The sequence below is a fragment of the Podarcis filfolensis genome, assembly GCF_964270895.1.
Source record: "Podarcis filfolensis genome assembly, chromosome: 16".
NCBI classification, from domain to species: Eukaryota; Metazoa; Chordata; class Lepidosauria; order Squamata; family Lacertidae; genus Podarcis; species Podarcis filfolensis.
In genome coordinates, this window is record NC_139620.1 from 33,575,543 (window position 1) to 33,719,721 (window position 144,179).

The following is a 144,179-nucleotide window of genomic DNA, read 5'->3' on the forward strand; positions in this document are numbered from 1 at the left end:
CACAACATGAACAGGTGGAACAGATCTTAAACTAAGCCACTGCTTGATACCTACACAGCTTCTCCCACCAACGTAAGTCAAGTTGACCACCATGCGTTAAGATGTGCACTCTCTTTAGAATAGGCATGGCCAAACTTGGCCCTCCAGCTGTTTGGGGACTACAGTTCCCATCATCCCTGACCACTGGGTCCTGTTAGCTAGGGGTGATGGGAGTTGTAGTCCCAAAACAGCTGGAGGGCCAAGTTTGGCCATGCCTGCTTTAAAAGGACTAAACCTGGATTAGATGATCATGCTTTTCATGTTGCTGTTTTTTTAAAAAACAAATGCACTCTTTTTGCACAAGTATTTTGGTTGCTGAACTGATGGTTATCCACTCATTTTAAAGGGAATGGAAATAGCTGGTGATGCTGAATTGATGCTGTTTAGATTTTATGCTCTGGTTTTGCATGGTGCATTTCGAATAGTTTGGAAGTGTGACTGCAAGCTGCTGTAAAAATCCCGCAGGCTAGCAGGACATAAATTTTAGTAATAAATAAACCCATTAAAGGGGCATCTTAAATGGCCGTTTAGCAGGTGGGAAACTTCCTTTTGAGGACTGTCAAACTGTGTCCTTCCTCACGTGATGCTAGTTCGCTCTATCTGAGCAACAGGTTTTTGAGGATTTTTGCGTTGATCGTCATCTCAGACATTGATAATGAAAATACTTTTGATAGACTAAACTGTCCTGAAATAGAGTATTAAATGGATCATTTCCTTAACTGGATGTAGTAATGGTTAATCCCACTCTTCCCTATTATCAGTTTCACAATGTGAAACACTCCACCTGCTCTACCAGTTGAAATAAATTAACAGGAGGACAAAATACTTGACCTTTTAATTAAGGGAACTGTTCTTTCTATAGATCATATCCAGCCTAAAGAATTGGTTGTCTTCTCTCTTACTTTTAAACAGTCAAATTTAAAGGGTTATTATCACACAGTATACTGTAAAACTATATTGCTTAAGAACTATGGAAACAGGTCACTGATTAACATTTTTATCTCCTGGTGTCCCCCCCCCCCGCCGCCCCAAGCCACTGTTTAAAATATTGCCATTTTATTTTGAAAAGGGTTATTGCACTGAACTTCAATCTGTATGATAAATGAATTTGTAATTATAGGAAGCTCACAAGATTTAGCATATAATTGCTATTTGCCACTAGCCATTTATAAAAGCAAGATAGCATCTTCACTAACTTTCAAGACTATTTCCCCCTTTAGCATGGAGTGGGGAGTTAAATAAGAGAAGTCTTGGATCTCTGGAGAATGGTAGCTATTTTGCATTTGGGGAAATGATGGCAGATCTAAGAACATGTCAAAGAAAAATAGGTCAGTGACTAAGGGTACGTGAAGTGGTATGCTTCAATGACACACTGAACAGTGTTTCATATTTCAAAACGGTTGATGCTAAAAGCTTTAGGAGATTTTTTTATATTTTAACCGTCAAAGTCGGATTAATTATATTTTTTTGTATTCATGTTATTATAACTCTTATTCCAGACGGAATTCACTCTTCCATTGACTACAGTTAGTACCAAGTGGCAGAAGCTCTAATAAAATTAGATCCAGACTGTACACCTTTGATATCGGAAGGGGAATTAACATGCCTATTTTATATGAACTCCATTGGCTGCTGACTAGTTTTCGGGCTAAATTCAAAGCGCTGATGCTTACCTTTAAAGCCCTTTCTAATCAGAATCTGGTATATTTGAGGAAACTCAATTCTTGTTCAAGAGTGGAACTACTGTCTTATTAAGAACAAGCCTTATTAAGAACAAGATTCCCCCAGATATGGTCTTTAAACTCTGGAACAGACTCTTCACTAGAATACCATGCAATACTATAAAATGGGCAGCTGTCTAGACAGCTAAAGAGTTTTCCTTTGGGTCAGGGTCTTCATAAACAATGCCCCTTTGCCTTTAAAGTTTTTTTATGGCTTTATGCTGCAATTTCTCATTTGTTCACACTGCTTTGGAGAACCCGGATTGAAAAGTGGATCCAAAGTAATCAAATAAGAGGGGGAAAAAAACTAATTTCCAGAAAGTATCTAATAAAAATGGTTTATCTGCATTTTAATTTGTGTTAACATCCGCAGGAACATTTTATTTACAAATATACAGACATTGCTCATGGTAAGATTCTTACTGAAGAACTAGTCAAAACGTAATTTACAAAACCCCCAAAGGCTTATTTTATCAAAAGGAAGTTTGACGTGGAAAAATCATTGAAGTTCCAATGAGATCTTCTGTACACAACAAGGATGTCAGCTCCTTGAACTCTGCTGTTGGGAACCACTGGAACCAAGTTTCCTTCTGTACACGGTATTCTGAAGAGTCCCTCCCTCTGGTCTCAGGAGGCACTAGTTGGGATGTTTTTGGAAGCTGCGAGCATTGCCCTCACCTTGGCCATAAGATCCTGCAAAGAATACAGGAAACATTGATGTTCACATTGTACACAGCAGGAAAAGTCAATGTGGTGGCTCCCATCAGCCCCAGCCATGACCAACCGTCAGGGATGATGGGAGCTGAACTCCAGGAACATCTGGAGAGTAACATGATATAGAGACAGAAATTGCATGTAAGTAAAGGTAAAGGGACCCCTGACCATTAGGTCCAGTCGTGACCGACTCTGGGATTGTGGCGCTCATCTCGCTTTATTGGCAGAGGGAGCCGGCGTGCAGCTTCCGGGTCATGTGGCCAGCATGACTAAGCCGCTTCTGGCGAACCAGAGCAGCGCACGGAAACGCCGTTTACCTTCCCGCCAGAGCGGTACCTATTTATCTGCTTGAACTTTGACGTGCTATTGAACTGCTAGGTTGGCAGGAGGAAATTGCATGTACCATACAAAAAAGGAGATTTTCTCAATTGATAAAAGGCAAAATGTAGAAAAGGTAATACAAAGGGTGTTCCAGGCATTTTCCTGAACATACAAAACTGAATTTGTGAACAGGTCTTCCCTGTGTTGAGCGGGAAGGTCTGCTGGTGGCTTGTTCTTGTGTTTGCCTGGACACCAGCAGAACACTGAATGTGACTGGAGACCCTGATATACCAGGGCTCCCAATTCACGAGACATCCTACATGAGTACCAGCCCCCTGCAGATCTTCCCCACTCAACACAGGGAAGCTGGGGACCTGAGTAGATGGGGGACCACAAGTGTGGGTAAACTGACGGCAGGGCTTGTATGCGTGGCCCTAACCTTCCAACGCCTGAACTTGCATACAGAATTTCTTGGCAAAGACACAGTTTCTAAATCCTGAGGGAAACAGGTGAAACGCGGAGGACTTAAAACGTCCACTGTAAAGTGAGCTATTCCAGGATGCTGAGAAGCATTTTCAAACAAATTTCTAAAGAAGCCAAAGGCACTGAATTGCAACTCCGCTTGCACTTTATGCAGGCGATATCCCAGAGCACAATGTAATCTTTTAGGTAAACTGAGAACTGTGGCAGTCTTAAATTACTCACTATGGTTTGAAAGAGCCACACTTTTACTGAAGGCAGAGAAATGGGCTGCAGGACACGTATGCATGATGGTTTATTTCAGGGGTGAGGAACCTGTCTCTATGGGTAATACTGGCGTGCCAGTGGGTACAATTTCTCTTTCTGCTCTCTCCCACCTGCCCCTTTAAATATCTGAACAGATGAGGAAGCAGGTGGTGGGTGGGGAAGACAAAAAAAATATGCTGTACACTGAACCCCCCCTACCCGCCTCCCACATGCTAAGGGCTCTGAAAGTCTCCCCATGTTTCCTCTTTAAACCTCATAGGTTTAAAGAGGGAGTGTGGGGAGACTTTGAAAGCCACGCAAGGCCCTACGGGATCGGGCTGCATCTCCTTTAAAAGAGTTAATTCTCTTAATCAAAACTCCACCAAGTTCTATCAATTTAAGTATAAAAGGATCACATCTAACAAAAACAGCAAGCAGAATGCTGCTTGTTCAATAATTGCACTCTTGAAAAATGACACAAATTATTAAAAGCACCAAATACAATTTCTCAAGACTAACATATTAAGAGAAATTCAAATATCCGTTTAGGAGCTATCCTGCCGAGTCAAATTAAATTTGCAATAAGCAAAACAAAAAGATGCATTTTTAAGACAAGTGAAACTGAACAGTGTGATCACAGAATTATTGTTTTCTTGACTATATTGCGTGAAGGAAATTGAACACATTCTATGCACTTTGCTTAGTGTGCCGAAGGCTAGATGTGATGATTCAAGGCACTGCACTACAGTGGTGACCCACAACGAAGTAGGGGGTGCTCTTATTATACCCAGATCAGTAAACAAGCCTCATTGTATCTTTTGACAGTGCAGTGGTTCTTGCACTATTCTAGTTAACAACATATTATAATTATTTCCAAAGTACTCATTAGCTTTAATTAGAAATATTCTGTAAGTTTACAACTAGCAAAATGCTTATCACCATGATGATCGGGGGGTGGGTCGGGTCTGTGAAGTGATGTGTGTGCGATGCAAGGACTCAGAGGGCGGGGTTGCAGCAAGCTGTGCCAGGTAGAGCTGGATTTGCCATGGTTGGGGAAAGAGAATTTTGTCCAAGTGCAGTGGTTTGCTTCTCCCAAGCAGGAGACTGGAAGCCACCTGCATATATGGGAAGAAGGGGTGCATGTGGGGGACACAGTTGGGGGGCTACACCCACTCTGTTTTCCTCCCCTCCCTGTGATCCAAGCCATTGATGAATAAGCTTACCTTGCTTTTTGGTCAAAAGTACAGTGACACAAGAACTTTGGGAAAGAGGCTTTGGGGCTGGGTACCCTTAACCGATGATCATTACAAAGACTTTGCTCTGTGTGTGTGTGCATGTGAGTGTTGGAGGGTATTTGTTGAAAAGCAAGGGTCTGCGGATGGGTTTGTGGGTTTGAAGCGGGGGAGGGGAGGGGAGGGGAAGGGAAGGGAAGAGATGAGAAGAGAAGAGGACACTATACAGTCAGGAGAGAATTCCAGGTGTAAAAGGCAGAAAAGGGGAATGGGAAGAGTCATTCAAGGGAGCAATACCAGAGACTACAGCTTTGTAACAGAACAGGTTTAAAATCTGGAAGTATATGCTGATTACATACCATTTGCAGTGCTCTTTTCAATACTGAAAACAGCAATTCAAACAAAATGCAATGTGAGCATTACAAAATTGAGACAATTTAGTAATCATTACTAAATGGAACGTTTCAAGTGGTACCTGAGTTATTTTACTCTGCACTGACGACACAATCGCTGAAGAGATCTGGCCATCTTTTTCCAAAGAAACTCCCCTAAAAGAATTTTTAAAAGGGGGACATTCAGTCAAGACAATCAAGTAATAGACAATTAATGCACAGATAGAATATATCCAGATACTTCAAACATGAAAAAATCCCCAAGTGAATGAAATGTATTGGCTAAGAGAATGAGCTTTTAAGTTCAAATCTCAAATCTCAACTCTGCCATGAATTCAGCAGAAAGTCTTAACAAGCCCCTCGAAGCCTGTCATCCCACCGCCTCCCTGTCCCCGTATTGATGATAGTGGTCTGCCTTCTAGGCTTCTTGTAAAGATTAATGAGACAATCGATGTGGGTACCTATGAGTAGTCAGGTTAAGGTTTAAGTAAGGCTAAACATAATTGGGTATCATCAAATGGAGGTGCCATGATTTAAAACATATCTAGATAAATGGAAGCCGTTCTGAGCTATGTGGATTCTCTTATCCTTGGTGGATTCTCATAAGCGGTTTATGACTGCAGTTGATGCTAAGTTACGGCTGAAAGAGAGCCAAAGGACACTGACTACCATTTTCCCCCTCCACTTGAGAGATATGTCAAGTTCTCTCAGCAGCAGCAGCTCATTGGAGTGACTTGCAACATCCTAGCCCAGCACCCAGTGCTCTCTCATTCAAAGCAGGGGAATAGAAAAACAAAACAAAACCCATCACTATGGAGAACATAGGGAAGCCACGATTAAACCGTGATGAATCCAATGAGGAGGTTGTATTCACAGGACAGAGGCTAAGCATTTCATTCCTAAAATTAATGCAAGGAGAAGCCACAGCTGCTTGGAAACAGTAGGTATAGATATGCTCATGAACTGAAAGACCATTTAATCATTGTATGCATCATACATTGCTAGATATACATGTGGAACCACATGAGGTTGGTAAAGTGAACTACAGGTGTATTTTGGTTGCCGAACGCCTTGGAACTCTTATGTTTTGGCTCCCGAATGATCGGAAACTGGAAGTGAGCGTTCTGGTTTCTGAACGATTTTCAGAAGCCGAATGTCTGGCGTGGCTTCCGATTGATTGGCTGCAGGAAGCTCCTGCAGCCAACTGGAAGCCGCGTCTTGGTTTTCGAACAGTTCTGGAAGTCGAATGGACTCATGGAATGCATTCTGTTAGAGAACCAAGGTATGACTGTATTTGACTTCTTTGAAGAAAATCCTTAATTAAATGCTAACATACAAAAAATAAAAATTCTTGCAAGTAGAAAACTGGCACATCATGGAGAAGTGCTGCTTTTCCACTTGCAAGAAGAAGTCTGCTGCTGGAACTTTAAATGCAGGAGAGCTTCCAAAAATTATAACGCCTCGCCTGCTGCACAACATTATACAATCCTGCCTCATTTGCTGTGTGTATGAATCCTTCTGTATTATCCTGCTAAGCAGTAAAAAGGATCAAGTCACTGCCCTGGTTCCTCAAATTTCCCATCAACAGTCTAGCTGCAGTTTTTTGCACCAGGGAAGTGCCAGTGCCTAGAATTTAGAAAGGGCTCATTACCCAGAACGTTCTTGGCTGGATCCCCTACTCTCCACAGGAGAGACACTGGCTGAATGGGTGGAGTTCTTATGTGCAGATTGTTTGCCTGGAGAGATGGATGGCGAATGAGACCTCGCTTTGGACTTGGTGTGGGAGTGAGATCTCCTTTTCTTCTTTTCATGAGGACTTCTGGGGGAAAATGACAAAGTAATATATTGATTAATATAAAGCTGTGCCATCAGCTACAGAAAGAATGTAATTTCCCAGGTCTTCTCAGCTCCCCCGAAACAGACACCCATTCTCTGCATCAAATACACCTCTTCTTTTAATGCCAACGTTAAAATATAGTGAGACTCACAATCCTCCACAAAACATAACTTTAGTTTCGACCCTGAATAATTATTTACCCTTTTAACTTATATAATGAAATCTGCAATGATCTCACCTAATCACCTATAAATATTTGGTTTTGCAGATGGCAAAAGAAACTGTAGCACAGAAACCAAAGCCTGTGGCAAGTAGCTGTATCTGTAAGCAACTCTATCCCCTCCTGCTGCCTCCATATGGCACAGCCCCCTGGTCTCCATGCCCTACTGCAGTGGTCTTCAACTGGACCACACCGAAGACCCACCTCTGACTCACAACCCGCAAGATGGACCGACTTTCAAACTTTCGCTTTCGGTTTAAACTTACTGGTGTTAACGCACTTTATCGATCCTAAAATAGGAATTCACAAAGCAATATACATAGTGTTACCTTAGCATTGCTCCTAAATAAAAACCCAGTGATTTTTTTTATACTTTATCAAGAAGCAGTGACTTAAAAATAGACCCCCCTCACAATTTCAGTGGGATGTCTGGCTATGTTCTCCAGATTTCATTCCAGTGAGGGGTGATATTAGAAAGGCTAACTCCTATCTCATTTCCTACAGCTAAACTCTGGGGCTTTTTTGTTTTTGTTTTTACGGTTACCACTGTTGAGAAGTCTTGTTCACAAACATAGGTAGTATCACAAAGATAAAAGGTAAAGGTACCCCTGCCCGTATGGGCCAGTCGTGTCCGACTCTAGGGTTGTGCGCCCATCTCACTTAAGAGGCCGGGGGCCAGCGCTGTCCGGAGACACTTCCGGGTCACGTGGCCAGCGTGACGAAGCTGCTCTGGCGAGCCAGCAGCAGCGCAGCGCACGGAAACGCCGTTTACCTTCCCGCTATAAAGCGGTACCTATTTATCTACTTGCACTTAGGGGTGCTTTCGAACTGCTAGGTGGGCAGGAGCTGGGACCGAAAGACGGGAGCTCACCCCGCCGCGGGGATTCGAACAGCCGACCATGCAATCGGCAAGCCCTAGGCACTGAGGTTTTACCCACAGCGCCACCTGCGTCCCCTATCACAAAGATAGGTAGTACCAAATGGCAGCAGATGAATAGCAGCTTCCTGGGTTTTCTTTACTAACCAAAATCCAGAACTTCAGTAATGTTAGCTGTTGAGCTTGCACTTTTACACTTGTGTAACAAGACAGTTCAAGTAATTATTTCTGCAACTCAAAGCTTAATTCTAGTGACTCGTGCACCCACAGTGAATCATGATCATATCCGCTATGAATCTTCACACATTTTTTTGAGAGAAATAACATTTCTTTTGATAGAAGCAAAATTTACTGTTTGATCTTCATTTGAAAAAACGGTGCAACAGTTGGAAACCCGTCAAGGACAATTTCCAAATAGCACCTCAACCAGAGTCTCAGTATTTTTCTTTGAATGATTTTTTTTTTTAAAAAAACCAACATAGCCCAAACTGTAAAATTAGATTTGGAGCAGATCTGTGAGCAAAGTGGATCAGAACACTTCCCCTTCCTGTCATAGATGGAACAAAGTTTTCCTGCTCTTCAAAAACTAGTTGTCCATTCGTTGAAAAAATATCTCAAGGCTTGTTTGGAAAACGGGCATGCTTTGTTTCTAAATGCCACAATAACTTCGATCACTTTCATCTGCTGGCATCTTGCCACATTTCACACACCTTTAATAGTTCTGCCCTCTCTCTGCTCCCCTTTCAGTGATGCCTGTCTCTGATACAGAGCAAGAGGGCAAGTTATACCATATTTTTCGCCCTATAAGACACACTCTTTCCCCTCCAAAAATGAAGGGAAAATGTGTGTGCGTCTTATGGGGCGAATGCAGGCTCCTTGGCTTCAGCGATAGCAACGCGAAGCCTCCGAAGCCTGCGCTCCGGAGGCTTTGCGTTGCTTCCGCTGAAGCCAGGAGAGTCTGCTCTTTGAGGCTGGCGGTGGGGGAAAGCAGCGCCTCCTCCATCGCCAGCCCCAGAGGATGGGGGGCAGCGGGAAGGCGCGCGACGCCTTCCGGCAACTCTCCGACGCGGCTTTGAGGCTGGCGGTGGGGAAAGCAGCGCTTCCCCCATGGCTAGCCCCAGAGGATGGGGGGCAGCGGGAAGGCGCGCGACGCCTTCCGGCTACTCTCCAACCCGGGTTGGAGGCTGGCGGTGGGGAAAGCAGCGCTTCCCCCATCGCCAGCCCCAGAGATTGGGGGGCAGCGGGAAGGCGCGCGACGCCTTCCGGCTACTCTCCAACCCGGGTTGGAGGCTGGCAGTGGGGAAAGCAACGCTTCCCCTATCGCCAGCCCCAGAGATTGGGGGGCAGCGGGAAGGCGTGCGACGCCTTCCCGCTACTCTCCAACCCTCCTGTGGGCTTTTGCGGAAGATGGGGGAATTCCCCCAACTCCCGCAAAAGCAGGCAAAAGCCGCGCGCTCTTTAAAGGGGCTCCGCGGCTTCTGCTGGCTTTTCAACGAGGGGGGGGGGAATTCCCCCACCTCGTAGAAAAGCCCGCAGGAGCCACGCACCCTTTGAAGAGCGCGCCGCTCTTGGGGGCTTTTCCCCGAGGAGGGAGAAGGGACTGACTGGCCGTTTCAGTCCCTTCTGCCTCCTGGTCGAAAAGCCCGTAGGAGTCGCGCACGGCTCCTGTGGGCTTTTGCGGGAGGTGGGGGAATTCCGCCACCTCCCGCAAAAGCAGGGAGAAGGTCTTGGAGTAGCACACAGGCTGCGTGCAGCCTGTCCGCTGCTCCCAGAGCTGCAGGGGGGGAATCATATTTTTCCCCTTGATTTCCCCCCCTGAAAACTAGGTGCGTCCTATGGGCCGGTGCGTCCAATAGGGCGAAAAATACGGTAATTATTATGTTTGCATTTTATTATAAAAATAATAATTTCAGGCATCCAACAGGATTCTGTGGTACAGTCATACCTCGGGTTAAAGTCGCTTCAGGTTGAGCGTTTTCAGGTTATGCTCTGCAGCAACCTGGAAGTAACGGAACGCATTACTTCTGGGTTTCGTCGCTTGCGCATGCACAGATGCTCAAAATGACATCATGTGCATGCGCAGAAGTGGTGAATCGCGACCCATGCACGCGGGTTGCATTCTGCTCAGAATACGAACGGGGCTCCAGAATGGATCCCGTTCACATCCAGAGGTACCAGTGAATTTGGCTGTTAACCAGAAGGTTGGTGATTCAAGCGCATCCAGGGCACGGTTCCTGCATTGAAGGGGGTTGGACTAATTGACACTTGGGGTTCCTTCCAACTTCCCTCATTTCCTGCATCTCCCCTTTCCTTCCATTTCTTTTGCCATTCCCTTTCTTTCTCTCACTTTGCCCCTCCCTACCTCCTTGCACTTTTTTTCCTCTGTCACCTGTTCACACCTTCTGCCTTCTCTTTGCCTCCTTCTTGCATTCTCCCAGTCCCTTCTGTTGCCATTCTTGCCTTCTTTCACAATTCTCTACGCTCCAGCTGTCAGCCTGTTGCCTTTCTCTCTCTGCTGACATCTTATTCCACTTTCCCTTCCCACACATTTCAATCATTTCCTTCTCTCACCTTCTTCTACTTTCTTTCACCTGCTGTTGGATTCCTACAGGTATTCACAGCCATTCCGTTCCACTCCCGTGATTAGAACAGAGCCAGCTACAAATCTCTTTCCATCCTCTTCAACACACTAAAATATCCCTCTGACATACATTCACAGCTCTGTGCTCTTTCCTTATAGCCCACCAGCATATATGAGACTGTCTGAAGTGGGCACAGCTGATACCTGTGCATTCTGTTTCCAGCATAGATTCCTTCCAGGAAGTCTACAAATCTGTAGAACAGGGGTCAGCAAACTTTTCTAGCAGGGAGCTGGTCTACTGTCCCTCAGACCTTGTGGGGGGCTGGACTATATTTTGAAAAAATAATAACGAACCAATTCCTATGCCCCACAAATAATCCAGAGATGCATTTTAAATAAAAGGGCACATTCTACTCATGTAAAAACCTGGATTTAGAAGGCGATTGGGCTGGATCTGGCCCCCGGGCCTTAGTTTGCCTACCCATGCTGTAGAAGCTAGGGATGGGCAGAATATTGATATACCATCCAAAACCAGTTTGAAGTCCAAATCGTGATTGCGGTTTCATAATTTTTGACCTGGCAATATATTGCGAATCATTGTGTGTGTGTGTGTGTGTGTGTGTGTGTGTGTGTGAGAGAGAGAGAGAGAGAGAGAGAGAGAGAATGTATGCTATGCAAAAATCAAAACGTGGAGAAAACTGTGAAGCCAGCCAATGCATTTCTCAATTGCTCCAGCCCCTGTTAACTCTGCCGGCTCAGTTCTCGTCTGCCTGACATTCCTGTACATCCTAACCCTCTGGTTGAAGATCTATGTCCTACTGTAACCCAGTGTGAACTGAGCCTAAGTACATAAAACTAAAACAACTGCAAATTGCTTTCCTGTTTAGTCCTTGCCTCCCCTTCTCTGGTCTCCTCTGGGCTAAATTTGAGATTGTAAGCTCCTTGGGGTAGAGACCTTTCCCACTGCATATTGTAAAGTGCTATGCACACTTAAGGCACAATGGAAATTAAGAATAAATTTAGCAAGTGTAAACACCATGGCTTTTCAGTTTGACATGCTTCCAGGGTGGCTTATGATCAGTGAGTTATGAACAATGAATATAAAATAATAAAAACAATGAATTTAAAATAATAAAATTAACCAGTGCACAGTTGCCACCCAGAGAACACTGTTATTGAGCCGTACATAAATGCTGTCAAATAAGAAAGCAAGTTCTTAATCGAAGTTCTAATCCAATAATGTAAGGAAAAGACCCAGGCAGATTAAAATATATGTACCTGGAACTGGGTGGCATCTTCACAAGGGCAAGTCTTTTCTTTGGTTGTCAGACACCTAATCTATGAAGGCACCATCTGTGCCCATGGCACAGCCCATTTTGGGAAGCCCACACACCTAGACAATATGGCCAACATGCAGACTTTGCAGCTTTGCTACACAGTTGTGCACGCTGTGTTTTTACATAAGATGGCCTCTTAAATCCAAGAAACACAGGGTTATTCTTATAAAAAGCTTCCAAATAAAACAACATTTCGCACGGGAATATAAAAACACTAATTCAAACCATCTCGCTGCAGCAGTCAGCATGAGGTTGTTTTGAATTGGTAATGTAACTGGCAGACATAAGTGAAAATTGCTAGCATAGGAGGCAGAAGTTTTATGGTCACATAAAACCCTTTTTACTGTAGATTTAACAAAAGGACAAAACAAAGTACTCGGCAATCTATCACAGGGCTGAGACAGCTACCAGCCCTGTAGCATACAGCTTCCATGATAGCGTCTGTCTCCAAGGGATGACTTGTGCCACATACTCTTGGTGAAGTTGTCCCAATTGCTTCATCAGGACATTCAACTCAGGGGCAGACCAGAATGCATTTCCTGATAAGGCAAGCGAAAGGCTAGCTCTGGCCAGGAAGTGCAATTCCCAGGGGAGTATCTTTCTTCTAGGTCCTGCCACCTACTGGACAGAGAGAAGACAACCCAGTATTCTGCACTACTGGTAGGCAACGAAATAGGGAGAACTTCTAGATCAATCAGCTGTATGCCATAATCATCACAATTATAACAAATAAAAGCTTGACATATCTCGCTTTGCATGTCATGAGTCTATCTCATATATTAGTTTCACCTTTTAAGTTGAATTACTGAAATAAACAAACTTTTCCACGATATTCTACTTTTTCAAGTTTCACCTGTACTACTGACTTACATCACTTCCACAGCATAAAAGCCAGTTGTGCAAAGTTTAAATATAACCATCCATAATTTAAATATAAAAAAATCAGTAAGAACTTTCTGACAGTAAGAGCTGTTCAACAGTGGAATGGACTCCCTCGGGAGGCTGTGAACTCTCCTTTGTTGGAGATTTTTAAAGCAGAAATTGGGAAGACACATCTGTCATGGATGCTTTAGTTGAGATTCCTGCATTGCAAAGGGTTGGACTAGATGACCCCCAGAGTCCCTTCCAACTCTACAATTCTATGATTCTATTGTTCGAATTCCACTCAAAAGATTAAAATTAACAGCCATATTAAAATACTTTTTTAAAAAATCAATCCCATTAAAAACAGTACAGAAATGAAAATAGTACACTCAGGTCAATAGGGCAATGCGGGATTTGACATCTTTCCGCAGGGCCTGCAAGACGGAACCGTTCCGCTAGGTTTTTGGTCCGGGCCCAGTCTGACCCCCTTCTTTCCATGAAACCCTGTATGTAAGTGGCCCCCTTGGCCCTTTCCATTGGCCCATATGGGACCAGCACGGGTGACCGGGCCTGGCGAATATTTAATATTCCTACCTTCATGGCTGTGATTCGTGAGTTGGCCACTTAATTTTATTCTGATTTTACTGTGATTTTGAGCTGTGTTTTAATCAATTGTTTGATTTTGTGTTTTAATGTATTATATATTTGGTGTTAGCCGCCCTGAGCCCAGCCTTGGCCAGGGAGGGCAGGGCATAAATAAAAATTATTATTATTATTAGAGATGCAATAGATGACTGTGTAAACAGGCACATCTTCAAAAGCTGGTGGAATGCCAACAGAGATAAGAACATAAGAATAGCTTGCTGGATCAGGACAACGGACCATCTAGTTCAGCACCCTGTTTTCACAGTGGCCAACCAGATGCCCCTTGTATTTCAGCAGGGAGTGTGGTCATGAGAAGTCTCTATCTGAGATTCTGGGGAGCTGCTGCCAGTCAGAGCACGCATACCCTAATACAGGAGTTCACAATGTGAACCTAGACCTGAAGGGGAAGAGCATCATTCACTCGTGCTCTCTTAAAGAGAAGCTGAAGAACCTGTCCTGGGAGCCAAGAGTGTCAACACTCCTTCTGGAGAAGTGGAACATGCATAATGATGCTCTAAATAAAACTAAACAGTAGCTCCTACACCAGAAACTCTGCAGGCTGACAGCACGCAACACAACCATATTAGAGCTGCTTTAGCAATCCTGCTGTGACAGCTTCTTACACAGCCGGATGATTGTGTACAGCTGCCACCACACGCAAGATTATAAGCAGACTGTCTGAAAAATGGCATTTGTACCGATAAGGGGGAGAAAAGCCTGAATCTTGCACATGGTTGGCAGCTGCAGTTTCTTCTTGTTGGTTTTCCAACACTTGCCCAGGTGCCCAACACATACCAGCTGCATAGACTTTTTACAGGCCACCCTGAGCTACCTAACAACTTGCCAGCATCAAATTACTTTTAATTAAGATTACCAGTTCAACCTTCTAAGCTGAAACTGAACACATTTACATTTCTCTTGCCTGCTGTGTTGTGCTTTCCCCTTTTTTTTACAAGTATGATGAACAACCCCAAGTATTAACTTTAGCTGTGGAAGCCAAGGTGCCTTGCTCTAACTTTTTACAAGCTATACACTTGAGGCAACTGTATGAGGTTGATTGCTTTAACGGGGCCCGCAAAAAACTGCGAAGTGTCATTTTCCAAATGTATTTGCGGCAGATGAAAGGAACAGTCTCCATGGAATTGTCCCTCCTATTAAAATCCCAACTAATGAACTGTTTTAAAAGGCACTTGCTAACCAAAGGATCACCTTCAGTCTGAAAAGTCAGAGCTATCCATGGAGTGAGCATACCACCTCCTGCGCATTTCTTTCTGAGCCACCCCAGTAGCTGCTGCTGGAGAACAGAATAGTTTAAGGAACAAGCTAGATAAGCAAGTTTGCATAAGCCCCCGGTTTTTCTGAAAGTCACACCCACATCTTACCATTAAAGCACTAATAAGCCACTTTAACAGTAATGGCTTCCAGGGAGCTGTCATTTTCAAAGGTGCTGACAGTAAGGAGGCCCCGAATCCCATCACAGAGCTGCAATTCCCAGAGTGGTTTAAAAATCAATGCCTCTTCCCAGGGAACTCTGGATACTGTAGCTCAGGCATGGCCAAATTTGGTCCTCCAGCTGTTTTCGGACTACAATTCCCATCATCCCTGACCGCTGGTCCTGTTAGCTAGGGATGATGGGAGTTGTAGTCCCAAAACAGCTGGAGGGCCAAGTTTGGCCATGCCTGCTGTAGCTCCAGGAGGGGAGCAGGAATCTCCTAACAACTCTCCTTACAAACTACATTTACCAGGATTCTTTGGGGGAAACCATGACTGTTCACATAGTATAGTGCTTTAAATATAAGGTGTAGATATATTCAAGTGTTCGGAACATCACAACTGGACTTCTGTAAGGCACTCTATGTGGGGCTTTGTTTGGGACTTGTTTGGACACTTGCAGCTGGTGCAGAAAGCTGCGCCATACTAAGCGCAGAATCTGGAGATGAACAAGTTGCACTTATGGTGAAGCAAGTGCACATGCTACGGATGAGCTACTGTGCTGTGTTCAAGGTCGCGTTGCTATCATTTAAAACCATAAACTCAGAAATAGGTCGCCTGAAGGCCCACCTACTCCTGGAAAGAGAGATTTTATGAAGAAATTTTACTTGTGGCACCACGGAACATCATAGGGTGGTAACACAAAAACAAGGATTTTTGGTCATTGCCCTGCACTGTAACCACCTTCCCTCTACCATAAATGAAACATCATCCAGCAGTTGCCTCACTTGATTGGTAGGGTATTTTGCCTAGTCTTTTGCTGACTCGTAAGACTAGACTATTTTATAACTTGATTTCTGTTTTCTAATCTTTTTTCTGTTCAAACGCTTGTATTTTTGTATACCACTTAAAGAGATATTAAATATTAAGAGGCTTGTAAATGCCTTTAAATAAATAATACTGCCTCTGATACTGGAGCTAGAGAAAACACCATTATGACGGGTAAAGGTAAAGGTAAAGGTACCCCTGCCCGTACGGGCCAGTCGTGTCCGACTCTAGGGTTGCGTGCTCATCTCGCTCTAGAGGCCGTGAGCCGGCGCCGTCCGAAGACACTTCCGGGTCACGTGGCCAGAGTGACGAAGCTGCTCTGGCGAGCCAGCACCAGCGCAGCACACGGAAACGCCGTTTACCTTCCCGCTATTAAGCGGTACCTATTTATCTACTTGCACTTAAGAGTGCTTTCGAACTGCTAGGTGGGCAGGAGCTGGGACCGAACGAAGGGAGCTCACCCCACCGCGGGGATTCGAACCGCCGACCATACGATCAGCAAGTCCTAGGCACCGAGGTTTTACCCACAGCGCCACCCGCGTCCCTTATGACGGGTAGCCACTGTTAAAGCCTTATCCTCCATGTATTTGTCAAAGTTCACCAACCAAGATGTATACAGAAGCAAGTACATTGGGAGGCCAAGTGGCTAATTAATAATAATGCTTCGCTACCCAGCTCACATCTCATTGGGAAAGCAACAACAAAAAGTATATATAAGCCACAGGAAAGAACATGGCATTCCCCTCGACCTCTCAGTGGCTTTTGATACCATCAACCATGGTACCCTTCTGAAGCAGCTGTCAGTTAGGGGTTGGTAGAACCACTTTGCGGTAGTTCCGGTCCTACTGGGATGGATGTTTCCAGACAGGATTGCTTTGGGAGTGTTCTCCAGCCCTGTGAAGCTGTCAATGTGGGGTTTCTTGGGGTTCAATTTTACCCCCTATTGCTTGTAAACATCTACATGAAAACACTGAGTGGGGTTATCTGGAGGTTTGGAGTATGCTCTTCGTCTTGCCTCAGTAATGGACTGGATGAGAGCCAAGAAACTGAAGCTCAATCCAGATGAGACAAAGATCCCACCAAGCCTCAATATAGTTTATTTTTTAGCCACCCACCATTTGCTCCAATAAAAAAAGTAACTTCAAAATATATTAACGTAAGATCATCACCTTTTTAAAGCTAGGCTTTCTGTACCCTTTGTGTGTGATTTGGGCAGGGGCAAAGGAGGGGAAACAGGCAACAAGCACAGAAACCAAACAGGCCTACTTAAAATAAGTTGATTTCTTTGCTCAAGTGTGTCAGAAGCAACTTTCAAGAATCATATACCACATGCTGAGACGGAATGTCACATGAACAGAGAAAAGCAAACCAAGCACTAGCAGTGCAGACAAGAAATATGCAGATAATTAGTCCATAATATACAGAAAAGGTTGAGGGAAGGAAATATTAATTCTGTTTCTATGGTGAATGTGATTTCAGCAGTATATACTTACCATGGATGCCTGCTTGTAAAAGCCCGTGGCATTTCTCAGAGATTACAGGGGGGGAGCCATTTTTTTTTTGGTTCATTTTCTTGCATGAAAAATTTAGCACTCTTATGATAGGGAAGCCAATCTAGGGCCTATGTGTGCCTTCACTTCTCCTCCTCCTTCGTCTGGATAGAAAGCCAAATATAATGAAATACAGTACCATGTTGAATCTCTAACAGGATATCCAATCTCTATTGAAGAAAGAGACTATTAAAAATGGAGGGTTCTGGGAGATGAAGCGCAATATAAAAAAAGCTAAGATCATGGCCACTGGTCCCATCACCTCCTGGCAAATAGAAGGGGAAGAAATGGAGGCAGTGAGAAGTTTTACTTTCTTGGGCTCCATGATCACTGCAGATGGTGACAGCAGTGACGAAATTAAAAGACGCCTGCTTCTTGGGAGAAAAGCAATGACAAACCTAGAGAGCATCTTAAAAAGCAGAGACATCACCTTGCTGACAAAGGTCCGTATAGTTAAAGCTATGGTTTCCCAGTAGTGATGTATGGAAGTGAGAGCTGGATCATAAAGAAGGCTAATTGCCAAAGAATTGATGCTTTTGAATTATGGTGCTGGAGGAGACTCTTGAGAGGCCCATGGACTGCAAGAAGATCAAACGCATCCATTCTGAAGGAAATCAGCCCTGAGTGCTCACTGGAAGGACAGATCCTAAAGCTGAGGCTCCAATTCTTTGGCCACCTCATGAGAAGAGAAGACTCCGTGGAAAAGACCCTGATGTTGGGAAAGACTGAGGGCACAAAGAGAAGGGAACGACAGAGGACAAGATGGTTGAACAGTGTTCTTGAAGCTATGAACATGAGTTTGACCAAACTGCGGGAGGCAGTGGAAGACAGGAGTGCCTGGCGTGCTCTGGTCCATGGGGTCACGAAGAGTCGGACACGACTAAACGACTAATCAACAACAATTGTGCCAGTTCACATATTATCCAAAGGCTTACCCTCTCTCAGAGTACAAAACTGTTCATGCTGGGGTATGTTGACAACCTAGCATGAAGAAAATGCACTCAAGTCTAACTTCTATTTGTTTTTAATGTCTAAGACAATTTATTGGCATTATGCTCAAAATGTGGATATTCTGTGAATGACACATTTATGTCTTAGATAAGACACATATTTATCCCGTCTGTTCCAGCTTGCTGCCAGTTAACTGGCAAGTGATTTCTGCAACTGAAAGCTTTCCAGAAAAAAAGAGACTGCTGGCAACCCACAAATACCCAGACATTGTCCAGAAAGCTGATAATCCAATGCACACAGAGTACTGGGATGGCGTTATTAAGGAACCATAGCTATGTGTTCCTATGACCATGGTATTACCACTGCAGGATTTATTGTTTGGCCATTATTAATTATCCCTATTATCTCCTCAGCCACCAGCTTTGTGGCATGCATTTTGCTTGCCTCCATATCGGTCTTTTATGTACAATGAGAAAGATGAAAAAGGTAAAAGAATTTTTATTTACTTTCTGAGATCACAGAGCAAATAATGCAGTCACAATACAGCAGTTAGCAAAACTATAAAAGGGAAAGGACTTTTAAGCTGTCAGTGGCAGATGTCCCCAACAGATATAAAAATTAACAGCTTGGAAAGTGGCAGTCTGCAACTTCAGGGGGAAACACGCCCCCCCCTTTACTCACAACTCCACCACATACATAGACAGTGTTGGACTCTCAACAACACACTACTTTTACAATAGATCCAGTGCACAAGTTGTGTAACCAGGAAGTTGATAAACCCAAGATGAATATAAAAACATAAGGCCCTTACTTCTGTTCAACTCTGCCAAGCAACTGTACATCCAATTTGATAGTACTTGTTGCTTTTGCTGCACATAAAAGACTATGAAGGCTGTGCTGTTTCTTGTTACAAGGAACCACTCTGAAATTAGGAAGGTGCATTTGAAAGGAAGAAAACAATGTATTTTGTATTTAAGGTGATGCCCCCTCTCCTGATACTTTGGACTCCTAATTTCCAACATTTCCAGCCAGCATGCAAGCTGGAAATTAACGAAGAAAACCTCTAACATTCCAAAAGACAAACTTGTTTTAGAATGTTACAGCTCAATTTCTGAAATGGGGCTGCTGCTGCATTAATTCGTTTTTTAAAAGTTGCACGTTATTTTAAGTGATTGCAATCATCATACAAGGCCCCCTTGTATCTTCTTGTGCCCCCTACATGACAGGTCTGGAGGATGGCAACACCCTGCCCCCAGGAAGGTTCAGCTGGTGCCTTCATTATGTACCTTTAGGAACCAGGCAAAAACATTCCTCTTCTCCTGGACCTTTTGACTAATTAACCTACCCATGGCCTTTTAAGCTCTCTGTGTGTGGTGTGGTGTGGTGTGGTGTGTGTGTGTTGCTGTTTTGCTTGTCATTATGTTATGTAACCTTGTGTTTTTATATTGTAAACCTCCCAGTGATACCTGGATGGAGGACGGCATATCAAACAAGCAAGCAATGTTGTAAGCCACTTTGCAAATAGGAATATTTTAAAGAAGTAAAAAGCCAAAAAAAGCCAGGGAAACCTTCAACTGAAACATAGCCTCGTACCTGGAACGTGTGCGCCGCCTACTCATTCCTGGACTGTTGCTGACACGATATGCAGTTGGGACGCTCCTCTCCTCCCTGCGCCTTTCAGGTGTGTGAGCTCTTCTCCTGGGTGATCGTGAGCGAGACCTGAACAGGAGACAGAAGAGGGAAATGTTCAAAATCCCGAGTGGGAAGGGATGGGCCTTAATTTCATTACCTGATTTCAGTAGGTGTGCATTATCTTCAGACCTCATTACAAGATGTACATCCTGTTACACCACAAATATATATACATATATTTAAAGAACCAGCAGATAGGTGGCTCAGTTGGTTAGGGCGTGGTGCTGATAATGCCAAGGTCATCATGGGTTCCGATAACCCGTATGGGCCAGCTGATTATCCCTGCATTGCAGGGGGTTGGTCTGGATGATCCTCTGGGTCTCTTACAACTCTACAATTCTATGACAACATATTGTTCACTGGAGATACTGTCAGCTTCCTGAGGGTCCTTCTTCCACACACCCACACATGTTTTGAGTTCTCAATTATTTGATTCCAAAGCCATATGCATTTTAAGATTTATAAGCAGTGATTTGATATGTTAAGTAGGTGAGCAAATGAAGCTGCCTTATACTGAATCAGACCACTGGTCTATCTAGCTCAAGACTGCCTACCCAGACTGGCAGCAGCACTCCAGAATTTCAGACACGGTTCTTTCGCAGTCCTAACCTAGAGGTGCTAAGAATTTTTTTTTTGGGGGGGGGGGAGCTGCTATGTACTGCACTGCAGAGTGACTGCAGTTTGCCTTGAAAATCTGATCTTATCCCCGATCTTTCACAGAAGGACAGTGATAGCGGTAATAGTAAAAAGGGATAAAAACCAAGACTGAAGAAGCTGGAGATCAGTCGGAACCTTGATGCTTTAGCAGGATTTTCCTCTAAAGGCTCAGCAGTCATCTCTTTGCACTAATAAAGCTGCCTGAGAGCTCTTGCACTCAGATGCTGCTCCCGCTGATGGGCTGCTCAGCCATGGCTCCATGCTCTACATCCCTGCGGATTCTGGGATGAGATATGGATGCACACACTTCACCTTCATAATAGTAATAAATAGGCTGCTTTGGGAAGTTAAGAAGGGTCACTAAAAGGGCTCAGATCCCTCAAGTGCAGCTGAATTTTTAAGGGAAGCGTGATTACAACTGTTTCAGCCTACAAGGGCTCAGACGAATAAGGAAGCTATTTGCTTAAACTACTTTGTAAGTAGCTGTGTCATGCTCTTTAATTTCAAGTGGTTCTGCTTTCTTCTGGGGGTACGCAGGGGTACACATACCCCCTAAACATTTTGTGAATCTTTGAACTTTTGTCCATTTACTGTATTTATTTTTCCCAATTTGAACTATAAAATGGTGATCTTCTTGAGTCAAAATGAGAGTACTGTATGTTCTACTGTATATAGAAAAAAAGTTTCTATAAACATTTTTATAGAAAAAACCCTCTATCTATCTATCTATCTATCTATCTATCTATAAACAAACACAGCTTTGACTATGGTGCTTTCCCGCCCCACCCCACAGTATTAAATAGAGAAGAGATGCTTTTACTAGCTTGAATAAAAGCCTTATTTTAACATGATAAATCCTAAGGATATTATTTGATAAGGTGTGAAATATTAATAAGGCCTTCCCTTTCAATTGTGTTGCTAAACAAGGTCTGTTTAAAGTTCTATTATGTTGGAAAGATTTGGCATATAATCCTACATCTTAAGGAGTAGCACTGGTGCGAAAAGATGCTGCCTCCAAGGGAAATGAATGGATTTTGAAGCAACGCAGCACACAAATTTGCACCATTTTAACAAAGGGAAACCATTTTGCGCCCTAGCCTAGTTGATTCTTTGAAACTGAGACAATAAGCATGTTAACTTTACCTCTGCCAATCAGCTAATCTTAAAAGTAATCCTTTAATCATGCCTCTCTCTGCTAATTACTATACAGGGTTTGTTAGCTGGGTAAACAGAGTAGGTGGCTTAGCAAAGTAATCTATTAGTGAAATACATAAAGAAAATTAATGTGAAATGAAATTCTTGGCTGAAGTGAAATGCAAACTTGGGAGTCTGACAATCCTCCACACCCATTTATCAGGAGCAGCCTGAGATAGATAGGCCTCCAGAACAAGTGTCGTATCCTACTGTAGGTGGGACTTTGTGAACAAGTGGCCTGAGGATTTTCAGGTGTAAAATCTAACTGCAAAATTAAATCACTCACTGTGTAACCACTTATTTTTATGATCTTATCTCTGCCTCCACCCTTTGACATACAATGCCAACCTCATTCAACAAACTTTGTAAGCAAAAATAAAGAACATTTACATATTCATAATTAATATGTTCCTTATTTGTATTAACTGTGAGTTTTCTCAACCAGGATACCATGCATTAGGTATTCCAAGACTGACGGTTCACAGCTACTAAACCACTGTAATGTTGAGATCCATTTTATGCTTATGTGTGAGGCCAACTGAGCAAACACAAGGATCAGGTGCTGGATTCAGCTCAACAAAAGGGGCCCCAGAGTGATCATTTTTCCTATGTGTTAGGGAAAAAGATCCTCCACTGGGGCATGAGCCAATAGGGAAAAGCTGGAATGAGTCTAGAAAGCTGACAAGGAAAGAAAACTTGAAGTTTTCCTCACAGTAATGTATCTGAAACATATTAATATGGCCACCCAAAACAGGACATACTGATACTGTGGAGTATCTTGCCATGCTGAAATATAGAAGGTTCACTTTACCAGCTGATGAAAGATAAGAGACATTTTTATTCCTGCAGGCTTTTTGCCTGCTAAGTATATTCTGTTTTATATAAAGGTTATGCTTTTATCTGTGGTCTGGCTGCATTTTTAATGCTGCCTTGCTAGCATACTTAATGTGTATTAAAATGTCTTTTATTGTTTTGTTATGACATTTTGATTTCAAATAGTCGTAAGCTGCCCTGAGTGGCGCTTCAGCACTATAAAGGCAGGACAAAAATTTCTACTGAAATGAATTCATATTTGCTATCCATGAATGGCTTTACTATGCAGCAAAAATCTCTACAGGGAAAAGTTGATTAAAAAGGGCGTACGTATATGCTGCACATATGGCCTGATTTGCAGACCAGCACCTGGTCTTTGAGAAATCTGATTAATATAAGATAGGAACCCAGAACCCCTCAATTTTCTTGCCCCCCCCAATATCTTCCCGCTGGCAACAGGTCCAAATGGGAACAAGTGACTCAGCACTTGTACAGCCATTCCCTAGTCATGCTCTCTTTGTGTCTGGCCCTTTTAGGCATATTTTCACACTTCTATCTACAATGGTGTGGTCCTTTAAAAGTTGTAACTGTAGTTCTAAGCTAACAGCTATCAGGTTTCCAAGGTGTATCTGAAGCTGCATGAGGTTTGAGGAACCATTTGCTGCCAGAGGCCCTCTAGCCCCATATATGCTAGTGCTGGAACACAGGAAGCTGCCTTTTATTAGGTTGGATTATTTGTCTGACTAGCTCAGGGCTGTGTACACTAGTCTTTCCCAATTTGACACCCTCCAGATGTTTTCAACTACAACTCCCATCATCCCCGATCAAGGGCCATGCTGGCCATGACTGATGGGAGCTTTAGTCCAAAAACATGAAACACATCTATTTCAGGGACCACAGAGTGGTAAATATATGCTGAGAACACACAAAGCTTTGCTAGGGCTCTCTTATGCAAGGAATGCCCCTTGTTCCGAATAGCACCACATTCCCACACAACGTTGTTGGGTTTTTTTAGAACAAGACCATGCCTGCTTTCAAAATTGGCCTGGTAACTCAGCGAAGAAGAAGAAAAGGAGCAGCAGGATGCCCCTAGAAGGACTCTGAATATCACTTTGTGCAAGGTATGAATTGTGCACAGTGCCATTTGTTCCAAAAGCCCTTTAATCTTTAGCTTTCAAATTCACAGACTACCCGAACTTCAATTCATCTTCTCGAGGTAAATGAGTCCTAAAGGTTGTTTAATCAAATCAAAACAAAGTTTTAACACCAGTTCCTAACAAAATGTGTGCCAACTTATTAGAACAAAACCAAGTTAAGTTGCGCTCCTGAAAGCAAAAGCAAAACTGCTGGGTGGCTATGCCCAATTAAAAAAAAGTTCAATATAGGTTAACACTCAGAATATCTCAAGTACTGAGCTTCTGTAATCTTTATAGCAACCCTGTAAAGCAGGAGGCCTGTATTTTAATTCCCATATTACAATGCTAGAGGGTAGGTTTTTGGGGGGGATGGGGAGGCTGAGAAATGGTGGCTTCTCTGAGGCCACAGAAGTAGTGCTTTATTTTAAAATGACACACCTTGCTTCCAAAACAGCATAAGGCGTGTGCGCCCCATGTGATCAGCTGCAGCTCTCTATAACCTTTTAATGTGTGGAAGACAGGGCATAAGTACAAAAACAAAACATGCATTTGCTTGAGACATTACAGTTTTAGGCAATATATCATAAAGATCTAATCTGAACCTGGTGAATAGATAGCATGTATGGCAGCCTCACAAAGGCGGCACCGCCGAGGAAAAAGAAATGAGCGTAGAAAAGCACTTAACAATAACATCAGTTCAGAAAACCCACCTGGAATGCCGGACAGTTCTATAGGCAGTGGGAAGTGAGTGCTTGGCTTTTGAATGTGATCGAACCCTGGATTTAGACGAAGAGTGATATTTGGAAGGAGGCGACCTTGACCTTGACCGGGATCTTTTCTTGTGCTTTTTTTTCTTTTTCTCCCGCTCTTCCTCCCTGGGCAGATCTCTGCTTCTGCTTGAAGGCCTTTCAGGTGCCTTTGCTTCCAAGGTTGGCAATGTCCTGATGCCAGTCAACAGGGGACACTGCATATTACCAACAGTCTGAAATAAAGCCAGGCAGGTTTTAGCATTGTGTCAATATGTACACAGTATATACATTAGTTTGGAAGTCTAGGTTAAAATCGAAAAACCCCTCTGCAGTCCCTTGTTAATCTTTGGCCAGTTATTAGCCTAAATCTCCTAACTGTAAAAAGGGATCATTAATGACCTATTGTTCCATGGCTGCTCTGAGAATGGAGATGGAGGAAACATTTTGCATATTTAACAGTGATAAACTGAAGAAATCAGCCCAGGATTTTTCAGTCAATCATGAATAAAGTTGAGTCCATGTGCTCATCAAATCAGACTCAATTCAACAATCTGGCCCATCACATGACCTGTAAAGGAACACCAACTCAATGGTGTGACATTATCTTTCCACAAGGGCCAACATTGATGCCAAAATCCAGCATCGCCTGAGCTCTGCGAGTGTAGCTTTCTCCCGACTGAAGTGCAGAGTGTTTGAGGACCAGAACATTCACAGGGAAACCAAAATGCTTGTTTACAAAGCTACTGTACTACCAACCTTACTGTATGCTTGTGAAACATGGACTACATAAACCCCATCTCCAACTCCTTGAAATATTCCATCAACGGTGTCTTCAAAAAATTTTTACACATCACTTGGGAAGACAAGCAAACTAATGCCAGTGTACTGGAAGAAGCAAAGATCACCAGCGTTGAAGCAACTATTCTCCAACATCAATTTCTTCCAAAGCAACTACTCTATTCCAAGCTTAAAAATGGAAAGCGTAATGCTGATGGTCAACAAAAGGGGTTTAAAGATTCTCAAGACAAATTTTTAAAAATGTAGTATAAAACCAACAATTGGGAAACACTGGCCTGCGAGTGCTCCAATTGGAGAACAGCCTTTACCAAAGATATAATGGACTTTGAAGACACTTGAACTCAGGACGAAAGCGAGATACGTTCCAAGAGGAAGGCACGTTTGGCAAACCCTCACCATGATCAACTCCTGCCCAGAAAACTATGGCCTCATTGTGGAAGGACATGTAGATCCAGAATTGGCCTCCACAGTCACTTACGGCCTCACTGTTAAAACCGTGTTCATGGAAGACAATCTTACTCGGCTATGAGTGATTACAAAGAAGAAAGAAAAGGAAGGCTTTTCACTAGCAATGAGCCCCATCACATTCAGCTTCCCACTTCTAAGTCAAAAGTAATCAGACAAGGAGTAACTAAGTAGGAACTGAATATGCTGAATCACTGGATGTCACCTGAGAGTTGGAACCCAGAAGTGGGTCACACTTTGACCTAAGATGAGAGGAATAACACCAGTGTTGTATCTACATCTCTTACTAGAATACTTCTCCTAACAAAAAGTTTCCATCCTTGTCAGAAGCGTAACTCAGCAGAGGTCCTAACAGGTAACGAACATGTTGCGAAACCTTACACCAGAGTACAAAAGTCAGTAGCTGGCATCTCTACACCCTTCCTACGTTGTAGTTCAGGAAAGTTTGTTGTAGTGACTTTGTATTATGTGAGAAATGTGTGACTGGCTAGCTGAAGTTATTTTACAAAAAGAAGCAGAGAAGGTTTGTAATGGTAGATCTGGCATCTACTTTAGATATCTAGCTTCCAAACAAGAGTAGAGAGCAGAGTGTTTAAAGTGCTCTACTGCCTCACTGTGATACCCACTGCACATTCAACTTTCAACTGGAAATAAAGTGGGCACAAGGCTTAATCAGCACCTCCTGAAATCACATTTTTTCACCTATTACTGTTTCTTTCAGAATTCTGCTCCTCGTATTGTTTCAGGATGCAAGCGGCTTTGGAATTTGTAAAGGAGTGTATAATTGTTTTAAAGAAAATAAAATAAACGTAGTGCAGCCATCTTCCACTCTTTCAAACCCAAGGCTCATCTGGAACATCAACCTATAACATGGGATCCACATTTAATATTTTTACCCCACATACCCATTTTCAACATGTTTCTGAGAGCTAGACAGACTAGAGGGAAAGGACTTTAATAATGTATAAAGTATTGGTAGGCAAGAATGAAAAGTTGTATTTGCTGAATTTTGATCTTTCATTGCTTCTTGACATTTTCTGGGAAGAGACCCAAATAAAGAAAGAAACTGTCACAATTATTATTACCCTGTCCTTTTTTTGCATTTGGATGCTACTTTCTTCTCATTTTCTCAATCTTATTCTAACAAGGTCACTTTCTATGAGGGACTGAAGCACAGCAACATTTATCTGCTGCAGCAGTCTGCAAGGCTTGGGAAACTTGGACAATCTTGCTCAGAGCAAGAGATGACCCAATAAAAAGGAATAATCTGTACTTTATGTGCTGGTTTTGATGAGACACCTCACATCCAGCAAGACAGAATATAACTTTCTAATTTTCACAAGCATTGCATACATATTCAGCAGTAATTCCTCAGCCAAATAAATGGTTTCATCTTCAGAAGCCTATGTGATTTCTCACCTGCCCCCACGTAAAAAAACACCACCAGGTTTCTCAGCCACCCTTCACGTTCAAATGGGATAGTAATGTAAAGTTATACTTGTTTCACAGTGCAGCTGACATATTCCTGATGAAAAAGTAAATTACATATAAAGCTTTTCTACAAAGATTCAGACTGTCAGTACTGTCTACACTTGGTGGGCAGCTCTCCAGAGTTTCATAGAAGGGGCTTTCCCACTTCTACAAGGAGATGCTAATGATAAGCCTCTCCCCCATCTTGTCTACACATATGGACACCTGATGTTCAGCGAATGCAACAAGGTTAAACTTAAGACATAGTACTACCTCAATCAAGTCACTGTTGCCACAATGATCTCCCAACATGAACCTGTGCTGGTATAAATATATAAAAATATATATGAGAGATACCCTAGAAATGGTTTTATCCAACCAACACCCATGTGAAGTTAAATGAACATTCTAACATTCCTCACACTGGATGCACTGGCGCTTCACACTAAACCATGTTTTACTGCTAATACACAAAGTGAAATGAGTCTAATTAAAAAATCTAGGGTTTGGTCACTCCCGCCCCCCCCCCCATTCCTTCTGAGTGGCTGGGAACAGCAATTCGCTAGCATTTAGTTTCGCTTTCCTCTGAAATTTTTCGTGAACCAAATCCAGGGCATATCACAAATTCTGGTTAGTTAAATAAGCCTGCTGAACAGAGACTGGCAAGAGTCTGGATTAAAACCATGGTCTCTGTTCATAGGCAGCAAGCCAAGATTAACTGAAATGAAAGATCAGCCAAGTTCTTATCCACACAGTGTAGGAGATGGGAAAAGGAGCATGTGAGCCCGAGGCTTTAGTCTGCCTCGTTCCAGTTTGTGAATGCATGTGATGTAGTGCTATGCGCAAACTGGACCATTAAGGAACACCAAAACCTGGCTTGTCACCGAACATCAACTCAGAGACCTGCAGACAATAACAGATCCTTGCCAAGTACACCTGCATAGCAACATGCATTTGTTGCATTCTCCCCCATGTTTTTCATTTGTAAACTTAAAAAATATAGCATAATGTACCAGGAAATTTGCAAATTGCCATTTTGTGCCTCTACAAAAATAAAATTAAAAAAATCTAGCACCACAGGCCTTCCTCCTCCCCCAACAGCCACCTTCCATATGAAATGTTCCATTAAGATCTCATCTGCTATTTTAAGCTGGAGAAATTCTATGCATCTGCTATAAACCAGGATTGGGGAACATGTGGCCCCTTTAACTGTTGTTGGACTCCATTGACCCCAGCCAGCCTGGACAACTGTCAGGGATGATGGAAGTTGCAGTCCAACATCAACTGGAGGGTCACTGGTTCCCAACTTTGCCTATCTTATCCTTGCCTTACTTAACATGGAAAGGCTTAGAGGAATTTTAGTAAGAATCTCTTACAACAAAGAAAACCAATTAAAAATGATGGCTCTAGGTTTGCCTCCTGTCTCTTCAACTGTGATTATGTTGGACAATACACAAAGGTAATGGAAAGCCAAATTTCAGATATGAGGGAGACACATCTCTCTTTGAGTGCTAATTGACAGTGGTTTTTTATGACCGTGTTTGGGGGGGGGGGGAGAGCTCCACACAGTAGTAAAGCTACCCTTTGGTAATTTTGCTTCAAGGACCATAAAGAATTTTACAGCATTGCTATGTGAATTAAATGCAACTATCCCCCTCATCTCAGGATGACTGGCTTACTGGAGGCTCCTAGCAAATAAAACAAGCAAAAATGGAAGGCACAAATGCTAGAAGCAATGAATCAGAACTGAAAGGGCTTCAGTGAAAAGAATATGAGATGCTGACAATGTAAACAGATAATTGAGACAGAAGCAGAACACACGGAATAAGTCCACTGGTGCACATATTATTTTTAGTAGTAACAAATGCTGAAATTGTCTTTGCATTTACACTTGTTTATAAATATCTGTTTTGCTACTCATACAAAATTAGCAGAGCAGTTTGCAATAATCTTATATAAAACAATGTATTTTAAACTATATAAAGTAAGAGATCATCTATTACTTCTCATTCACATGTTTTTCTCTCTCTCAACCATATTTGTATCACCTCAAATGCTTTATATCCCCCTTTCAGCTTCAGGGACCCCCCCCCCCCCAATACTCTGTTACAGTACACATCCTCCAAATCCAAATACAGTTGTACCTCGGAAGTCGAACAGATTCTGTTCCGGAAGAATGTTCGACTTCCAAAATGTTCTGAAACCAAGGTGCGGCCTCAGATTGGCTGCAGGAAGCTCCTGCAATCGGAACCCGTGGAGGACGTTTCGGTGGTCAGACAGTCCACACATTTAGAGCAGAGGAGAATACTGTATCGGCTAGAAAGATATGTCTAATTTGTGCTACTGCACTGGCCTGTTAAGCAATGCTCAGGGTGAAGCGGACAGGAAGACATGCTTGCTATTGCCAATCTTTTACTGTACACCTGTATTAAAGCAGGCACTCTTAACAACCTTAATACATTGCAAGACATCAGGAATTGCGTCCAATGTTAGGCCTACTCAGAGAAGACTCCCCAAAATAAATGGACTTGGCCAATTTAGGTGGGTCACTGAGTGTAACTTAGTTGGATAAAAACCTCGGTTGATCTGCTGTGGCAAACTATTAAACAAAGTGCATTTAATACATTCATAAAAGTTTTACCCCGTGTTTCCACTGAAAGATTCCCCACCTCACGTAACATGTGATCTATGGCAGAACCAGAAATGGGTATAGCATTTATATACAAGGGAAGGGCTGTAACTCAGAGCTCCACCTTTGCATGCAGATGATCGCAGGTTCAATTCTTGGCATCTCCAGGTGTGGCTGGAAGTGACTCCTGGGTCTGAAATCCCGGGGAGCAACTGCCAGCCAGTGGGCAGAGTTCTAAGCTAGATGGATCAATGGTCTGATTCCATATAAGGCACTTCTCATGTTCCCCTGCAATGAGCTTGTGGTTTTTAAACATGGAAGGACTGCCTCAAACAAGGAAGCGAATAGGCTGCTTAAGCAAGGGTTTTGATTCTTAGGAGTCATGCAGAACACGCAGCAGCAGAATTGGTCCTTCCAGACAACTGCCACCAAGCTGGGCAATAACAGAATGTTGTGGCTTAGCTTTAATATTCAGAGAATGGAAATGCTCTCCAAAGTCAACTGAAAAAAGGGGGCTGATAGGCAGTCTGTTGGTTTTCTAAGGTGACCTTTTCTAATCTAACACAAATGCAAACGTTCCTGCAATATTCACAAAAAGTGCTGACTTATTCTGATGCGAAAAATCTGAGGGTTGTCAGAAGGAGAACTTCAAAGCGGATATGCAATTTCCATTACTCTAGCTGTGCCCTGGAATTACTTCAGGCCTATGCTGAAATTCTACCCACTGGTGTGCCTTGAAGCTCTGCAAGACCTCTAAGGTACAGGATCAATAAGAAATTGTGTTTCAAAAAGCTGTAAGAGGACATGGTAATTGCTGGATGTATTGAACACTTCTAACTTTAGCTGCCCCTTAAGAGGTTCTTCTAGCACATCCCTACATTGGAAAAAAGTGAAAGGTTCACCTTGCAAAGAAGGGTTAAAACCACAACTGCAAACACACAAAAAAATAACCATGTCGTAGAAGAATTTAACAAATGTTCCATAAGGTTCTGCACAAGAGATGTGAATTGTTGCTATTCATATTATGTTTGCAGTCACAATCAATAATTTTATTATTATTTAGTATTTCAAAGTCAGCAGGTGATTCTGAGCACCCCAGATAACTCAGTTGGGATGTATGCATCTTGGTTTTATGCGAAATATGAATGAGTCTCAGTGTAATGAGTCCCAAGACAGCGTCCTGGAGGGGCTGTTTCAACAGGGGGCAGGAGCGGGTTGAGGTGCCCAAAGATTACCCTGGGGAAGACCCCAGCAGGTTAAGGTGAGTCATATCAGGACCCTAGGAGTCATCTGAGCTGTTAGGTAATTTGTTCGTGGGTGAGTAACTTGACCCTGAGCATGGTCCCACTGGATTGCCATGCTACTGGCCCCCACCAGCCTCTGATGACAAGCCACCACCCACCCAGGAAGCGCTCAATGTCCAGTATGAAACCTCTCCATCGTCTAGGATACAGAGATGCAGGCACCAGTGTAAACAGACAGCCCAGCCCCTTAGATGGAGTTCCTGTTTGCAGGCACAAACCCAGGTCCCACCTTGTTTGCTGTGCTAAAGTCATGACCACCCCTCTCTATTACAGGAGCCCAGGGGGTGTGTCAACTGTTGGAACAATGTTTCAGCTCACCTGGTCACCTTTACCTGCTGTGTTGGTGATCCTTGCATTGATTTTGTACAGTACTGAGAAATCATATAGTAGTAAATGAGATCCGAGCAAAGAGTCCTTTGTCCTGCAGGAGCCAGGACACTTGGCTCCATATTTCTGGATTAGATAATAAGTTTCCCACTACATAGGGACGTGGGTGGCGCTGTGGTCTAAACCACTGAGCCTCTTGGGCTTGCCGATCAGAAGGTCGGCGGTTCGAATCCCCGCAACGGAGTAAGCTCCTGTTGCTCGGTCCCAGCTCCTGCCAACCTAGCAGTTCGAAAGCACGTCAAAGTGCAAGTAGATAAATAGGTACCGCTCTGGCGGGAAGGTAAACGGCGTTTCCGTGTGCTGCTCTGGTTCGCCAGAAGCGGCTTAGTCATGCTGGCCACATGAGCCGAAAAGCTGTCTGCGGACAAAACGCTGGCTTCCTCGGCCAGTAAAGCGAGATGAGTGCTGCAACCCCAGTCTTCTACGACTGGACTTAATAGTCAGGGGTCCCTTTACCTTTCTTCCCATTACATATGAACCAAGAAACTGTAGATATTATAGATATACATTATAAATGGCATATTTGGAAAAAATAAAATCAACCATAGCAAAAGAATGCATTCTACCTTTTTATCATACTAAAAACTTCCACTGGACACGCATGCACTGTCAAGGCACACCTCAAATCGTGCTCTGAATCACAGCCTTTTGAAGTAAGGATGGCTTTAATACTACACAACTTGACACACACTCTAGTTTTAAAAGCCCTGGTACATGTGAAATGTCATAAAATTCAATGCCTCTTTGTTCGGGGAATGTTCTTCCATGACAATTTGCAAAAGGTAGGGGGGGAGGGAGAGACAGATGGACAGACAGACAGTCACAGTGTCAGTTACGGTAATTACTATTCAAAGGAAAAGGAAAATAATTTCAAACTGTATGATTATTCAAATTACATAGATTGGTCTTGTTAATATGATTTTGCATTAATCTGAAAGACAGCAACTGGGACTATACTTTAGAAGTGACCTACTGACTGTGTGCACCTTTTTATTTGTTTAATTTTTTTGGAAAAAAAAACCACTATGTTCCACTAAATATCAAACACAAGTCCAAAGTCTCTCTGGGAGTGGAGTATCAAGTAGGTAGTTCAGACTAATGCTGTAAATGCTTTTTACTGGATGCAATGAGAATGTATTTAATAATCCAATCCTGAAATGTAGTAAAGTACTGTACTGAATTTATTTTAATGACCACCATGGTAAAAATGAAAAACATGAGAAATCAAAAGATTAAGACCCTATTTTGAGCACTGTACTAAAGACTTGGACTTTATTATTAAATTGAAGTATTCCTATTAACAGTATTTGCAACAGAGCCCTTTCAGATATTGATATTGTAAGAAACTGGTCAAAGAGAACAGTCCTGAAAAGTAAGATTTTAGAAACTTAAAAGGGCAGAAGACCAGAGAAATGGGAAGCTGAGATAAAGTGGTAGAGATTTTCGATATATGAAAGGAGCAGAAAAATTGACCCGTATTTTCAATGGCATTTTCTGAGGTTTCACAGCTGAATCTCAAGAAAGGCTGGGGCAGGGAATCAAAGTGGGTCCCCAGTGCTGAGATATCTGGCAGGGGAGCGCAGAAGCTCTCATTAAAATGCCAAAATGTTCCCTGAAGTGTAGCTGATAGAACTGCACAAGAGACAAGTCAGGGCAGAGGAAGTATAAAACTGCGGGGGGGGGGGGGGCACAATAACAGCTTTCCATTACTTCTACCACCTGTGGAAATTAGCTGTGACCAGAGTTATCTACAAGGAGAGGTGCCAAGGAATGCAAAGCAGCTATGCGAACAGTTGCCATATTAACAAAATGCACAACTTGGTTGCTCTGCTAATACCTTTTCGATTTGATTTTCAGATTGCAGCAGAGAAATCAGGATTCATTCAGGGCAACTCCCCCCCAAAGCCTTCATTTACCCCCCCCCACAGCAGAATTCAGAAAATGCACTGTGATAAAACTTCTAAAGACAAAATAGAACCCTTCCCCACCTTATAATTTTCCTAGAGAAACTGAGCTTATAAAGTATGAAAGAAAGTCACCCTTCATAGCAAATTCTGATTTTATAGGTTTTCCACTAGTGTGATGAGGCTTTACCGTGTGCCCCCCCCCCAACTGGTGCTGAGGTTGGGAGAGACAGCACAACAGCAGGCTGGGGAAAGAGAGAGAGGGGATTGTTCCATATGGCAAGATGAAATGTTTTTGCTGACAGAGCAACTGCCCTAGTGCTACACAGATCCCTCCCCAAATATCTGAAGTTCAAATTAGGTCTAGCTATAAAGGGCAATGGGATGTGGGTGGCGCTGTGGTGTAAACCACTGAGCCTTGGGCTTGCCGATAGGGTCGGTAGTTTGAATCCCCGCGATGGGGTGAGCTCCGTTGTTCGGTCCCAGCTCCTGCCAACCTAACAGTTCGAAAGCACATCAAAGTGCAAGTAGATAAATAGGTACCACTGTGGAGGGAAGGTAAACATCATTTACGTGCGCTGCTCTGGTTTCGCCAGAAGCGGCTTAGTCATGCTGGCCACATGACCTGGAAAAACTGTCTGCGGACAAACGCCGGCTCACTCGGCCAGTAAAGCGAGATGAGCGCCGCAACCCCAGAGTCATTTGCGACTGGACTTAACTGTCAGGGGTCCTTTACCTTTATAAAGGGCAACAGAGTGGGAGAAGAGTTGGTGGAAGAAGACTGGAAGAAATTTAAAGACTATCTTCAGAAATACTGTAAAATTAATGAATGTTAAAATGATGTTGGATTGAAAATAAGTGGCATTAGCAACAAAGTTAATAAGAATATGCAAAAATGAATTGATAATGGATGAAAATATAGAGTTATAATATGTTAAGATACAGAGTTAAGATAAATGAAAGAGGGTAAGGATTTGCTGATTTGATTATTTAAATGGGAATATAAAAAGGGGAGGTGTGAGGAGGCCAAGGAAATAAGCTAATGAGTTCAAAGTTCCAAAAAACGGATTTGTTTTTAATTCTTTTTTTAGCTATTTGTCTTTTGTATTTTGTATTTTTATTCATCTTTTTTCTTTTTCATGTATTTCTCTATGTTCTTTTTTTGTATCTTTTTCTTATTATATGACCTTTTTTCATTTTGTAAACTTACGTTTTTGTGAAACTTCAATAAATATCTTTAAAAATATATATATAAAGGGCAACAGAGACAGTGGGATTTGCCATTCAAAGCATCAAGTTGGGGAAGCCTGGTCCCCATCAACTGGCAGCATCTCTGGGGAGTTTCAGACAAGAGTCTTTCCAAGCCCTACTTAAGAGATTCTGGGGTTTAAACCTGGGACCTTTTGCATGCAAAGCATGTACTCTTCCACTAAGACATCCACCCCTCCTACTACAACTTACAATGCAGAGCAAAGTTCCTATTGAGGGGGCAAGGAGCATATTCAAGAGTCAACCTTGAATTGTGGACAGCAATAAAGGCCATCAAGAATACTAGCCCCACTTTCTAAGATTAGGGAGCAAGTCTTTCAGATGGGGTGGGGCTTCCAGACAAAGTCAAGTCTCAGCACCATTTACAGTTAGTACATACAGTACTCCAAATTTAGTTTTGCTACTCTTATTTGGAGTTCACTTTAGCAGAAGTTTGACATCACAGTAATAACTTGGAAATAAAGTAGCCTAGAAAAATTGCTACAGCCCTCTTAAAGCCCTGGTTTCAGCTTCTAGTGTAAACGATGTATATATTTTCCTGAGGAGGGGAGCAGGAAAGGCCCACTGTTCACAAAACTGCGGTAACAGCAAAAGCAAAAACCCATCTATTTTGTTTGGGAAATATTGTTTCAGGCAAGTAGTCCTGAAAATGTCAGAAACTAGAGCACAGAAACATTTTTATCAGTCGTCTCAGAGGAATCAATATTTTGTTTGAAGGCATAAAAATATTTGACACAGTTCAAACACAAACAACGCTAGTTTTAGTTCAATAATACTGTGGTAAGATCTGATAAGAAGTGCTTCATTTTGGCACCTTTCCACACAGCTGTGACATGCGTACCTTTTCACCACATCTGGTGATTTAGAGTTGGGAGAAGTTATGGGTTAAAAAAAAGTGTCAAAACTATATGGATTCCAAGAAGAATCTGGATGGTTTTCATATTATAAATTCTTTCTGTGTGTGTGTGTGTGTGTGTGTGTGTGTGTGTAAGACAGACAGACAGACAGACAGACAGCCACTAAGAATGGATGGGAAGAGGAGAAAGGGATGAGCAATTAGCAATTACATAATTAGCAAGTAAGTTAGCTACAGGATTTCTGAGATAACTCCAATGTACTGCTTAGAACATAACTTCTGCTGCTTGCTATGTTAAAAGAGCAAATTAAAAAATTACCTCCATTCACATGGAGCCATACTGTACCACAAGCAGACCTGGACTGTTTCAGGTACCACTGCAAATTGACTGCACTTGTGCTTGTGTACACACACATACATGGCCACACTGAAAATCCGGATTTTGTGAAGACACGGTTTCTAAGGATGAGGAAATGGGAAGCTGTAGCCACCAGAGTCCAGACGGTCAACAGTGAGGATGAACTGAAAACTATTTACGGTTCCCAACCCTAATCCTGCTGAAAGCCATCTAATTAGATTTTAATTTGATACTGACTTGTTTTTAGGAGGTAATTTAATTATTGCTTGATTTTATACCAATGTTATAGATTTGATGTTAGCCGCCCTGAGCCCAGTCTCGGCCAGGGAAGACGGGGTATAAATAAAAGTTGTATCATCATCATCATCATCATCATCATCATCATCATCTCAGAGAGGTTAATGAAAAGCAAACACTAGAGAAGCGATAAAATAAAAGCAAGAAAGTCCCAAGGCTGCCCCATACTTCTGCACAAATATCTTACAAGAGTTATTTCAACAGAAAGTCAGGGCTCTCTCCTGAGCTCTTAGAGGCATTTATTTAATCAGTTCTCCTCCTCTGAATGTCAATTATTCCTCCTTTATGAGGAATGCAGGCTTTGCTCCAATGCCTATTATGGGCAGAAACCATTTACTGTGGTCTAGTTATCGACGTACCTAGTTGATATACAGTGAATGGAAAGTGTAAGCTAAGCCTCAGATGTGAAGCAGGGTAAGTGCATACTAACATTTATAAACCTGTAGCAAATCAGGTTTATTATGACAGACCATTACTATATTAGAAAATACAAAAGACAAGTTGATAACAAAGACTCTCCCCCCCCCCAAACAAAGCAAAACAAACAGATGGTGTAAAGTTTATCCACTGCTGATGTTGGAATTTTAATTCGCTGGGTTGATAAGGCAATTGAATACCCTTCCAGAAATAACTGTTCTGGGCCAGGATCAGTTCCTGACACAGCAGCATATCATGACGAGTAAAGGGATTAAATCAAGCATACACCCTGTGGGTGGTAACAAAGACTACCATTATGAAGGAACACTGAAGGGTGGCAGGTCAAGTCTCTTGTCTACCTTCTCAAAGTGGTTTCTCAGAGAAGTTATGCACTGAATAGCATCACCCTATAAAGACTGCAGCTGTTGGTGCATGCGGATACACACAGTCCTGATTGGCGTTCACAGCTTTCTGTCTCATAACAATGAACTGTTATAAACCTGTTCCAATTCTGAAGGACAAGACCAATGCTCCAGTTCTCAGGCCAAGCACGTTAAAGGATGTTGGGTACCGCATAACCAACGAAAGGCTTTAATCTGCCTAGGAGGATGGATGATAACGTACAAACAAAACGCTTGGGGGGGGGGGGAGAGAAGTGAAATGGACTACATTATTTCCCTCCAGCAAATGTGGTGCAAGGTGCCGTGGACCACAACCTCTTGTTTTGCAGTGGAAAGAAAACCCCCCACTACTTTCCTGCCTTCGAAAACTCCCTACGCTTCCTGAAGCAACTCCTTTCACTAGAAAAAAACTTCTATTCATAGGAAGAGAATGTACATAAGCAAGGAGCCTTGCATTGGGCCACTGCATCCCAATGACACCCCCCCCGCAATAGTCTTTGAACAATATCTGGTAGAGATGGATACAGGGTGTTCTGCTTTCACCATGCAGCTTGCTAATCGCCTGTACCTTTTAAGGAAATTTTTAATGAATGTCACTACTATACTTTTATCGTTTTTAGGTAAGCCACTTACATGATTTTTTTAAAAATTATATTAAGCAGAACAAAAAATTATAACACACACATCCTTTAGATATTTCAAACTGCACAATTTGATATCTGCAAATCATACTAGTAAGTCTGATTTTGCCAGATAAAGCTGGTGCTTTTTATCTCAATTTTCAAAGCCATTCCCACCTTGGAGAACAAGGTGGACTTGACTCCTTCATAATCATAAGTCCACTCCAGTCTTCATCAGGATGCAGCTTTGCTTGGCTTTGTCAGATACATCATGTATCATTCGCCCAAAAGCAGAAAGAGAACCAGAAAGATTACACTGTGGGTACTGCTGAACTGGGTGATCAAGGAATAAGCTCTCAAAGTACTTTGGAACAAAGCAAAATTGAGGAGGGGGGGGAGAACTTGAGAGTCGCTGGTGGCTAATAATATACAATTTGCCATGTCATTCACAGCAACCAATTTAATTACAAGTATTGTTGTTCGGGAGCAATTGAAGATATTCATTGTCTAACTTTAAATTTGCATTTCCATGTGCTCATTAATAACCATGAACAGTGCTATTAAAAAAACAAAAGCTATTAAGAAAGATTTAAAACAAAGACATCTCATTTGCATACAATTCCAGTTATTTTTAGCACAGGCATGGAACATTTCTGAAGTCTCATTCATAGGACTAATTTTTTGTGGGGGTGGGGAGCTGAGCACTTAAGGCAACCTTTCCCAACCTGGTGCCATCTGTTCCGGTTGGAGCTGACGGGAGTTGTAGCCTAAAACATCTGGCACCAAGCTGGGTAAAGCTGCCTTGCTTGGAACCGTTACTTGGCTAGGGCATTAACACAAGTCCCAGTTCAGTGGACACATAAGTGCTATGTAACTGTCACAGATACACCTCTCTTCCCACAGTTCAAATATTTTAGTCTCTTTTCTCCCAGGCCATTCACTCTTAAAAGTGAACGGTAACCTCAGGGATGCGTGAACAGTTTCTTGGAGAGACAAAGACACATTTATTCCCTTCCTATCTGTTAGCTGATTGAGTCAGGGATCACAGTGCCAGTCTTCTGCCATCTCCTCAAGAGTTCTCTTTCATGCTGGAGGGAAATAAGACATCTCTCTCCAGCCCTCCCCCCTGCCCCAAAGCTTTACGCTTCCATTGCAAGCTCTATCCTCCTAGGCACAATAAGCTATACTTATGGGCTCCTGTGAGAACCCAAGAATGTGAGAGCTACCGAGTAAGAACTAAAGTGAGCAGTGGCTGTCTTATATACTTCAATTGTACTTCTAGTGTATTGGAACACATTTGTAAACAGCTAGCTATTCCATATAAAATATGCAGTAGGTCACAAGGAAAGGAGGGGCAACAGCTTCATTCTCTGCAGAGTGATGCTGTGTTTTAACAAGGAATATATCCATAGGGTTCAAGGTCCCAACAGGTTAAAAATAAGCAAATACCCCTTTAACATGGGCTAGGGCAGAGCTTTCCAAACTTTTCATGTTGGTGACACACTTTTCAGACATGCACCATTTCATGACATAGTAATTCAGTTTTACTAGCAAACTGGAGGTTAAACTAGCTGCAGCCGACACACTAACATGTCGTGACACACAGTGTGGAAAGCTCTGGGCTAGGGCTACGCTTTTAACCCTGACAGCTCAGCTCTGTGTTAAGCATGGTGATTAGTGAAAAGGATTCATGCAGGGCTGGCATTTCTCTCTCCTAGTAAAAGGCTACAAGAGGAGGGAGATAGTGCTAGGAAAGGAGAAGGTATGGCTGAGCAAGGGGAATAGAGGTGGCCAATCTCAGAATGTATATGGTTAATTTACTGCTTATTTCCAGGAAGGCTTAATCTGATTTGTAGACCGTAGCCTAAATATCTGTAAAATGCCATTGTGTTTGTCTTCCAACTTCACCTTCATTCCGAAAGTTGCCATTACTAAGCAATAAAAGTGTGTCTCCATTTTCCTTAACCTGTAGGTGGCTTCTGTGAGACTTGAATGCTGGCTGGTAGGCACCCTGAACAGGAGCACTCCCAGGCCCCATTTGTGACCAAAACACACTTTTCTAGGATTCTACCGGCAGCCCGTAAAATAAAATGATTAAAAATGCGTGCGCTGAGTAGCAAGAGCAGAACATAGCAGTAAGGAAATTCCACAAACATTGAAGGAAGCTCTTTTCCTAGAGCATAAAGAAGTGTTAGGAGCTTTCCACCAGCATATGATTGTGCCATAGGAGACAAAGCAGAACTGAAGAGCAGGGAACCCTACGACAAGAAGCCAAGCGCTAAAGATTTGTCGTATTTTTTAACATCACACTTCCAAAGAAGCCAAGAATTCCTCCCTATTAAGGCTAATCTGATTTGTCAGAAAAAAGCAGGTGGGACAGTGTTTTCCAGGCACAGACTTGTAAACTCAAATCTGGGGTGGGGGCGGGGACCCAAAGAAAACCATATGAACAAAGGCCCAACAGGAGTCTAAAACCTTTGCTGCAAACCCAACAGATTAAGTTACTGCACATGGGTACTAATAATTTGCCTTCAAGGAAACATGCCTGCGTTTGCAAGTATGCAGACTGTGGCATTATCAGGCAACACAAGGCATGTGTTTACACTGCCACAGCTTCTTCTAATGAATGCTTGGAGTTACAGTTCTGCAAGAGTGTCAGGCACCTCTTAGGAACTCTCCTCTGCACCTATGGGAAGTGCAAGAAGGGAAACCATAATACCACCCACACCAGCTGCATGCACATCCTTCATCCTCACCACCTAGAGCCATCTCCCGCCTGCAAAAAGCAGAATGGGAAAGGGCATGTGTGAACTTGAGCTGCGGTTTTGATCAGTCCTCAGAAGAATCCCACGTAAAAATACATCTGGACAGCCCACTGCCTTCAATTATGAGACAGGAGCTGCCCTAGATAAAGAGAAGTGACATCCTATGGAAAAGGTAGCTTCCACCCCCGCTGTGCTTGCTAGTTAATGTACAAGAAACACAAAGGTAGTCTACGGACTCTGCCTCAGAAGTATAATTCTCTGAGGCAGCTCATTAATAATTTTCATCCTTCAGCAAGAAAAGCAACTCTGGTTTAGGTGAATACAAGAAGGGAAGAGAAAGGTTTTCGAAAAAGATTCCTTGGCATTAATTAAAGACTTAAAGCTACTGAACACACATTGTACGGACAAAATTAGCAAATTAAAGTGGAAGGAAATTCACTAGCCTACAATGGTTTCCTTCATTTAAGATAAAACGGCAATACCAGTAATAGTGAGCAATTTTTAAAAGAACTTTAGAGTGTTCAAAACACTTTATACATGTATCTTCCCCATGTTACAGATGTTTAACTGTCTTTAGTTAGAAGTTGGGCATTTATTATTGCCAGTCCCACGTTATAAACACTCTTGAAGCAGAGACTGGTTTTGACTTGTGTCTCTTGAAGGCTTTTTTATGTTGGCGTTCCTTTATTATTACCCCCGTGTTGCACAGGGAAGATTCAAACGCAAGGAATTCCTTATTTGTACTACAGCCTCTATGCTACATGAGATTACAAAGGTACAATTGAAAGTTTTATTTTCCATCACAGAAATATGTCAGGGTTTTGGCACAGCTCTACCTTCATTATTGTGAAATACAAGCTTGCAGTGCAGATTTTCCAGCAACGAACCCCATAAGCATTGCATTCTGTCCGAAATGATGTTTATTTCTCCATGATGGCAAAAAATCACTATACCTCCAGGACTGCCTCTCGCCATATGAACCCCTGCCTGGACCCTGAGATCATCCACTGCGGCCATTCTGCATGTACCTCCTCCGCTAGAGCTCCAGAGAATAGCAAAAAGAGAATGGGCCTTTTCTGCTGTGGCTCCCAGTTTGTGGAATCCTCTCTCCAGGGAGGTTCATCTGGCGCCTTCTTTACACACTTTTAGGTGCTAGGTGAAAACGCACCTCTTTAACCAGGCCTTTGGCTGATTGACAATTAATGCCCTTTTAAATGTATTGTGGAAAGGGGGGTTATTGAGTTGTCTTTGTTGATATTGTAATTTTATGTTGTAAACCACCCTGAGTTCTACGGGTGTAGGGCGTTAAATAAATAATAAAATAAAAATTATATTTTGACTGAACCAGCTCAAGACATCCTTATCAAAAAGGCATACTGGTAGCTTCACCATTTTCTACATTAAAGAAAAAAAGGGGGGTAGACTATGCCACCAACAGAATGACTAAAAAAGAGAGGGGCAATATTAAAGAGTAGCTGTAGATTAAATAAGTGCTTGATTATGCCACTGCTGCAACCAGTATTTCATGAAATTGAATTACAGAAATTCTTTACTATTGATTTATAGGGCTATTTCAAAATACGTCAGAACTAAAAATATATCTGTACAGCTGTAGACCATTTTTTTAGGAGATCATATACTATTTTAAAATCAATAAACCAGACGGCAATCTAATTTAGAATAGTACACATGCTAAAATACAACACATACTTTCAACATGGGCAAGTGTTTAAAGCTATTTTTGCACAAAAGATTTTAGGAAAGCAAATGAAATAAAATGGGAATAAAATTAGCCCACAACTGGGTATGGTCAGCAAGATATCACAAAAGGCTTTAGGAGTATTGATCACAAGAAATTCTTTCAATATGGTCCATTAACTACAAGGCAGCTGGCTGTGGCAGCCGCCTGTAAAAATTGTTTAATGATTCAGTTTTAATTGCAGTGTGGTAGTTCTAATAATCATCATGTTCAGTAATAGAAGGCAACTGCCCTTCTAGAAGACAACTGCCCCTCATTTCACTGACCCATAGTCGCTTAAAAGAGTAAATTGCCACACTTGTTTTACTGCCCAGAGTTATAATTTTCAAATTCTTGTTCAATACTGCAAACATGTGCAGAATACTGAAAATATATCCCCCCAAATAAACAGGATTCTAGAAGCTCCCAGTTCTGCCAGAAATTCTGATGTGAAAATTTGCTTAAGTACTTAGAACAAGAATTTAGAATACAGTGGTACCTCGGGTTACATACGCTTCAGGTTACATACGCTTCAGGTTACAGACTCCGCTAACCCAGAAATAGTACCTTGGGTTAAGAACTTTGCTTCAGGATGAGAACAGAAATCATGCTCCGGCGGCACAGCGGCAGCAGGAGGCCCTATTAGCTAAAGTGGTGCTTCAGGTTAAGAACAGTTTCAGGTTAAGAATGGACCTCCGGAACGAATTAAGTACTTAACCCGAGGTACCACTGTACCTTTTAAACCAGGCTTATAAATAAGCCCATAGTCTGCATCTGTATTTGAGCTATTTTAAAATTTTGTTATTGTTTTACATTTGTTTTATGGTTGTGATCGTTTTGTTTATAGTTGCATACTTTATTGCTGCAACCCATCCTGGGATGTTGTGGTGGAGGGTGCATAAGAAATCTAGTAAAATAAATAAAATAAACGTTACTAGCCTCAAAAGCAAGAACAATAAACTTTAATTGCCTGTTGGGAGGGGATGTCAGCTCTGTTCTCCAGCAACCTGCTGCACTTCTATGAGGGATATGGAGGACAACTCTGGAAGCCCAAGGTATTTCCTTGCTCAATACAAAGCACAGTGTTTAGAGTTTAAAAACAACACCAGCAATATAGTATCCCAGATTTTTTAAAAAAAATATTCCCATTCAATCTTTATTGAGTAAGACCAACCATCTGTCTAGTTCAGTATTATCTACACTGACTGGCAGTGGCCCTGCAGAGCTTGAGAAAGGGAATCTTTCCCAGCCCAGCCTGGAGATGCTGTGGATTGAACCTAGATGAAAGGCAGATGCTCTATCTCCGAACCACAGCCCTATTAGAGCCCCTCGTGAAAACATTCCAAGCATTACCTTAAGGAGGAGTGGCCACAGATCAGAATATGCTTTGCGTCGGAAGACCCCAGGTATAAACTCTGCTATCTCTGGTCAAAGCAGATCAGGAAACAGGGTTGGACAACGTATTTGCATGAAGACCGTGGGAGAACTGACTCACCTTACCCCACTTGCAACTTCTAAAGGAACTGGACCCCACATTTCATTAATATTTTGATTGGGTAGACCATGTGTCACAGGTGGAAGATGCTGACACTTACTGGGTCAACACTCTCCCCACCCCGTAAGTGGTGATAAACAGCTTGAAAACAGCTTGACCTACCACAGTAATGGCCTTTGCATCTGAGCCCACAAGTGTCCTTCCACACAAATCCTTACATTTCCCCTCACCATAATGTTTTTTTAAAAGATATTCTCAAAATGATCACTTCTGTGTCAGATACTGAGCTTCATGTATGCATAATTAGATACACTGTCCATGAGGAATACTCAGAAGAATCTCCTCTTCCCCACAACCTACTGATCTTAGTTATAAACTGTTTCCTTCCTTCCTGCTTTCTCCTTCTTCAAACAGAAGCCCTTGGATGGCTGCTGCTAGCCATCCAATATTCACTTGCTCCAAAGACTGAGCAATATGCAGTTTCATCTTCTTACTAATTTAATTTGACTTTGCTATTTTTCTTGCCACATCCTTCCAACTTTCACCAGCTAGGCCTGCTCCAGCCCATCGGATATTTCAGCTCCCAAGGATCTTCTGAGGTTGCTCCTGGCAACCTAGTACATTTAAGTGCTCATCCTTTGCCACTATCTCAAATATTATTTATTTCATTTAAGAGCCACCCAAACACAATAGTTCTCTGGGTGACACACAAATATATATTTTTAAATACATTTTTTAAAACTCAACAAAAATTAGAACAACAAACACTTTAATGATACAAAAAAACCCGTTTTGACGCAGATATATCAAGACTGAAACATCACACACAATTAATACAGAGTCAAAGCAATAAATTTCACACAGCTGTAGAAGCATGCTAAAACCACAGTGTAATGCAAAGATTAAACGTTTAGAGATTTAAATCTAAAGATTTAAAAGGCCTGAGAAAATAAAAATGCCTAGTACCAAGAAGACATTAAGGCACCAAGTGGAACTCTTGTGAGTACTCTGTACAAACAACCTTGGCAGATAAAAGTAATTAATAAAACAAAAGCCAGATGCTTACATCACTCCTGAATGCACAGACACTACTGAAATCAAATGATGTGCAACTGGCAGAGTGACTGCACCCCCATAGCCTCTCAGACAGCCCCCCTCTCTCACACTACTTGCCTAGGGCCAACTGTGTCCTTATCCTTGTCCAGAAACACCAGCAAAAGCTTGCATTTTGCCTTAAATGCCTTGATTCTGATAAAAGCACTTCTGAATCTTGAATTTAAGTGACGCCTGAAGGAATTGGGGGGGGGGGTGTCTCACAACATTTGTAGCTTTTAAAAAGAGAGATTCACATAAAATATTCAGTTTACACAACAATGTGAAATCTCAAGTTATTCAGGTACCATTTAGTTATTTGCGGGAGCGGGTTTTTTTTGGGGGGGCACGGGCTTATTTTTTTCCTTAGTGCTTTTAAACTACATCAGAATTTCAAACACTAGATCTAACGTGAGCTAGGCTTATTTTATGACACATGAGCATCCACCGTAGTGGTTACAGCACTGAACAAGGGAGAGCAGAGTTCAAATCTCTGCTCAGTCATGAAGCTCATTGGATGACTTCAGGTGAGTCAATATCCAGCTGAAGTTGAACTACAGGATTATTGTAAGGAAAAAATAGAATAGCCCCAAAATCAGCTCCACGGAGGAAGGGTGGGGTACAAATGTTAAAGAGAATGAGAAATTAACCATGGGTGTGATTCGCGTCAGAACACAAGATGCAAAAGGTGTACACATGGAATCTGGGGGTGCCACTGCTGAAACTTCAAAGGATGTATAGTGAAGGATGGGGAAGCAAACTTATAACTTTTTTAAAAAAGGGGGAACACTGGAAACAGAGAGTATTGGCCCAATTTAATATTTCTTTTATATCATTTCAGCAACTTTGATGTAGCCCAACATGCTATTAATTTCAGATCTATTTTCCCCTCTGGAAAAAGCTTTCATTCAAGTCTAATAAATACTAACATTTCAAGCAATGCTGGCTTCTCTCCCCTACCCTGCCCCAAGCAAAGTTCTTTGCAGTACATGCTACTATGGTTAAAAACACCTTTGCTTTGCTCACCTCTATATTGAAGGCATGTTCCTCCATTTTCTCAACCTCTGCATCTGCCAGGGGATTCTTCAGGTTCTGCAAGAACAGTGCAGCTTTTCTTTTTCGTTCCGCCTGAAGCTGCTTTTCTTTCGATTCCTTGGAGGCTTGGGCTAGCTTTTCCCTTGCCGCCGCCGCTAATCTGTCCTCTAGTTTCTGCTTTGCTAGGGAAAAAAAGGGATACAGAATGTGGAGAGTTTACAAGGAGGTAACTTGCTTATCACATTAGGAGGTCAACAGTTTTTTAGCCTGAGCTGCACCCTTGAGTCTAGAAAATGCACATCTATGTAGCTCCTAAAGAGCACCTTGGGATATATATATGCCTTAAAATGCAGTAGAAGCTGTACAAAATGAAAGCAGAGGGGAGAAACCATTTGGTTGGGAGAGATTAAAAGACAAAACAATGTAAGATTATGAACACTGGACTAGGAAGAAAGGGGAAAAAATGAGGTTTGTAATAAGAGTGCAACAGAAACTGAGAGTTCAGTTCACCAAGAGAGAGAAGTCACAGAAATGAACAACAGAACAGGAGAGGAGGTTTAATGGGAATGTCAGGACTACTGGCTCACCTAACTCAGAAATGTCTATAAAGACAAGCAACAACTATTCAGGGTTTCAGACAGGGATTCTTCCCAGTTCTATGTAGATACCAGAGAATGGCTTTTTCAAATGTAAAGAACTGAACTACAAGCCGTAAATTAGTGTCTGATGAATGGAGAGACTGAGATGGGGAACAGGGAGCATGCAACATAGATAGATAAGAAGGCACAAGACCATGGCGAGACTTAAAGGTTAAAAGGAAGAAATTGAAACTTAATACAAAACAATAGAGGAAGCCAGTGGAGTGAAACCCATAGAGAGTAACATGATTTAAGTAAGAAGAAGAAAAAGTTAACAGCCTGAGAAATCCTTTTGGATAAAGGTGCATGCTGCAAAATTTTGTGGGGTGCATTCTTGCTTATGAATAGATAGGACTGGATGTGATCTGCTCTGGTTGGGGTCACACTCCGTCAGAAGTAGCCAATACATAGCTTGGTTTTTTTCTGGGTGTATTACTTTTGTTTGAGGCTCAAGTAGCTTTGGTGGTGTGGAGTGCCTTCCATCAGCTTCGACTGGTGGATCAGTGCACCCTTCTGGACAGGGACAGCCTAACCTCCGTTGTCTATGCCCTGGTAACCACTAGGTTGAATTACTGCAATGTGTTATAGGTTGGGTTGCCTTTTAAAACAGTTCAAAAAGTACAGCTGAAGCACAATTTGGCAGCTAGACTGCTGACAGGGGCAAGGCAGTCTGAAAATACAACACCATTTCTGGTCCAACTAGTTTCGAGGCTAATTTGAGGTGCTGGTTTTGACTGACAGAGCTGTATGCAGCTCAGTCCATTTCTGTGGTGGCACTATGCTTGTGGAATGTACTCACCAGGGAGGCACAACTGGTGCCATCTTTGTATCTTTTTGGGTATCCAGAAACAACTTTTTTCTTTACTTGGGATTTTGGCCCTTAATTTGAGATCTACTTGTATATAATTTCATGCCCACTGACTCTCCCCGACTACCTAAGATGGCTGGACAAGAATGATGAGGGGGCTCTCCACACAGAGTTTGCAGGGTGTATGTATAAGCCATATGGTTTTAGAAATGTACCTGATGAATTAGCCTAGAAACCAATCATTTCAGAGCACAGATTTCTCAAAGCATTGACAGAACCTATCTCTTGCATTATGTAATAGTATTCTGTAATTCCTCAGTGTATACTGTTGTTGTTTAGTCGTTTAGTCGTGTCTGACTCTTCGTGACCCCATGGACCAGAGCACGCCAGGCACTTCTGTCTTCCACTGCCTCCCGCAGTTTGATCAAACTCATGCTGGTAGCTTCAAGAACACCATCCAACCATCTCATCCTCTGTCGTCCCCTTCTCCTTGTGCCCTCCATCTTCCCCAACATCAGGGTCTTTTCCAGGGAGTCTTCTCTTCTCATGAGGTGGCCAAAGTATTGGAGCCTCAGCTTCACGATCTGTCCTTCCAGTGAGCACTCAGGGCTGATTTCCTTCAGAATGGAGAGGTTGGATCTTCTTGCAGTCCATGGGACTCTCAAGAGTCTCCTCCAGCACCATAATTCAAAAGCATCAATTCTTCGGTGATCAGCCTTCTTTATGGTCCAGCTCTCACTTCCATACATCTCAGTGTATACAGAGGCACCTAAATTCTTCACTCTTGAGTATCTTACAGACCATACGGCTGCAACAGCTTCAATACGTCACCACTGGCATTTCAGAATTATGAGAAAGAGCAGCACCATGTAAGTGCACCTGGAGACCTGCCACAAGTTAGGTTATAGAATTCCTTGTGGAAATGCTAGCCTTTTGCATCCCCCAACCATTTTCATTTCTCTTTCAGGATCATCTCTGCATTGAAGGTGCCCATGGATAACATTATCAGCTCCAAAATCCTTTAACTGAATTAAGATATCTCCCACATCTTGTGCATGTGTCTGCTGTTACCATCCTCCAGGAATAATTACATCCCTGGTTTATACCTGCACTGTCTACCCCTGCTTCTGCTCTGTCTGTTGTGCTTTTCATTAAACTCTTATCTTGGCTACTTTTAAATGTGCTTAACATAATTTGTGACTATGCCAAACGCTTGCTGAGATGAGGAGGACAAAAGAAAATAGCAAACTCTCCCCTGCCCCCGGGTCTATTTCCAAACCCAGCAAAGAGAAGTCTCTATAGGAGTGGTTCCCAAAGTGTAGTCCATCAGCCTCATTCAGGTAGTCTGCAGTGGTGACTAAGTTTTAGCATATATGTTATAATTGATAAACAAAAGGTAGAAAAATCATTAAGTGAGCCATTAAGAGCCTCAGCAATTTTGAAGCGGTGGAGGTTAGGGGTTGGGAATATCCACAACTGAAAATACGAGTAAATGGAACAAGACGTTTAGAATTACTGATGGACAAGAGTTTACAGTGGGGAGGGACAATGTGGTAATTTAGCTACTTGAACAATGGAAAACATGGAACTGTGGGCCGTGAATCCCAAGCTGTAAAGAGGTAATTGGTCAAATTCAAACCACATGCCAATGAACTTGAACTTATAATGCCTTAAATACCACTATTAGCTGAATGAAATAGCTTAATTGATTTGTGGATTATATGTTTCTTGGATTGTGGATCATGCTACTATGGATTAATGGGATTGCTCTTTTACACTAATTTACATGGGAGTAAGCTCCAATGAATTGAATGGGACTGAACAGATATGCCTAGGATGTGCAGTTACAGAATAATGGTGTCTTCAGTAGAGTAAACTTTAACATGTTCCATGGATTAACAGCTCACGTGTACACATTTTCACAGAGGAACAATCATTAACGCCCCAGCAAATAAAATTGAACAAGGAGTAAGGGAAGTGTTTTCAGAAATGCACTGGGAACAGAGCTATTACCCTACATCCTAGCATTACTTTAAAAGCAAGAAGCACATTTTTACACAAGAACCCAACGCAAGAGCAGTAAAATATTTCTAATTCTATGGCACCACCATCAACATTTCTAAGCAGCTAAATTCCTTCAAGCTCATCATTAAAGTTCCAAATATCACATTTTCCAACATTTCACACTTTTGATTCTATAATGCTCAGCTGTGACTAATCACAAGTATATTATGTCTGTTTCAATTTTCTCATTTCAAGTTTGGGCACACCTTTTGGGATTTATATATGCATTTAATATGAGCATTTTAAAAACAAGTAACCACTAAATTAGTTCTTTTTTCACGAAGACCTACCATTTAACCTTGAAAACTAAACATACAGCTTTCCTGACTGTTAGTTCTCTTTCAAGAATGTTATAAAGAGTTTTTACAAAAGATTAGCAAATATATTTAAATATATTATAGATCCATTTTCAGAATGAGAAACATTCTTCCTTTAATTTGATGTTTAGCAGTTGTTTTTTTACCTGCAGACATGAAATAATGAATTCATAGTTAACTATAGAACCTGACACTCCAAAAGGAGCGTCTTCCTGTAGGAGAATTTTTAATAAATAATTCTATTTGGAAGTGACTTCATTTTTTTTTATTAAAAATCATATCTTTGCATCTCAGTTAGATGCCTATTTATAAGATCTGAAAGGCAACATATTCTCTGCAGCGACATTATGAATTCTTCATCAAATTAAACTTTTATATTTTACTGAATTAAGATGCACAGATGCAGATTAAAAGTATAATCCAATTCAACATAAGGTTTTCAGAAAATTACTGAAAATGAGGAAACAAATGCCCTTTCCCCCAGCTGCTTCCATTATTTGATTTCTAATAAATCAAATGTCAAAGTCTGGAGAAGGTAACATAATTTACCAGCCAGAACTTTATAAGAATTTTGTTTGTTTGTTTTAAAAAAAAAGTCTATGCTAAAACAGAGAATTAATATAATGCAAGCTTTGTTTGGCAGGGGCTTGTTTCTTTCTGTATGTGCTATACACACAAAAATATTATGCAACACAAGGTTACAGGAAAGAAATTAAAAGGTGAAGAAATTTCAAAGGGGTCAAGCATTGTAATCTGACAAAACTTGATATAGACACCTCTGGCTGCTGCCAATACAATCTTAAGCATCCATGATGAGCAACAACAGGACCAGAAGCACCCCAGGGCTTTTTAGCCAAAACACCATCTATAATGTTCTTGTGTTTCCCAGGTCGCAAAGCATGATGACATTATGTCAGCTCCTTCAGTTCAGAATTGTGTTCTCCGACCACACGTTAATGGGAAACGTGCAAGTAGGACACGAGCACAACAGCAATGCTGTGGAGAAACACAGTGCTTGGTATTCAAAGATATACTGCCTCCAGTACTGGAGGTAGTACAAAGCCATCACAGCCTCCATGAATCTGTCTAATTCTGTTTTAACGCTACCCAACTTTGTACTATCCTGTGGCAGTAAATTCCAGTTTAACTTGGTGTTGTGTGAAGAAGTACTTTCTTTTGCCTGCTCTGAATCTCCTCATCTTCAGTTTCACTGGATGGCCAAAACTTCTCCTTAGCCACTGCCTCACACTCTGCAAAGTTTTGCTTTGCTTTTTAAACACACCTCTCTCATATCTCCCTCCTTTTATTCTAAGCTTAAAATACCTTCACATATGAGTTCTTAAAGAATCTTTCATTCACCTGCATCCAGTACCTGCTATGGACAAACACTCACCAGCAGCATCAGGATCAAATGAAAGGCTTTCACAGTAAGGCTGCACTGTGCCCTTATTTTTAAAGTTTCAATATGATGTATATTGCCTCATTTACTTCCTTTAAGTCAAAATCTTTTCCAGTAATCCTGGAATGGCTAGATTCCAACCCCTGCCCTTGAAAGAGCTCTACTGAATGAATTATCAATAATGACCCGTTAGACCCAGGATGATATTCACATGCTGCTGATTGCTGAAAAGTGTGTAGAGAAGACCCAGGACTCTATAGCAGATGACCAAGGACACTGCCCTCATCAACCATTTATTTGCCCCCAAGTTGAGCATCTCCTCCACATAGCTCAGTCCTGCCATTTATGTGGCATGTAGATTCTGAAAAGACAAAATGTAAGCATACCAGAGTATACTGTTTGAGCCATTACATGATTATGTTGTTCTTCTATGCAGCATTAAAGCAAATAGTGTTGGAGTACAAAGCACAAGGGCAAGGCCATGGATGGCTGCACCAGGAAGATATGTTTGCCAATGCAGGGTCTCTAAATTAAGTGGTATGAGCTAGAATTTGCAGCATGTAAACAGGATGTGCTGCCCTGCTGACCAGATGGCTAGGGTCTTTGTAGTTTTGCCAGGTTTGGCCAAGTAGAGGCTTCATACTGGTGGTCAGTCATAGGGCTCTTTCTGTACCTGAAAGCCTCTGAGGCCTGAGTGTGCAGTGTTCACAGCTGCCAGGTTAGCTCACAATGTCAGAAGTTTCTAACATTCTTAAATGAAGCACTGAGCACTTGCAGGGAGAACCCAGCCACCTGACCTAGTTGCTGAAGGAATAGCACCTAACCAGGAGGGTAATACACTAATCTGAGTTTGTGCACCCACAACTCCATTGTATTTCATATCAGCCTGGGATGCACTGCATCCCTGGCCTTACAGATGAGTCCTCCAAAATAAAAATGCACTAAGCACTGCCTCAGAATATTTCAAGACTTTTAAGAAATATGAAGTCTGCATTTTTAAGTTGTGTACTGATGGCTATAGTAATATAGTCTCTGAAGTTATGCTGCCAAAGTGATGGTGGTAATGCATTTTTGTGACAGCTACTACTCCAGACCTGAAGGAACAATTAAAACTCAATTTGTTTAATTATAAGAACATTACAACACATATAAAATAGTTGAGTAGGAGTTTACAGACCAATTCTTAAATGTGCTTCCCTAGCACCACACACTAGATGCACGACTAAGACTACAGCTACTTTGACAATCAGCATCTCTGAAACACAAGCCATTTTTAGCAAAGAAAAAAAAACACGAATAAGAAGTCGTTATGGTCCAACTCAGCTCAAAGCTTGCAGTGCACGCTGTGGCCAATTCACAGCGGTCCTGAGGCCTTTGTACACCACTGCTGACAAGCCCCTGAGCATGAAATACAACATTTCAATGATTACATCGAGTTGGTATACTGTGGATAATTTTATTCACCTCAGAACATCAGCAATTTATTTGTATCAACCATAGGCCACTGTAGTTTACAAAAGAGTTCTGGAATTCAAGATTTTTTAAAAAATCAAATCATAACTATAAGACATAACAAAAAGTAGCAACTCCCTGGTTTTTTGTTTACTATCCATTTCCTTCCCTTTAAGTCCACCCTCAAAACAAGAAGTCTGTCAACAGTACACATTTACTAGCTCCAAGCATTTCCTCTCCTCTCCACAGTGCTGATGCATTTACCTTGTTTGGCTTCCAGCTCCTCCTGTGTCAGCTGAGGCCTCTTCTCTTCAGCAGCCCCACTGGACATGGCAAATGCTGAATGGCTGTTTGAGGTGCTACTGGCATTCTCTTGGCCTTCCTTGCCTTCTTCCCCCTCCTCGTCGCTGTCATCATCAAGTTTCACACGGTTTTTCTCCAAGGGGAGCATGTCATTTTCTTTGGCCCTGATTGCAAAGCTTATTGGTGCAAAGGATGCTATTAAAAAGGAAGTGATAACTAGTGAGATATTGTTGACTAGGCAATCTATGAATCATTTTGCAATGAAAACAGCTGCACCTGTACAGAAGAGGGGAAGCAGCAGTAGGCTAGAGACAACTCCCAAGATGTGCAGAGAACAACAAATACTTAGCTAACCTTCTCAATTGAAGACCCCCTCCCCCCCCCCAGAGGCTCAGTGAAAACTGGCTTTGCTCAGTGGTACAGAATGCTATTTGCGGGGTGGGGCAGAATAGAGTATCCAGAAAGCAGGCACAACTGGCTGGCTTGAAACCTGAACAGGAGCATTCTACACTGCAAGGTGTTGCCCTGGGTCCCATCTGTGCTACATTGTGCAGCTGGTGTAGCTTTCTAACAGAGGCTGTTCATTGTTGCTTATATATTTTTATTATTTATTTATTTATTTATTCATACATACATACATACATACCCTGCCCATCTGGCTGAGTTTCCCCAGCTACTCTGGGCGGCTTACAATCAAGTGTTAAAAACAATACAGTATTACTGTTTTATCTCATTGTTTGTCACTTTGTGGATCTTTATGGCTTAAAAGAGGATTGCAAATATTAAACAGAACAAATATTGAAACTAAATAGTCTGCTATTTACTTCTATAGTTGTCATAACAATCGAAACCACTGATAAGGGGGCTGGGGGAAGGATTACAGGCTAGGAACTTGGTTTTAGTTCACTCTTGTCTCTGGAGAAAAGAAAAGAAATAATTTGCAGTGCCCCGACTTCTTGCTCCTTTTCTTCCCCTCTGCAGACTGAATGTTCTGTAAAGCACATTCTTTTGAGGCTGAAAATCATCCTGCTGAACAGGATGGAAGAGCCCGCATGTAAACCCGCACCAAAACATCTGTCTCCACCACATTTAAATGGTCCCGTAAAAACAGTGGAAAAACAAATGATCCCCTTAAGTTGGTGGTAGTGAGGGGAATCATTACCTTACCTTCATGGTTAAAGGGTAAATTCTGATCTGAAGATTTGGAACTACTACAAAAGCCTTTTAGAAGGCAGGGCTAGAACAATATTCGCTTTTTTAAGATAATGTCACCCGCCCCTCCTTGCATGCATGCAAGCAGCTGAAGCTTTCCTTATAAGCATTTGTGCTTTGAGCCCTAGCCAAATATAGGCAGCCTGCCTTTGTGTTTTGGAAAAAGAATTATGAACGGACACAAAGCATTTAGAATGGAAACTTTATAGAAGCCTTAACCGTGGAGGCCGCTAGGGCTAGCTCTATCACTCATTTATATAGCAGTCCTAACGGGCAACTGCTTAAAAAGCTTTGCCTTGTTCAGTCTTGGTAACGATTCTCAGGCAATTGGTAAAATGGAGCTGACAGAGAGATAAACTGGCCGTGAATGCCTGTAATGCTGTTCTGCTGCTGAAGCTTAAGCAATTCTGGCCCATCAAACTGCTTGGATGGGAGACTCCCTGGGAACCGTACTTAAGGTACTTGAGCTTTTTGAAAGGAAAACAAGGTATAAAGGTGGTAAGCTGACCCAGAATATGAAACCAGGTTTTCTAGATTCGTCTTTGATAGTCTAAAGAGATCTAGCCACATGTAACTCCCGCTTTATACAATCTCTACCATTACTGATTTGGAGAGGGCATATACATCAGTATACATCAGTGATAACAGCACCTCAATTGCGTGTAGAACGTCCCAGGTTCACTCCTTGGCTCTCTAGTTAACAATATGTCAGGTAGCAAATGATAGAAATAACATTCTTCCGCTGGGGACCCTGGAGAGCCATTCCCGGTCTGAATAGAAGATATCAGGCTAATTGGGCAAATAGCCTAACCTGGTATATGGCAACTTCATACATTCCTAATCCTCAAACCTGGATCCATCGGTTGAACTCCCCCGCCTCCGCTAATGCTACAAACCATGTAATTCAATTTTTGGCCCTTTGTGGTTTATTATCTTTTCAAAAGGCCATTTTCAAACCTGACCTCTTAATTAGCCTAACCCGCTTGCAACTTTAAAAAAACAAAATACTTTTTCACCTTTCCCCCACTAAATCTGACATCAAGAGGATTTGCTAGCTCACCCAATGGTACTTGGAAGATTTCATTTAATACCAGCCTACAAAAAAATAATTACTTTGAGGAATTAATTGCATTGCAGCACAGCAGAAAGAAAGGCGAAACCTATGCATTTCCTCCTATCTACAGCATTTCACAGCTTGCCTTGCAACTGGCAGAAACTTTTGTCGTATTGGAACATTTGTTCCCACCCTCTACTGGAAATGAAAACTGATGAACAACTCCTCCATCACTATGATCCCCCCCACACCAAAAAGAAGCCAAACCATTTTACACAGCTATGGTCTGGCAGCAGCTTCCTCTAAATTAAACACATGCAAGGGATTGCCTACACAAATTTCTTTCAGTTTAACTGCTGCCTACTGTGAAAAGCTCCTGAAATTCAAAGGTTTGATTTTATTGGAACAAAGAATACAGGAGTTTCGTCTGGCAAACGTTCTGCTACTTATCAAAATAGAGTTTCCAGCTCTGTGGTGCTGCAATCTAATCACTGGTCGCATGAATACTTGATGCTTCATTGAACCAAGTCAGGCCAATAATTTCCCAGCCTTGCTATACAACTCTTTACAAGGACTGAACTTGGGACCTTCTGTTCCATCAGCAGCTGAGCTATGAGCCTCCACTAAGCAGCTACACTACAGCCAATTCTCAAGCAGTCACGCTGCACTTGGGGAAATCGTTCTCTGGAATGGCTTCGATAAAGAACTGAACTAATCCACCCAAGCTTCTATGTCATCCTTCCCCAATCTGGTGCCCTACATATGTTTTGGACTACAACTCCCATCAAACCCTGCTAGCACTGCACCAGGCTGAGGAAGGCTGCTCTCTATCAGCCTTGAATGAAAGACGAGAGATCTTTCAAGCAGGTATGTTGTATTAAGTTGTATGATATTGAGAGAACATCAAGACATAAATTTGGATCCATTACTCAGTTCAGAGTTTCCCCTCCACCCTTCAGATGAGTGAAGCATTCTTTAATGCTACTTATGGATGTATTTATTTGTTACACACACACACACACACACACACACACACACACACACACACACACGGTGTCTGAGTGGTCTCTAGGTTTCCACACCTACAGGCATACCTTTTATCAGTTTGCCATCATTGGAAATTTTAATGGCCAGTGCATCTTGTTTATCATTTCCTTGGGCAGCAGATTCCACATCTTCAGACATGTTGTCAGTGGGAAACTGGGCTTCTCCAGGTTCAGTGTTGGCAGTATCAGCAGGGACATCCTCCGATAAAGTTGCTACCTGCTTAAAGATGGGAAAATACAAGACATCCTCACTTTCCAGCTAAAAATGAAAGCCCATGGAATACAATTAAAATGGATGGCATTTTTAAAAAGCCACAAAGTGGCACCTCTTGGACACAACAGCACAGAAAGCTCATAAAGAACTAGGCTTCAAGCATACAACTGAACATACCACACGAAATCTAGAATATGACATCCCTTTACATTTCTTTCAGGTTTCTATGTATTCTCAATTGAAAAGAACGCATCCCTGGGCTATTTTAAGTACTTCATAATTTTAAAGCACCTTTATAAGAGGTCATTTACATGTTCAGAAGCAGCGCAAAGCAGTCCTTCAAGGTCCTGTACTATAAAGCAGTACCATCATAGGAGTATGAAACTAGATGCTTCTTCCTGAGCAGTCCCTGGAAAAAGAGTAAGGTTGCAATCCTACATTTACTTATCTTGGAGTAAGCCTCACTGAAGTTAATGAAGCTTACTTCTGAGTTGACATGATAGGATTGCACAGCACACAGAATTCCTATTGTGGGGTAAGGCAACAAAAATACCTCACAGATAAAGGATCCCCTGACCATTAGGTCTAGTCATGACCAACTCTAGGGTTGCGGCGCTCATCTTGCTTTATTGGCCGAGGGAGCCGGCGTACAACTTCTGGGTCATGTGGCATGACTAAGCCTAGTATGCAGTGCAGACTAAGTCTGCACTGCATACTAGGTTCCATATTTGATCTTATAAATTTCAAAGCTGTCTCTGTACATCACAATGAGACTGATTTACATGTTACAGCCCCAATTTCTTATGCCAGCAAAATGAGGCCAAACATGCAATGTATGAGAGTGTATGATGTTACTGAACTACAACTCCCATTAGTTCCAGCAAACAAGACCAATGGCTAAAGGAACTGTAGTTCAGCAACATCTGGAGGACCAAAGGTTTTCCCACACCCAATGAAGAGAATATCATATTGGCTACAAACAATGACCTGACATGTGCAAATCAGAGACATGGAATTTGATTCTCTCCTATCACAGTCAAAAATGATCTAACAACTGCAACACAGTGGCTTCAGTTCTTCGTAATACACCCATTACCAAACTAATACTAGCTAACCTGCCCATTTACTTGCTGTGAAACTTTCATTTTATGTACCAGTTATTAATGAGCTTGGAGATTTTTAAGAAAGCATAGCAGCAGACCAAAAAGCTTGCGATGATTCAAGTATATTTGACATTGCTATTTCATGCCCATTATGGTAGTCAAGAGTCATTAAAAAGCACTGTACTAACAGCTTTGTAATAAGAATGTACAATGAAAGTCTAATATACAAAATGGCTAAGCGTAAAGTTTTTCTTTTCTTAAAAAAATGTTGAAATCTTTAAGGAACAATCTTAAAGTTTAGTTTCACTTATTGGCTGCAGCTAATGATACCAATAAAATCTAAGAGTATTTTTGGCACGGAGTTTTAAGCGTTAGCAACTCCCACTGTTAGGGAAAAAAAAGATGAACACATAATAAAACTTCAGTAGTAAGAATTTATCTTCAGAAGAGAAAGGGGCACTTGAGTTAATTGGTCTAATTTATTCATGGCAGAGCAGACTTAGGCCAGAGATTGTTTAGTGTGTAAAAAAAACTCCCAAACGTATGATTTGTGAAACACAGGCAATGGAAGAAATTTAAAACTGATACTGAAAGGAAGTGGGGGGAAATGTGAAGATTGCACAGACCACAGACCACTATCATTTACTCTAACTGACAGCAGCTCTCAAAGGTTTCAGGCCAAAAGCTGGGAATGTGCTGTTATGCTCAGTTCCTGTTTATAAGCTTTCCCATGGACAGCATCGTAGGTCTCTGCTGCTCCTAGCAGCCTATTTCATCTGTTCACTGAGTAGATTCCTCTAATTTTAGCTGAATATTCAGAGTCCACATCAAACTGTGCTTCCCTTGCTGCATGCAGGACAGCTTGTAAGCCAGACCTTTTATAATGCCCTGAAAACCTGCCAGCGTCATACGCTGGTAAATCACTTGCTGGTTGGCCTCACACTGCAAAATTCTCTACATAACGGGCACATTTGTCATTGCACAAAAAATTATTTATGGTGCTCCCACCCTTTAAGGGGGTTGTATGTAAACTTCCCGGCTCGGTTATCCTGCCTGGAACCATTACAGAGGAACACCCCAAGTTTATAAACTAATTTAAATAAATGCCTGCAGAATTTATTCATCTACAGATTAATATCCTCTAAATTCAGACCAAGCCTCTCACTAGCTATTGCACACTCATCATCCATTCCTGCACTGAAATCTCCCAGCACAATCATCAAGAGATGTTGGGAAGCATTGGTTAATCAATTTCAAATGAGATTCTAGGGCAGGGGTCAGCAACCTTTTTCAGCTGTGGGCCAGTCCACCGTCCCTCAGACCATGTGGTGGGCCGAACTATATTTTGGAAAAAAAATATGAACAAATTCCTGTGCCCCACAAATAACCCCGAGATGTATTTTAAATAAAAGCACACACACCACTCATGTAAAAACACCAGGCAGGCCCCACAAATAAATCCAGAGATACATTTTAAATAAAAGGACACACTCTACTCATGTAAAAACATGCTGATTCCCGGACTGTATGCAGGCCAGATTGAGAAGGCGACTGGGCCGCATCTGGCCCCCGGGCCTTAGGTTGCCTACCCTTCTCTAGGGAGCCCCATATTGTATACTGAAATTATGATCTTTATAGAGTCTCTAGGCAGGACATACATATTTATGCAAATTGATTCAGATTCCCTATGTCTTTTCAGGTGGATAAAGCAAGATAAACTGGATTCAGTCATCTGCGTATCTACACTCAAACTACTAACCACCCCTAGAATAAGGCCACCTCTACTTTTTCCTTTCTTGCAAGAACTGATAAAGTGCTAAATCCCAGTAGCTCAATTTCTGGAGCCTAAGACCCCTGTAAACCAATTAACTGAAATTGGGGGAAACTTCAAAAAGCCAAAACCCCAAATCCTTTGACGTGTAACCCCACCCTGAGATAATCTGTGATAACAATTTTAATGATATTCTTTGGGGGCCAAAGCATATCTTTTATACCACCTGAGAAGGCTGCAATGTTTTCTTTGATTGTGCTAGAGAGTGAGGAGGAAAGGAAGTGGTACTTGAATGAAGCAGATGGATTCATGACTGGCCCTGTGATGTGCTACTCAACAACCTCACACCTAATATTCCCTGAATGAGTTTATCCCCTCAAAAATCAGGTAACTCACTAATGGAAAACAGCAAGGTGAACTCTGCAGGTTTGTAAATCACAGATGCTTAAGCTTTGAGAAATGCCTAAAGTCAATGGTGTAAGTGAAATCATTACCAACATACTTTACTAACAAAACTGGAACAATGAATATAAGCCGTCAATGGTATTTTAGAACCTTAAAATGTTTTGAAAGTTCTCAATGGAAAGCCCTGTTATAAGAGGCAATAGTGGTTTTACTGTCACTTCAACAAGACTGGTGGAAAAATAAAGTGACTAAGAACCATTTAATTACCACAATGCACTGCTCAGAAAAGGCTCTCAGAAACTAAAAAGTTCTTAAGAATTGATGTACAAATTGAAAACTGTACTTTAGAAAAAGTAATGTTCCTTTCTTTAAAAGGTTCTTTGACTGCCTCTAAGTAGCGATTAAAACAAAAAAATCTGCTACAAACAAGGTTTGAGGATTTTCAATTATGGAGAAGGGCTCATATTACAGGATTTCAGATTGTAGGCACTTAAACAATAATAATTTAAAGAACAGAATAAGCAGAATACTTAGTTTTGAAGCTCCTGAAAGTGTTTAAATGACAGAAAGAAGGCAGCTCATGTTGGCCAGCTCCTGGCAGTCAGCAGAAGCAATATTTTGAATGGAGCAACAACTGAAGTATTAAACAACACTGGCTTTGCCGATAAAACCCACTTCTGTGATTGATGATGGTGATGATGATGATAATTTTATTATGTATACCCCACCCATCTGATTCAGTTGCCCCAACCACTCTGGGTTGCTTCCAACATATATAAAAACTTAATGAAACATAACACATTAAAAGGCTTTCCTATACAGGGCTGCTTTTAGAGGTCTTCTAAAGGTTATAGTGCTACTCATCTCCTTGACATCTGATGGGAGGGCATTCCACAGGGCAGGTGCCAATGCCAAGAAGGCCCTACTTTTCATAGTGAGAGAACTGCCAGAAGGCCCTTGGCAGTGGACCTCAGTGTCCAGGCTGAATGAAGGGGGTGGAGACGCACCTTCAGGTTACAGGGCCAAAGCAGTTTAGGGCTTTAAAGGTGAGCACCAAACTTTGAATTGTGCTCAGAAATGTACTAGGAGCAAGGAAACACACTGGCAAAAGGGTTCTTTAACCCCATCATGCACCTCACGTGCTTACTCTTCAGAATCTGCCAAATAGGGCAAATGGGAACAAGCAACTTGAGGAGCACAAGAGTGCAGGGGCTCTGCCAATATACATGCTTATAGGAGGGGAGAAGGAAGCTGTGTAGAAGCTGTCTAGCTGATAGGCTGCACAACAGAAAGCTGCTATGCACAAACCAAGGAGAGGGCAGTTGTGGTGACTAGGATTTATATTGAGCTCCCAGGCTGGTAGCTTAGAGACAGAGAAAATCAAATAAATGCATATAAAATTTCAGAAGTATTTTGATATGTCACTGTGGTTTAAGTTGCCTTAAAAACAAGCCTGCCATCTGTTTGTGTGTGTCCACTAGGGATCAACCAGTGTATCTCCACCAGTTCCTCAACCATTTGGTGAGAGGCACGGCCAGGGCTTTGCATTCTCACCCTGCGGTTTAAAGAAGGTGAAAAAATACAAGCAGCCTCTCATAGTGTTCTCATCCAAAATCTCAGCATAGGTGAGAGTAAGGCATTACCTCTCTGCACATGCTAGAGGGTCTCGCTTGTGCTGGGCTATAGAGAATAAAAGAGCCACAGGAGTCTCCCTACCCTTCCTCATCTTTTCCATACCCCAGCACAAAAAAGAGAAACCTTTGCCTCCTCCACAAGCCCTCTATGTGTTTCAGAGGCCTTGGAGTGGAAAGCCAAAATTGAAGCCATACCAATGATAGTGGACCTCAGCAAATTCTCTATTCAATTTCAAGGAGAATGGGCTCATTGTTGAGCTTTTTTGCTTTGTTTGTTTTGCAAAAAAACCAAAAGTTTTCAATTCTACCTTTGAAATCCCGGTAATGTCTGGGAAAATCCAGACGTATGGCAGCCCTATATTAATTTTGATAGCTATATGGAATTCTGTCTGTCTCTTAGTGCAGCTGCAGATCATTGAGCCTGAGCTTCCACAGCTGCCACCCACCATGAACCACCATTGGCAGGGTTGGCAACAGCAGAAGCAGGTATGTACTATGCCTATGCTAATGTTTTATGCTCTTGTTAATAATGCTGTCTTAAATGTGCATTTTACAGTTGACTTCCTTTAGTAACATTTTCTTTTGGAATGTTTAAGATAATTTTTTTTGTTAACTTTGCTGTGTTAAATGTGCATTCTGTAGTTGACCTCCTCTGTAATCTTATATTTTGAAACCTTTAAGATATTATTTTAGTTTCTGTTAATTATGTTGCTTTGAATGTGTTGTTGTTATTGCTTAGTTGGTTAGTTGTGTCCAACTCTTCATGACCCCATGAACAGAGCACGCCAGGCATTCCTGTCTTCCGCTGCCTCCCGCAGTTTGGTCAAATTCATGTTAGTAGCTTCGAGAACACTGTCCAACCATCTCATCCTCTGTTGTCCCCTTCTACTTGTGCCCTCAATCTTTCCCAACATCAGGGTCTTTTCCAGAGAGTCTTCTCATGAGGTGGCCAAAGTATTGGAGCCTCAGCTTCAGGGTCTGTCCTTCCAGTGAGCAACTACAGTGGTACCTCGGGTTAAGAACTTAATTCGTTCTGGAGGTCCGTTCTTAACCTGAAACCGTTTTTAACCCGAGGTACCACTTTAGCTAACGGGTACTCCCGCTGCCGTGTGATTTCTGTTCTCATCCTGAAGCAAAGTTCTTAACCCGAGGTACTATTTCTGGGTTAGCGGAGTCTGTAATCTGAAGCGTCTATAACCTAAAGCGTCTGTAACCCGAGGTACCACTGTATTTGACTTTCTTCAGTAATGTTTTATTCTGGATGTTTTCTTGTTTTAGAGATATTTTTCTTAAAAATGTAAAGTGGTACAGAAATGAAATGAATAATAATTTAAAAATTCCATGTTTCGAGGGAGTGTGCTAGTTGCTGGGGGCAGTTACAGCAGGAAAAAAAGCTTTTGTCTTGACACTCTGCCTGTGGCATTTTGAAGGACTGATTGGTCACCATATGAAACAGGATATTCAAGCAGAGGGTCAATCAAGTGAAGATGATCAGTCCCCTGATGGTATTATCCACCAGCGATGCTTAATTTCTAAAATCAGGAAGCCTCTTTGCGTAGTGCATAGAGACATTTGTTGAATTGCTACAGGTAACGAACTATTTGCAAGTCTGGCCTAAATCCCCCCTGAGCCCTCTGGCACCTGGCCATTAGACCTTCCTGATCATGTACTAGCACCCTTTAGTCAACAGAAAATAAAATCCAGGTGGAAACTAAATAAAGGGTTTTTAAAAAGATCAACATGATTAAGTGAAAAATATATTAACTATATTTCACCTGAAAACATGAAGAGTTGTTATACACAGCATTTAAGTAAGTAGTGAAACTGTGTAACCCACTACTAATTTATTAGTACACCCACTACTAATTTCAAAACTAACCTCATCCACATCATGGGAAAATGTGTAAAATGGTTTCCCAGCAACTTTAGTCTGCTTTATAAACATGAACTTGTACTGCAAACTATTCAATCCAAATAAACTGAAAATACAAAGGCAACTCATGCACAGGTTTCATTTAATGGAACTCTTTGTGTCGGTATGCCACTTCAAAATGCTGCCTAAAAAAAGGTTATGCTGGGTATCTTTTCAGAGGGCAAAGAGACAACTTGGGCAATTTTTTTTAGCCTTGAATACAATTCTATAGACTAAAACATCACATCTTTGCTGGAAGGGCATATGCAGTTTATTTCAACTGGTGGTTTGCATGGCATCTGTGAGAACATGGAGAGTTAATCAGCAGTAGCACATAAGACACCAGGAGAAGCTAGCATAACTCTGCTCCAGCTGCCCCATAATTTGAGTTTACAAGTGGACACTTCACTCAGAGTGCACAATTAAATCCATCCTACATCTGCTACAGAACAGGTGGATCAATTCTCATATTCATCCTAGAGTATAGCAGTACCCTTTGAGCTTCAAAGGCACCAGCTATCTGTCCCTAATAAACAGGCACCCACCCAAACATTCCCCTATGGCCCAAAGTATGGGACATTTCTGACTTTGTGTTTTCTTTGTGTACAGTAATGTGCAAATCCCAGTGAAGCTTTCAAATCAACAGAAGGGCTATTTGTATAGGTTTCTATCTTTATCTGCTGCTAACCCATGACTCCAGTTGCTGCTCTTTTAGCGCCAAACCTCTCAACAGCCATAGGCCAGAAAAACCTGCCACAGAGATATCCATGTATATCCAATATCTACATATCTGACTTCTATCATAAGCCACTTTGGGGAAAAATTTTGGCTGAAAAGAGTAGCTATAAACAAAGTGAAACAAAAACATGTCAAGGAATTAAACAGGCTTAACATCTCAATTGCAGCATGTTTCATTTTTGACCCGTACATTGCAATATTTAATTCTCTTTGATTTAAGATGACCAACACCTGATTTAAGATCACCAGCTTGGATTTATGCAATCACATACTAAAGTTTCAGAGTTACGATTTTCTTGTTGTGTCTGGCTTCTATTTATTTACAGAATTTATATCCCCTCCAACAGAGTGCTCAAGGTGGCTTTACTGTACAATAAAAGCAATACAAAAATACGATTAAAACTAAATCACAGCGGAACAAGAACACCACACCTGGAAGGCTAAAAAACATCTAAAGATGAGGCAAGCCAAATGGTTCCTATAAAGAAAGGTGACTGTTCCACAGTCTGGGTGTTGTTACAGAGAAGGCACTTTCTTTTGCTTCACACTAGCTGTAGCTCAGCTGGTGATGGAACATGCAACAGGAGATGGTATTTAATGTCTAAACCACAGGGCCTAGGGCTTGCCGATCAGAAGGTCGGCGGTAAGAATCCCTGCGACGGGGTGAGCTCCCATTGTTCGGTCCCTGCTCCTGCCAACCTAGCAGTTTGAAAGCACGTCAAAGTGCAAGTAGATAAATAGGGATGGTAAATGGCGTGTCCATGCGCTGCTCTGGTTCGCCAGTAGCGGCTTTGTCATGCTGGCCACATGACCCGGAAGCTGTCTGCGGACAAAACACTGGCTCCCTCAGCCAGTAAAGCGAGATAAACGCCACAACCCCAGAGTTGTCCGCAACTGGACTTAACGGTCAGGGGTCCCTTTACCTTTACCCCTAAATCTATTTAGGAGGTTTAAAAGGTAACGATGAGCATCTTAAATGCACATGCAAACAATCCAGCATTGAGTAAAGATGACACAGAAACAAAGTAATATGCTGCTTAAAATTTGCTCTGATCGACAGCATTTTGTTTTTTAATACTTTTAAAACATGTTCATGGAGGAAGGGCTAGTAACAGCTGCTACCCATGATGGCTAAGCTCCGCCTCAACAGTTGGAGGCAGCACCCATCTTAAAAGCCAGTTGCTGGGAATCACAAATGAAGAGTGTGTTGCTGCACTCAGGTGTGCCTTTTGGGCTTCCCAGAGGCACCTGGTTGCTGGACTAGATGGGCCTGCAGGCTCTTCTTATGTTCTTAATGGCAGACCCGCATAAAATGAATTGCAGCAACTTAGCCTTTATTACTGGGTTCATAGTTGCATGTTACTAGCTCCTGCAAGTTGTTTGGCAAGGAAAAGTGGGATATAATTTTTTTAAAATAAATTTACTAGAGGTGGTTTCTCTGTTCCTGGCCACTCTAGTCAGGTAGCATATGAAGCAAGATGTCACACTGTTGCTTCCTACTCTTAGAAGCCTACCTTTGAGCTGTCACTGGCCTCTTTCTGAAGGAAAAACTGTTTCTTAAATTCATAGTAGGCATTATACTGGTGCCAAGGTTGCAGGAACTCAAACCTGTTAAGGAACAAAAATGCAATTTGTGGAAAAACACACCACAACATAGCAAACACCAACCATCATTTAATATTCCAGTACCCCAAGCGCTGAAAAGCTATCTGATATTCTGAAATAGAATAATTTATGCCTAAATGCCCAGAAGGTATACATTCAGAAGCACAAGCTTCAAGATTCTTAGGCAATAATGCTTTATCATTAACTTCAAGTAGTCCCTTGAATTTTAATAAAACAAATTACAACACATTACACTCAACAGCTTTCTTTGCAAAACAGACTGTCAATAAGAGAGGGACAAGCTGCTCACTTACACCACATCATAAAATGAAGTAATTAAGAAAAAAGGCACTTGCACTCACCTTAGATCATTCTTGGCACGGACACTGGTCTCAAATTTAATCCCATTCCTAGCAACATATTCAGCTAACTTGTCAATCACGGGCTGGATGTCTGGAGGTGGGGGGATGATGGTAACCACAGAAGGAATTGTGCTGAAAAAATTAGCATTTTATTATTTACATAGGCAGAGAACATAACATGCAGCCCTATTAAGCCAGAGGCGGCACTTACTTTTTAAAAATCACCACTGATTTTTAAGTTATGAAATATTTGATCCCCCAAAACGAGCTTATTAAAGAAGCCAGAGCTATCTCTTTTGCATTAGAAAAATCCAGGCAAATATTTAAAACTTTTTATAATCTGCCTAACATCACTTTATTTGAACAGGTCATTTTGGGGCACCAAGATTTATGGCTTTACAAGGTTTAAAAAGTTTTTCAACTGCAGTGCCAGGCAGAACGGAGTGAGAGAAATCCGAAGGCCTCTTTAAAACCATTCCAATTTCACAACTTTCATCAGAAAACAGCTGTATACGTGAAAGTTTCCTGTGCAATCATAAAGGCCAGCAACTTACTTCAGTCCAAAATATTTTCATGCATGCTGGTTTGCACCATTTATACAATCCTGATCCCATTTTACTATACTATCATTTTTAATATATTCCACTGTTATAACATGGTAAGGCATTCAGAGAACCTTCACAATAAACAGGAAGAATAACAGAAGTGTTGGAACACCTTTTACAGAAGTACTGGCATAACCGCTGGTAGATTGTAAGTTTATGAGAATCTAAACAAAAGCCCACTCCTACTTGCGTAATGCGCTCTTAATGTCACACAGCTTATTGTTTTGCTAAATTAACACATTGACCAAGCAGAGATCAATTTCAAACAAGAAAACATTAGTGCTTGGAACAGATTTCAGACAACGATTAACTAGCTGAGGATTTATAATGGGGCCACAGCTACAATGAACTGAACAAACAAAGCTACAAGCCACTGTGGTCAAGGGGGGAAAATGTTTATGTGTACTGAAAGATTAATGTGAGAACTAGTAAACATAGAAAACTGGTGCTGGAGGAGACTCTTGAGAGTCCCATGGACTGCAAGAAGATCAAACGCATCCATTCTTAAGGAAATCAGCCCTGAGTGCTCACTGGAAGGACAGATCGTGAAGCTGAGGCTCCAATACTTTGGCCACCTCATGAGAAGAGAAGACTCCCTGGAAAAGACCCTGATGTCGGGAAAGATGGAGGGCACAAGGAGAAGGGGACAACAGAGGACGAGATGGTTGGACAGTGTTCTTGAAGCTACAAACGTGAGTCTGACCAAACTGCGGGAGACAGTGGAAGACAGGAGTGCCTGGCGTGCTCTGGTTCATGGGGTCACGAAGAGTCGGACACGACTAAACGACTAAACAACAACAAACATAGAAAACACCCCGAGTATGCCATGCATGAACCAAAGCAAGACAGCAAGGGTATGCTGACCATTTGGTGCTTTTTTCCTTAGACACATACAAAAGCCCAAACATCTTAAGGCAGCAGGGAGACATCCTTACTTCCAGTGCACATCAATTAACAGCTACAATTCCCGGGGTTCCCTGTGATGAGGGATTGTTAAACCACTCTGGGAACTGTAACCCTGGGAAGTAAATAGCGGTCTCCAAAACCACTGAGCCTTTGGGCTTGCCAATCAAAAGGTCGGTGGTTCGAATCCCCGCGATGGGGTGAGCTTCCGTTGCTCTTTCTCAGCTCCTGCCAACCTAGCAGTTCGAAAGCATGCCAAAAAGTGCAAGTAGATTAATAGGTACCACTCCGGCAGGAAGGTAAACGGTGTTTCCGTGCGCTGCTCTGATGTCAATGTTCTGTTGCGCCAGAAGCGGCTTAGTCATGCTGACCACATGACCCGGAAAAACTGTCTGCGGAGTGGACAAACACCTGCTCCCTTGGCCTGTAGAGCGAGATGAGCACCACAACCCCAGAGTCGTTTGCGATTGGACTTAATTGTCGGGTCCCTTTACCTTTACCCCTTAACAAGCTACAGCTCCCAGAATTCCATAATGGTGTAAAGTGGCACCACAGTGCGGTAAATGTGTGGTGTCAATGTGGCCTTTGTTGAACATGACCTGGGATTACCAGAAACCATAGGAAATGCTTTTGCTCAAAGCCAAACTCAAAGGGACAGGCAAAAAATAGGATACCTTGTTGAAGTAGTCGTGGCAGGCATTACACCACTGGTGTCATCAGTTGCCTCTGCAGATGGTGGTGGTGTAGTGCCAGGAGGAGGTGGTGCTGTCATTGTGGCTACTCCTGTAGTGCTAGACACAGTCACTCCTGCTGGTAGTGCATTGTAATAAGTTGCCATGTCAATTCCTGGGGGTGGAGGGGCGAGGCAATATGATCCATCTGGCAGCATGTAGTAACTGTAATACATGGCTGCCACAGTTGCTGTAAGAAAAAGGTTTATGATCAATATTTCAGGCAGTTTGAAGAGGGAACAAAAAATAAAAATAAAAATCAGAAAGGTCCCACAGCCCATCCCCTGCACTGTTGCTACCACAAGTGGAACATCGCTTATGTTAAAATTTCCAACTTCCTAATGCGTTATCCATTTTTCTTGTGCAGAAAATGAGAAATAGCATTTTGTCAACACATTCGGGTGAAATGAGGCAGACACATCCAAGGCCAAATGGAAACAGCACTGTAGTGAATGAGGAAGTGGAGAGACGTGCAAAGAATCTAAAGGAATTGCCATTTCCCCCCTTCACAACTTAATTCACTTTCGTGTGCCCTTTTAGGTATATTAAAACCATGCTTGCCTGATTAAAATTAGGAAAATGTAGTAGCTTTCTTTCTGACTGTATAAAGTTATACAGCTAGGATTTGGACTTTTCAGCATCATTAACATTCTGCACCAAGTAAAGGTACAATTTGCATACATTGCCCAACATGAACAATTTTGCATATAATCCAGTATGTGTCTATTCTGGAGCCCTGTATTCAACCACTAGAACTCTCCCCAGCATCTATTTCAGAAGGCCTTTCAAGCATGTCTGCACAGTGCTCAAAACTTGCTTTGTATATGCTTATCTCCTATATATTTGCTATGCATTTGGATACCTCTTGAAGGATCAAAACAAAATTTTGCAGGTTGCTTCCTAAGATAAAAAGCAGGACCACACTGATCTGGGGTGAGGTTCTTAGAATTCCTGAACCATGTTAGGTACAACGTCGCTAATACATATAAAGGAATCCAAAATTAATACACAGTTTTTATTACTACTTTCAATTAATCAACAATAGAGAAATGTAGTAGCTACTATTGTCAAACCTAGTGATTACCCACGGGACGGTTATGATCCCAGCCCCCATCTGAAAAAAAGAAAAGGGAAGGAAAAAGAACAGAAAGATTTTGGGTAGCTACTCCCAGCCAGCAGGAGAACAAGTTGCTAGGAAACAAGTGTTAACAGCCAGCCCTTTCAATTTAGACACAAATGTTTTTTAGGTGAGCATTTAGGGTGATCATGAGAGGACCTAGAGAAGTAATCAGATTGGGGAGAATAAGGAGTAGGTTAAGAAACGAAACAGGTGACAGTGCAGGGATTTGAAACCCACTACTATAATAACTTTAACATTGGTACTGCAAACTGGCTTTGACATGAGTTGGCCACCTTAATTCAAAACAAATTTTGGGAACCCTTTTCATGGATGTCAAAGTCAATTTTGCTAAAATGTCAAGAATGAAATTATAAAAGTGCACTATTCAGTCACTTTGGAACCAGCAAGGATTTCCAAATAATCCTCCCTTCCTTGTCTATCATGTCCAGACTTGTATGCATGCTCTGATTCCATGCAGGCACATAAAAAGAGCAGGATTCATTGTTCTAAAAATCTCAGACTTCCCTTAGCTTTCCAGCCCTTGTGGTTGCAAAAAATAAAATAAATAAAAATTAAGATCCATGGGATGTGCTTTCCAAACTCTCCAAAGCCAGAGGGATGGCTGATGAACTGTTCTTGTTTTGTGGGTGGAGCCCTGGTGCCCTGGCCCTGCTTCCTGCCCCCCTTCTCATTTCTAGCAAAACCAGAATAACATATACAAAATAGCAACTGCTCCAGGATAAGTAACCTAACCTAAGTAATGACTACGTAGGTGGGTAAAATACATTAGAATCATACATTAAACAGACTGGCTGACTTTTTGTTGTTTGACTTCGGTACCAGGCATGCCTACTGTACAGCAGTTTCTTCTGACATTAATATTGGTTTGATAAAAGCTAGGTGGCTGAAGCCCTATGATTTGAATCACCAGGGATCATGTAAGGTATAGTACATCTCACTAGGAACTTAATTTTCATCCCATGTTGGCTTGTATCCTCAACTTGCTAAAGCAGCTGATACTGGTGTTAGTTGGTGTTGCCCTCTTTTCCCACAGGGCAGCTGATTGTGATTTTGTCAGTAAGACAGAAAGTTACCTGTCAAGTTGGTTTGGAAATGTGTTATTCAACTTAGCTTAAGCTAGATTGCATAGAAGTCAGAGTGGGAAAATGTTTGATTTCTTCCTAAAAGCCTTGTAATTTTGATGCATCAGCTCTGGATGATTCTGAAACATGTATTGGGCTTTATTTTATTTTTAAGGCTTCCAGGTACCCTTTGTTTGCTTAAAATTATCATGTAAACCTCACAGAGAAGGCTTGCTTAACAAGCAATAAGATATGTCATAAGTTGCCCTGGGAGAAATTTGATGAAGGGCATATAGAAATACTTTAAATAAAAATAGGTAAGTGTGTCAGGTTTGTTGTTGACATATATAGCATTTCTGTGCTATGGCTGCTAGCTTTACTTCAAGGAAAACTGGTTCCCCTGGAATCCAGTAGTTAAAGCATGAAGCCTCATCCTTTCCAAGCAGAAGTTGTAGCATTCTTACATTGTGGGGCAAATTGTTTTTGTCTGCATCTTTCCTTGACAAGCTTGTGAGCATAACAGCTGAAGGCTGACCTTTTTCTCATCTCCTAAAATGAAGTTTCTAGATGACTTGGTACTGGTAAATTCAATTCATTTTAAGATGCTGGGCATGGATCAGTCTCTTGTGACTCCACATTGCTTACTTTAAAGGAATGTGGTAGAGATGTGATTATCTTTGAGCAGGGAAATCCTTAAGCAGCAATTGGGCTGTTCAGATAAGACAATTTTGAGTGGGAAACTCATCATACTTGATATATGAAAGATAGATAATGTCAGAGTGCACACAGAAGTTTTAGGTTTCCTGCGGGATCATTTTTCAGTCACTTGAGTTATATTTGGGTAAAGGATATACTCCTAATATCCACCTGCAGCTGCAGCAAAAATTATCATTTGGTAGAGAAAGAGATGTTTGGGTTTTTTAAATGACCAATATGTGGGGAAGTGCTGGGGGCAACAGTCACAAAATGGCTGCGATGGGGAGCATGACATAATACAAAATCAGAGAGACAGCCACCCATGACGAATTCTGGACACCACAATTTGAGAAGGATATTGACAAGCTGGAACATGAACAGAAGAGGGTGACCAAGATGAAAAAGGGTCCAGAAACCAAGCATCGTGAGGTTGAGGGAACCTGGGTATGTTTAGTCTAGTAAGAAGAGTCTGAGAGGAGATTATAGTATCATAGAGTTGGAAAAGACCACGAGGATCATCTAGTGCAACCTCCTGAAATGTAGGAATCTTTCGCCAGACATGGGGTTTGAACCCTGAGATTAAGAGTCTCATGCTCTACCGACTGATCTTTCATGATAGCCATCTTCAAATATTGAAAGTGTTTGTCACATGGAGGATGGAGCATCTTGTTTACTCCTGCTGCAGAGGCTAGGACCAAAACCATTGGATTAAAGTTATGAGAAAGGAGATTCCAACTAAACACCAGGAAGAACTTCCTGACAGCTGTTCAACAATGGAACAGACTCTCACAAGAGGTGATGGACTCTTGTTCCTTGGAGGTTTTAAAGCAGAGATTGAATGGCCACCTGTCATGTATGATCTAGTTGAGATTCCTGAATTGCAGGGGGTTGGACTAGAGGACCCACAGGGTCTCTTCCAACTCTACAATTCTGTGATTCTATGAACCTTATACTTATTGTAGGAAGTCAGCTATGTCCTGTTGGAGCTGATAACATAATATTGATTTTACACGTACACACACACACTCTCGCTGTAATTGTGTTGTTGCCTTAATAGCAACAGGGAGCTTCCCCACAACCAGGATAACCACATCACACTCATTCTCATTTCACAGAAATCACTTAGAAGGTACCTGCACATTTCTTTAGGGGCTAGAGATTTACTTTAAGAATAAAATAAAAAGAAAGCTTAGGGTCTGGAACCCCTGCCCATGAGCAGAAGTGAAAGCCTTTGCGGGTCTCATTGCATCTATGGGCACTGGGTTGGTCCCCTGACCTAATCCACTCTCCCTGGACTTTGACTTTATCTGCCTGTGATTATGGAAAGTTACTTTCTCACCATGTTTTTGATGATCCCCTTTAACTGGAGATGCTAGGACTGGGCCTGGGACCTTCTGTGTGCAAAGCATGTAGTTTGCCACTGAGAGATGGCTTTGTAATGTCAAGTGACAACGGATTATGAATGGATATTTGCTGAATGACTGTTATTTAATCGGGAAACTTTTTTAAAAAAATAGGTTTTGAGTTAATGTTTGTTTGCAGTAGCAGAGTATTGGCTATGTAAGTTATTTAAAAACTGTACAGTGGTACCTTGGGTTAAGAACTTAATTCGTTCTGGAGGTCCGTTCTTAACCTGAAACTGTTCTTAACCTGAAGCACCACTTTAGCTAATGGGGCCTCCCGCTGCTGCCGCCATGCGATTTCTGTTCTCATTCTGAAGCAAAGTTCTTAACCCGAGGTACTATTTCTGGGTTAGTGGAGTCTGTAACCTGAAGCGTCTGTAACCTGAGGTACCACTGTAGTCTGTTCTCCCTCTTCCACCAACGTTCAGTTTTATTGAATAATTCAGTGTTACTGTGTTTGCACTATAGATGTCAAAGTAGCCGACTCACCATACAAAATTCTACTTTTTATACTTTTCTATTGCTAATTCCACTTTTTGTTATATTGCTGTGTGCTCAGTTGTACAGGTATCTCACATCTTACGCTTATTTAACTTGCATGATCGCAGCTTACATGAAGAGGCGGAAAATAATTAAATGAATGGAGGGTGGAAGAAACCCATTCTCCATTTACTTGTTTCCACGTGCCCCTACAAAGCTGCGATCGCAGGCTTACCCAGCTTAGGGAAGCCAGTGCAAGGGCTCTGGCAAGGTGGGAGGACTCCAGGATGTTGCCTTCTTCCCAAAGCTGGGAAAGCACTTATAGGACTTTGGGAAGGAGGTGGGAGGACTCCAGGACGCTGCCAGAGCCTTTACGAATCCTCTCCCAAGCTGAGCATGTGCCTTCCTGAAGCCAGCTAAGTAGCCCTCCTTGCTGGGGGCAGGAAGGGTGGTTCTGCAGGTTTCTGACTTTAGGCATTTTTGCGAGTATGCATGGCTTCTCATTAGCAAACGGTCACATAAGATAGAAATTACCTGTACTCAGTTGTTGGTTGTGTTTTTCCAATAGTTGTATTTATTAACTCAGGAGCATAATTTGGGGGGGGGGGGGTGTCTCCCTGTTGCCCAGTTTGAGAAGCTGTAGTTCAAAGGAATCAATTTCCACGAGCAACAACTGTTTTCAGTGACATACTAGTTCACAAATGAGGAATTCCTACATGCATATTTAATTGAATAGCACATTAACAGCTGTGAACTTAAAGGTCCTTTTTTTGTCTCAGGAGGGTACAAACCTTCATTTCTTTTGTGCCTGTAAAATGCATGAATTATGCAGACCTTTCGCTACTCATGACAGTAGGGAGATTATTCCATAAACAGCTGGGCTATTTTATATTGGCGCTCCTGTAACATAGGTAGCAGTGATGATAAAATAACAAAATGCTTGCAAACATGGACATTTTAGTCATGTCAAGCTTTGACACTGGGCTCATTTGTACTTTCCCATCCTGTTTGCCTTCTATCTTGTTGAATCCTGAGATGCAGCTGCATTTAACTCACCAGGAGGGCGTTAGCTATGCACTTTGTTTTGGAGGTGTATAGTTTCAAATTTCTAGGAATTCTGGGGGTACTCCTAGAGCCAGATTACTTGATGAAAGAACAGCAATGAAAACCTGTGGCCCTTAATATTTTTTTCCTATAGTGCTTAGTTCTAGGGAAATACTGGACATTTTCTAGAGAGTACACCAGTAGAGCCCAACTTGCCTGGCTGTCATCCCACACAAATTGGGAGTACAACCTTGATCACCTTCAGAATCCTTGACAGTGTAAACTGCGTTATAGTTTAAACTTTTTGTATGATTGAAAGTTTTATGACTTGCTAAGTCTTCTTTTATTAAATATGCATATATGATGTGGCCTAGTTACAATTTTTTTTACACCAAAGCATTTGTTAATTGCTCCTTAAAACTACAGGTTTTAAGTTTAAACCCAGATTTCAAGCAGCAATCCTTTACTGTGGCACACTCTCTATTCCCACCCTCTTTTCTGAAGAATTTTAAGACTGAGAAGGTGCCACATGAAAGAGATGGAAGTGTTACAATTTAAGATTCATTTCAGTTTCCCATTTGCCATTGAGCAATAGTCTCTTAAGTCACTTTTTAAATAGTTTTTGTTTTGTTATTTTTAAAAAATGCAGCTTGAACAGAGTGATTACTGGAAGATCACTTGTACTAGGTCAGACTATTAGTCATTCTAGTCCAGGGTTGTCTACTCTGACCACCAGCAACACTTCCACGTCAGAGGCGGAGGAAGGATCATTCCCATAGTTTGCCACCTGATCCTTCTACTGGAGGTGCCTGAGACTTAAACTAATACCTTCTGCATGGAAAGCAGGTGATTTACCACTGAATTATGGCCTCTCTGTTGAAAACACATGCCTTTTGTACAATTCACCATGAATGTTATAATGTTCCTGATGAAGATGGGTGTGTGCACATGCACGAGAGCTAAGAACACACCCATTTAATTAAGTGCTCTAAGCAAAACAATTCGCTAGTATGTATACAAATGCTTTGTTCCCAAAATACAGCATGGTGTCAAGCTAAGCTCTGCAGAGTTAACAGTAGAAGGCAATCTCATGCTGTGCCATGTTGACAAACCTACATCTGCAGAGTTCTGATAAAAATTAAGTCTCAGAAGCAAAATAATTTTCAAAGAGAGAGAGAAAAAATCCCCCTTTGGGCTAAAGTGTGCCATACTTCTAATAGTAAGAAAAAGGTGAACACTGGACAAGAAGCCTTTTACAGGCAACAACATACACTAGCACTGAGTTATTGGCACTCGAATGCAACTCTGGGCTGTGAATGATTAGAGACAAAAGGAACTAACAAACACTTATTTGCCCTTTTAAGAGGAGGGGCACAACTTAATTTTCAGTGCTTTCATCAAGGAAATCATCAGGGTAAATTGGTTTGAGTACAGCACACTTTGACACCCCATCAAATCCAGTAAGACATCACCAAAATGTTAACTGAATCCACATAGCAAGTGTATCAAAATCTTCTTTGGCGATCACTCGTAGCCGAGTATGATTGTCTTCATAAACATGGTTTTAACAATGAATCCGTAAGTGACTGTGGAGGCCAATTCTGGATCTATCAAAATATTAACATTAGGAAGGGGAGATGTTGTAACTTGGTATCTGTGTTTGTATTCTGTTTCCTCCTCTCTCCCCTTTTTCATTTGGTGACATCTCTGTCAGATTTAACTCTGAGGGAAGGAACTGTTGCTTTCTATTGATCTCAACTTTTTATTAATTTCAACCAGGGAAAAATTTGAAGCAGTGTTTCTCAAACTTGGATCCCCAGCTGTTGTTGGACTACAACTCTTATCATCCATAGCTAGCAGGACCAGTGGTCAGAGATGATGTAGTCCAACAACAGTTGGGGACCCAAGTTTGAGAAACACTGTTTTAAATAAATGAAGCTATTTGAACCATCAGACTGTTTACAATGGCCTGTGTAAATGAACCAATACTGCTGCAGAAAAGAGTGGGCAAAGCATCAAAAGCATGTTAGCAAAAGCGAGTGAGTGCTTCTTGCTGGGACCAGCAAGTTTCTTATCTGCACTTGAAACTGAAGAAAGGTGTGGAGAAGGTGAAGGACCAGCCAGAGCTTAAAGAAACGTAAAACTGAATGACCTGGCAGTAGCGACTGTACTCCAAATCTTCTGCTATTTTGGCCAAAGAATGAGCAAGGCATTTATAATTTGGGGTGGGGGTGGGTTGGGGGGGATAACATATACCTCAGTTTCATGGTACCTCACACTGTACTTGTGAATGCGCTATGACTGGCTGCACACCTTCAGAAGAACCATTAAATTTAGGAGAGGGTCAAATATTTGACCTCTACAAGTTTGGAATGCAAAAAAACACATTAGAATTTCTAGACAAAAGAAAATACAAGTTTAGCCCTCTAAATAAATGCTCAAATGTGAATCACACACATAAGCTTTTATAGTTAAAAGAATTCAGTGTAGGAATACACAGTAGACTGGAAATTAGAGAAAAGAACCTCTTTGGTTATCCAAATTGGTATTCCAATTGCATAACATATCCCAGTATGCGCTGTTAGAAGAATTCTTAATTTTAAGTCAATCTGAAGAAAATCATATGTTGTATTTATTATTGTGACAAATTATGCATATTTATTACCATCAATCCAAAGAGTGTGGAGATTGCTTTCTATCTCATGGAGAAACATTGATAATTACCACCCGTTGCTTCTGGAAACTTCAACAAACCAACTCTGTACTGAAATGTGGCCCTTGTCTGTACTGAAGTGAACCGGATTAATGTATTTGGCAAGCGCACAGAGAACCAAAACAGAAATCCATTAATTTCAGCTGCCCTGTTCATCTCCAGGTATAAAGCATTAGCGTAAAAGCCATGTAGGTTTTGATTTTGGATTGAGTTCCTAGGTAGTGTTAAGGAACCAAAAGTCTTGTGATAAAAGAAAATGTACTCTGGCATTCCATTTCACTATAATACATTCACAAAAGTTTATGTCAGAATACATCTATTTAGTGTTTAAGGTACGGTACGACAATGCTGTTTTTGATGCAACAGCCTAAGCTGGCCATTCCTCCAGAATTTAGTAGAAACAATTTACAGTTGTACCTTGGAAGTCGAACGGAATCCGTTCCAGAAGTCCATTCTGACTTCAAAAACCAAAGCACGGCTTCTGATTGAAGCCATGGAAGCCCCGTCGGATGTTTGGCTTCCCAAAACAGTTCACAAACCGTAACACCCACTTCCGGGTTTGTGGTGTTTGGGAGCCAAAATGTTTGAGAACTAAGCTGTTCGAAAACCAAGGTACGTTTGGTTCCCAAAGGTACAGTCGTACCTTGGTTCTCAAACAGAATGCATTCCGGGAGTCCGTTGACTACCAGAACCTTTCGAAAACCAAGGCATGGCTTCCGATTGGCTGCAGGGGCGTCTTGCAGCCAACTGGAAGCCATGCCAGACATTCGGCTTCTGAAAATCATTCAAAAACCAGAACACTCACTTCCAGTTTTTGATCGTTCAGGAGCCGAAATGTACGAGTTTCAAGACATTCAGCAACCAAGGTACAACTGTTACCAGAATGTTTTGACTGCTGTAACCACAAATACCCTTGCTTGTCAAGGAACAAAGTAGTGAGTTTTATTCAAACTGTTGATTTAAAAACACTCCTTTTCCTTGATGATCTGAATCCCCCTCCTTGGAGAGACAGAGAATGTTGCTCACTAGTGGTTTTGAGGGAGGCCAACCGTTCCCAAAAGAGTAAGTATCAATACATGTGCATATGAGTACAGGGGGAAAAGATATGAGAAGGGAAAACAGGAATTTAAATACTTATCATCTTTCATATCTGAATTACTATATTTGCAAAAACAGCATATGAAGGACTACCTATGCTGACAGTCATGTTCAACATGCCAGAAATAGCCGTGGAAAAGGGGCTCCAGTGTGTGAGCCTAAAACTGCAAACCAAGCTTGTGGGGAATATTCAATATTTGACTCCATACACAATAGCATTACATGATTAAAAATGCATAAGACCCTATTTGCATGTTTAATTTATCATCTGGTGCTGACTGAATCATATTAGATTGCATCTGAAGTTTTTGCTGAGAGTGAGTTGCAGACTGAATTATACAACAGTCTGGCAGGGTTCAGACAGGCAGTTTTCTATCAAATAACACTGGTTTTAGGCACTGGCTCTGGTAGGAAGAATTTGGACCTTGTTTTGCTTAGTGGCGGTTAAGATAACCTAAACCAAATAGACTGATATACCCTGTAATAGTTGGGAGTGTGTGGAAATTGATCTGTATTATGAGTATTCAATATGCAGAGTTTAGCATTCTGGGAATCTTAGCTACCATATGGTTTTTTAAGCCCTCTAGTATGGGGTCGATGCTGTTAAGGTGCTACACTCAATATGCCAGCAAATCTGGAAAACTTGGCAGTGGCCAGAGGATTGGAGAAGATCAGTCTACATCCCAATCCCAAAGAAGGGCAGCGCCAAATAATGCTCCAACTACCGCACAATTGCACTCTTTTCACATGCTAGCAAGGTTATGCTTAAAATTCTACAAGGCAGGCTTAAGCAGTATTTGGACTGAGAACTCCCAGAAGTGCCAACTGGATTTCAAAGGGGCAGAGGAACCAGAGACCAAATTGCAAACATGCGCTGGATTATGGAGAAAGCTAGAGAGTTCCAGAAAGACATCTACTTCTGCTTCATTGACTATGCAAAAGCCTTTGACTGTGTTGACCACAGCAAACTATGGCAAGTTCTTAAAGAAACGGGAGTGCCTGATCACCTCATCTGTCTCCTGAGAAATCTCTATGTGGGACAAGAAGCTACAGTTAGAACTGGATATGGAACAACTGATTGGTTCAAAATTGGGAAAGGAGTACGACAAGGCTGTAAATTGTCTCCCTGCTTATTTAACTTTTATGCAGAATTCATCATGCGAAAGGCTGGGCTGGATGAATCCCAAGACGGAATTAAGATTGCCGGAAGAAATATCAACAACCTCAAATATGCAGATGACACAACCTTGATGGCAGAAAGTGAGGAGGAATTAAAGAACCTTTTAATGAGGGTGAAAGAGGAGAGTGCAAAATATGGTCTGAAGCTCAACATCAAAAAACCGAAGATCATGGCCACTGGGCCCATCACCTCCTGGCAAGGGGAAGAAATGGAGGCAGTGAGAGATTTTACTTTCTTGGGCTCCATGATCACTACAGATGATCACTACAGATGGTGACAACAGTCAGGAAATTAAAAGACGCCTGCTTCTTGGGAGAAAAGCAGGTAAAAGCAGGTAAACCTAGACAGCATCTTAAAAAGCAGAGACATCACCTTCCTGACAAAGGTCCGTATGGTTAAAGCTATGGTTTTCCCAGCAGTGATGTATGGAAGTGAGAGCTGGACCATAAAGAAGGCTGATCGCCGAAGAATTGATGCTTTTGATTTATGGTGCTGGAGGAGACTCTTGAGAGTCCCATGGACTGCAAGAAGATCAAACCTATCCATTCTTAAGGAAATCAGCCCTGAGTGCTCACTGGAAGGACAGATTCTGAAGCTGAGGCTCCAATACTTTGGCCACCTCATGAGAAGAGAAGACTCCCTGGAAAAGACCCTAATGTTGGGAAAGATGGAGGGCACAAGGAGAAGGGGACGACAGAGGACGAGGTGGTTGGACAGTGTTCTCAAAGCTACTAGCATGAGTTTGACCAAACTGCGGGAGTCAGTGGAAGGCAGGAGTGCCTGGCGTGCTCTGGTCCATGGGGTCACGAAGAGTCGGACACGACTAAACGACTAAACAACAACAAGTATGGGGTCATTCACTGCATAAAGTGAATGGTCAAAAACCAAAGAATGATGGGTGCTTACTTATCACTGGGTGGACTTTCAGTGGCTCAAGATATATCCATTATGAGAATGGACCATAGCTCATTGGTAGAGTGTGAGCTTTACATGTTTACTCCCCACCTCTCCAATTACTAGATAGCAAGAAAGTAATGGGAAGTGCCTCTGGCTGAGACCCTGGAGATCCAATAGACACTACTGGGCTAGATGAGCTGATCCCCATCATGGGCAACTTGAAGCCCATCAATGCACTTCCCATGGTCACCAAGAAGGCCGAGGTGGGAAGAGAATACTGAACTAAATAGACCCTTGATCTGATCTAAAATGGCTCTTATCTTCTTAATAGGCAAACCTACTATAAGGTTTCCTATGACTCTTCAGTGACTGCAAGTACAAATAGCAAACATATCCAACCATTTTGATCTTCCAAGCAAAAAATTGTTAAAGCCGTGAAAACCAAATGTTCACAAACCCACACAAAATACAACTCAATTCTCTACAATGTAGACTGGCATACTGAAATTAAAATATATGCTTTGTGGTGATTAGACTACATTTTCCCATTCTCTCTTTCAGATACCACTTTCATTTTATTATGTCTTCAGGGATTTTTTTATCAATGCTGTAGGAAATTAGCATAACTAAGAAAATTAGGTTTAGGCAAAATGATAGAGGAATCACTTATTAAGACAACTATTTGGTGATTAGCATTACGACCTTCATTCATTTGGCCCTTAACTCACTATAATATTTAATATGCAGTAAACGACTATGCCACTGATAATGCAGAACAGATAGAAATAACATGGTCACATTAGTTATTCCTTTGAGAAAACTATAAACACAAGAAACTCTTTCTTTGTCTTTACTTAAATCAATATCCTCCTCAATGGAAACAAATGCAAACAATAAAGAGAGCAAAAGACACATTCTTCACTTGAAAGAAGAGTGTAAGAAAAAGAGTAAGACTCCAGGGAAATGCATCTATCATCCCATGCTTTACTCTCAAAATGTTAGCACCTATATGGTATATTATATGAAGTTAATGGATATTTAAAATTTCTTGCTGAATAGCCAACTTTTAGGAAAACAATCTGTATATGCTCTGAAGATTAACACATTACAAATACAATACACAAGAGTGGATGCTCCTGGTCTAGAACAATAGAGTACACTCAAACAGTTCCTTGTTTTCATGACACAGGGTCACAGCGATATGCCGAAAACTGTTAAATGCAACAAATCTGCACCCAGCCTTCCTTTCTAGAAGAAATGGCATCCTAAACATCGCGGTGTCAGGAAGAAACAGGAATGAACTGACTACGAACTAGAAGATTGATTTTAAAATGCCCAGGACTAAATTGTAATGCAGTGATTGCCAAATTTACTGGGCCCAAAGCGCAGTGAGCACCACCACCACAATTCCCTGCAACCTATTTTACTGGTTACAATCTGATGCATCTTTCAAGCATACACGTAATTTCAGCAAGAGGGAGGCAGGGTATCCTGTGGGCAGCACGAACTACCTCTCTAAGCACACTGCATTTCAACCCCTGCTATAAGAGGGCACTTACAATTAATAAAAGTTACAGAAACCTTTTAAACAGCAATACTGTTAATGTAAACATATCCCCATAAAACTGATGTAACAGGAACTAACACTAATTAGTAAACTTTTGTAACCACATTTGTGTTTGAAGTCCAGAGTCATTTCTGCAGAGCAATGGACCAATATTTAAATCATTGCAGTCAACACTAGTTACTGTAATCACTTTTGTTGATTATCATTTTAAATATATGGGCTTAAAGCAGACCTAAGGGAGGGGCAACTACCTATCTTTGTTGGACTCAATTCCAAATTTCTGCTGAGTCTAGGGAAGGATTTAAAAAACTTGACAGTTCACTCCATTTCCCATGCAATCTCCACTTATTTAATATAACAAGATGCCATATTATTTCCTGCACATCATGCCCAAAGATGCATCACAACAGACATTACTACAAACAGCAGTATCTGCCAAGCCAATTCCTTCTGTGGCTGCAAGTAGAGATGAAAATACCATGTGTAAATGGGGCATTGCCTGTCACTACTGTAGGAAATTCTTCACTGTGCCACCTGTAACAAAACTAAATGGCACTGATCCTGTTCTCACCGAAGTCAATGAGAAATTTACTATTCGTTGCAAATCACAGCAATTTTGTTAACGGCCTGGAGAGACAGCTTTGTGGATTATGCTACATGCTTTTAAAAGACCGATTTGCAGGTTGACATTCCCCCCCCCCAAACTGAACTCTTCCATTTGTCTCGAAATATCAGCTGCAAGCACTTTCTCAATTGATTTATCCATTTCCCAAGGTTATCTTGTCTTACTGTAGCTTGTGCAAGTTTGTCTAGAAGTATTATCTACAAAAATGCTAGGCTGTTACTTCCAACCAAGAGCAAAGTTCCATGAGTATAAAAATATACACCTGTATATCACATTATCCTAGATACTTTATCCTTTCCTCAGTTAAACTGCTCAACTTATTTATAATATAATCACTTACACACTATTACAGGCCAAAGAATGTACATTTTTGAACAAACAGGTTTTTTTTCAGAGGGAGGTGTATGTGTGAGAAGACCGCACTTTGAAATCATTGATAGGTTCTGAATACAGTTTTGAGATTAATTTTCTACCTTTATTTCCAAGCTGCCCAACTGTTCCATGTTTTAAAACACATATTGATTAGTTATTTAAATGAGACACAAGTACTTTCAATGAGGCTACTTAATATGTAATTGGTTATGAACAGGGTCATGTGTACTTCATAGTGCCGTGCAAGTGGAAATTTGGTACTAAATGGCACCCAGAGCATCTCAGTTTTTTTCTTTTTATAATATTGCAAGTTTGCAACCTGTAAAAGATCAAGTATCTGTATTAGGCACAGCACACCACGTAGGATGGACCTGACATTCATTTACTCTTGTATTTATTTACTACCGTTCCTCTATGATGGAACCGAGGACAGTTGTTCTTACTGTAAAAGGTATTTCACTGTGAATGTACAAAGGGCACCAAGTGGGTTGTGTTTTGCCAAACCTTAGGGCCTTACCGTCTGTACATCCCATTTAGAGACCTCTTACATCCACAGGTGGAAGAGGCATTGTATTCAGAACCATCCCTGCATAGCTTCAGCTGCATCATACACCATATGAGTATAAGAAGAGGCCTGCTAGATCTAGTCCAGAATTTCATAACAAGCCAGTTGCCCATGTGAAGTCCACAAACAGGACTCGAGTGTCACAGCACTCTCCCCACTTGTGATTCCCAGCGACTGACATGCAGAGGCATACGGTCTCCAACAGTGTATGCGATCCATACAAAAACTGTTTTGCATATAATTTGACAGTGTAATTTCATCTTGTTAAAAGACAAAGAATAGAAGATCTCTGGTAAAGGGATGAAGGCTCAAATGGTAGTGGGGCCATACCTTTTCATTCCAGGCCACAGGTGTTCTTCTCTATGGAGTGGACAGAACTTCGAGATGGGAGGAGTAAGGTGAATTGCCATGTTCTACCTCCACTGTTCGGAGACTGCATGCTTGTAGCCATTCACCTCAATCTTCCCACCTCGGAGTTCTCTCCGCTCCACAGAGAAGAACTGAGCTGAATGGGTAATGTCATGACCTGGGACTTAAACTGCAGATCAACTGCAGATGACTGTCCAACACCTATGGCCTGGAACGAAAATGTATGACCAATGCCTTGCAAAGCTGCAGCAATGCCTCTAAGTATACCAAGAACATACAGTCATCAAGTGTAATGGTTCTAGGGGTTGCTCATGCGTAAATTGGCGCCACACCTGGCTGGGTTACCTGGGTGAACTCTTTCTGTCCGGACAGCCACTCACCCATGGCTGTCTCAATCGCTGGCAGAATCCGTCAGTGGGCGTTTCTTGAACTTCTTCCAGCAAAGAAGCTCTTTGACGCCTAGCCGCCGCCTACTCTCCCTGCGCGGAAGCCTTCTGCGCAGGGAGGGTGTGGGCAGCGGAGGACCCGTGCTCTCCCCGCTGGTCTCCGGCGAGGAGTCATGGAGCCACCTCGCCGATTCCCCCATCTGCCCCCCTTCTCCACTGGTGCTACGCTGATTCCCTTCCCCAGAAGATGGGCTGCTTCTCTCCCTCCCGGGACGCTCTCCGGAATCCCTCTGGAGCCCTCCCTCTCCCTCTGGCTCCGATGGCAGTTCCCTGACATCAAGCAACAGGGTTTCAGGACCCTATGTAGCCCCTTACCACCCCACTACCATTCGGTTAACTTTTGTAGGCTACATCATTGTGATTTATGGCACTCAAGTCATAATGCCCTACATTTGCCTTAGCTAAACTGAACTATTGTCTATACAAGCATAGTACTGTATCTGCAGATCAGCATGATTAGTAACCAGAAATTACAACCTTCAGTTACTAATTTTTTTTAAAGAAAAAAAAAGAAAAGAACACCACTGAGCAAAGGAAAGGCAGTATGTGAACCTTTGAGCCTTCATCCCTTTATCAAAGATCTTCTATTCTTCATCTTTTAACAAGATGAAATTACACTCAAATTATCTGCGGAACAATTTTTGTATGGATTGCATAATTAGAATCAGCAGCATATACGCTGAGTTTGCACTCTTCAAATCATTTTGAAATCGTCCTATTGACTACAGTGAAATAACTCCAGAATTGCAATATTGAAGCGCTTTAGCCAACTGCAGTCTCACCAATAAAGCATTTTTGCTACTGTGTCACTACCAAGATTCCACAGAAACCCCTGAGCCTCAATTTCTGACATCTGATTGAATGTTTGCCGGAAAGTATATTTTTGTGTACATTAAAAACAATCATTCAAGCGAGCTCTCTTCCTTGCAGCAACAGTCAACCTGAACATGCAGTACTGAAATTTATATGCTGTTCAGAACAATTGCATGTTTTATTCTCTAGCTACAGATCAGAAACATACTTTCAAAAGGAGGTCAGAATGGTTTTTCTGACAGTCTGACCAGTTTTGTTTTTCATAATGTGCTCATGAGATAGCCATGCCAACTTTTATCAATGACTGTCTACTGTCGCAAGACAGGCATGTTTCTTGAGAGCTACTTTGATAAAAGTATTTCTTCTAGCTGACCTCTGCACGGTGAAAACGAAAGACTGTAAACTCTTGCAAGTCTTGTTTACGTATACTACTACTTCCGTGACTCTCGGGATAGCCAGTGGCAGTGGGGTGGGGGCGGAGAGACACCATGCGGTATTGATCGTTCTTCAATTCCAATATACAGATGGTGACACCATCGTGAAATATTAACAATGCACCAAAATTGCATCATGCAGCTAACTGATATATAAGGGAATCCTGAAATAGCACTATTGGCCAGAGCACACAATCCCATTTCTAGGCACTGGCTGACTGACTGGGCAAAGGGTACGGTCAGATACTAGAAAGCAATATTGAATCCCATATCCAGGGGCTCTGAAGAGGTGGCTGCCTTTATCTGGGATCTCATCAAGAAAACATGCTTTCATTTGAGTGTATAAGGCCTCCTATTTCAACCTATTTTTAAAAAATTGCCACACACGCCCATGGAATCCAAAGTCTGGTACACACAGCCATAGGTTTCTTGTACAAGTTAGGAACAGAAGACTAAATTATGCTCTTGAGGAAGAAGAGGAGGAGGAGTTTGGATTTGATATCCCGCTTTATCAGTACCCGAAGGAGTCTCAAAGCGGCTAACATTCTCCTTTTCCTTCCTCCCCCACAACAAACACTCTGTGAAGTGAGTGGGGCTGAGAGACTTCAAAGAAGTGTGACTAGCCCAAGGTCACCCAGCAGCTGCATGTGGAGGAGCGGGGAAGTAAACCCCTGTTCAGCAGATTACGAGTCCACCGCTCTTAACCACTACACCACACTGGCTCTCCATTTTTGCTAAAGTTTCAAAGCCAGCAACACCTCTTTCATGCCTTGAAGCACAATCTGAAAACGCTCATCATTCAATCAAATGTTAATTTTGTCTTTCACTGAATACATTAACCATGGCGTTACCTACTTCGCCCTACATGCCTGAATACATTTTCATACAGATCAAATATCCAAGTCACTCTGAACCTCTCGGAAAACTGGGAATATATATTCCCAAAGGAAAATTGTCAGCGTCTCCAAAGCAAGCATTAGTTTGATCTTATACACAATGGGCACCTATGCTCCTGCTGAAAACAAAAATTGGCCTTTAAAATGCAACTTTGCAGAGCAGACAGCAGATCAATTAGAAACGACAAGAGAATTCTATTCATGTCTCCAAACCTGACAGATACATTAAGGGAGCTTGACTGAACATGTGAAGGAAAAACTTTTGAGCCAACAATGGCACATCTACTAAATACTATTTAGTGATTATTAGTACTGCCTCTCCTAGCTCCTGTTAATAAATAAAAACCTTCTCACATGCTTAATCCGCTTATTCCAATGTACTTACGATCTGAAGAATATTCTATTTGTGACGACTGAACAGCTGCTCCTTCAGCTGGCTGTGGGGCAGCCAAGTTATTGTCAGCCTGAGCCTTGCGAACAAGCACTGCCAGTGGGTGATCAGGGTCCACCACCTTTAAAGGCTGATGGGAGAGGAAAGCAAAGCATGAAAAGTTCAGAATTTCTTTCTCAATGCCCCCACCCCACCCAATTCCTTGCCACTAATTTACCACATTGGCATTTTAAAAGATTGCAAAAGGGGCACTTAAACTTTATATGCCTGGAATTGGTTTCAAAAGGCTTTGTAGAGTTGTGAATGTGATTATTATGAATTTGCAATAAAAGCTGTGAAGTTTATTATTCCCCATTAATACAATGCTTTAAAATTAAAATCGGCACAATCTTTGCCCAACCCATCCTACAAAGCATAACCCAGTTATGCTTTACAAACTGGATAACAGGACAAGTGCAAGCACAATGATAATACTATTAAATCCATGCTAACAAAAAGGTCACAAAGATTTCAGCAAGCTTTGAAGTTCATTAAAATGCTTCATCAGACTGGACTTTAAGAAAAAATGGGAAGGAAGGAAAAATATGTTGCTAGGCAAATCTTTAAAAAAGCCAAGTGTCTGCAAAACAAACGTGAAGCGGTGAGTGGGACTGCCCATAACATCTAATTCTATTTTAAGACTACTGCAAGCTGCAGACTTCTCCTCCAATACATCTCCATTTTTGGTTTGTTTTTTAAATTGCTTAAGACTGAGCAAGAGTTCTGGAATACTTGAAAGTTTGCTCACTAACATTTTAGTTAGTCCTACTACCATGTATTTATCCATTAGTGGATTTTCTAATGGAGTAACATGCCTATCTGCAATTTTTGTCTACTTTAGAGGAACAGTAATTTCAAAAGGCCACAAACTGTGGATTTAAGCCTGTCCTCAACAAGATATGTCCCATCATATTTGATCCAGGTCTACTATACGTATCCTAGAAATAGTGCAACTGAGGGATGGATTCTTTCACTGACATCTTAGTCCACAGAAGCTCAAAGATGAAATCATACTATTTTGCAAAGGTGAATTACACACTGGCTCTATATACACATGTATCCTACTTACTGCACTTGATTAATCAATATAAATGTTTTTTTAACTCAGTCAATCTAATCAAGAAGAATCTACTGTTCGATCTTGTGATTTATGACAACATCTGAGTCACTGAAATTATTTAAACAGCTATTTTATTTAAATATGTTTAATTAAAATAAAAAGTTTCTGATGGCAGCTAGAAAACACCGTGTTATCACTAGTCAAGATTCTAAAAGCTACACAACTCATTAAACAACTTGTTACACAACCCAAGGTAGGCTTTCAGGGCTTGTATATTCTAAAAAGCATTTCCCCAAGCTGCATGGAGAACCCACTTGGGAATTTCAGAAACAGCTTGTGATACGCTACAGGGAGCTCTAATTCAGAGTATAAAATTCCAACTTAGGATTCAGGGAACTACTCTGTTTGTGAACACCTATCAACTGAGATGTCTCACAAAGAAAACAGGTGCTCAACAAGATATAAAACACTAAAATGAAATTTTGCATGCCAAAATACCTTCATAAGCTCTTCAAGTCTACTGTGCTTTTTAGAAGCAAAGAGGCTTGGGTGCAGGTAGTTATCTCCATCGTAGTCATCATCTTCATCATCAGTACCTCCTGCATCTGTTTAAAAAATGTATGGTTGTGTTTTATCATTTCAGAGATATGAAAGGGAATGACTTGCAGGATGTTAAAATGCATAGGCTATAGGTTTTATAAGGAAATCAATAATTATATCAAATTCATTCCCTAAGCCCTATATCTAAATCTTTCCAATGTATGCATTAGAAAAGTTGCACAGGAATGAAGTGTGGAATCCAAGGCTGCTGTCCTGCTCATGGAACAGCTTTTGTTCCAGTAGAGGCACCTGCTAATGTAAGAGAGGATAAATAATTCTCTCCTATTCCCCCTTCCCAATGCAGCTTCCGCTGCTCTATGAAAAAATTTGTTCCAGAGGATTAGAGGGCTGTCCAGAACAGCTAAGGAGGAGGAGTGGAGAGCTGCAGGAAATGCAACATTTCTTCTGAGTACAAACCTAGCCTGCAAATAGGAGGGTTACATTAGATTTCCCTCAAAAGCCTTTTAGACATTTGAATAGTGTGCATCTTATTTATGCCACCACAAGTGGCCATAGCTGTGCATCTATATTTGCTCATTGCATAACTTGTTTCCTGTATGAGTCCTAAAGAGTCTGCAATGATGTAGCCATGCAGAACAGAATGAATGCACAGTATTCTCAACTTATTATTATTATAGAACTACATATTACATACATTTACCATGTTATTTAAGTGATCTAACTTAGTTTTCTAACTGGGGTGTCAAGTACAATGCTCCCTGAAGGCCTGCTTTCTTATACCTTTAGGGGAGCCACATCAAATAGGTAAAGACTGAAGTTACTACTTTAGGTATTTTCAGAACAGATTTAAATTAAAAAGCAACTTAGCTGAATATTAGGCTATGCCCTGGAAGCCCATTATTCTAACATATTTAAACTTCTCATAATTATCTGCCAGCAAGATACATAGCCTTTGGTAACTACATGTAATATTTACAACAATAATTAAGAGAACACTTCTCTTATCCATCAAGATGCTGGAATGATTTAGAAAGAAATGCATAAGCTGCTGCACAGCCAATGCCATTTTTAAAAAGTACTAAACTTACTTTTTTCCTCCTCTTTTTTCTTTTCTGAAGTGGCAGCATATCGCCCCTCCTTCATAGCTTTCTGAATAAACTTGTAGTAAGGGTTGAGGTAGTGGTCAAACCGCAAAAAGTCAAACTGAGAGTTCCGAGCTTGTTTTGCCTTCAGCATAATCTCAAACTGAGCCCCCTGCTTGCAGACGAAATTTGCAGTCCGTTCTATGATTGCATGCATTTTGGCTGTCGGTGGCTAGAAGAAGAAGTGAAAACGATAAACTTGTGCAGTTTATCTTTTAGAGAATCTGTCCACAGTTTCCCCACCCCCATTGAAGCAAACACACTCTAAATCAGAAGGATGTATCCCCACTTTTGAGAGCTTCACCACTTGAGATGAAAATAGCTAGTATATACTCCATTTTCTTAAACTCTAATACAAAGGCGAACATACAGTTTATAACTTAAGCTACTGGTGCCCACAGTATCTAGTAGCATTTAGAATTTCTGACTTACCAAACCTACTGGACACATGCATACAATCATATTTCAGCTTAAAAAGAGTGAGCCTTATTTTGCCAGAGGCAACCAATCTGAAACAAGCCAGGATAGTTTGTGGGTTTGGGTGTACAGTGGTACCTCGGGTTACATACGCTTCAGGTTACAGACTCCACTAACCCAGAAATAGTACGTCGGATTAAGAACTTTGCTTCAGGATGAGAACAAAAATCGTGCTCCAGCGGCACGGCGGCAGCGGGAGGCCCCATTAGCTAAAGTGGTGCTTCAGGTTAAGAACAGTTCCAGGTTAAGAACGGACCTCCGGAACGAATTAAGTACTTTACCCGAGGTACCACTGTAATGGGATGTTTTCTGGCATGTTTCCCAAATAGGGTGAAGAGAGGAGCAAATGAAACATATTGTTATCTCAATTTATTAAGGCATTATATGATCATCCAAACTAAAAAAAAAGTTAAGGTAAAGGACCCCTGGATGGTTAAGTCCAGTCAAAGGCAACTATGGGGTGCTGCGCTCATCTCGCTTCAGGCTGAGGGAGCCAGCGTTTGTGCAGAGACAGCTTTCCAGGTCATGTGGCCAGCATGAATAAACCACTTCTGGTGCAACGAAACACAGTGACAGAAGTCAGAGCGCACGGAAATGCCAAATCATCCAAACTATGTTATTGAGGACTGGTAGAGACTCAAAACTCCTATCTACCTAGCACTGCAGAAATTCTACTTAATATACGGATGGTGGACCATGTTCAGCTTGGGGAGTGACAAGCTGTACAAGACCTTTCAAACAATGCTCCTAGACCTCATTTTACAAAATCTACATTAGAAAGCTTGGGTAACTGCAAATGCCAACTGCTCAGAAAGCAATCAAGATGCTCAAATTAATCACGTTATTCATTTTTCTACACCCATTTTGGCTCCAGCATGCTTTCCCACAACAATAAACAACTATGATTCTTTTCCAATACAGGCACAGCTACTATCTAAATGAACTTCACAAGGACATACTTTCTGATGAGCAGTATTTATAGCAGAACATTAGTTTCAGAGCTTCCTGTCATTTGCATGCCATGCACAGAGATGAACAATTAGAAGCATAATGCATGTATATCCTAGACCCTCCTCAAACGGAGAAGAGAATGACTGCAATACTATCCACTATTGCTGACTATGACAACTTAGCCTTCTAAGAACTAAACCATTCAAAGAAATGTGTCATTTAAGAGCTTTAAGAGCTCTACGGCAGTACACTGCTCAGAGTTTTTGTTTAATTTTCCACTTCACTAGCTCTGTTTTCCTTAATTACTTACACAAGATGCATTTTCATCCTCCTCTTTTTTAAAAAAAACAACACCTCCATAATTCTAAAATGATGCATTGCTACTGAAATCAGCCTTTTGCACAATTTCCTTTACACAGTTGGCATCAGATTTTATATCGACAGCTTCATGTGTTTCTTATGTAACAACTCAGCATAACTCCAATTGTGTGGTTATTTTAAAAAGCAACAGGGGAACAATATTTGAGGAAAGGAATTACAAGATGATGAATCCATACTGACAAATCTAACTCAAGGACATGTGCAATAGTTGAAAAGACCTTAAAACACACATTTTTGTGATATATACCTGCTTTTGTGGCAAGATTAAGAAGAAGAAAAAACCCAGTAAATAGTCTGGATATTGACTGAAAGACATTACAGGTTGTCTTATATGGCAGGTATGATTGCTAGCACTACTGATACGTCAGTGAAAAATGACCTGTAAAAAATGCTTTCGGATGCAACTACAGATATGGCAGAAGCCTACACACTACAACCTAATGCTGATTATCCCTGAACAGTACTGGGGACTTTGGTAGTTCCTAATGTCTACAGGAAACACACTGTCTTCAGATTCTTAAGATGGTGAAGCATAGTCTTATTAAGCTGTGCTAAAACATTTGCACAGTCTACACACATAAAGATGACCAAACAGCAAAACTATTTCCTGCAATTTATCGGAGTTAAAAACCACATTGTTCAGGCCTATGCATGTTGGGCTTCACATGTGTAGGCACCATCCAAACACTGCATCCAATGTATGGGTGATCAGATTTGCAATAGGTGCTGAAAGACAGTAGGTGGGCAAAGACACAGAAGTGACCTGATTTCATTGCCTACCTCTGCATTCTTTCAGCAAAATCTGCATCAATAGGACACCAAAGAATTTCCAAAGAAAAACATGATTAGATATGTTAGCTGAAGCACATCTACTGTTGTTATCTATATTAAAAAAGAAATCTTCAGCTCCTGCCTGTTCTACCCTAAGATACCTAATAGCAAATGTCTGTTCAGTTAAATTGTGGAACCAAGTATACCCGTTTTTTCAATTTAAAGTTAAAGTTGTTAATCCATTCCATGCTGTTAATCAGCTTCACGCTGTTAAGGGAGCAATCCTGACAGCAGGTTAACACTTTTAGTGTTGGATTTGTCAAGAATCCACTTTGCAAGGTGTTTAATATACTGGAATTCATAAATGTGTATTTTACATTATTTCAGCTGTTCAATAAATATGCTAGACCAGCATTTCCCAAATTTAGGAAACTCTAAATTAACATGGACTTTGGTTCATTTAACCCTCCAGAAAAGTCTGGAGTGTGTAAAGAATTAATCGACACTTGAGAAGCAACGGAGAACCTTTTCCAGTCTGGTGCCCTATTTCCCATCCTGGTCAGCCTTCCCAGGGGCTGCATGCTAGAGCTACAAATATCCCCAACTGAAAACCTGGAGGGCTGCTGCCAGCAACGGTACACAATACTGAGCTAGATGGAACAATGGTCTGACTCAGTGCAAAGCAACTTCCCATATACCAATATAGCAAGCAGCAGCCTCTACTGCGGACTCGATGCAACACAAGTACTCCCCTCCTGGCACACTAATGTTTCCCCAGGAGACAGTTTAGGAATTAATACAGGAAACATTTAACAGCCAGATCCTGTGCATATTTACTTGGGAGCAGGTCACCCAGTGTTCAATGAGGCATACTGCCAGGTGTGTATATAATTTGAGCCTAAGTCTGCTGATTTCAATTAAGACCAAGCACTGAGCAGCATGACTTCTGACAAGATTCCTAGGAAGATTTTACAATACATTTTTTTTAGAATTGGTTGCCAAACTCTTTCTGCATAACAAGTAATTCCAGAAAAACAAAAACTCAGTCATTTCAAAAATGTTTCAGATATGACATTGAAACACATACACATACTACACTTACCAGCTCCACGTCAGAAGGTACAGTCAGTCCCAAAGGAGCAACAAATGGTTCTTCATTTTCCTCTACATGTTCTGCCTTGGCCGCAGCAGCTATTAATAAGAAAATGATATAACAGCTAGTTTTGCAATCTGAACACAACACACATAAACCATAGCATAAGCACTCTTAACATGTTTGACAGTCAATTTTTTCCTACATATTTTAATGCTTTTTATAATTCCAATTTTTGTTTCATAGTTTCTATTTGATTGGCCTATCCTTGCCACCAAAAAATCTCGAAATATGCCTGTGATTAATTGTGCAATTATGAACAGCAAATAAAGTCAGATTGTCAGGGTTTATTTACAACAGAAACATTCAAACCACCCAGGAACTTCATAGCAATTCCCACTCCATCCCCCACAAACGGCAGATAATCTAACTAAAAATCCACACGTGCCGCAGACAGTCTACTACATATATTATCTTTGGGGTTCTTTTTTCTGGACTGTAATTAAGCTCTCAACCTCACCACCTGAAATACACACATCTTTACAAAGAAGGATGGCGGAAATTATATCTCTTTGTATCTCAAAGCAATTAAACCATCACAGCAAGACTGTGTTTCCTGGAACTGACATAGAACACCTGCAATGAAGTGACATTCCAGCATACATGGTTCATGGGATCAGAACCAATTAATAAGAGGAAAATGTTCTCTTCAAAGTGTATATGCAACCATATTATTTCAAAATGGCTAGAAATAACTCTTTTGTGCAAATCTTGATACAATCCACCTTCTGGCTTTTGAACTGATTGTTCTCCCTGCCCCCTGCCTCTTCCTATCCTACAATTCTCATTCCTTTCAACTTAATTAGTATCAGTAAACAGAGAGGCTCACCAGTACAATGGCACCTAGTCCTTTAATGCATGTAATCTTAAAGCATTCTTAAGAATACAACAAAAAGCACAGAGGTGCAGTTAATAAATAATGCCATTAAACTTCACCCAATGTTTACTATACTTCAAGCCAGATCTGCACTGGTTTTCACTTGCTTTTCTTTTTAAAGACACTTGCTCCCGCCCCTGCCCCCCTCCCCATCATCTGAAAGGCTTCTCCAGAGGGCGGGGGACCCTCCTGAGCCAGCATAGGATGGACACAGAGGGCTGCAGAGGAACAAGAGAAAAGGTCTCTTTAAATCAAGCAAAGGCAACCTGTGTGAGTGCTTTTGTGACAACCTAAAACCACAGTGGGCACACATAGTGTTAACAACCTGAGTTCTTAACACAGAATTGGTATGTCGCCTCCCCTCCCCTTTGTGAATTCTCACAGCCATAATTAACACCAATCCCGCTCAACCAGAGTTTGGAGCTATCTAATAAGGACACAAAAAGATACCAAACTTGACAAGAAAAGAATTTCATTGAAATGTTTTTGCTATTTCTATATTGTTCTAATACACATATGACTTTTCATTTGCTATAGAGTCAGATATGCCTCCATTATACAAAATGGCTCCTACTGACAGGTGGTATAGGTCATAAGATTATGATACACAAAATCAATGGGCTCAGGAACACCTCAGAACAGGATTGCCCTGGGATGGCACAGCTGAAAGGCATCACATTGGCCAGGGAACCAAGGAAGAACATAAAGGTAAGAGACAGCTCAACCAGCCCCATCCACTGGCCAGAGATAAAAACAGATGCAGGGAGCTTGCTTTCCACACCCAGAAATAACTCAATTCATTCAACTGCCAGTTGCACCGAGGCTGCAGAAACATGGGTCCCATTTATCAGCCAAAAGGAACAAGAACCCATTGCTATTCAAATGAGAACTCAAGCAAGGGGGAAATCATCCTGGCCTCATATGGCTACATGCCTGCTTACAACATACTACTTAATTCTAAGTTTTGAAGAAGAGAGTTCCCTCTATCGTTTCCCATGACTCCCCTTCCCTTATGTGCCTTGTTCTTTTAATTTGTTAGCCTGATGGCCAGGCCTGATTATTTTGCTTTAATTATTACTGATGTAAACCACTTTGGGACCCAATTGCCAGAAAAGTTGGAGAAAGATAAAGCAGATAAACAATCAGATTTCTGATTAAATTGTAGAATTCTGACTTTAACTATTATGGTACAACACAAGCCAAAAGAGCTGGGAAGTGTTGAGTCTGCTTTTTGTCCTAAATCTGCAGGGACTGCAAGAAGTGGAGCAGATGAACAGACTTAACCTCCCTACACTTCTCAAATATTTTCAACAGTTTTCTGCAAAGCTACTGTTCTACCTCCTGTTTAGGAAGACACTTTGAGACAACTAAGTTCACTACAGGGAGCCTGCTTTAATGATCTGCCTTAAGAACATGTTTCACTCCAGTGGCGCTAAAACTCTAGAAGTGTGTTGTAAGATTTGACACAACAGTGAGTCTTGCTATTACTAAGTGTTAAAAGCATTTTGAGTTTCTCAAAGAGCGTCTAGGGGAGGGAAACCAAACATGTTAATTGAACAAAATAACAGCTACTTCTTTGCCCTTTAAAATTCTGACTCGCTATTCTCAAATAGGATTTAGATAACCTGAACAACCTGGGCCATAACTAACTAACTAACTAACTAACTAACTAACTAACTAACAGTTCCCCTTGCCTTCACCCACAGGCAGTTTTGGCAGCAACAAAAACAGAGTTCTTACCAAAAGCTGACAATCACTACAGAGTTCTCTTGTTTCTGACTGCATAGAAAATTCCTCAGTGTGTTTGTAAAAGAATACTGAGCTTCTGTACTGCATCAAAGCAATTCTCTCTTAGGAGAGGATATTTAAAATAACCACACATTTGATATTCTATGACAAGGCAGAATCCTCCCTGAAAGTTTTTGCAGCCTTGAATAATTTCATTTCAGTTTGTCCATGTGTCTCCATTGATTAACATAAGTAAACATGGTCAACTATAACAAAAAATGAAATACTGAAGAAGGGAGTTGTAATTTTTAAAACAAACATTATACATTTGATAGATCTTGATTAATATGATGTATTTTGTTTTTGTATTTAATTTTATTACTTTTAGAGGCCAGTATTTTTTTTAAAAAAATACAACCTTCTAATTTCTAGGATGAATGTGTTAATTACATGTTATACAATTAACAAGCCCTTTCCCAACTTTAATAATAATAATAATAATAATAATAATAATAATAATTTATTATTAGTACCCAGCCACTCTGGGCAGCTTCCAACAAAGATGAAAAATACACTAAAATGTCACATATTAAAAACTTCCCTGAACAGGGCTGCCTTCAGATGTCTTCTGAATGTCAGGTAGTTGTTTATCTCTTTGAAATCTGATGGGAGGGCGTTCCACAGGGTGGGCGCCACTACCGAGAAGGCCCTCTGCCTGGTTCCCTGTAACTTGGCCTCTCGCAGTGAGGGAACCGCCAGAAGGCCCTCGGAGCTGGACCTCAGTGTCCGGGCAAAACGATCGGGGAGGAGACGCTCCTTCAGATATACTGGACCGAGGCCGTTTAGGGCTTTAAAGGTCAGCACCAACACTCCGAATTGTGCTTGGAAACGTACTGGGAGCCAATGTAGGTCTTTCAAGACCGGTGTTATATGGTCTCGGCGGCCGCTCCCAGTCACCAGTCTAGCTGCCACATTCTGGATTAGTTGTAGTTTCCGGGTCACCTTCAAAGGTAGCCCCACGTAGAGCGCATTGCAGTAGTCCAAGCGGGAGATAACCAGAGCATGCACCACTCTGGCGAGACAGTCTGCAGGCAGATAGGGTCTCAGCCTACGTACCAGATGGAGCTGGTAAACAGCTGCCCTGGATACAGATTTGACCTGTGCCTCCATGGACAGCTGTGAGTCCAAAATGACTCCCAGGCTGCGCACCTGGTCCTTCAGGGCACAGTTACCCCATTCAGGACCAGGGAATACTCCACACCTGCCCACCTCCTGTCCCCCCAAAACAGTACTTCTGTCTTGTCAGGATTCAACCTCAATCTGTTAGCCGCCATCCATCCTCCAACCGCCTCCAGACACTCACACAGGACCTTCACCGCCTTCACTGGTTCTGATTTAAAAGAGAGGTAGAGCTGGGTATCATCCGCATACTGATGAACACCCAGCCCAAACCTCCTGATGATCTCTCCCAGTGGCTGCATGTAAATTTTGAAAAGCATGGGGGAGAGGACAGAACCCTGAGGCACCCCACAAGTGAGAGCCCAGGGGTCTGAACACTCATCCCCCACCACCACTTTCTGAACACGGCCCAGGAGGAAGGAGCGGAACCACTGTATGACAGTGCCCCCAGCTCCCAGCCCCTCAAGACGGTCCAGAAGGATGTTACGGTCGATGGTATCAAATGCCGCTGAGAGATCCAGAACTAGGAAACAGCTCTCACCTTTGTCCCTAGCCCGCCGGAGATCATCAACCAGTGCAACCAAGGCAGTTTCAGTCCCATGATGAGGCCTGAATCCCGACTGGAAGGGACCCAAATGGTCCGCTTCTTCCAGGCATGCCTGGAGTTGTTCAGCAACCACTCGCTCAATCACCTTGCCCAAGAATGGAAGATTTGAGACTGGGCGATAATTGGCCATCGTGGCCGCATCTAAAGATGGTTTTTTAACAAGCGGTTTAATAACCGCCTCTTTCAGCGGGTCTGGGAAGGCTCCCTCACGGAGGGAAGCATTCACCATCCCACGAAGCCCATCGCCCAGTCCTTCCCGGCTAGCTTTTATAAGCCAGGATGGGCAAGGATCCAGGAGACAGGTGGTTGGCTTCACTCGTCCAAGCAGCCTGTCCACATCCTCGGAGGTAACAGATTGGAATTGATCCCACACAACTTGACTAGACAGGACTCTAGCACTCTCCCGCCCTGGCCCTGCTCCCACGGTGGAGTCTACTTCTTCCCGAATCTGAGCGATTTTATCTGCAAAAAACTTTGCAAAATCATTGCAGGCGATCATGTGGCCCGTACTGGGCCCCGATGTCGCAGGTGGTTCCACTAAATTGTGAACCACCTGAAAAAGTCTCCTGCTGCTGTTTTCTGCAGATGCAATAGAGGCGGCGAAGAAAGTCTTCTTCACCGTCGCTATCGCCACTTGGTAGGCTCGACGCTGAGCTCTAACCTGTGTCTGGTCAGATTCGGAATGAGTTATCCGCCACCGGTGCTCTAGCCGTTATTCTTGTCCAGCTGAAGTTCCCAGAAAAGAAACACAAAGGGAAATAAAAAACTTTGTGTTGAGGTTCATGCATGACTCTTTGATAATCACCAAAAGATTTTAAAAACTACTAAATAAAGACAAGCAATAAAGGTGAACTACTAAAAAAAAAAGGCAAAACAATTTGAACTCTCGTCTCCTTGCTATAAATATAAAACTAAAGGCTTCAGAATGAAGTTCATGCCTACCTTTGCAACTACATGTCTTTCCTCAAATCAGGATGGAGTATCAGTTGCCATCCAAATGCTGCTGAACTACAACTCCAAGCACCCCTGATCACTGGCTATGTTGGCTGGGGCTGATCACTGGAGTTCAACAACCTTTGAATAGGCACAGGTTTCTCATTCCTGCTTGAGAGGGACATCTCTGGCATCCATAACATTGGAGTCCCCAGGAAACACAGAAAATAACTTAACAGAATTTTGCCTATTTGCATAATGACAAAGCTCTCAGTTTGCTCAGATAATTTGACAAATGGCATAGGATGATAATGCATCTTCAACAAGATTGTTCTTTCTAGATCTCTCATACAGTTCACATGCTGAGCCTGAAAGTATTATTTCTGAAGAAAAAGGTACTCTCCCTAATAATCCATAGAATCTTACCTTTTGCTTTTGAAGGCTGTTCCTCCTCCTCAGTGGGCTCCGAAGGATCATAGTAATCACTACTGTAAGTGAATCCCACTGCATTATAGGTACCGTCTTCTGCCAAAGCTTCACTCAGTCTCTTATATTCTTCCTCTTGAATAAAAATGCAAAATTCAATTAAAAAATGAACACAAAACTCCCACAAGACTTTTATTTTTTCAAAGTATGTTAATGGTTTGAAACCTAACATTCAACCACAACCATTTACAGCAAATGCACCACACAGGTCATCTGTGGTCACTGAGACTTGTGTCAGCCCCAGGGGGCAGAAGGCATATGCTTTTTTTGGTTTTGTCTGGATGATCGGTTTTCTCCTGCTGAGATAAGTGTCTTAAGAGTTAAATCATTCTTCTTAAAACAAAGACAAAGACATGAACTTTTTAATTGATACAATACTGTTAAAGAAGAACAGTTAAAAGTGTCTCAATTCTCAGCCTGCCCTCAAAACTTGGGCAAATTCTGTGTGGCTCTACATATAAACTATCCTGAGGTCCTCTCAGATACGCAAAGACGCTTGCTTTTCGAATCCACTGGGTACTGTCAAAATAATATCAGAAAGAGTGAGTATATAATGAGTGGGAACAAATTTTTTAAAAAGTTATTTTCAATTAAATGTGTTCTAACTCAGGAAGTTGTCCTTGAGCAATACCTTGCCTTGCCTCCTCCTCAAGCAAGTCCGTACGCAAGGCTAAATACCTCTCTTCATCACAGAGGGCTTCTATTCTAGCCTCCTCTTCAGACAACTGGTAATCTCTGTTCCATGTGGAATATTCAGCGTCATATTCAGAAAGGTCATGCAGGTGACCACGCCCATCATACCTGCAACATGAAAGATATGGTCAATGGAAGAACTTTGGGCTTTAGTTTCTGCCACTATACAAATACTTACCACACACATTTGAAAAAGAAGAAGATTTAATATGAATTAAATCAGTATTTTAATCTGACTAATCACTTCTCACCCACTACAATTTTTTTTTTAAATATAGGTTTCAAATCCCCCTTTAAGACTATTACAAAAGATCTTACTAGTTAAAAAAGAACCAATTCCTCCATTGTTCTTACCGTTTATGGTTCAACCATTCAACACCCTTGATAAAATACATATTTTTTTTGTGGAAAGGCAATATGTTACATTTACACAAACCCAAATACATAAATACCTATCCGTAAGAACCAAACGGTCGCAATTTCCTCGCTTCTTTCTGCTAGTCTCGAACTCTCAGGAGAAATCTTCACCAAAGAAACTTGCGTCCATTGGAGGTAAAATCATGGCTAGGCTCGGCCCCTAGCCATTTGGCTGAGGAAAGAAGTGCTGATTATGTGATAGAGAGACACACATATATAGGAACAGTAACATATGTGCAATTTAAGGAGGTTCTCTACAGAAGGTACTAAAAATACCATAATGCTCAAGAGATACAGAAGTCTCCTTAAATACAGTTAAATGGTTTATTTTGGGCTTGTAAACAGCTTTTCATTTAGTCACCTTTGACAAGTAAGAATCACCCTCAGGCAATCAAATATATTTTTGTAAACTGAAGTGTGTGCTATAAATGTATGATTGGCAAGTAACTTAGTAAGCATTTTTATTGTCTAATAATTTCTGTGGAATTATTTGTGCAACATTGGTTTAGCTTAGTTTATTGAAGAATGTTAGTAATAACCCAATAGTTTCCATGTGATTTGGAAAAAGTGAGTTGACACAGCAATGAATTCCACAGTCCGAGATGCACACTGCATAAAAGTCTGACCAGCTTAAAATAAAAAATATCACAACAAGCAACGGATTACCAAAAGCATTTTCCCACAGGAATTTTGGCCTTGAATATCTCAATACCAATGTTACTTCATCTTCTGATGAAGATGAACAATTTTGGACTGCTCAGGATTAAAATGAGGATTCCTAGAAAAATATATAAATTTCCCTGCCCATCTGAAAGCTGTTTGTATTACAGTTGTGTGTATGTTTGTCAAACCTCCTTAATTTACAAATGTAGATTGTTTACTTTATAGGCCATGAGCATATGCTACAATTTGCTCCCACCGTTCTTCACAGCTGATTCATTCCAGACTACAAGCTGCCCAATAAGTGTGTGTGTGTCCCCATCCCTAACCCTACTGAAAATTCCACCAGCACATAAGACACTTGAATTTACACTGCTATTCAATTTGCTTAGCATGGAACCGAATTCCAACCAATAATCAATTTATCACTTCATCACCAATCCTTCAAACTAAAAACACTTGTTTGGTTGTGTACCTGGAAAAAGAAACTTTATTATCTAGTATCTATAGAGGTTTTCTGTAGACAATTCATTTTCAGTCTTTACTGGCATACAATGGTCCTTTACAGAAATTCCCACGGAAAGTAATTTGTCATGTGCTTTGCCTAAGTTCAAGAGTGCTATCACTTTGGGATTATTTATCATAACATAAAAATTAGTTTTCAATTTGGGGCTTTGTGTGAAATTGAAACGGAAGGAGCAAACATTTACAATATGCCATGTGCCCCTTTTCAAACCAAAGTCATTCAGACTTTCCTGTGCTGAATGTTATGGGGAATTCATCACTACTTAAAAATCTGGTTCAGTCTCCTTGTATATTAGTATTCGTGAAAAAGTCCCTACATAACCATCCACTAAAAGCACAGACGGAAAATCCTCCAACACTGAGACTATCCAACCAGACACAAAGCTCCATTTAGAAGGTTTTGTTCAAAATTGAAAGCACTACCAAGCGTAAGGAAGATATACAAAGATTGCAGAAGCCATTACCTAAACATTGCAATCAGAAAGGTTTCCATGAGTCAAAAATCACTATCAGATTCTAATCCTACCAGTGCACCTCCAATCAGCAACATAATGAACCAAATTAGATAAACAGCAACATATGTAGCAGCTGCTTAAACATTTGCTGGCACATGCCAGAAGCAATACTAGATGTAAATGTTAAGCAGGAATCGAAGGTTTGGGGTCCATGTTGAGCTATGATGCTCACTCACTACAAAGCTATCACTTTTCACCAACTTAACCTGCCTCACATGGGGTGTTGCAAAGATGTCACCTAGACAGCAGTGAAGGAGGAGTGAAACAGAAATAAGCTAAACAACAGAAGAGGCAGAATCTCAACAGTGATCTAGGGAAGAGGTCTTTTATTTTAGGGCTGACACATCACCAACAGCTGAGTCCATCAGTCTACAGGTCTTGCTGGAAGTTAGGATGGAAAGGCATTTTCCATACAAAACATTCCAGGTACCATCACAAAACGTTTCAGCCACCAACACAATACCAAAAAGGGATACATTCCAAAATTAGGCTACTTGAAAACCCATCTAAAACCCAAGGGAAAAGGAGACAAGTTATTTTGTTTATTTTCCAGTACACAAACAAAAAAGCTCGTCTTCGTTCAGTTCATAGGAGAAGCCATTATGAAGTTTGGTTTGAAAAGGAGATTATTCCCACCCCAGCATATATAAATATATACAACCATACACAACCCTCCTACAAGGGGGAGGGGGGCATTATATGTCAACCCTCTGCCAGGAAGGAAGTGAACATTGGGGGAGGCCAGAGGCTTCTAGAATTACCAAGTGTTATCAAAAGTGAAGCCTGAATCCTATATTGCAAGAAAGCACTTCTACCTAAGACTGCCCGCTCCCCCCCTCCCAAACTGAGTCCTGTGTCATCGTCCCCATCACTTCTATGGATCATGTATGATCACTGCCACCACCAAATCCAGAGGGGTAGCCATGTTGGTCTGCTACATCAACTACAGTAAGGAGCCCAGTGGCAGCTTAAAGATGAACAATTTTATTGTGGCGTAGACATCCATGGGCTTGAGCCCAAATATATAAAATGCTAGCCTCAGCTAGCAATGTGCTGTTGTTTTAACTTTAACCTAGTTGTTATTAATGGTTTTGTTCTTTTTAAATGCTGCTTTGGTCAAAAAGGATAAAGACCCAAAATTAAACACATGGATACACACAAATTCGGATATATATGGAAATTTGTCATTATCTGCCAAATGAGGACAAAGTGGGCTCCAGCCCATGGATGCTTATGCCTTGATAAATCTGTTCAACTTTAAAGTTAATTCCCTACTCCTTTTGGCGTCACAAACAAATGACAGAAAGGGAGATTTTGCACCCACCCAATAGTAAAATAAGGGCAACAGGCTAGGAACTAAAGAACACTACTCTCTTTTAACTGCTCCATCAGTATAACCCTACACGTTTACTCAGAAGCAAGCACCACTGTACTTGATAGGTGCATAGTCCCAGATAATTAAGTGTGCAAAAGATCAGCCTTAATAAAGACACTGAACCAGAGGTGGGAAAGGTGTAGCCTTCCCAAGATACTGCTGGGCTCAAACTGCATGGTCAGCAGTCAAGAACGATGGATGGGATTTATAGTCCCAAAAACATTTTTTGGTGGGGGCAGCATGCAGATTCCCCACTCCTGCCTTACTGTTAACTTTTGGGGGTGTTTTATCTCCTCCTTCCCTCGGTCGCTTTCTTAAACAGACCAACACAGCTGCCTGCAAAATTGGGTGATGAGAGTAAAACAAGACTCTTCTTGTTCAATAAATAAAACAAAGCAAAATACAGGTGCCACATAATACCCATTTGTTTAGTGTGGCAGCACCTGCACTTTGGAACTCCCTGCCTATTGAGATCAAGCAGACACCTCCTTTTCACTGTACATTTTTCAGCGCCTGATGGAAACATTCCTGTTTAGACAAGTCTGCCCAGGTGTTTAGTAAGCAGAGGTGAATCTTAATGCTTGTATTATTTTAACTTCTGGCACAGCTGTGATTCCCCCTCTTTCATTTTCCTGTTTTATCTTTCTGTACACTGTTTTGAGGTACTTTTAAAAAAATTCAAGCGGTGCATTAAATTTCATGAAATTAATAATAATAATAATAATCAAACCAATCAGCAACAATGAAAATAGTCCTTCATAGCGTGTGTATATGTATATGTATGTGTGTCGCCTTTTCCCTCTCTCTCCCCTAACCCCGCCCCGCCCCCGGTCTCCCTTTACTGATCCTGCCTGGCAGAGGGTCGTTGAAAGCGTGACACGCAAGATACACGCATACACACACACGCATACACACACACCAAAAACCACGACAGAAAAGGAAGAAGCGATAGGCGGGCGGGGGGTTGGCTTGCACCGACCTATCGATCATGATGGAGGGCTCTCCCATCCAAGGGATGAGGTGGCGGCCTTGCTCCTGCTGAAGGGCCTTCTCATCGTCGCGGAACAGCTTGCACGCGTAGCCGAAAACGAGGAGCTCCACGCGGCCTCCTCCTCCTCCTCCTCCGTCGCTGCTGCTGCTGCTACTGCCACCGCCGCCACTCGGACCCGCAGCCGCGACCGCAGCAGGGCGCGACGCCGCCCCGCCGACCGACAGGATGGTCCGCGGCGCCGGCCCGGCCTCCGCCACGCTGCCCCGTCCCACGTACATCGCCGAGGCCTAGTCTTGCTCCCGCCCGAACCAAGGGGGGGCCGGGGGAGAAGTTAACTCGCTCGCCCGGTTTTCCCTTATCTCCCCCGGACTCACGACGACGACGACTCCATCTCCCCTGACAGGCTCCTCTCAAGGCCCTGCAGCGTCGCCATTGCCCGAGACAAAATGGCGGCCGGGACGCTTCCGGCGGCTGAGGCGAACGCCGAGAGGGCAAAAAAAGAGACAAGGAAGTCAGGCTTCAGCAGATTCGTCAGTTGGAAGAGGGGTAGGGGAGGGGGTTTCGAAGCCGCAGCAAGAGGGGGCGGGTGCTTGTCGTGCGGAGGGGATGAGGGAGAAAAGCGTGAATACGTACAGTACATTGTTAAGAGGAGCAGAGAGGGAGAGTGGTGGCGAAAGTGCCGTCTTGAAAACGGGGTTTAAGAAAAGGGGTAAGCAGCTGTAGAGAGAGTAGAAAAGGTAAAGAGAGCTCCGGCGCGAGCCAGATGTTGTTGGACCACAGTTCCCAGCATGCCTGGCTGTTGGACATTGCTGGCTGGGGCTGATGGGAGTTGGAGTACAGACATATCTGGCGGTCCATAAATTGCCTTCCTTGCTACAAAGCAGAGATGCCAATGTGGGGTTGTTGTTGTTTGGTGCAGTATATTTTTTTTTATAAGATATTTATTAAAGTTTTAAAGGTTTATATAGAATAGAAAAAACAAAAAACAGAAACAGGAAAAATACATACAAAACACATACAACAAGAAGTATAATTTCAATCCCTTATATTCATAAAACTTACTTTCCCGACCTCCTCATACCTCCCCTTTCTGTATTCCAATCTCTAATTAATTCATTTCAGCAAATCCTTCCCCTAATTTCTATATAATTTTTGACCTTTCTTTTCTTGATTACATAATCATTACAGCTAAAAACCACTTAATTTCTGAATCAACATCGTTCTAACATTCAATAATTTTACAATGTTTCTTAAGAAACGGTGCAGTATATTCTTTCCCCTCTCTGTGTTGTTTATTATTATTATTATTATTATTATTATTATTATTACTATTACTATTACTATTATTATTAAAATTTTTATTTATATCCCGCCTTCCCCAGCCGAAGCTGGGCTCAGAGCGGCTAACAACAGTAATTTCTACTGTAAATAAATGGAGCAACGGAAAGGGGGATTTATTTTATTTATTTATTTTTTAAAAAATGTTGTCACCTTTCATCCACGGTAGTTTGCAATTGCAGCAGAAAAAATACGGGAATGGGAACTTTTCTACTGCAAAGCCTGCTATACGTTAAAAAATAATATTATGAAAATGATATATAGGTGGTATTTGACGCCAAGCAACTTAGCAAAAATGTGTAAATCGGAATCGGGTATTTGTTGGAAATGTCAAGAAACAGAGGGAACGTTTTACCCTATGTGGTGGACATGTGAATTAGCTAAGGACTTCTGGGAAATGATGTATAATGAAATGGGGGGGGGGGGAGTTCAAAAGGTGTTTTGTAAAAAGACCAGAAGCCTTTCTTTTAGGAATAGTAGGGTCAGATGTCCACAGAGATCGAAATAATTCGTTTCTCTATGCAACCACGGCAGCCCAGACGAAAATATGCTCAGAAATGGAGGGAGGGAACAGTACCAACGAGGGAGGAGTAGCAGTGAAACTGATGGAGTATGTAGAATTCACAAACCTAACTCGTAGAATAAGAGAACAGGAAGAAAGAATTTTCAGAGAAGATTGGAAAATGCTTGTAGAATATCTGAAGAATTATTGCAAACAGGTTAAAAGGTTAGCAGGGTCAGAGTAATTTCAGGAGTATCAATTAAGCAAAGGTATACTAATGAGAAAGGGGGAAAATATGGAATAATCAGAATATGCAGTAGTAATGGATAATTAAAAATGAACCATGTAAGGGGGGAAGGGAATTCGATGACTAATCAATGGTTGTATTGGTTAATGTATGGTGTGAAAATTTGAAAAAATAAATAAAATTTTAAAATAAATAGATAAAACAGCTGTAGTCAGTCCAGTCCCTGTCCTATATTGACAACGTACTGGGATCCTGATAGAGCAAGTGAGAACAATCCCCCATGGCAAGATGGAGAACATCGCGCCCAACCTTCTCCAGGACCACAGCATTGCTGCCTGAAGTGAAAAAACTAGGAGGTGGCTGGCCATGGGTCCAAATGAAGCTTGGGAATGGGAAGAACCAGTGGGTGGTAGTTCTTGTCTCTTTGGGTTTGGGGGCAGTTATTGTTTTGTTTTTTACCTTTGTTGCAGGTGGGGGAGAGAAAACATTAGGATGGTGACTGGAGTAGAGCTCCTATCAACTGAACCTATGGCCAGAGCGCTAACCCTTGAAAAAGCGTACCCCAGAAGTGATGGAGGAGGGAGCACCTATGTGCAGCTTATTTGTGCTAGATTTCCTCCCGCCCCCTTATTTTCTGTTACGCAAAGCCAGTGGCATTATCCGCTGAGTTCATACAAAACAATAGCTGGGAAGAAGAAGCAATAGCAAGCCAAGAAATGAGACAAGCCACCTGTTATGTACTGAGTTGAATAGGATCCAAAATGCAGCAGTCTGATTGGTCCTAGAACCATAGGATTCAGAATGCAGCAGTCTGATTGGTCCTAGAACCATAGGATTCAGAACGCAGCAGTCTGATTGGTCCTAGAACAATAGGACCCAGAATGAAGCAGTCTGATTGGTCCACAGGAGCCACCCAATCCAGCTCCAGGTGGAAGTGAATCTGCAACCTGATTGGCCTATAGGAGAATCCTGGAATTAGCCAATCACGTGGGGCCCATTGTGTAAATAATGTATATAAAGCAGACATTCTGGGGGAACTTCCATTCCTCCTCACCATTACGAGCTGAATAAAGAGCATGAAATCCACTCTCAACTCCGAGTATATATCACCACCCCTGTAACAAGACACCTGAAGCAAATAATTGATGATGTTTCACATATATGGCAGAGGGAAGGACATTCCCAAGTGCAGAGGCAATGGTAGAAAATATCCAGGTTTAGAGGGGTTGGGGTTGGAGCACTGTCTTGTGATACTAGACCTCTAGCTGAGTTCTGTGGAGCCAATAATTTTGCACAAGTGTCCTAGGGATGGAAATAGGCTACTCATATCACGTCGCCCCTTCGCTTGGGTAGCTGCACTTTCCCTTGTCGCTGAAGGACTTCATTCTTTATTTAAGGATTGTAGGATTAGGTGATTTGCAAACATTGGCAGAGAGCTGGGGCAACGATGCCTCTTTGCATTAAGGAATCCTGCCAAAACTATGCGTTTACTTAAGAATAAATCAACGTTTGCCCTTGGGCCTTTCATTTGCTGCTCATGTCATATGCTGAAGAATATTGCCTTCCACTTTGGTAAACATACCATGTTTGGTATGTGGGTGGACTAGTTCAACCTCCAGGGCATCTGAGGATGAAATATATCCATATAGTGTTTTTCAGGGAGTGATGGGCGAGGCCTCCTGGCTCAAACTGGAATTATTCAGAAATAAAACCAAGCTGTTTCCTCCAAAGCCAGGGAACAGATCATCTTATTTCCGAACCAATCCGTATTCAGATTTGAAGCCACTCCCTAGCACTGAGAGTCCTCACAACCCTCCTTTCGCTCTCGATCTACTCCCTCCAACACCACTTTCTTGAGTCTGCTGGACTGGGGAATCTCAGGCCTGGGGGCCAAATGTGGTCCTCCAGGCCTCTCCATTTGGTTCTCGAGACTCTTCCCAGGCCACATCCCTTTCCCAGCGACACTCCTGCCCCCATCTCCAGTTGCCAAACTAAAAGCACTCCATGAATAATAGAGACCAGTCCTTTAGTACCTCTAATTCAACACAATAGATTCGAAATTAGTCAGAGATCTACTAATCTTAACACCCAAGAGGTGTCGAGCAATACATCCCATCAACTTTTATAAATGTTGCCATGGAAAGAAATGAATAAATTTAAAATTACCATAGGAGTTTGCAATTGGATTTGTTGATAATATCTGTTGTGCTTTGTGCGATGGGTTTATATATTCCCCCCCCCCCCGCAAGATATTAAGAGCCCACAAGAGGAGTTCTGTTGTTTCCCTGTAAACAAAAGCACAAAGCACTCACTTCATAATTAAATATTTTCAGTTTGGGCTTTGTCTTTCCCCTCTGATGCTCTGTTGCCATGGAGACATTCAAACCTTGTGTCCCACAAAATGCAAACTCCATATGGAGCTCTTCTGAAATAATGCAAAGGAATTTTCTGTGTTACATCAAGCTGACTAAAAATAAAAATAAAGGAAGCAGTTTGTTTCTGAATGCCAGCTGCTGACATTCACAGAAGGTGGAAGTGCTCTTGCTTTTAAGCCCATTAAAGTTGAATGATTAGAGATCCTTTCCTGCCACTTCCGAATCACCTTCAGTGGTAGCCCCACATAGAGCGCATGGTAGTAGTCCAAGCTGGAGATAATGCTTAACCGTGCTGCCCTCTTTCAGTTCTATGTGGTGCAGACTATGACAAGCTGAAAAAAGGAGCGCCCAGATATCTGAAGAGCAAATGACTCTGGGAGCTATAGTTTGGGTCTTTGGGTTTGATGCTTTTGTAACTGGATCTGTAATGGCTTTTAGTCAAATACAATAAATGATTGATTGATTGATTGATTGGCTGACTGATTGGTGAAAAAGTGCTTTTTTACTGAGATGCTAACTTTCTCTCTGCATGCCATTCCTTGAACAGCGAAGATAAGGCTTGCTTTCATTGCTCTGTTCATTTGTGCATTTGACTAGTGTCATGTGGAGGGAAATGCAGCCCCTGGGCTGAAAAATGTCCCCCTCCTGCCCCCTTGGGTGTCCGGTGTGGCCTTCACAGATATAGACACAACTTGGGGGAGGGTGTTTTGGCTGCTGAGCTGCGCCCCGCCCCCCATTGTGAGGGCTGAGGGTGTGATGGTGATGCCTCCCCAGCTGCTGCCATTGTCTGTGGGTTGACTGTGATGCCACAAAAACATTTGGTAGCTGAGTGGGTATAAATGTGGGCCAAGGCGCAAGCCTCGGAAGTTGCCCTCCCCAGAGAGAAATGGGCAGCTCGGTGGCACTCAGCCCTGGTGGTCTCCTGCCCCGTGGCAGCAAGCTCACAAGCGGAAGGAGGCAATCGCCCAGTGCTGGGATGCTGTGGGGCAAGGAGAAGGCAAGTACAAAGTTTACTTGCTGGTGGGATCGCTACCTGAAGGCGACGGATATTCAGCTCTGAAGCTGGTTGATGTCTGGCAATGGACCTGGCGAGGCTGCAGCTGGTGGGTGGTTGTTGGAAGAGTTTGCGTTCAGGCTAGTGGATGCCGTGAGGCTACTCTGGCAGAGATGGATGCAAAGTGGTTTGGAAGCCTTGTTGGTTAACAGGCAGCCAAACAGAGGAGGAGTCTGGGGGGACATTGTTGGATGGGGGCCACTCACCTGTTTGCCTTTGCCTTACAGGTATGTCCGGAGCCAGTGAGGTTTCCCCCAAGTCCAGCCTTCAAAGTCATGAAGAGAACCGCAGGACGTCCCTATTTACGTTGGAGAAATGAACGTGAAATACTGGGAGCGAACAATGGACAAGGTCGTGGCCGTACCTGAGAGAAGGAGCTTTGAAGGAAGACTGCAGGCGGACATCTGCTGCATTGCAAGTGATGGGGCAGTGGGGAGAGAGAAGAAAATGAGGGAGGAAACATTAGGCCACATTAGGCGCACCGTCCATTGGAAGTGCTATGAAGACGCTTTGAACAGGAATGGCTTCCCCTCAGGGATTCTGGGAACTGTAGGTGGTTAAGGGGACAGAGAGTTGTTAGGCGGGTTAGGCTTAGGCTTAGGGTAGGGGTAGGGGTAGTGTTAGGAGTAGGGTTGAGTTGAGTTGGGGTAGGGTTAGGGTTAGGGTTCCCTTCTTGTCAGGGAACTCTGGGAATTGTCGCTGTAGTTAAGAGTTATGGGGTAGGGGTAGGGGTAGGGTTCCCTTCTTGTCAGGGAACTCTGGGAATTGTAGCTCTAGTTAAGGGTTAAGGGTTAGCGTTAGCGTTAGAGATAGAGTTAGCGTCAGGGGTAGGGGTAGGGGTAGAGTTCCCTTTTTGCCAGGGAACTCTGGGAATTGTAGCTCTGGGAAGGGAACAGGGGGTCTCCTAACAACTCTCTGCCCCCTTTTCAAACTATAGCTCCCAGATTCTTTGGGGGAAGAAACCATGAGTGTTTAAAGCGGCTTCATAGCACATGAAATGGTGTGGATGTGGCCCTGGCCTCCCTCACCCCACTGCCCCTTTTTATTGAGGAATCAAAAAGATTTCCCCATGCAAAACTCTCAGAAACAATGTATTTCATCTGGAAAACTATTTAATAAAGATTACTTTTTATTAAAACCTTTGAATGTGTTTGAACTGTGGGTGTTAAGTTGTGGGTGAACATATCAGACGATGCAGCGATTCTTCAAACAGCTCTTGTTTATTCACAGGCCAGAACAGAACTGAACTGAAGGGTTCAGTCAGCCTGCTTATATAGAGCTCCAGTACAACATTACTGTAACAACTTTCTAAAACTATCCAATCACTGAACGTCACTTTCGATCCCTTATTTGCATAACTATCTACAGTATCCTCCTGCTGGCCCAGGGTGAGAGCTTCAGTACATAACACCTCTCCCCACCGAGATAAGGCGTTAGTTACAATCGTAATGGTTTCCTTATATACAGGACTACACGTAATGGTTCAATTAGGCACAAAAGCATATCGGTTACATTTCACATACTTCCACATACTTAGACCAACAGCGTTACATGCCCAACAACATAGTTCTTTAAATAAGTTGTGTGCTTGGAAACTCTGCCAGACCGCAGGTGACCGGTACCCAAGTCCAGGGGATTGCCCAATTCTTGCTGAGGCTGTGGTGCGACCCTAGGTGGCATTGAAACCAAGTCCCCTGGATCCGCTGCTCTAAGTGGAACCTCCGCAAGTGGAGTTGATGGAATGTCAGGCACGGCAGGGGTCTGAGTCTGTGGGAAGTCCTGCAGACTCTCTGAAGTGGCTTGGTTCGGCTCCACGCCCTCAGTTTGTGAGAGAGGTGTAGGTGGAGCCTCACCATCTGTAAGTGTCTGTTCCGGAGCCACGAGCGCAGTTGGGGGCACCACGGTAGTGTCCAAGTCCCCAACCCTGCGCCTAAGCTGGTCTATGTGCCAGCGTCACAAGCGTCCGTCTTCAAGCGCCACCTGGAACGAGCGAGGTCCAGTGACTCCCACTACTGTGGCTGGTACCCAAGGAATGTCCCCCACAAAGTTCCAGGCAAAGACCTGGTTTCCTGGAACAAATGACTGTGGCGCGTTGGCACAGCCTGGGGGTTTGGCCACGGCAAAGTCTGGGTGCAGCTGGTCGAGCGGGGACCTGAGGTGGCAGCCCATAAGCAGTTCAGCAGGACTCCGCCCTGTGGCTGCATGAGGGCCAACGCCTTCATTTTGACGATTCCCGGGTGGCCAACGTGCAGAGCCTCAAGGACACGTTGACGGAGTCTTTGGGGGATTACGACGTGGTCTCCCCACAGCAGACAGCCGCGATGAGCCGAGAGTTCGTGTTGTCTGGTTGCGAATGGCTGGAACTCCGATGCAAAAGGCCCTTGTGGCCACCCCCAGTTGAGCACACGGCTGATGGTGCAATCCTGGGCAGATGCGGAGGCTACAGTGGCAGCTGATACAGGCACTGCCGGAAGATCCTCAATCAGCAGGAGTGATGAAGCAGGAGCCGGGTCTTCCACAAACGCTGGAAGAGGACAACGGCTGAGGGTGTCGGCATGGCCCATTGATTTCCCCAGGCGATGGACGAGCCAATAGTGGTAGGCAGCTAGGAAAACAGTCCATCGCAGCATGCACGGCGAGAGGACCGGTGGAGTTGGTCGATCACCGGTGAGGAGGCCCAAGAGTGGCTTGTGGTCGGTGATGAGGTCGAAAGTCCTGCCGTAGAGGTATTCATGGAACCTCTTCACTCCAGCCACAAGTGCCAGTGCATCCTTGTCGAGCTGGCTGTAATTCCGTTCAGTCAGAGATAGCGTCCTGGAAAAGTAGGCGTGCGGTGCTTCTCTTCCGTCTGGGAAACGGTGATTAAGGACAGCGCCGATGCCAAAAGGTGAGGCGTCGCAGGCAAGGACCAGCGGCCTGGCTTCACTGTACTGTACCAGCACACTGTCCGATGAAAGGAGAGCCCTGACCACGTTGAAGGCTGCTGTCTCCCGATGACCCCAGGACCAAGATTACAATGCTGTAACCTTGATAGGCACACTTCCTAGGCACACTTCCCATAGGCATTTGGTTGTCTACAGGGAAACACCTGATGCTGGACTGGAAGGGCCATTGGCTCTTCTTATGATTTCCCACCCACCCCTCCGGTTATGAGTGGGGGTTACAGCTCAGTGACAGAGCAGTTGTACAGTGCAGAGCAGAAGTCTAGTGTCTGGATCAAGGGAAGTACAGTGGTACCTTGGTTCTCAAACTTAATCCATTCCGAAAGTCCGTTCCAAAACCAAAGCGTTCCAAAACCAAGATGCGCTTTCCCATAGAAAGTAATACAAAATGCATTACAGACTTTTAAAAACAACCCCTAAAGCAGCAACTTAACATGAATTTTACTATCTAACGAGACCATCGATCCATAAAATGAAAGCAATAAACAATGTACTGTAATCACACAATCAGTCAGTAGCTGAACTGGGTTACAAAAACAAAAAGAGCTGCCAAAACAAAAACGCAAGGTAAATAGCAAAAACAGACAGACCTCAGCGTAACACTCAAAACAGACGTGTTGCCCTCAGAACAGAAGTGTGGCACTCAAACTGGAAGCATAATACTCAAAACGGAGCATGTTTGGCTTCCGAAAAAAGTTTGCAAACCAGAACACTTACTTCTGGGTTTGCAATGTTTGGGTTCCAAGTTGTTTGAGTACCAAGGCATTTGAGAACCATGGTACCACTGTAATAGTACCACTACTCTGTCTTGGTCAGACCACACCTGGAATACTGTGTCCAGTCCTGGGTACCACAGTTTAAGAAGGATATTGACAAGCCGGAACACATGCAGAGGAGGGTGACTAAGATGTTCAAGGGTCTGGAAACCAAGCGTTATGAAGATTTCCAGACTCGGACTAGATGGAGCCAATGTGGTATCATCTTGATGTTGTTTGACGAGAACTCCCATGGTTATTGACCATTGGCCACGCTGGCTGATGTGCACTGTAGACCCAACAGCATCTTCAGAGGCCCACAATGGCTACTCTGATGATCAGGGCTGGCCCAAGACATTTTGGCATCTGAGGTGGACCCCAAAATAACGCACAAACCCTCCCTGCCAGGGAATTAGGGGTGAGGGGAGCTCTACATCAGGAACAGGAACAGGAGCAGGAAGGAAGATTGAGATTGGAATCTGCTGCCTTCTGTGGACCCTGCTGCCTCAGGTGGTTGCTTCACCTTGCCTCATGGGTGGGCCAGCCCTGCCAATGTTGACAGTTAATAAACATTGCCTGCCTCCAGCCTGCCCCTCGGATCCATAAGGAGTAACAGTTTCTGAACACTAAAATAAATCCCTTTCGTTCATTAATGAAAAGTCAATCTATGGCATATGTTGCTGCAAGCTCTGATATATCTCCGGGGACAGTAATCTGCGAGCAGTTACTCAACTGGCTAATTAACTGACCAAATAATATAACTCTGCCTGTTTGTAAATGTCATTTTGCCAGACCATAAAGTAGCAAAGCCCCTTTGCCTGCATTACGATTTCATATGCCCTGAGCACTTGTGATGATGTACAAGATTATAAGATGCACAAGATTAACCCCACATTAAAGATGGGGGTGTAAATATATATATATTAAAGGGCCCTGCATGGGGCACAGACCCTCCAAATGTCCCTATTTTCCAGGGAAAGTCACGGATTTACAGAAGTTGTCCCAGTTTCTGATTTGATCCTGGAACGTCCCTCTTTTCCTTAGGATGTCCCTATTTTCACTGGAGAAACGTTGGAGGGTATGGAGTTATGAAACCCCGAGTCAAGGAGATAAGTAAATTATAACCTTTATAAAACATCTGAAGGCAGCCCTGTATAGGGAAGGGTTTATTTTTAAATTTTTTTATTATATAATAATATTTTAATATATGTTGGAAGCCACCCAGAATGGCTGGGCAACACAGTCAGATGGGTGGGGTGGTATTATTATTATTATTTATTAGTATTATTGAATAGGATGTCCCTATATTCATTGGAGAAATGTTGGAGGGTATGGGGGTGTGGTCAATTAGGCCATTCTGGGGAAACTTTCTTAGTCCCAGGACTGCATTTCCTTCTGGGGATCACATGCCAGTGGTGGGTGGGGCCAAAGGCAAAAGTGGGTAGCGTCATTAATGCATATTTTACTGCTGTGGACGTGAGCTTGCTGCACACACCCTGCTTCCTCATCCAGGCAAGCAAGAGGCGTCATCAGAATCGAGGACACATTCCAGCCAGGCAGAAACACTTGAGGAAGGTGCAAAGCAAGGCAGCCTGGGGAAAAGTCTCAAAGGCCAAGCAGAGAAGGCCAGAGGGGCACATTTGGCTCCCTGGCTCAAGGTTCCCAACCCCTGAATTAGACACCTCAAGAAGAGACAAGAACTAGTATTGGTTACTGACTTATGAACGAGATTTGGGTTTCGGATTTAGGCACGGCAGGCTGACCTGTCTGTCCAGATGGGAGCCCAGAGGGCAAATAGCTGCAACCACCAAGTTTGTAATGGCAATGTTTTCTTCCCTGGTTCGGCGGGGAGGGGGAGGGGAAGTTGGAGCTTGAAACTATTCCATCAGCAATGAAGCAGCTCAGACTGGGCGATTAGGGAGGAGAAGGAGGCTCCACCCCTTCCTGGATCTCAGCCAAGTCCTGGCTCACCATCTCCTGTGGTCCAAGGGGAGATGAAGGAAGGGGTCTGAGAACTGCCCAAGAACCCAGGCAGCTGTCGTGGTCTTGGGACAGAGAGGTCCCAATCCAAGAGCTCTTTGCATATAAGACACCGGGGTGTTTCGGTTTTGGCTAAGTCCAGCCCCACTGAGTCCTCCTGGACAAGAAGAAGGCTTCCTGGCCCAGTTGAGCATTGCTGAAGTACTAAGGTCTTTCTGAACTCTGGTATGTTCCTCCCTGTTTGGCTAGTCTTTGAACTCTAACTACTAGCTTGACCCTTGACTCTGCTTCCTAGTTCATCTTTCAACCGTGCCTTGGCTATTCCAACATCTCCTGGTCCCTGGCTCTCCTATTCTGCTACCCCAGGGATAGCCAGCAGGTAGATCGTCATCTACAGGTAGATCATGGGGTGCCTGTGGTAGACCCCTTCAACCCCCCCCCCTAAAGAAAGCTCAAAAAAAGCTCAACAAATTTGTTTTCCCCAAAAAAGTTCAACAACTTTGGTCAATCCAGTGGGTAGATTACTGCCAGTTTTTTTTTATAGTGGGAGTAGATTGCAGTCTCTTGGAAGTTGGACAAGCCTGTGCCACTCTAACTCACCAGGCTGTTACCAATGGCTCAGAATCACTGAGCTCGTACCTGTTAACATGAAGGTATGAGCATCTTCTGACACCTGAAGTCTCAGGACAGTTTTCAAAGGCATAAAGCATATTGCAAAAGTCTTAATTTGGAGTGGCTTATGAAATTTGAAACTTTGGGGAGCCAGCTTTCACCCCTTTTTGTTTTTGAAGACGAATAAATGAAGTGAATCGATAAAATGTGGTTCAGTGGAGATCTCCCAGGCTAAATGGAAAAGCAGTCCTGATCTCTGCCTTTCGTTTAAAATAAATGGAAGCTACGCCATTTCCCTTCGCTCCCTGCTTTCTTCGCCCCCTTGCTGTGGATTCTCAAGAGTCTTCCAATTGTCGGGCAAAACAATTATGGCTGCATTTAATGATCTTATTAATGAGCAGGAAAAATGACAATGGGAAATGGGTATTCAGTAGGCTGTGTAGCTGAAGCGTCTTGGTTGCAGGCCATTCATTTTCCACTCAGTGATTTTTCTTTTCTTTTTTGAGAATAGTAAGCGAGGTCTGGTGTATGGGAGACAAGAAAGGGTGACGGAAGCTACAGTCAAAGCCATCAAAGCAAGAGGCACATTTCTCGGCGGTCATATGTTGCCTGGCAAAGTTCTGACAAATGAATAATGGCATTTCCCCCTCCATAGTCTACAGGGTTTGCAGCCTGAATTTATTTCAATGCTAATGGAGAAAGCTCATCTTCAAATGTGCTCGCATTGGATTAATTGAAGTGGGTGCCTAATAAGCATCTCTTTCCAATGGGAGCAACTTTGGGGATAATTTAGTGGTGGCAACATTAGAGAGGAGCGTGTTAGGTGAGGATACCCCCCATTTTTATTATTTTTATTTTTTTACGATGGCGTGGGAGAAGTAATGGATGGTGCCTCTGGAAGTGAAAGCGCAGTACTGATTCATTGGGCTTCCTTAGGTACAATAAAGAAATAAATTGATGGCCTGGAAGCATGGCTGCCACATCCCTTTGGAGAATTCTTACCCCTTACCCCTTTCATTACTGTGGCACCTGAAGGGGTCACTAGGTAAGCTGAATTAGTTGGAGAAACCGTGGATGGCCCTATCATTAGGCAAAGGGAGGCAGCTAGTGGAACCACGGTTAGATTTTCTACTCTCACACCCTCAAAATATCGCCTCCTCCCCCATGGCTTTGCACCTTTCTTCCACACTTACAGCTGCAAAATTCAGATATATTTTTTTCCAACTATTTATACACTTGACACAGTGCTAGTTTAGATAGGACAACGGAAATGTCAACAAGATTGATTGTGTTTGGAGTGAACCCTGGGACATGCCCAGAAACCTATGCGACACAAGGGGTTGTGCTAGACACCTTTAAAGTTGCTTTTAGAGATGAGAGAACTGTAGAGGATTCTCTTTCCTTCCCCAAAGCACTAGAATCGAAGAGTCTGAGCACAGTCATTTCAGTCCTCTCAGTCAATGGAGCCACATCTCCACCTTGGTATTTACTTTATTTGGTAAGGTTAGAGACAGTGGCGTCACAAAGGGGGTGGGGGTGCCATGTCTGGGGGGTGTGTGACAAGAAGGCACCCCGTGGGGGCTCACCCCACGGCAGCGGCGCAAACAGCCATCGCGCCGCCGCAGCCGTATATGAAGGATCCTCCGTTTGCGGCTGCAGCTGCAAGCAGAGGATCCTGGTGCCGGCAGCAAACCACTACATACAGCACATGTGCAGCATCGCACACATGTGCTGTATGTAACGCCGCTGCACATGTGCTGTACATAGCGGTTTGCTGCTACTGCGGCTCGAGCACCGTACGGACGGCGATGGGATCCCTCCATCACCGCTACAGCTGCATGTAGATGGTCCTCCGTTCGCAGCTGCAGCCATAAGCAGAGGATCCCGGCACAGTCTGTACAGTGCTGGAGTGGCGCCGCCAGCAAGCCGCTATGTACAGCGCATGTGCGGCGTCGCTATGTACGGTGTATGCGTTGTACGTAGAGACGCCGCACATGCGCCCTACGTAGCAGCGCCCCGCCCCAGGTGTCACGGCGCCTTCATTTGCCCCTGGTTAGAGATCTTAGTTTTGCTTTTAGAAGACACTTATCTGTACCACATTTTGGCATTCAACCCACCTAGGTGTCACAAAGTGCTTCAGGAGAAATTGTTGTGCCTTAGCAAACCTTGTAGAGATCCCTCTTTGGCACGGATTGAAGGAATGGGTTTCCCAAAACCCAAAACTGACTGTGCAGGCAGTTTTAAACTGCACCAAAATCCCTATTTTCCCTTAGCTAAAATGCATAAACTTGAGCCGTTGAGCAAATGCATAACAAGAACATAGCTCTCTCCTTTATCAGTTTGTGACGTCAAGGATGACCTTGACTGTACCAGTAGAACAGATAAAACACGTCTGTGCCTTATCTTATGTTCTGACCACAAAGACGCACAGACCCAAGTCTGGGAACAATGCCAGAGTGTGTTCTCGGAAATGGTGACCTCTGGCTCCAAGATAAGAGTAGGAACAGGAATATCCTTTTATGGTCAGGAGTGCAGGAAGGAAATCCCTTTTATGGTTAAGAGTGCCGGAGCAGGAACATCTGTGATGTTAACCTGCGTGTACAAGCTGACGTGGCTGGGGAAGGGGGAGAGGGTGCCTGGAGGATATATATACTGCATGTAATCTCTGATTTCTTTGGACTTGCTGTGGACTCACCACGCAAGTGCCTTCTGCTATCCGGAGAGCAGAATAAACTCTTTCTTTGAACCAACCTCGGTGTCATTTGACTTCCTTCCTCCTGTCCCGGAGCAACACAGAGCCAATCGGTGAACTCCAATAAGGCTACAGGATAAATACAGAACCTTTCCAAAACACTTCTTCAGCTTGGGACTTGACTGGAGCTGCTTCACACCTCTGGTATAAACCCTGAAAAGCATCAGTCTAGGTCTATGTTAGTGTAGCAGAGAGGTATAAGCCATTAAAAAAAAAAAAGCAAACCAAAACAATAAGAACTTGAACAGATTTTGTTCCGCTGTTTAGGAGTCAATACAGAGGAGAAAGAAACTCACCAAGAGAAGGAGGTCTTTATTAATCCCATCAGCAACACGCGGGAGGAAAATCTCCTGGTTGTGTAGCGCTGGGGAAATCAATTGAAACATCAAACAAGATAGCTGTGTAATCCCTCATCAAGAGCTTTGAAAGCTGTGACTGGTGGCTGTCCTCAAGCCCCTAATACAGTACAAATGGCAAGTCTTTGACAAATTGTATTGTTTTCAATTTTGAAAAAGCTCTGGGCCATGAAACCAGAAGCTTCCTGTCTATATAGTGTGGGGAAGTTTTCTCTGCCCCACCCCACGATCTCCACTGAGGTGACTTGTATATTTCACATTTCACTATGGTATCAGATAAGATACCTCGTAGTCCTGAAGGGCATTTGGAGCTCACATTGCCTCATCTCTGTAATCAGGTTACCCACTTCATTTTCTTCCCTGTCTTCCTGCCAGGCTTCATACCCCCTGCGATAAACAGAAGAAAAACAACAGGAGTCCTTGAGTTTGTCTTGTAGTGATGCATGCCTGGTTTCCATAGCTTAGAAAGAGCCATGGGTGCTACAAAACTGAACCAGTATGTAGCTTCAGCTACCGCCAGAGCCATGAAACGGGTGGAGGAAAATGTTAAGTACGGCTGAGTTAAGAGTTCGAAAAAGAAAATGTTCAGTGTGAATTTGGGGAAACGGTATTTTGCCTTTTGGCATGGCCCAGTTTCAAGGAAAGGACACTGGCGGAGGAAGGGGGGCGCGGTGGGTGCGGCCCGCCCCGGGTGACATCCCGGAGGGGTGACATCGTGGCACCCCCCTGGGGTGGCAAGCATCCCAGGGATGCTCGCCCCACCCCCTGGGGCAGCTAGCCCCACCCCCAGGTGCACAGCATGTGCGCCGCTCCGGGTGCTGAAACTGCTAGCTCCGCCTCTGGGAAAGGGCAACTGGGGTTGTTTCCAGATAGGGACATCATAGAATCCTAACAAAAACAGAGATGGAGTGTTCTAGTTAAAGGTAGGTAGCCATGTCTGCCATAGTCGAAACAAAATTTTAAAAATCCTTCCAGTAGCACCTTAGAGACCATCTAAGTTTGTTATTGGTGTGAGCTTTCGTGTGCATGTACACTTCTTCAGATACCTGAAGAATACTTCAGATACCTATATAGTCATACCTCACGTCGCGTCCGCTTCATGTTGCATTTTTTCGGGTTGCGGACTGCCAAAACCAGGAAGTACCGGAATGGGTTACTTCTGGGTTTTGGCAGTCACACATGCGCAGAAGCGCTAAATTGCGCTTTGCGCATGCACAGAAGTGCCGGATCACAACCCGTGTGTGCGCAGACATGGGTTGCGAACGCTGCGAGTTGCAAATGTGCATCCCGCATGGATCACATTCGCAACCCGAGCCTCCGCTGTACTTCTTCAGGTATCTGAAGAAGTGTGCATGCACACGAAAGCTCATGCCAATAACAAACTTAGTTGGTCTTTAAAGTGCTACTGGAAGAGAAGGAGTGGAAATCACTGATGTTTGCTTGTTTGTCACATGTCTGGAGTGGGCAGTGTGGTGTAGTGGTTACAGTGTCAGACTATGACCTGGGAGAACAGGGTTTGAATCCTGACTCAGCCAAGAAGCTCACTGGGTGGTTTTGAGCCAATCACTGCCTCTCAGCCTAACCTACCTCCCAGGGCTGTTGTGAGGATTAAATGATGAGCGGGAGAACCATGTACACTCCCTTGAGTTCCTTGGAGAAATAAGGTGTATAATATAAATGTAATAAATAAATAAATCCAGTGAGTACAATTGGTATTTGTTGTTGCTGCTTTCAGCCCACAAATGATATGTAACTGATTACGTCTCCTCCCCACTGGCCTTGAGTTCCCTTTGCATTAACATGAATGGTGGTGGTGGGGATAATGTAATGACAGTGTGATGTGTAAATCATGTAGTTGATTATATAAGTTACATAGTTTCGCCACAGTGGACAGCGGGATGAATAACACAGTCTTTGGTGGAAGATGAGCTGCAGCAGAAAAGAAACAGAGCTGTGTGTGATGAATGCCGGGTGGAACAGGGTAGAACTTATATCCCTACTTCCAGATGTTTAATGGGCCTTCATCTCTATTAGTTTGTGGAGAGATTAGTCAATACTGCATTAGACGTGTGTTATCCCACACATTCCAGTGCATTTCTCCATCACTTTCCTTATTGCAAAAAGTCCAATTGTTGGGGGAAGCAGGGTTGTTCTGCCAGAGGTCTAGCTTTAGTTGCCCAACCTGAATTTCCCAGGATATGATTGATTCCCATACCAAAACAGTGGCCACCTGGAAGCACCCTAAAATGATCAGGGGGCTAGAACAACTCTCCAATGAGGAAAGGTTGCAATATTTAGGTCTTTTTATTTTAGAAAAAAAAATGCAAGTGAGTGGGGGACATGATAAATGTGTATAAAATTGTGCCTGATGTAGCAGATGCAGATCAAGAGTTTTTCTCCTTCCCTTGAATTACTAGAACCTGTGGACAGCCAATCAAGCTGGATGTTGGCAAATTCAGGACAGACAAAAGGATATATTTCTTTGCACAGTGCACATAAATCTGAGGCAGTTTTGGCACAATCAAGAGGGCACCATCCACTTACATACAGACAGGTCTATACAACTACAGGCCTTCCATCAGGTATCTAGCTCCAACGCTCTATAGGGCTTTGTATGTCAATACAAGGACCATTTGTCTCTGTAGCATATAGGCAGCCAGATTCAGGTAATGGATTAAGTGATGTACTTAACATTCCAGGATGGTCTGATATGAAAGGTGATCTCCTGGGCAGAAGCATGCCAACGCTCCCTTGTGCCCTTGGCAAAGAGCTGTATTGGCGACCCCCTCCCCAACTTCAAAAAAAATGACATAGTTCAGTCTTCACAAATGACTCTTAAACAGATCATTTAACAACACAGTCCTATAAATGTGTACTCAAAAGTAAATCCTGTCAAGTTAAATGGGGCTTATTCACGGGAAAGCGGGTACACAGGACTGCAGCCTAAATCTGGTAAGCCAGAGGCAGGAACGTCTGACAATACCTGGCTTGAGAGCAGTACATGTGAAAAGGATCTAGGAGTCTTGGTTGACCACAAACTTGACATGAGCCAACAGTGTGATGCGGCAGCTAAAAAAGCCAATGCAATTCTGGGCTGCATCAATAGGAGTATAGCATCTAGATCAAGGGAAGTAATAGTGCCACTGTATTCTGCTCTGGTCAGACCTCACCTGAAGTACTGTGTCCAGTTCTGGGCACCACAGTTCAAGAAGGACACTGACAAACTGGAACGTGTCCAGAGGAGGGCAACCAAAATGGTCAAAGGCCTGGAAACGATGCCTTATGAGGAACGGCTAAGGGAGCTGGGCATGTTTAGCCTGGAGAAGAGGAGGTTAAGGGGTGATATGATAGCCATGTTCAAATATATAAAAGGATGTCACCTAGAGGAGGGGAAAAGGTTGTTTTCTGCTGCTCCAGAGAAGCGGACACGGAGCAATGGATCCAAACTACAAGAAAGAAGATTCCACCTAAACATTAGGAAGAACTTCCTGACAGTAAGAGCTGTTCGACAGTGGAATTTGCTGCCAAGGAGTGTGGTGGAGTCTCCTTCTTTGGAGGTCTTTAAGCAGAGGCTTGACAACCATATGTCAGGAGTGCTCTGATGGTGTTTCCTGCTTGGCAGGGGGTTGGACTCGATGGCCCTTGTGGTCTCTTCCAACTCTATGATTCTATGATTCTATGATTCTATGATCATGACTGTGTATGATGATGATGATAATTTATTTATACCCCACCCATCTGGCTGGGTTTCCCCAGCCACTCTGGGTGGCCCCCAACATAACAACAACAACAACAACAACAACAACAATGCGATAAAACATAAAAAACTTCCCTAAACAGGGCTGCCTTCAGATGTCTTCTAAAAGTAAGAAACAGTGGTACCTCGGGTTACATACGCTTCAGATTACAGACGCTTCAGGTTACAGACTCCACTAACCCAGAAATAGTACCTCGGGTTAAGAACTTTGCTTCAGGATGAGAACAGAAATTGTGCGGCGGTGGCGGCATGGCGGAAGCAGGAGGCCCCATTAGCTAAAGTGGTACCTCAGGTTAAGAACAGTTTCAGGTTAAGAACAGACCTCCAGAATGAATTAAGTTCTTAACCCGAGGTACCACTGTAGTTGTTTATTTCCCTGACATCTGATGGGAAGGCGTTCCACAGGGCAGGTGCCACTACCAAGAAGGCCCTCTGCCTGGTTCCCTGTAGTTTCACTTCTTGTAGTGAGGGAACCACCAGAAGGTCCTCGGCGTTGGACCTCATGGGGGTGGAGAGGGATTATGTCACTAAATACCAGTTCGTGGGCATTGCACATGTGCCTTCTCTGTGGGCTTCTATTCGGGCCTTATGAGAAGTGTATGCTGAACTAGATGTGCCGTTGGCCAGTAGGGCTCCTTTTATGTTCTCCAAGATCACTACACCCCAAGCAACGTGAAAGTAAGGATGTGTTCCTGGTTCATCCATCAGCAGACTTATTTGGTGGCAAATTTCATTACTCTCATTCTGGCCTTATGAGATCGAGAAACTGTGATGCCACTGGGGAATTCATGGGAAGTATTTGTCAATTTCCTCAAAGCTAATTCCATTATTGTGATTTAGCGCAGAGAATTTCTGACTGCTTGCCACCAAGCTGGACAGCTTTAGAGCATTTTCCCAGTTTGATACCTTCAGCTGCGGGTGGCAGTGACTGAATGTATGAACCAGAGTTGTTTTTGTTGACTACAGTGGTACCTCGGGTTACATACGCTTCAGGTTACAGACTCCGCTAACCCAGAAATATTACCTCAGGTTAATAACTTTGCTTCAGGATGAGAACAGAAATCGTGCTCTGGCGGCGTGGCAGCAGCCGGAGGCCCCATTAGCTAAAGTGGTGCTTCAGGTTAAGAACAGTTTCAGGTTAAGAACAGACCTCCAGAACGAATTAAATTCTTAACCCGAGGTACCACTGTACGAATATTTGCTTTCTAAGTGAAGAACAGCCTTTCCCAATCTTGTGCCCTCCAGATGTTGATAGACTCCCTCAGTCCCAGCCAGCATGGCTAAAGATTACAGGAGTTGCAATCCAAACATCTGGCAGGCACTGGGTTGGAGAACATTAGCATAGACTCAGTGCCCCATAGCAATGGATGAATGTGTCAAAAATACAACCGCTGGACCACAAACATATTGAGACCATGTTATGCATGGAACAATAATGTTGCTTTCTGACTTTAATCTCATAAGAAGTTAGCTCAGTGATTCTCAAAGGGTGTGGCGTTCCACACTGGTGTGACAAGTGTGGCAGGAAGATTGAAGAACAGGGCTGGGTTCATGGTTCTTCCATAAAGAAAGGAAGAATAGAGCATTGCAAAGTGCCTTGACAACGTGTTAGATTAGATGCTTTTGTGGGGGCGGTTTTTTTAGCTGGCTTTCTCTGCTGTGGGAAACTTCTCACAGTTAAATCCCACATTTTGCAAAAGGACAGTGATTTCTGCACACATCACAATGGAAACATATCATTGCAACAGAAGGAGGTTAGCACGTTGTTGAATGTGCCTGTTCCCTAGTAACAAGGAATTGGCTATGATTCCTTTTTGTTAAAGCTGTTTAACTGATGAAAGCTTTTATGGAAACAAGTATTCCCATCTTCCTCTTTCTCACTCTGCTTTAGTTGTGGGAGAATGCAACCATGATCTGTTGCGGATTCACCATAGCCAATCATTTCTCAATTGTCCTTTCTTATTTTGAGAGAGGCATGAGTGAGTGGACCCAATCAGTGCCAGATTTACATATAAGCAAAATAAGCTATAGCTTAGGGCCCCACTCTTTTGCCCCCCCATTCACTATTAATATACTTCTTCTTAATTGTATTTCAGTTCAACAATTACTTTGATAAAATACATATTTTGTTATGTGCAAATGGCTTTAGATACCTATTAGGTCCATAAATTACCATATAGCATATACAGTCATACCTCAGGTTGAAGTAGCTTCGGGATGAATATTTTTAGGTTGCGCTCCACGGCGACCCAGAAGTAACAGAGTGCGTTATTTCCAGGTTTCGCCGCTTGTGCATGCGCAGACGCTCAAAATGACATCATGCACGTTCGCAGAAGCGGCGAATCGCGACCCGCGCAAGTGCAGACGTGGGTTGCGTTCGCTTCAGGATGCGAACGGGGCTCCAGAACGGATCCCGTTCACATCCAGAGGTACCACTGTATTCAACACACACACAAAAAAAACCAGTGACAATTTGTTGTTGACAAAGGACAGCTGGACAAATAAATGGCCCCATTACCTTCAATAGCTTGTTGTTGTTGTTGTTTAGTCGTTTAGTCGTGTCCGACTCTTCGTGACCCCATGGACCAGAGCACGCCAGGCACCTCTGTCCTCCACTACCTCCCGCAGTTTAGTCAAACTCATGCTGGTAACCTCGAAAACACTATCCAACCATCTCATCCTCTGTCGTCCCCTTCTCCTTGTGCCCTCCATCTTTCCCAGCATCAGTGTCTTCTCCAGGGAGTCTTCTCTTCTCATGAGGTGGCCAAAGTACTGGAGCCTCAGCTTCACAATCTGTCCTTCCAGTGAGCACTCAGGGCTGATTTCATTAAGAATGGATGCATTTGATCTTCTTGCAGTCCATGGGACTCTCAAGAGTCTTCTCCAGCACCATAATTCAAAAGCATCAATTCTTCGGCGATCAGCCTTCTTTATGGTCCAGCTCTCACTTCCATACATCACTACTGGGAAAACCATGGCTTTAACTATACGGACCTTTGTTGGCAAGGTGACGTCTCTACTTCTCAAGATGCTATCTAGGCCTGTCATTGCCCTTCTCCCAAGAAGCAGGCGTCTTTTAATTTCGTGGCTGCTGTCACCATCTGCAGTGATCATGGAGCCCAAGAAAGTAAAATCTCTCACTGCCTCCATTTCTTCCCCTTCTATTTGCCAGGAGGTGATGGGACCAGTGGCCATGATCTTCAATAGCTTAGGGCCTCATGAAACCTAAATTTGGCCCTGCCAGGAACGTTTAATTAGACTATTCCTCAGTGTAAAGAAGGGGTAGGGAACCTCAGGCTGAATCTGGCCCACCAGACCGTTCTATCTGGTCCCTGTAACTGTTCTAAGGCCACACGTGTCCTTGCTTTTAACCCCCAGTGTTTTTGCTTGGCTAGAATGCATCCTTAAATTATTTTAATACTTCTTGCTTGGTTGCATGGAAGATAGAAAAGGGGAATGCAGGGCTTGGGGGGAATGGATGTTTGTAGAAATTAGCCTGCTGTACCACAGTAACATTTACATTTGTTGCTCTCCCAGTTTTTTCCTTGGGAACTGCCCACCACTGGCATGTGGCCCCTGGAAGGTTGCTTGGAAGAAAATGTGGCCCTCAGGTTGAAAAGTGTTCCTCACACCTGGAACTATACAGTTTCAAATAAAACGTTTTAAGTGTGTTGTAGTTTGACCACGGGTGGCGCTGTGGGTTAAACCACAGAGCCTAGGACTTGCCGATCAGAAGGTTGGCGGTTTGAATCCCCGTGACAGGGTGAGCTCCCATTGCTCGGTCCCTGCTCCTGCCAACCTAGCAGTTCGAAAGAATGTCAAAGTGCAAGTAGATAAATAGGTACCACTCTAGCGGGAAGGTAAACGGCATTTCCGTACGCTGCTCTGGTTTACCAGAAGCAGCTTAGTCATGCTGGCCACATGACCCGGAAGCTGTACGCCGGCTCCCTCTGCCAATAAAGTGAGATGAGCACCGCAACCCCAGAGTCACCTTTGACTGGACTTAACCGTCCAGGGGTCCTTTACCTTTTGCCATTACCTAGAGATGCCAGGGTTGAATCTGGGACTCTCAACATACAGATGCTCTTTCGCTGAGCTATGCCCTTCCATACCATCTTCAGACTGCAAAGTCACCCTTAATTTGTTTCAAGTCCCAACATATTGACGCACTGCAAGGAATGGTCCAGACCTGTGTGGCTCTGGATTAACTCAGTATGGGTCATGCTTCATTGAATTGGGAAGGGCTTATCATTTCTCATGCCCCAGCCCGCAATCAAACGCTTGCTCCAGCCTTGCTTTGGGGGCATGGTTAAAACCGTAAAACAATTGCGGTTCCCATGAATGTACCTTAGTCTATCTTCACATCTAAGCCAGGCTTGCAGGCTCATTTAATCATGGGATCAACATGAGCCTTAAATCAAAGAGCACCGATTTATCTGGACTGGACTGCAAGAAAGGGAGGCTTGCTGCTTCAAACAAAATTGCTCTGTGAGATTTTAGATTTCATTCTTCCATCAAGGGGGGGGGAAGTAATTTCCTTGATGTCTCTTTCCTTTTTCTCTCCCCTCACCCTGATCTTTGATTTATGTTCTGTCTTTTAATATGATCTGACCTACTCAGCACCCTTTCTCGCTGGCATTTGTTCATCTTTGGTTTCGGCTGCTGCATATTGCAATTTCAGATGCTTGTCCTTTTGCTGATTTGAATCAGCACTGTGTGCCATTAACATGAATAGTTCAATGCCACTTTTGCAACAACCAAAGACATATCTTTTCATGCCTAGCAATCCCGCTTTCCTTAGCAGGAAGTTCAAAGGTAGCTCCTTGAGAGGAGAGGTCATGGGAGATAAGGCTTATCCTTCCATCCCTATCACTTCTGGATTGGTAGGGTGGAATGCAGGGAGCCTAGCAGTAAATGGAGTAGCCATGGGTAGATGTTGTTGTTGTTGTTTAGTTGTTTAGTCGTGTCCTACTCTTCGTGACCCCATGGACCAGAGCACGCCAGGCACGCCTGTCTTCCACTGCCTCCCGCAGTTTGGTCAAACTCATGCTAGCAGCTTCGAGAACACTGTCCAACCATCTCGTCCTCTGTCGTCCCCTTCTCCTTGTGCCCTCCATCTTTCCCAATATCAGGGTCTTTCCCAGGGAGTCTTCTCTTCTCATGAGGTGGCCAAAGTATTGGAGCCTCAGCTTCAGGATCTGTCCTTCCAGTGAGCACTCAGGGCTGATTTCCTTCAGAATGGATAGGTTTGATCTTCTTGCAGTCCATGGGACTCTCCAGAGTCTCCCCCAGCACCATAATTCAAAAGCATCAATTCTTTGGTGATTAGCCTTCTTTATGATCCAGCGCTCACTTCCATACATCACTACTGGGAAACCATAGCTTTAACTATACGGACTTTTGTCGGCAAGGTGATGTCTCTGCTTTTTAAGATGCTGTCTAGGTTTGTCATCACTTTTCTCCCAAGAAGCAGGTGTCTTTCAATTTCGTGACTGCTGTCACCATCTGCAGTGATCATGGAGCCCAAGAAAGTAAAACCTCTCATTGCCTCCCTTTCCTCCCCTTCTATTTGCCAGGAGGTGATGGGACCAGTGGCCATGATCTTATTTTTTTTGATGTTGAGCTTCAGACCATATTTTGCGCTCTCCTCTTTCACCCTCATCAAGAGGTTCTTTAATTCCTCCTCACTTTCTGCCATTAAAGTTGTATCATCTGCATATCTGAGGCTGTTGATATTTCTTCTGGCAATCTTAATTCCAGCTTGGATGGGTAGATAGAGCCAGCCAATTCTAATTTTGTCCCCATCCTCTTGCCTGCTGAGTTCTACAAGGGGCAACAATGAGACTAAGAAAAAAGCCGACAGGTCACCCCCTGGACTGGTTTGTAAGCAAGGCTGAGGTTGTCCCCTATTTGCTCTAATGGACCAACCTTCACTGCTTGTTTAGCTTCAGCAATGTGGATGCATCATGAATCTTCAGACCATGAGCCTAATGAAAGTTCAAACAGAACATTAATACATAAAGAATATTGTGGTACCTTATTACTTGCCGTTAAGGCATCACCAGCTCCTTTTTGAGAAATAATCTAGAAACCTACAGAAGATCTTTCCCCTGCTGCATTAGACTAAGATGGCACGTGATGATATATATACTGTATACACTCCTGTAATTAATAATCAGATCAATATTTTTTTCTTAATATAGACTTGGACATACATACTTTTTGCATCAATTCAAACCATGCATTTAAAGCATGGTGGTACCACTTTAAACAGTCTCGTCTTCAGCCAAAGAATCTCGGGATCTTCAGCAGTGGTGCCAGGGGACCCTGCCTGTTCCTCAAGATCCCCAATCTGTGTGGTGTCTGGTTCATCCTCCAAGGACTCAGTGTCTGGCACCAGTTCAGGGCTCGGAATGACACCAACTTCTGTTCTCTGTGGCCATCAGCCATGTGGTCTGAGGCTGATGGAGGCTGGAGTCCAACAAGTCGCAGGTTGGGAAAGGCTGGTTGAGGACTTTCAGTGCCCAAACCAGCACTTTAAACTGGCTGCTGCGACAAGCAGGTAGTGTGAATGATGCACAGAACAGGTGCAATGTGCTCTGATTTTTTTGGCACTATGCAAATAGTCCTGCACCTGTTTTGTGGGGCAGCAGTGAACTTGTGCTTGTTAAATCCACACTCTGGCTGGCCATGAGACAGTATAGATATGCACAGAGCTCCAGAAATTTGCTGGAGCAAGAGCTTTCTTTAATTGCCCTCACCAGCTTTGTCTATCCTTTTCGCTCTGGTTCAGGACAAAAAAAGGTCATGCCTCATTCTACATTTTCTCCCCAGTGGATCAGGGGGATGGATGGAGGGAGGGACGGAGGGAAAGAATACAAGATGGAACGCTGACACCAGGAGAAGAATGTGTCAAGCAAGCACTTTAGTGAATTTAAGAAAACGCTTATGCCATTAGGAAGTGCTGCAGCTCGTGGTTCTCCTGTATACACAAATTGGCTCTAGCAATTAGAAGGGAACCTGAGCATGGGGAAAGTGCCTTTAAGTTCCCACTGGGTAACCATAGCTAACAGGGATTGCAGGCAAAGCTTCTAGGACAGAAGGCATATCTTCCCACTTGTTCCTATTCAGAAATCAGCCTCTCCTATCCAGTGGTGCAGTTAGGTAACTTTTAGACCATGGCACAGCAACCAGTGGCCCGTCAGCTGTTGCCGGACTCCAACTCCCATCAGCCTCGGCCAACACAACCATTGGGATGATGGGAGTTGGAGTCTGGAAATAGCTGGAGGGCCACAGGTTCCCCAGCCCTGCCACACACCGTTCAAGTTAATGTGAGGCAGAGAGCGAGAAAAATAAAGTTTTCCCCATCATCACAAATCATTCTCTTATGTTTCATTTTTAATAACCCAAAATCTCTCTCTAGGCAAAATATGAGACTTTGCAGCCTTGGCAATGCACATCGGCAAAATCCTCCTCATTATTCTTCTAATAATCAGCAGCCACCATAGGTAATTAGGAAGGGAATGGAAGAGCAGTTTCTGACGTGAATGTTTGTCATGCAGCCACAGAAGCACAATGACACCAGAAGTACATGGCAGTGTGTGTGTGTTTTATTTATTTTTTGCTCCACCACTCCCACCCTTCTGACTGTTTGTGCTAGGACTGGAGGAGCAAAATCTCTGTGCTGAGCACATTAGGGTGTGCACCCCACCCTTGGAATTACTACTACTACAGTGGTACCTCAGGTTACATACACTTCAGGTTACATACGCTTCAGGTTAAAGACTCCGCTAACCCAGAAATAGTACCTCGGGTTAAGAACTTTGCTTCAGGATGAGAACAGAAATCGTGCTCCAGCGGCGCAGCAGCAGCGGGAGGCCCCATTAACTAAAGTGGTGCTTCAGGTTAAGAACAGTTCCAGGTTAAGAACGGACCTCCAGAACGAATTAAGTTCTTAACCTGAGGTATCACTGTATTATTATTTTCAACAAAGGAAGGAAGGCAGGAGAGAAATGACAAGACAAACAAATAAGGACAAGGAAAAGGCAAGGAGGCATAAAGCTAACAAAACAATCACAACAAGAGTGGCCAAGAAGACGAAACAAGAGATTCTCCCTGCCGAGCAAAAGACCCACGCCAAGCTGACCAGAGGCCGGGGAGTTTTGTAGGACCAAGGGCAGGCTAGATCCTCCACCTCCTTGCTTGTGTGCCATGAAAGCAGTTGCTCATCTTTACAGATCTCTCTCCAGAAAGGGTGGCAAGCAGAGCTCAGACAGAGGCCAAACCATGACACAGAGGCAGCTGCAGGCAGAAGAAAAAGGCTGCAATGGACCTGCAGCTTCTGCTTGCATCTGTTTCTGGAAGCGATGGTCGGGTGAAGGGCTCCAGTAGCACCAGCAAGGGTGGAGGTGGGAGTTACTGCCGCTGCTGCAGCCAATCACTGTGCAGCTTCTTCCAGAAACAGGTTCCACTGCAAATACATCACAACCTTTTAATCCTGCTTGTGCCCCTCTCTGTCCACTTCTCTTCTCCTCCCTTCCACCTTTCTGCTATTTCCTTGCAGGTTGTGGCAGCTGAGAAAGCTGGATTGCCGCTCCATACGCTCTCCTCCTCACCACATTCCCCAGTTTTTAAAACATTAGGCTATGTCTGGGCACATCCAGCCCACCCCCTGCTCATGCCTATGGCTGTGTAAAAGCAAAGTCCACCCTGTCAAGCAATGAATATTGGAGAACCAGCTAAGCCATGTGTTCTAGCTCTCTCTTTTTTTTAGCATGGGTTGTTCAAAGCTTTTGGTTTCTCCCAAAGCATGGGGGTACATGGTGGTCAAGGAAGGAGGCAGTTGCCCTCTGGATGAACCATAATCTCCATATCCCCAGCTAAAAAAAATAAATAAATAGAACAAGATTCTAGCATTTGTAGAACCTAATATATAAGGCAAAATGTACAGGAACTATTCTTTTTGTTTGTTTGTGAGAAATTAGTTTGCTTTTGTTTCTGCATTTTACTCGCCCTCTCCACCCCAGAAAAAATTGTACAGATGCACAAGCCCCAAAGGCAAAAATAAGACACAATATTCCTTCTGTAGCAGCAGCACCCATGCACAAGGGGAAGCTGATGAGAGGCGTTGGGAAACCACAAAATTTAAGCCCTTAAAGGCTCTGTGAAACAGCCCATTCAGGGCCATGTGCTTCCAGTGGCTGTGAAACACTGAGTGACTGGTTTATTTGGGGGTGAGGGGAAAGGGATGGTAAATGACTGTAGCTGGGATCCTGAACAGGGTGCACTCCATATTGCAATGTTGGTGGGGCTGGCAGGTGGGCAGAGTTTGATTCAGTTCGTATATAAAGGGAAACACACCTAATCTCCCTTTCCAAAACAATACACGAACCCAAACACAGCTGCCCTCCAAATTTTGCAATGCAATTCTCCACTGAAGCAAATGCGTATGTGAAAATAGCATACAAGAATGCATTGTATTAGGGGGAAATGGCTTTTTCGAAAATGTGTATATTAGGGGAACCTGCATATAAAAGTGGGAAATTCACATGGAAATGCTGATGGATTTGCACAAGGATTTTTTTTTATTTTTTAAAGTAGCAGACTGATGTGGAAATGTGGGGAGCTGAACATAAGAATGGAAAAAATGAGAAATTGAGAGAAACCAAAATTGACAGGTTTGCTTGTCCCTGCCTGTTGGTATAATGATTTACCATAGACAGGGACCAGGAAATATAGATGGTCCCTGGCCAATAGGATTGCAGCATGCCGAAATGTTGGGGATTTATGCAAAATGTGCAGCTGGTTTACTCACTTGCTCTTCCCAAGCAGCTGTTCTGAGACACCCCTGCAGTAATAAATCTCGGCGCCCGTGGCAGCGGCAGCAAGTTGCCTTCTTTCCCCCTCCACTTTGGAGTAGGGCTCCCTTTCCTACTGAGGAAATCCGATGCACTGTGCCGCTTATGAAAATAGGCCCTAATGCATGGGTAGGCAAACAAAGGCACGGGAGCCAGATCCAGCCCAATCGCCTTCTAAATCCAGCCCACGGACGGTCCGGGAATCAGCATGTTTTTATATGAGTAGAATGAATGCTTTTATTTAAAATGCTTCTCTGGGTTATTTGTGGGGCATAGGAATTCATTCTTTCTTCTTCTTCTCCAAAATATAGTCCGGTCCCCCACAAGGTCTGAGGGACAGTGGACCGGCCCCCTGCTGAAAAGGTTTGCTGACCCCTGCCCTACTGGAACGACTCCATACATGCCTGATTAATGCAGACCTTAAGCAGAGCTACCGATGGACCCAGGGCCCACTGCTTCCTTAAGAGCTTTGCTGGATCGGAGCCACTGCGTCCTTCCAGTTTTCCGCATTTGTATCTCCCTGTGGCATTGCCACTCTTATTTGTTAAATTTAGGCTCATTTTTCATGATGTGTGTGCATGTGTTTGCATACTCTCCAACATTTCTGCAAGGAAAATAGGGGAGTCCTATTCCATAACAGTAACAACAATAATTTTATTATTTATACCCCATCCGTCTGACTGGGTTGCCCCAGCCACTCTGCCCGGCTTCCAACACATAGAAAAACTCATTCATTCATTGTTTTATATACCACCCTATACCCGGTGGTCTCAGGGTAGTTCACATAAAAAAGGTTACAGTATATAAAATAAAAATAAAAGCAATAACCCAATAATACCCCCCTCCCCCAAAAGCCACATTTTTAAAGGGTATGGGATGTTGATCAGGTCAACCAAAGGCCTGGTTAAAAAGGAATGTTTTTGCCTGGCGCCTAAACGTGTGTAATGAAGGCGCCAGGCAACTTCCCTGGGGAGAGCATTCCACAAACAGGGAGCAACTGCAGAGAAGGCCCATTCTCATGTTGCCCCGCATGGATCACGTTCACAACCCGAGGTTCCATTGTATTTTTAATGAAATTCGTGAAAAACTGCTCTTCCCACTTAGGCTGCCATACTGTTTTACCGATGACTTGTTAATTATTCTACATGATTTGTGCTGCATTTGTTCTATCATGCTATTCTTATTTATTTTTGTAAGCCTCTTCAGGCTTCATTTGAATGTAAAGCAGCATACAAATATAATCATAAATCAAATTGAATAAAAACTTAGTTAATGAAGATATTTTAGCTCCACTAACCAAACTGACTAGTTGGCTGCACATTGCACATTGCTGTTGTTCTTACTCCTTCTGCCACCAGTTATTTCAAGAGGGGGCTGTGCAGAGGGATTTGGAGCAACGTGTCTGAATCATTAGGCCAGGGGTGGCAAATCTTTAGTCCTCCAGATGTTGCTAGTTTCCAACTCTCATCAGGGCCAGTAGGCAGGGATGATGGAGTCTGGAAGGCCACAGGTCTCCTGTTCTTCCATCCCGCCTCTCACCTTGGAGATCAACCTGTGAACTGATGAAGCTACTTTAACAAATTTGTTCCATTTAATGAAGCCCAAGCTGATGGATAATATTCAAATTCGTTCTGACAGCAGGCGATTGGGGGAGAAGCACAAACAGATGAATTGTGTGAGCTGCATGAAGCACCGGAAAAAGATGAGCTTCAATTGCAGTTACAAATATTTTTGTTATTACAGTTCCTTTATCATGCCAGTGCAATATTGCCTGTCCACAAGTTCATTTAATTAAGCAAGACATTTTAAATTAGGATTTCTTTAAAGCATGATGAAGTTAAGGCAGGCTATTTTCTTGCATTCAAGATCCCAGCACCTTGGAGCCAATTCACTCGTGGTTTTGTTTGCACAAACATGTTCTGTAGCAGGGGCAGGGAACTTGTGGCCCTCCAAGGCTAGTAAAAGCTAAAATGATAAAAGTGTATGCAATCATACATGTGGATTGTTGGTATCCCATCTGTCTTGAGAGACAGTGGAGTGTATCTCTGGGGGTAAAGTCAAACTGCTGCGTTAGCAACACTGAAGTGACCTTCCCAGGGTGAAAGCCTAGGCAGTGTACATGGAGATTCTGGGCCATAGCTGTCAACCGTCCCTTAGTTGGTGGGAAAGTCCCTTATCCCAGTGCCATGTCCCACTGCTGTCCCTTATTGATGATGTCCCTTAAATTTCCCGGGTTTCAAAGGAAGCAGCTCCTCTCCCTCCCTCCCTGCTGGCCACGGAGGAGGGAGGCTCCAACTGTGTTGCTTGGCTGTGTTGCTCACCCAATAAGGAGTCTAAGAACGACTGGGGGGTGGAGCTTGCATGCCTTGTGCCGATCAAATCGGCCGCGTTGCCTGGGGACTTGCCTTTGCTCAGCGCTTCCCAGCGGAGAGGTGACGGTGGTTTTCCTTGCTGCATCCCCTTTGCCGGGTTGCTGCGCTGTGGGAACGACCGCTTGAGGCTTCGTTTGGCTGCTGGCTGGACTTTCTGCCTTTGGCTCGAAGGGGCTCAGAAGTTGAACATACCCGAGCTCCGAAAATCCCTTATTTTGGCTGCTGATCCCTTATTTTCAAGGCTGCTGGTCCCTTATTTTCAAATCTGTAAGTTGACAGCTATGTTCTGGGCTGCCCGGCAACAAGATCCCTTATCCCTGTCCTTACTGTGGTCCAAAGGCAAGCAGAACAATATGTTGGGCACCAGCTTGATTGCAGGAGTTGCCGAAAAGAGGTGTATAAGGCGCCATCCAACTGTCTTAGGGACTCTACTCCAGATATGTATACAGTTTACTCCTTAGACTTTTCTTCCCCTGAAAATATCCCACAAGGTAGAGGAGTTCAGGAGCAGAGTTTTCTTTTCCTGAATGAGCTACCTTCCCAGGTGGACAAGCTCCACCTGCCCCTCACTTCCCTCTACAGAAAACATGCAGAAAACACCTTCTGGTCCAGAAGGTCCATAGGACACACTCTTGGTCTTCACATGCAGGGGAAGTCCCTAACTCAGCGAGGGTTTGAAACCCATCGGCTACCCTCACCTGGTTTAGCCACCCAGTCGAAGCCATTTCCTGGGTTGTGGTTGATGTTGCATGCTGACAAGGAGTCACAGGGGAGAGCTGAGTGCAGGGTGGGGACCAAAGGTGGACAAACTACCCCCAAAGGAGCACGAGGTATCATCCACCTAGATGTACTAGCCCTCCCCTAACACCCCATACACCCCAAGTCGATAGAGTAGCATTTTTCTCCATCTCTCATAACACTATGGCTCAGGGACATCCCATGGACCTGGCTGTTGGAGGATTCAGGAGAGACAAAAGAAGACTTCTTCATTCAGTGCATGGAACTCGCTCCCATAGATGGCCACCAACATGGATGGCTTTAAAAGAAGATTAGACAAATCCATGGAGGGCAATGCTATCAGGAGCTGCCAATCCTGCTGTCTGTGTTCTGCTTCCACAGACAGAGGTGGTTTGCTGATGAATACCAGTTGCTGGAGGGGACAGTTTTGTTGTTCACAGATTCTGTTTGTGCCCTTCCCACGAGCATCTGTTCAGTCACTGTGAGAAAAGGATGCTGGATTACATGAGCCCTTGGCCTGATCCCGCAGGGCTCTCCTTATGCTCCTATGGGAGACTTAGTCTCATGATGTATCCAAGGAACCTGGAGGCAGACTCCTGATACCTTACTGTGGTGAACCTGTGGTCCTCCACCTGCTTCTGGACTCAAATTTCCATCTCCCCTGTGCTGTCTGGGGCTGATGGGAATCGTTGTCCTTCAACTCTTATTCCGTACTCCCCTGAAGCAGCCAAAGGGAGCTATTGGTTCCATTCTTGCCATACTACAGCACCACCCAGGTGGTGGCCAGAGATGGCCCAGGTAGGGTTTGAAAGCAAACCTGGTCCTTCTGAAGAACCTGGGACTTTCCGCATGCAAAGCATGTCCTCAACCATTGCAGTAGGAACATAGGAATCTTCCTTATACTGAATCAGACCATTGCTCCATCTAGCTCAGGATTGTGCTCAGGATTGTAGCTCAGGACCAGCAGTGTCTCTCTGGGGCTTCAGATGGAGGTCACCCCACCCCTACTAGGAGATGTTGGGGGTAAAATCTGGACCAATCGGTGTGCAAAGCCAATGCTCTACCACTGAGCTACAACAGTTCTTCAACTACAGTCCTTTTCTCTAATATAACTATTTTTCCAGGCTTTGCTCCTTACTCGGAGCAACGTGTTAGATTGAAAGGTTCTCCAGAGACTATATTGCCTTGTGGAAATCTCACGGCCTGTTTGCATGCACCAGATTGCATCTTCTGCATCTGGCCATCCTTCAAACAGACACTTGTTGTCCTCAGGATTTTATGTGCTGCCTGTCTTGGACCATGCTGCCTGGCTGCCATCCTGACACATCCCTGGCTAGGGATGGTAGAGAGGTTACCCCCCCCCCCGCATTTTTAAGCCAGTTGACGTAATTCACATCTGACAGGTGGCACACTTCTCTGTTTGTGATGAAGCTTTCAATTCCAAAAGTTTGTGTGTGTGTGTGACCACAACCATGTATGTTACTTAGAGATAATGTATGCAAAACTGCAAGTTGGGGTGTGTGTGTTGCAAAATGTGTATTTTAGAGAGAAATGCATACAATGTCAATGAAATTTTTGATATTGATATAGAACATGGGGTAGAATGTACTTATGATTGAATGATGCAACATGGTCTGGAATTAGATTGATACACCCATGTCTATTCCTGGAATGCATCAGAGCATTTCCCTGCCTCTCCCACTACCCCCCCATCCCCACAGCTTCCTTCTTTCTCTGTTTAAAGTGTATTTGGGGCAAAAATAAAAAAACCCCACTCCTTTCTTCTTCTTCTTCTTCTTCTTCTTCTTCTTCTTCTTCTTCTTCTTCTTCTTCTTCTTCTTCCAAAGTTGGCAATGTTCCCCTAAGCCATCTTCATTGCTCTCTCTTGCTCTTCTGTCAGTTGACGATGTTTGCCCTTAGTAGATGGTACCATCACAAACATCACAAAATCTGATTGGCTATGTAGCATTGTGACATCATCTCATTCACTACACGTCCCTGGGATTTCCTATGTGACTCATTCTGGAAGAAGAAGGTGGTGGAGGAAGTTACAGTAGGGCAGGCCTGGCCAAACTTGGCCCTCCAGGTGTTTTGGGACTACAATTCCCATCATCCATGACCACTTGTCCTGTTAGCTAGGGATGATGGGAGCTGTAGTCCCAAAACAGCTGGAGGGCCAAGTTTGGCCATGCCTGCAGTAGGGGAAACAAAAGCAACAATCAGGATAAGGGTATGTTCGCAGAATATCTATATTGCCACAATTAAAGTGTGTGTGTTTTGTCGGTAAAGATATGGACTATTTTCCACCAGAAATGGGAGAGTATCTGGCACATTTTTGAAAAAGTAAATACTTAGAAAGTAGTGGCAGAAAAAGAGATATACCTGTAGCTATGCAGATATACCTGTAGCTATGCACCAATTCAGGCACGGTCTTGAGCAAGTTCTCCACCTGCACGAACAATTTATCTCTCCTGACCTTGTACAACATATGCTTGTTTAATTAACTGGGAAGGTGAGTTTAAAGCTCAGCTGTGACACAATATTCCACCCCTCTCTCTTTCACACACACACACACACACACACACACACACACACACACAGAATCCCAAGGCTCATCCAGGCTCAGACAGTCTGCATTTGTTAAGCCTAGTGACACCTACAAATAAATTAACTGCTCTCAGAGTGAGCTGTGCATATATTAGCTCATTCGGCGCAGATTCTAAATCTCCAAGATCAGAAGCATCCAAAGAGCTCTCAAAGGGTTGTGGGTGAGATGAAGGATATACTGCAGCTGCTTATGTTCAAGATTTTCTTGTTCTTCCTCACAGCTGAAGTGGCACATCATTGTCTTGAAGACTGCTGTGTGAAAGGTACTGTAGTTACAATTACTGTGATCACCAAAATGAGCAGTTTTACAGATCAGGGATAGCCAACTGGCCTACTGGCTAACCTCAGCACCCTGCTAAGGTGACCTTACTAAATTTGAATCAAGGGGTGCTAAAATGTTGTCCACCATTTTTCTTATGAGAAGAAATCCACGCATGCCGATCAGGTACCCATGGAGACCAATGAAAGCCATTGCTTGCAGCACCATGGATGGATCCAAATGAGGTCCTCCTCCAACCTACCCTTCCCAGACTCAACCCCCTCAGCCAAAAGATTGTGGTTCTTAAAGGGCTAGTCCCCCTGACCCAAAGATGACCACATCTTCCTCTTTCTGTGGCCTCCTACCTGGTGCCTCTCTGCACTGGTGCAAGAGGTGTTGTCATAGTTTCCAGAAAGGCATGGTCTTGAAATACTGCTGAGGGCTGGATCGAGAGGGCTGCATTCAGCTTGTGGGTTGGAGGTTCCCCTACTATGACTTGACTCTTTCCCCAGTTACCATTTCAGTGCTCCAAATACACTCCTAATGGATTTACTGGCCCCTAACCCAGGGATTGAATTGAAAAGTTACATTTGCACACACCTTTGGAAACCTGCTGGGGAAAAGCTATGGGGAAGGGGCAAGGAAAAAGGATGATCACTTCTCCATTTCTAATCATACCAATTTTGCTAGCATAGCTTTGCATGGAAGAGCAAGCTTTTTAATTAAAAAGCTCTCCAGTTTTGGGGTGCAACATGCTTCAGGCATCTACCAGAGGGGGATGCATAAGGGCACTGTCCTTTGGGGACATGCAAGAATGTTTGGAAATGGCTGAGGGAATAATAGCTGCTTGGCTAGTCTTAAACTTGCTTGCATGTGAGATGAGCTCTTAGGGTACATCTGCCTCAAATTCCCACTTTCTCAGCTCAGTGCTTTTGACAGCAATTCCATAGTCATTTACCAGGGACTAAGAGACTTACCCCAAAGAATCCTGGGAATTGTAGGAGAAAACCCTCTTGATTTGATTGCAAGAGCAACTGGAACAAGCAGCTTGGAATGCTATGGACTCCCCTTCATTTATAAGAGATTGAAATGCAGAAAGTGAAGGGTCAAATTAAATCGAATCAATTTGACACGGCCTAACTAGTTTCCAGGCCTAACTTTAATAAATACTTCTCTTGAGAGTTCATGACTTCCAGCTACCCACACTGAGCTTTGGATGGGCTATATCACATAGTTGTTTTACTTGTTTACAGTATTTCATTTAAATGCATATCACTTTCCCATAACCATATACTGCCATAATGACACCTGAGAGATCTGTAACTGTTTTGCTTTTGCTATCCTTTATTGCACTGCAATTTGCAAAATAAAATTATTTGATGTTGTTTTTTAAAAAAGAGAAGGCTGGATGACCATCCATCAGGGATGCTTGGCAAGGGGTTTCTGGCACTGGCAAAGACTGACCTAGATGACCTTTGAGGTAACTTCCAGTTCTATCAAAATCATGGAGAAGAGAAGACTTGAGAGGCGATATGATAGCCATCTTCAAATATCAGAAGGGCTGTCACTTGGAAGATGAACCAAGCTTGTTTCTGCTGCTCCAGAGGGCAGGGCCCAAACCCTTTACAAAAAAGAGGAGTCCAACTAAACAGTAGGAAGAACTTTTGACTGTAAGAGCTGCTAGACAGTGGAACGGATTCAGTGCCAGATTTACATATAAGCTAAACAAGCTATAGCTTTGGGCCCCACTCTCTTGCCCCCCCCAAAAATAAAGAAAAAAACTGGATGTACATTTCCAAAATATAAGATAAAAAACAAATAAAATAAAAACTACATAGATCAACAGTGTTTTGTGTTGTGTAGGCTCCTGTGATGTAAGTAATGGGCCCCGCCTGCTAGCCTGCTCCCTAAAATATCACTGGTTTGCTAAATTCTATATACAGTGGTACCTTGGTTCTCAAACTTAATCCATTCTTAATTACCATATAGCATATATTCAACACAAAAAACAGTGACAAATTGTTGTTGACAAAGGACAGTGGCACATATAAAGGGCCCCATTACCTTGAGTAGCTTAGGGCCTCATCAAACCTCAATTCGGCCCTGAATGGATTTTGTTGTTGTTTAGTCGTTTAGTTGTGTCCGACTCTTCGTGACCCCATGGACCAGAGCAGGCCAGGCTCTCCTGTCTTCCACTGCCTCCCGCAGTTTAGTCAAATTCATGTTGGTGGCTTTGACAACACTGTCCAACCATCTCGTCCTCTGTCGTCCCCTTCTCCTTGTGCCCTCCATCTTTCCCAACATCAGGGTCTTTTCCAGGGAGTCTTATCTTCTCATGAGGTGGCCAAAGTATTGGAGTCTCAGCTTCAGCACCTGTCCTTCCAGTGAGCACTCAGGGCTGATTTCCTTCAGAATGGAGAGGTTTGATCTTCTTGCAGTCCATGGGACTCTCAAGAGTCTCCTCCAGCACCATAATTCAAAAACATCGGATTACATCAGAGCAATGCTTTTAAACAGAGGTTAGATGGCCATCAGTCAGGGATCCTTTAGCTGTCATTCATGCACTGCAGGGAGTCAGACTTGGTAACCCTGGGTCTCCCTTCCAATCCTATGATTCATTTGAGCTTGCTTTTGAAATAACATGTAGGATTGGGTAGACATGGTTAGGATGGTATCAAACTCAGAAGAAATTCTCTGAAATGCAGCTCTTCTGTGATTGGAAGCTGGGCCGCCTGATTTAAGAGGTGGGCAGTGTAAATAATGGTCCCACATCAGACCTGTCAGTAACAGATGGATGTTGCTGCTGTTGTTGTTTTAATCTGGCCCAGGCAGGTGTTTGCTGTAAGGGCGAATAGTATCAGAGGAGCATGTTGCAGATACATTTGAAATGCTCTCTCTTTCTCTGCATTTAGATTAATACTGAAGAGCAAAGAATAACAATTCTCCTTGCTGCATAATGTATTAAAATGTTTGCTGATGTTGTGTTACATTCTATTCCAAGGGATTCCACTTGTGGCTGGTCCTTCTTCTTCCTCATTTGTAAATGCCCCATTTCCTTATGCACCTCTCCACACTTTTTTGGTTGTAAATGTTACAAATGAGCTGCTCCTTCGGTTTCCTTTTCTTCATCCCTCACTCCCAAATGTTGAATACATTGCAGCATAATAACCCACAATGGGTAACTCCACCTGGAATACCAAAGGTATAAATCAATATCAGAGGCTGCTGGTATTAATTATTTGAGCAAAGCTGCTCTCCCCTACCTTGCGGGCTTTCGCTCAATTACATGGTCTATGATGTAGAAGAGCTTTATAGGAAGGTGGAAGTGCAAACGATGTATACGAAAGGTCGGGTCCTTTTTTTATTTGCACACCAGCTTGATTAATGTACCTTTGGTTCACACAAAGCTTTAACCTCTGTCATGTTCTAAAAAGTTTAGCAAAAAAGTCTAGGCCAGGCAATCGTCAAGCTTTTCATACCTGGGACCTCCTTTTAGTCCAAACATGCATTCAAGGACCCAATTTGCAGATCCTCAAAGTGTTTCTATTTTCAAGGGGCAGTCCCGGATTTACAGAAGCCCCCCCCCCCCCCCAGTTTCTGATTTGATCCTGGAACGTCCCACTTTTCCTTAGGATGTCCCTATTTTCATAGGAGACATGTTGGAGGGTATGGAGCTATTTGACTCCAGAGCCACCTGAAGGCAGACCTGCATTGGGAAGGTTTTTTTTTTAAAATGTTTAATGTTTTATTATGTTTTAATATATGTTGGAAGCCGCCCAGAGTGGCTGGGGCAACCCAGTCAGATGGGCAGGGTATAAATAGTAAAATTATTATTTTGGAATAGGACGTCCCTGTTTTCATTGCAGCAGTTGCAACCCACCTTAACTCTGGCTGCAAAGCCACTTCCAACGTAGAAGGAGGTGGGGTTGCGGGCTTCACCCTCCCACCATGCGCGCGGGGGCTGGCTCTCAGCCTCCGCGCGATTGAGGGAATCCCGATCGCGTCATCCCCTGGCCAGCCAATCGGCTGGCCTGGGGGGCGTGGTCTGCTCCATTTAACGCAGGGGCGGCCTGAGATCTCCCTCTTTGCCGCTTCCAGCTGCTCCAGTTTCCCACCCTAACGCCCTTTGAGGTTTTCGTTCCTTGCCCTTGCTATGGACCTCGGTTGGTCGCTATTAAGGGGCCTGGTAGGAATTTTTCCACTTGGCAAATTGGCACCAGCCACTTGGTTTTTTCGCCTACCTCGTAGCAAATCATCACAACTTCCTTGGTATTGGCGGTTAGGCATTGGCATTGGCATTGTTATGTAGATGGAAGGGGGGGGAGGAAGCGCCATCATCTCCCCCACATATTGAAGGGTAGTCCGATAAAGGATTCTGGGGGGCGTGGCCCTGTCTGAAGGCTATGGAGGTGAGGGCCTAAGGCACGCCCCCAAGCGGTGACCCTGGGGGGGGGGTTCCTAGTTGACGTGCCTCAGCAGGGCTCCCTCTACTGGTGGTTAACCCTTCCCAGACTTCAAGCAAACAGGCTGAAGCCGGGTACTCGGTTAGGACCAATGCCTAAGCCAATACCGCTCATCACCTGTAACCAATAAAGTTGTGGCCATTATTTAGCCCATTAACCTTAAATATCTGTGTCAGGTGTCTTTATTTCCACTGGGGGGAGGCGGGAACTCGCCACGCAACCTCACCCACTAGTGAGAGACGGATGAGCTGGGAGAGAGGCTCTCCAGATGTTGTTGGACTCCAATCCCACCAACATAAGCCAATGGTTAGGGGTGATGGGGGCTGTATTCCAACAGTCTCCAGACTGCCATAAGTTCCTCAGCCTTGCCATGGGCAGTCATTTTGTAGCAAGATGTCCCTCACACACCCTGAGCCCAATCTTTACTAAATTGTATTAATCATTTTGTTGTGGCTTGCTTTATTTATGTCACTGTGTTTCATGATATAGTGATTGTAATGTTTGTCTTTTTAAAATTCTTTTGTGATTGTTGTGGGCTGCTTCCAACATTTATCCTTGGAAAAGTGGAATAGAAATATCAAATCAAATCAAATATAGGGATTCATAGGTCATAAGCAGAACCTATACCGAAGTCTTCCAGCTTGATTCAAAATGGCACCTGGGACTCAAACGTCGCCCTATAACCCCATTTCAGGAACCCTTGTGCTGGGTTTGGTGATGATAGCTTGAGAGTTGGCCAAAACTAAGCTAAAAAATGGGTGAAGTCATGCCAAAGTCCCACTTCAGTGCACCATCTTGGCTCAAAATGGTGGCTGGCATCCAAACATCAAAGAAGACTGCTGCCCCTGCCTTGGAAATCTGTGCACCAAGTTTTGTGGCTGAACCTATGGAGAACAAATGGGCAATCCATTTCCCAAAATGCATAGCAGGTTCTGGGAGTGATACTTAGTAGATTGCATTAGGTTACCTAGTGTGTTCTTGGCTGTGCTGACATTTGAGTGAAGGTGGCATTTCCTATCAGAGAGCTTATTCACCACACCAGTTTTCTCCTAGTTACAAAACTATTCCTGGGGCTGCCTGGTGAAATTGATTAATAGGATGTCTGATGTCAACAAACAAGGACTTTACTAAACAGGTACAGTGATACCTCGGGTTAAGAACTTAATTCATTCTGGAGGTCCGTTCTTAACCTAAAACTGTTCTTAACCTGAGGTACCACTTTAGCTAATGGGGCCTCCTGCTGCCGCTGCGCCGTTGCCACGCGATTTCTGTTCTCATCCTGAAGCAAAGTTCTTAACCCAAGGTAATATTTCTGGGTTAGCGGAGTCTGTAACCTGAAGTGTCTGTGACCTGAAGCGTCTGTAACCCGAGGTACTGCTGTATTAGAACTCACTCGAGAACTGGCCCTACTGAACATC

The 144,179-nt window shown here is 42.9% G+C and overlaps 1 protein-coding gene and 1 long non-coding RNA gene across 9 annotated transcripts; one reads left to right on the forward strand and one right to left on the reverse strand.

Annotated features, from left to right (window-relative positions):
- Window positions 1-2,084: 2,084 nt before the first annotated feature.
- Window positions 2,085-104,283, reverse strand: SFSWAP (splicing factor SWAP). Of its 8 annotated transcripts, XM_083589933.1 has the most exons (19): window positions 103,784-104,268; window positions 99,765-99,901; window positions 99,298-99,420; window positions 98,560-98,694; window positions 92,759-92,847; window positions 89,023-89,248; window positions 87,872-87,978; window positions 86,269-86,404; window positions 68,027-68,273; window positions 65,845-65,976; window positions 65,392-65,485; window positions 56,149-56,320; window positions 52,750-52,983; window positions 45,799-45,989; window positions 24,469-24,740; window positions 19,860-19,985; window positions 6,797-6,964; window positions 5,229-5,301; window positions 2,085-2,453 (listed from the first exon to the last, which is right to left on the reverse strand). In XM_083589933.1, the coding sequence occupies exons 3-19, from the start codon at window positions 99,305-99,307 to the stop codon at window positions 2,388-2,390; spliced, it is 2,478 nt and encodes an 825-aa protein (XP_083446059.1). In that variant the 5' UTR covers window positions 99,308-99,420; window positions 99,765-99,901; window positions 103,784-104,268; the 3' UTR covers window positions 2,085-2,387. The 8 variants fall into 8 exon arrangements, with proteins under 8 accessions (XP_083446059.1, XP_083446053.1, XP_083446054.1 ...); XM_083589927.1 differs by lacking the exon at window positions 99,765-99,901 and having other exon boundaries at window positions 99,251-99,420; window positions 103,784-104,283; XM_083589928.1 differs by lacking the exon at window positions 99,765-99,901 and having other exon boundaries at window positions 56,149-56,317; window positions 99,251-99,420; window positions 103,784-104,256.
- LOC310751497 lies at window positions 45,997-48,764 on the forward strand. The gene is made up of 2 exons (XR_014542565.1): window positions 45,997-47,583; window positions 48,019-48,764. It is a non-coding gene; the product is annotated as an uncharacterized lncRNA (long non-coding RNA).
- Window positions 104,284-144,179: the final 39,896 nt, after the last annotated feature.

Coding starts and splice junctions, on each gene's coding strand:
- SFSWAP (XM_083589927.1), bottom strand. CDS start 104,073: ATGTACGTGGGACGGGGCAGCGTGGCGGAGGCCGGGCCGGCGCCGCGG. Junction 92,848..98,559: donor ACAGCCTTCAAAAGCAAAAG/GTAAGATTCTAT, acceptor TCTTATTAATAG/CTGCTGCGGCCAAGGCAGAA. Junction 45,990..52,749: donor GGAGCTGGAAGCCAAACAAG/GTAAATGCATCA, acceptor TTTTTTCCCTAG/CAAAGCAGAAACTAGAGGAC.